General features: G+C 33.1%; 12 protein-coding genes and 1 long non-coding RNA gene across 17 annotated transcripts; 9 read left to right on the top strand and 4 right to left on the bottom strand.

Annotated features, from left to right (window-relative positions):
- The first annotated feature begins 3,575 nt into the window (after positions 1–3,575).
- HSP89.1 (HEAT SHOCK PROTEIN 89.1) lies at positions 3,576–9,655 on the top strand. Its single transcript, XM_020378730.3, has 20 exons — positions 3,576–3,770; positions 3,923–4,096; positions 4,196–4,269; positions 4,662–4,787; positions 4,873–4,966; positions 5,061–5,144; positions 5,235–5,378; positions 5,480–5,593; positions 5,732–5,791; positions 5,915–5,989; positions 6,078–6,182; positions 6,390–6,530; positions 6,622–6,714; positions 6,835–6,912; positions 7,135–7,389; positions 7,490–7,592; positions 7,791–7,965; positions 8,044–8,149; positions 8,236–8,325; positions 8,957–9,655. Exons 1-20 carry the CDS (start codon positions 3,672–3,674, stop codon positions 9,125–9,127), a joined length of 2,361 nt encoding a protein of 786 aa, XP_020234319.1. The 5' UTR covers positions 3,576–3,671; the 3' UTR covers positions 9,128–9,655.
- Positions 9,656–10,342: 687 nt separating this feature from the next.
- Positions 10,343–14,183, bottom strand: LOC109814327 (LOW protein: PPR containing protein). The gene is made up of 4 exons (XM_020378731.3): positions 13,840–14,183; positions 12,259–13,354; positions 11,553–11,663; positions 10,343–10,943 (listed from the first exon to the last, which is right to left on the bottom strand). The coding sequence occupies exons 1-3, from the start codon at positions 14,134–14,136 to the stop codon at positions 11,641–11,643; spliced, it is 1,416 nt and encodes a 471-aa protein (XP_020234320.1). The 5' UTR covers positions 14,137–14,183; the 3' UTR covers positions 10,343–10,943; positions 11,553–11,640.
- A 3,804-nt stretch (positions 14,184–17,987) lies between these two features.
- Positions 17,988–21,407, top strand: LOC109814349 (OBERON-like protein). The gene is made up of 3 exons (XM_020378757.3): positions 17,988–18,121; positions 18,720–19,844; positions 20,534–21,407. Exons 2-3 carry the CDS (start codon positions 18,758–18,760, stop codon positions 21,148–21,150), a joined length of 1,704 nt encoding a protein of 567 aa, XP_020234346.1. The 5' UTR covers positions 17,988–18,121; positions 18,720–18,757; the 3' UTR covers positions 21,151–21,407.
- Positions 21,408–36,299: 14,892 nt separating this feature from the next.
- On the top strand, positions 36,300–46,771 carry HK2 (histidine kinase 2). Of its 2 annotated transcripts, XM_020378718.3 has the most exons (15): positions 36,300–37,301; positions 37,740–38,012; positions 38,715–39,170; positions 40,408–40,683; positions 41,232–41,401; positions 41,525–41,737; positions 41,818–42,004; positions 42,225–42,276; positions 42,362–42,591; positions 42,693–42,791; positions 43,537–44,192; positions 44,764–45,267; positions 45,675–45,934; positions 46,015–46,204; positions 46,407–46,771. In XM_020378718.3, exons 1-13 carry the CDS (start codon positions 36,924–36,926, stop codon positions 45,925–45,927), a joined length of 3,747 nt encoding a protein of 1,248 aa, XP_020234307.1. In that variant the 5' UTR covers positions 36,300–36,923; the 3' UTR covers positions 45,928–45,934; positions 46,015–46,204; positions 46,407–46,771. The 2 variants fall into 2 exon arrangements, with proteins under 2 accessions (XP_020234307.1, XP_020234308.1); XM_020378719.3 differs by lacking the exon at positions 37,740–38,012 and having other exon boundaries at positions 36,303–37,301; positions 45,675–46,204.
- Positions 46,772–50,446: 3,675 nt separating this feature from the next.
- On the top strand, positions 50,447–52,344 carry LOC109814369 (Carbohydrate-binding X8 domain superfamily protein). Of its 3 annotated transcripts, none has more exons than XR_014429507.1 (3): positions 50,447–50,777; positions 51,250–51,602; positions 52,163–52,344. XR_014429507.1 is itself a non-coding variant. In XM_020378779.3 (3 exons), the coding sequence occupies exons 1-3, from the start codon at positions 50,651–50,653 to the stop codon at positions 52,195–52,197; spliced, it is 417 nt and encodes a 138-aa protein (XP_020234368.1). In that variant the 5' UTR covers positions 50,527–50,650; the 3' UTR covers positions 52,198–52,344. The 3 variants fall into 3 exon arrangements, 1 of the variants encoding a protein (XP_020234368.1); XR_014429506.1 differs by having other exon boundaries at positions 50,502–50,777; positions 51,241–51,602; XM_020378779.3 differs by having other exon boundaries at positions 50,527–50,777; positions 51,241–51,495.
- LOC145951646 (uncharacterized) lies at positions 51,106–55,696 on the bottom strand. Its single transcript, XR_014429508.1, has 2 exons — positions 55,180–55,696; positions 51,106–51,492 (listed from the first exon to the last, which is right to left on the bottom strand). It is a non-coding gene; the product is annotated as an uncharacterized LOC145951646 (long non-coding RNA).
- Positions 52,560–54,740, top strand: LOC109814368 (scarecrow-like protein 21). The gene has a single exon (XM_020378778.3). The coding sequence runs from the start codon at positions 52,835–52,837 to the stop codon at positions 54,584–54,586; it is 1,752 nt and encodes a 583-aa protein (XP_020234367.1). The 5' UTR covers positions 52,560–52,834; the 3' UTR covers positions 54,587–54,740.
- A 5,357-nt stretch (positions 55,697–61,053) lies between the features above and the next one.
- On the bottom strand, positions 61,054–64,839 carry LOC145951688 (uncharacterized). Its single transcript, XM_083063530.1, has 3 exons — positions 64,731–64,839; positions 62,222–64,422; positions 61,054–62,131 (listed from the first exon to the last, which is right to left on the bottom strand). Exons 1-2 carry the CDS (start codon positions 64,837–64,839, stop codon positions 62,390–62,392), a joined length of 2,142 nt encoding a protein of 713 aa, XP_082919656.1. The 3' UTR covers positions 61,054–62,131; positions 62,222–62,389.
- Positions 64,840–81,921: 17,082 nt separating this feature from the next.
- On the top strand, positions 81,922–85,564 carry LOC109814364 (scarecrow-like transcription factor PAT1). 2 transcript variants are annotated; one of them, XM_029274563.2, is made up of 3 exons: positions 81,922–82,090; positions 82,201–82,229; positions 83,617–85,564. In XM_029274563.2, exon 3 carries the CDS (start codon positions 83,779–83,781, stop codon positions 85,411–85,413), a length of 1,635 nt encoding a protein of 544 aa, XP_029130396.1. In that variant the 5' UTR covers positions 81,922–82,090; positions 82,201–82,229; positions 83,617–83,778; the 3' UTR covers positions 85,414–85,564. The 2 variants fall into 2 exon arrangements, with proteins under 2 accessions (XP_029130396.1, XP_020234361.1); XM_020378772.3 differs by lacking the exon at positions 82,201–82,229.
- Positions 85,565–86,809: 1,245 nt separating this feature from the next.
- On the bottom strand, positions 86,810–90,614 carry LOC109814363 (WRKY transcription factor 1). The gene is made up of 5 exons (XM_020378771.3): positions 90,429–90,614; positions 88,890–89,573; positions 88,640–88,805; positions 88,350–88,508; positions 86,810–87,721 (listed from the first exon to the last, which is right to left on the bottom strand). Exons 2-5 carry the CDS (start codon positions 89,458–89,460, stop codon positions 87,118–87,120), a joined length of 1,500 nt encoding a protein of 499 aa, XP_020234360.1. The 5' UTR covers positions 89,461–89,573; positions 90,429–90,614; the 3' UTR covers positions 86,810–87,117.
- Positions 90,615–93,373: 2,759 nt separating this feature from the next.
- LOC109814365 (DGCR14-like protein) lies at positions 93,374–95,398 on the top strand. Its single transcript, XM_020378775.3, has one exon. It carries the CDS (start codon positions 93,531–93,533, stop codon positions 95,019–95,021), a length of 1,491 nt encoding a protein of 496 aa, XP_020234364.1. The 5' UTR covers positions 93,374–93,530; the 3' UTR covers positions 95,022–95,398.
- A 150-nt stretch (positions 95,399–95,548) lies between these two features.
- Positions 95,549–98,786, top strand: LOC109814354 (putative serine/threonine-protein kinase WNK11). The gene is made up of 3 exons (XM_020378762.3): positions 95,549–96,982; positions 97,145–97,681; positions 98,349–98,786. The coding sequence occupies exons 2-3, from the start codon at positions 97,178–97,180 to the stop codon at positions 98,736–98,738; spliced, it is 894 nt and encodes a 297-aa protein (XP_020234351.1). The 5' UTR covers positions 95,549–96,982; positions 97,145–97,177; the 3' UTR covers positions 98,739–98,786.
- An 8,152-nt stretch (positions 98,787–106,938) lies between these two features.
- Positions 106,939–110,359, top strand: LOC109814367 (Phototropic-responsive NPH3 family protein). Its single transcript, XM_020378777.3, has 4 exons — positions 106,939–107,656; positions 107,949–108,018; positions 108,107–109,258; positions 109,579–110,359. Exons 1-4 carry the CDS (start codon positions 107,562–107,564, stop codon positions 110,269–110,271), a joined length of 2,010 nt encoding a protein of 669 aa, XP_020234366.2. The 5' UTR covers positions 106,939–107,561; the 3' UTR covers positions 110,272–110,359.
- The last annotated feature ends 2,895 nt before the right edge of the window (positions 110,360–113,254 follow it).

Below are 113,254 nucleotides of genomic sequence, written 5' to 3'. Positions count from 1 at the left end.
CCACTTCGAATAACAGATTCCTCCACAGGCCCACATGACACCGATTCAAGGCCCAAGAGTCTGACTCTTCTTTTGTACTTTCTCTCGGCTCTGATACCATTTTAAAATAGTGGATTTAAGCCTAACTATATGAAAGTTTTGGTTTCAAGAGTTTTAATCTTTGTTTTTTCAAGTTTTAGTTATGGGCGCTTGCTACATTGGGAAAATTTGGTATAATTTTCAAAAGTTAATAGTTATAATTTTCATATCTCAAATATGTTTAAAATGAGTTTCCAAACTTGCTAGTCACCACCAAACACATGAATTCCCTATCATTACATGGAATACTTTGGGAGCCTAGTTGGATCAATAAATATAATGGGCTCTCACCTCACATTCCAAATCCTTAAAACCAGTCTTCGTTTCATAAATAACTTCCTCTGAATTTTTCTGTGCAATAGATGCCTCGTTTGGATGTTAGACTTCAAAATTTGGTAATAGAGATCTATCTAGTAGCATATTATAGAGGTATCCTAGGTAATGGTTCGTGTATTGTTTCTTCACAAAACTTGTAATTTTTCAATGATTTCTTCTATTGTTTCTTCACAATATCAAAATCTCGTGTTCAGTAATATCAGAAGAGCTACAATAACACTATAAGAGGCTCTTCTAATTCATGGCTATAATAACAAATCTATTACCCAGATGATGTTTGTAAAAGCACATGCTCGGATGAGCAATTATTGAAATACCACCAAAGTTCTTATTAAGAACGTTTTTAAATTTAGACAAAATTTTAAAATATAAATTCAAGGAAAAGTATAAAACAACTAATATTATCATTGTTAAATAATAGTGAAATTACATGTTTTGAGGAAGAATAAAGCTATATAATAGGTATTTTTATTGATAAAAATGAGTATTCTATTCTTTAAAATATAAATAAATCGGAAAGAAAAGGTTTTAAAAATTGTTACATAAAAATAACTTAAAGAAGTAAATCTATTGAGATTGAAAAGTAAATTTTGTAATCAACTGTTAATTTTATTTTGGCATAATTATAATTCTCTATGATCAAGTCACTCATTTTAAGAATAAAATAGTATTAATATTTTAGTTTGTGTATTGTGAAGCTTAAATGTTTATTATGTATAACTAAAATTTATAATAAATTATATATAAATTATATATATACAAATACTATTTTTAAATATATAAATTATATTCAAAATTTATATAAATAAATAATTTAATATATAAATTATATTTTAAATTTATGATAAATAATTTAATAGAAAATTATTTTATTTATCAATATCTTATTTTAAAATCTTAAAATTTAATTCATAAATTAATTTAGATAAAAAAAATTAAAAATTTTCTCTTCAAATAAATGTCCATAAAAACACCCTCATACAAAAGAAATATTTGTGTTTAATATATAAAAATTAATTTCTAATTGTGACTTCATATTCAAAGTGAAAATTGAATTTTAATTCTTTAATAAAAATATAAGTGTTCAACTACTTTACTAATAATACCTAGTTATCAATTATTATTTTAATATAATGTGCTAAAATTTACATTTATGGACTTTATAAAAAAATTATTAATATTAACTAAATTTAAGAAATTAACAATAAATTATCGTGTCTCTAATAATGCTGGGGCTGGATATGATATTGAAATAATAATAATAATAATAATAATCTGACTATAAATTACTTATGAATCTAATCTGGCTCAACGGATTAACTATATTTAGAAATTACCAATCAACCATAAATTTAATGTTAATATCCATTTTTGTAGTCCAAAAAATTAGTATTTGCCTCTTCACCGAAGGACACTCTTACACAATCAGAGAACAAAAGTCTTATCTATCATACAAACTATTTTAATGAAGGATATGTTGTCTTTGAGTATCAATAAAATAACGGGTGAGATAAACTCAATAAATCTGATAATTTAAATAAATTAAACTGATTTGAATATTTTTTTTTAGGGTTGAACTTGAATTAAATTTATTATTGAGTTTACACTTTTAAAATTTAACTAATCTGAACTAAAACTAACTATTTATATATTATTATTTTTAATTAATTAATATAGTAAATATTATGTATCATTTTGAAATATTTTTTATTTTAATTTCAAATTCAAGGTTTCACTAATTAACTTTCATGTTTCAAAATTTTTAATTTTTATTCCTTTTAGTTACTTTTTTTTTTCTATAAATACACATGGAGTAATATGACTTAATTAATTATTTATTGTTATCTTTTATAATTATATTATTATTTAATTAATATGGGTCAATTGCATTTAAATATATAATTTATATTATTTTAAAATAACATTATTTATCATATTTAAGATAAAATTATGTTTATTTTTATATTTTTTAAAAAAATTATTGAATATTTAATGATCTAAACAGAATCAACCCATTCAATATCAAATTAATTTGATTTAGATTACAGAAAAGAAAAAATTAAATCTGAATCAAAATAAATTAACTAAAATTATTTAATTTAAATTTCATTTTCACTCAAATCCAAACTAATATGAACATTCTTGATATCGTGGTAATAACAAGTATTATTTTTATCCTTTTAATTTTCTAAACGCATTATTACATTGTTTAAATTATTTTGTATAGATATTAAAAAAATAAAAATAAAAACAATCGGAAGATAGTTTTAGTAATGAAAAAAATAATTTGTATATATAACACAATAATAAAAATGTTTAAAATTTTAATAATATAATATTATAATTTACCATTCAAACTATACTATTTATTTAAAGCAAAAAAAAAAATTATTCGTTCCGCATTTTCTTGATTCTTATTTCAAATGCTTTCCAGTATGTTTTGTAAATAATATTTATCTCCAAAAATAAAACTGGTAGAGTGCGAACCTTATTCAAAGTTATGTAAAAAAATGCTCAAATTTGATTAATTAATAATAATTTTAATATGATTTTTTTATCAAATATAAATGCAAACTCTTATTTTCTATTGGTACTTTTATTCAATAAAACATAATATGTGTTATTTTTTATTTTATTGACTTTATAGTTAAAGTGGAAAAAAAAACTCATTTTTTATTGAAATACATGTATAGTAAATTAGTATGATTTTTTTTTCAAAGTTGTTTGGGTTGGGTAGAAGTACAACCGTGCAATAAATGGGTGAACTGGTTTGGGATTTTGACAAAAAAATGTCTAAAAAAATTAATTACTCAATCAATTCTTCATTTAGTTTATTCAAATTATTACGGACTTAATATTAACTGAAATTGACTCAGATCTCGTCTTCATAATCCCAAAATCAGTTAATATAAATACCCAATAACTTGTATTCATGGTGTTTGTATTGAAGTGATAGATTTTTTATTTGCAACAATGAAGTGATAGATTTAAATCTTAATATTGTGATCTTAAAAAATAATTTGTATATATTATTAATAAATGTACAAAAAACAAATATATGTATATAATTTAAATATAAAAAAAAATAGGCATGAAAAAGAAGAAAAAAAAGAAAGCGAAAAGGGAAATGGTGTAAAAACGAGTAGCATCGAGAAGGTTCGGAAACGCCATATTTTGATGACACAACGCAGGAAAAGCCCTTCTAAAACCCTACCAATTCGTTGCTAAACGCAGTTTCTTCTCTTCTCTCACACATCATGCACAGACTCTCTACTCGCTCTTCCTTACTTCGCTATGGCGGCGGCGCGCTTCGCCGTCACGTCATCGCTCCCGTTTCCTCTTCTCACTTAACTACGGTACTCATTTCAAACCTTCACAATCCCTACCTTCAGTGCCCAATCCATTTCAAATGTTTAGTTTTCTTAATATTGTATTTGTACTTGGATTACATCGTCATAATATTTCACGTTTTTGTTTGGATTATTTCTCGTGTTTTGGTTCCGAGCAGGTTGGAGAGAATGACACCAGAGCTAGACGGTTTTCTATTCTGAGCACAATTGAATCCACGTATCGTCCAAATTTAAAGAGAGATTTGTTTTTGGGAAAACGATATGAATCAACCGCTGCGGAATCTTCTGCGTCCACTTCCCCACCGGCTGAGAGATATGAGTACCAAGCTGAGGTATGCACATTTTTTTTTTTTTAATGTGGCGTTTTCTATTGTGTGTATGGTATTTGTGATGAGTACATCATTGGATAATATGCATCATTGGCATGGCAGGTTAGTCGCCTCATGGACCTTATTGTTAACAGTTTATACAGTAACAAGGAAGTGTTTCTTAGGGAGCTTATCAGGTATGCTCTGTCTCTGGTGTAGTTTTTTCTCTACTCTAGTATTCGTGTATTTCGGTAGATTTAGTTCATGAGGCGGGTGATTTCTTGTGGAGTTAATTGTTAGATTGTTTTTGCTTGTTATATTTGTCTATATTGATGATACTAATAATAGCTATAATTGCCTTTTAAGGGCATGTCCTGGTTCTGGTGTATGATTATATGCTGATGTACTGCAAGACATTTCAGGATCTGTTTTGAAAAAAAGTATTTGAGTTTCACCTTTGTCTTTCAGAAAACTATTTCTAGAAAGAGAGTTGAAAAATCCAAATATAGAAGATTATGCTCTTGGTATTGATTGAATATTATGTAATTCTGCATTGTGCAACTTGTTAATCTATGTGCATTGTTTACAGCAATGCAAGTGATGCTTTGGATAAGCTGCGGTTTCTGAGTGTAACAGAGCCTGGATTGTTGAAGGATGCAGTTGATTTTGATATTCGGATTCAAGCTGATAAGGATAATGGAATCATCACTATTACGTAAGAGAAATAGCAATGATTAATGTTTGATTAAAAAAAAATTGTTTTTAATTTCAGTTGGTGCTGCAACTTATGTTTTATGCAGTGATACAGGCATTGGCATGACTAGGCAAGAACTAGTCGATTGTCTTGGAACAATTGCTCAAAGTGGAACTGCCAAGTTTTTGAAGGCTTTAAAGGTCTTGACTTCCGAAAGATGCTTTAAAATTTTATCGTCTTTATTCCCTTGTGTTTATGCATCTTATGTGCTGACAAAGGTGTATCATTTAAAAGGATAGCAAGGATGCTGGTGGTGACAACAACTTAATTGGTCAATTTGGTGTCGGATTTTATTCTGCTTTTCTGGTTTCTGATCGGGTATGCATTTGTGTAAAAATAAATATGTGGTGCTCTTTTATTTGTTTTTTTAATCTGGCAGTTATATCATTTTTTTGTTGTTGTTTAAAGGTGGTAGTCTCAACAAAGAGTCCAAAATCTGATAAGCAATATGTTTGGGAAGGAGAGGCAAATGCTAGCTCATATACCATAACTGAAGAGACAGATCCTGAGAAGCTGATTCCAAGAGGAACTCGCCTTACACTACATCTTAAGGTTTGTTGATAATCCCCAATTTTGACCATCAAGTAATTATTTTAGTTTTCTTTATTCCAGAGCTTACATGTGATCTCATTACACCCACTGCTATCTTTCAGAGGGATGACAAAGGTTTTGCACATCCAGAGAGGATTGAGAAGCTTGTGAAAAACTATTCACAATTTGTCTCATTCCCTATATACACTTGGCAGGAAAAGGGATACACCAAAGAAGTATGGCTAGAGTCCAGATCTTTTCAGTTTGACAGCACTATCTATGACTATATTATTTACTTTTTGCATTAATTTTATTCCACTCTAGATTGTAAAGTAGGCTTTTTGAGCTTTTATTGAAGTTCGGGCTCATTCCAGGTAGAAGTCGATGAGGATCCAGCTGAAGCCAAAAAGGATGATCAAGATGAGAAGACTGAGGTAATATTCTGATTGTTCTGTATATATTCTGAATTGAGTTTTTTTTTTTTTTTTAATATATGTGAATGTGTTGCTGCTGCAAATGTACTCATTGACTTGTGACTTTTGACAATTTGTTGACAGAAAAAGAAGAAAACTAAAACTGTTGTTGAGCGGTACTGGGATTGGGAGCTGATAAATGAAACCCAACCAATCTGGGTGAGTTATATGATTTCCAATTCCATGACTTTCACTTATATCAGATTATTACTTGAATGAAGATTGTGGCATTACTCTATTTATGCAGCTTCGTAATCCTAAGGAAGTCACAAAGGAGGAGTACAACGAATTCTACAAGAAAACTTTTAATGAATACCTGGAACCATTAGCATCCTCGCACTTTACCACAGAGGTAACAATTTTATTAAGTGCCATCTTCTTGTGTGTAATGGATAGATACTTTATTTGTAAATGAAAATTCAAAGTTCAACTAGAAAACATAGCTTGATAACATCAAATTTTCTCCAGACTTCAGAGGAGATTCATTGTGTTTATTTGACAGCTAATATTGTGTTGGTTATTTTATTGACAAATGTGCTGGTGATGTTTGTTTTTGCAGGGTGAGGTAGAATTTAGATCTATACTTTATGTTCCTGCCTTTGCTCCGTCAGGGAAGGATGACATAATCAATCCCAAGACCAAGAATATAAGACTATACGTGAAAAGAGTGTTCATTTCAGATGACTTTGATGGAGAACTGGTATTAGCTTTTTGCTATTTAGTACCTTGAGTAGCTAGACGGTGTTCTCTTAATTGTATTATTCCCCTCTGATGTTTACTTGCTTGAACAGTTCCCTCGATACTTAAGCTTTGTCAAAGGTGTTGTTGACTCAAATGACCTTCCACTCAATGTGTCACGTGAAATTCTTCAAGAGAGCCGCATAGTAAGTAAAGAGGGCAACACATCCCTGAAGTTTACTCCTGGATCTCTCTTTTAGGATACACGTATAAAATTCCTTACCAGTTTCATCTTGCTTAATTTTTTTTCTACGTGGTGCTTGAAGGTGCGGATTATGAGGAAACGTTTAGTTCGGAAAGCTTTTGACATGATTCTGGGAATATCCATGAGCGAGAACAGAGAGGTATATTATTATTCTGAAAATTATTAATTGTACACAGTTTTCTTTTATAGCTTTTTAAGTTGTAGAGGAGCTAGGATAAATTAAGGTGGTTTTATCTTAGAAATATCAACATTATATATATCTAATAAGTTGTTTTAGGTCCTCAGTTTTTATATAACTGCTCTGTAAAAAGATGGCCCTTTTCCTGTTAGTATTTTAATGGCTGACATGTTCTGTATGCAGGACTATGATAAGTTCTGGGAGAACTTTGGTAAACACTTGAAATTGGGTTGCATCGAAGACCGTGAGAATCACAAACGAATTGCTCCATTGCTTCGTTTTGTCTCATCCCAAAGTGATGAAGATCTGATCAGCTTGGATGAATATGTTGAGAACATGAAACCTGATCAAAAGGATATTTATTACATTGCTGCTGACAGTGTGACCAGTGCAAAGAACACACCTTTCTTGGAGAGACTTGCGGAGAAGGATATTGAAGTATAAACATGTTTCTATTATAGTTTATAACTTTGTTTCTTTTGAGTACTTATTTCTATCGATTTATATATATGGGTGGTTTGGTTATGTAATTTTTCAGGTGCTGTTTTTGGTGGATCCAATAGATGAGGTTGCCGTTCAAAACCTTAAATCATACAAGGAAAAGAATTTTGTTGACATTAGCAAGGAAGACTTGGATCTAGGTTAACTTTTTTTCTTTAACATCCCTTCAATAATTTGATTGGTCACTTACTCGTCATATTCGATGGTTTTGGCATTTAGTTAACCAAGCATTTGTTAGTCTCTCTTTTGAGCCAATCTTAATGTTGACGATGGTGTGAATTCGTGGCTTGGTTCTTTATTGTTCAAAGTCGGTTATATTTAGCATGTTGCTTCTGCAGGTGATAAGAATGAGGAAAGGGAAAAGGAAATGAAGCAGGAATTTGGCCAAACATGTGACTGGATCAAGAAACGATTGGGAGATAAGGTTGCAAGTGTGCAAATTTCAAACCGGCTTAGCTCTTCCCCTTGTGTTCTGGCGTCTGGAAAATTTGGTTGGTCTGCAAACATGGAGAGGTTGTCATCTTTTCTCATATTAAAATGATGTATTGTGAAAGTTCAAGTAACAATATACAGTATGTAATCAAACTGCAGGCTGATGAAGGCACAAAGTATGGGGGATGCATCCAGCTTGGAATTCATGAGGAGCAGAAGGGTGTTTGAGATCAACCCTGACCATTCTATTATCAGGAATTTGGATGTATGATAGATAGAAAATCCCCACTTTTCTTTGTCTTGATTACAGAATGAAATTATGGTAATGTAATCTTAATTGGTAATTTTCAGGCTGCATTCAAAACAAATCCCGACGATGAAGATGCCCTCAGAGCCATTGATCTTTTGTATGATGCTGCTTTGGTTTCAAGTGGTTTCACGGTAAGTTCATTGGTATGAATGTCTTTTATAATGTGTTTGGATGAGGTATTTTACAAATTCAAGAAATTTTAAATTATTGGTATTTAAATTATTTTGATTTTAATTTTTATTATTTTTAAAAAAATTTGTTTGGATAAGTCAATTCAAATTTTTTAAATTTTAAATTGTTAGGTTGAATATGATAATTTAATTCTACTATAGAAAAATTGATTTTAAAAATATATATATATGTTGAGATTTTTCAATTAAATTTTATAAAAATAAATATAAATCAATTTTTAAATATTTAATGATTTTAAAAATTAATATTAGATAATATTTAATAATTTTAAAAATATTTTTGAATATTCAATAATTAAAAGAATGAAGAGATAAGATAAAATATATAGTTGAAATAAGAAAAATAAATGAGAAATTTTAAATTTTTATTTTTATTTTTTGAGAATTTGAAATTTTACTATTTTAAGAAATTTCACAAATGCTTAGATTTCAAATTTTTTAAAAATTTTCTATTCAAACAAATCATTACACTTTAAAGAATTTAAAATTCTTCAAATAAAATTATCTTATTTAAATTTTCCATTGTGAAATCCTGAACCTGTATCTTTTGGCTGAATCTGTTGGTGTGCAGCCTGATAATCCAGCTCAACTTGGAGGGAAGATATACGAGATGATGGGTATGGCTCTCACTGGTAAATGGTCAACACCTGGTCAGTTCCAGTCCACTGAAACTCAGCCACATTCCCCAGAAACTGTAGAAGCTGAGGTGGTTGAACCTACGGAGGCTGGCAGTCAGAAGTGAGAAATGAGAGAGGACAGTTATGCGGACATTTTTGTTTTGTTCCCGCTCCCTTTTGTTCTTTCTTTCAACGCTGCGTACGAGTGAAATCGTATTCTCGAAGAACATGGGTATTGGTAGTTATATTTTCTAGATATCCTGAGGAATTCAGTAGTGTTGCTATGTCTGGAAGCATGTGTAGTTGATCCTTTCCGTTGTCATTTAATTAGTTAAAAAAAAATTCAGCATCATAGAGTATCATGTGACATTAGTAGTTTTTCTTTTGTTTTGGGAAAAAGATACCATAATAATATGTTCTGCGGCAGCATCTGGGAAAAGAATTGTTACAATGGAAGACTTGCTGCATCTCTGGTATCTGCGAGGTGTAGGCTATTGGACTGGGCTGTGGGTGTCAACTTGATGAAATTTTACATTATTACATTTCTGCTTTGGAGACTCTGCAGTCTTCGGTTAAAGGGAAATGAGATTGATGGAATTTCTATTGCAGAGAAAGTGAGTACATTTTTATAAAATATTTATATTACTTTAAAAGTACTTTTTTATTTTTGCTTGAAAAATCATGCCTTTTTTCGTAAAAAAAAGGAAAATAAACTTGAGAATGTTGTCAAATTAGCCACTGAAATTAATAAAGTGTGAAACTTTACTAAATGTGTTTTAATATTATAACTTCAGTAATACATTTTTTTAAATTTTTGATAAATGTGACCATCAGTTTATATTTTCGAAGACTTGTTTTTTTTTATTCAGGGCTAATACGACACAGTACTCACAGTTTCAGAGACAACTGAATATTATGAAGAAAAATTGATGAAAATAAATATTTAATTGTAATCCTTTTGAGCATGCAAAATGATATTAATCCAAAAACGTGCATGTTAACACATGCGTTTGAATTAAATAATTTGATAATTGAGCTTATAAACTATAGCTCAGTATTTGCTAAAAGCACAATAAGTAGATTAATCCTTTGTCCTCTATAAGATCCATATTGAGATGACGCATTTATATTTTGTAAAAAACCAATCTTTACCGCCCTCTCCACCAAAAAATCGAAGTTAAAGCCGAGGCAAATTTCTTATTCAAGAATTCATGACTATAGAATTGGGTTTTTCTTAGCAAATGGTGATGACTTACGGCCACGTTACGATTAAAAGAGATGCAATATTAACAAAGAATTTTAGCCTACCTGAATAGAAAGCAAAAAATTGGTACACGATGTAGTAAGAAAACGTTCAAGTGAATGATTAATTCACGAACGAGGGACTTTGTTAAACTTCATACAATATTTACAAACTATGCAATAAGTTGGTGTGCCACTCATTTGCTTTGAGGACTTTCTTTTTAACACACTATTTCTTATTTGTTAAAATTCATGTAGGTCCTACTACTTTAGGAATGAAACCTACCTCATGAGAAAAGAGAATCATATTTGATGGGACCCACATAAATTTCACCAAGTAGAAGAGAGTATGTCGAGTGAAAAATGTTAAAGGGTGTGTTGGCCTTTTGGCAATTTGGGCTGCACCAATCCATCCATTAGTCGCACTACAATCCATTGGTAAGCGAGGTGTGTATGAGCTGTATATACTGCAAAGCATTGGTATCATAGTTTGTCTTCAAGATTGAACACCTGACCAAAACAAAGACCCACCATTGATGCAAACTTGGAAGCCCAATTGGTTGACTGAGTAGCGTACATGATGGTATTCCGGACAACGAATTTAATTGAAGCCACTCTTCAGATTATGATAAATAAACCCAACATTTTTTTAAATCTTCGGGCAATGTGCACTCCAATGCTGTATCATCTATAGATTCCCTGCAGGGCAGACACAAATTACCAAATTCAGAAAAGTTTAAGGATGATGATGCAGAAGACCGTACCTATGCATAACCAGTTAAGAACTAAACTTTGTAGTCTTCCTGATTCACTTTTCAGGCAATGATAAACAACCGTGTACAATTGAAACAAAAAAGGAATCATCTTAAAAAACGAAACAAAGGCATGATAATACAATTGAAACTGATGATAAAATGTGACATGCAGACTAAAATTTTTCCATGTTTGGGGAGATTCACCTATACTAATGAAATTGAAAACCAGAAAAGGAATCATCTTAAAAAACGAAACATAGAATTTCAATACAAAACCAACAAGAAAGAACAAACTTCCTCTGAAAAGAACAAAACAGGGTGTTCCCCAAAAAACATCATCAAGAGAACGAATTCTATTTTTGAATGGGCATCCTCTTTGGGTCAAGGGATGCCTACCGCAACTTTATTGGCTGTTTGATCCAACTAATATGCATAAAAGAAGGAAGCTATATTTTCCTAAACATAATACAGTAAATGGCTTCCAAATTGACAGGTAAGGTAAGAAAAAAATTTCCCCAGAATCACCATGTACTTGCGAGAAATCTATGCTTACCTGCAGAAGTTCTCAAATCTTTCCAAATCAAAATCATCATGGAAAATGTTGAGTAGAATTGCTAAGTCTTGAATCCCAATTATCCATGCTAGCATCCAATCAACTTAGCGCCTGTGGATCAAGTATTGGGTAAGGTATGTTGATGATATAAAAATTATTCAAGGGAAAATGAATCAATTAGTGAAAAGCAAAACTCTGTCATTACTATTACAGAAAACAATTATATGAAGGAAAAGAGAACAAATGGTGTGCCTCCCAAGAACTGGGGGAAAACCATACTCCACCAACATGCCTCAGCTACAATTCCTCAATAACATAGATACAAAACAGAAACCTACCTCAACCTACCTACCTACCCGTCCCCCCTTTATGCCTATTATGCATAACTGCTACTTTCACATGACAACTCTGTCTAAGTGCTTTGGACCCCACAAAAATTCCTTCTCGCATAAGCATAACTAGTTACTTTCACATTACTTCTACTTCTTTAACAGTCTAAGCCCAACCTAACTAGCTAACTATCTCACCAACAGACTAACACTAATAGGCATCTAACATTGTTCAGCACAAAAGTTGCATATACTCAAATACCAATGAATGCTTATTAGATTAGGCATTTCCTACCAATCACAATAGGACCAAAACATGGAAAACGGATCAAAGAACAAGTAGCACAAATTGCAACATACTGAACATAGTGACATACCCAAGCTTGTTTTCACAGAAATCATCAGGTTTTCCAACTTTTGAGCATCCTCAGTCATGCCTTGGGCATTGTATGCCTGGATCATGCACGCGAAAGTAATGTTATCAGGTTCGCATTTTCTTTCTCTCATAGCCAAGAATAACTGACTCATCTTTTTTAAGTCACCAGCCTGACCATAGGCACTAATTATGCAATTAAAGAAGGGAGTATCCAATACTACATCAGAATTTTCAACATGCCTCATGATTGAGTCAACTTTGTCAATACGTCCAACTTTGCTATATGCACTGACAAGTGAGCAATAAGTTATAGAATTTGGCTTCACTCCTAGATGCTTCATTTTCAGAAAGTGTTGATCCATCTTCTCAATCTCTCCAGCTTTGCCAAACACCTCAATGACAGTATTATATGTTACAACTGTCGGAGTGAAAAACCTCCTCTCCATGAAATCCATAACAGTCATCATCTTCTTATACATGCCAGCTTTGCCATAGGACTTAATCATCATATTGAATGTCATTATGTCTGGCTGTATACCCATTAGCTGAAATTCATCATACCACTTCTCCATCTTATCAATTTGCCCAGCATTTCCATATGCTCCAACAAAATTGTTCAGTGTGAAAACATCTGGGTGGCAGTTGTCGTTTTCAATCATATCATTCAATGCTTTATCCATCTGTTCAAACATGCCAGCCTTACCATATCCATCAATTATGGAATTATACGTCACAGAGTTACATTGGATGCCCAGATATGACATCTCAGCAAGAACATGTTCAATCAAATCAAAACGACAAAATTTCGCACAGCAACTGATAAGAACAGAATATGTATATATATCAGGTTCGCAGTCAACAACTGACTTCATATCTTCAACAGTAGAAAAAGCCTGATCAAGACGACCACTTTGACCATAAGCACTTACAAGAGCAGTGTAAACATCAACAGTAGGTTTAAGCCCTTCAGACAACATGGTCTCAAAGAGCACAGAAGCCTCTTCAGGCTGCCTACACTTGCCAAGCATCATCAACAGCTTTGCATACGTTTGACATCGCGGTTCATACCAGTATTGCTTACGAAGAAGCGCAAATATCTGCAAAAGGAAATCAGTCGTATTTCAGAGTTCAGACACAATTGAACACAAATGTTAATCCTAAAATAAAATCAATTGCAGTCATGTTCCTCAGCCTAATACAAAATCCAGTCAGGTATACATATTTGAATAAATTTTCTCGTAAACACCTATAAGAAAAGAAAAGAAATTTTTGAAAAGTTAAAATTAGTTTGCATATAGATAAATTTGTCTTAAACTTAGCCAAACACAACTTAAGCTAATTTGTGCAAACTATCTCGTACTAATTCATACCGTATTAATTTCTTTAATAGCTAATTTTTAACTTGAAACTACTTTTTAACTTGTAAAAAGCTTGAAATTCACTTTGTTATTTTCTTCTTCTATAAAACTCTACGAGAAGTGTATACAGGCATACCCAATTACATATTTCAAACTTAAAGTAACCTAGTTTTGCAAAAACAAACCACACTCAAAAGAAATGAAAAAAAGGGGTAGGAACGGGCCTGGAGAGAGGTGTGGGAACGACATCGTTTGATGGCGTCGTGGAGGGCTTGGAGCAGAGCCTTGGGCCATAGCTGTCTGTGGGTGGAGGAAGTGGCCTTGTTTTCGACGCCTCTGATGGCTGATTCGGTTCGGAGAATGCGTGACAACTCCTTCTTCGAGTCCTTCACCAGCCCCACACTCGCTGCTTTCGAACTCCGCTTCAGCGATTCCACACCAAAACGACGCCGTGCCTTTGGAGGGGTCTGGTTGGCTGAAGAGGTGAAGGAGGAGATAGCAGAAGACCATGATAAGCTCATTGAAACCAAAGGATTCACCTTCACCTTTGCATTACAAAACCAAATCATCCATAAATAAACCCATTTCTATAACTTTTTGTCTTTTTAAGAATTATAAATAGATTTTCTTTTCAATTTTAAGTTAATATATCTCTCAAATATTCTTGTATTCAATTTTACATTTTAGTATTTTGTTAGTCAAACACTATATTAAATCTAATTTATATTCTATACTTGTCTAAATTTAACATTTTATATTATTGATGAACTAAAGAATTAAAATAATTATTTTTTAAAATTATAAGATTAAAAAAATAAATTTTAAATTTGAAGAAAGAATAATAAACTATATTTAATAACCAAACTATTTTTTATATTTATAAAAAAAAAAGTGTATACAAATAATTGTAGATATAAAGTTTTAGTCTGAATTTCTTAAAAGTCAATTTTATCTCTTAATATCATAATAATATTTTTTTATTATCCAGTTTATTTAATTCTACAAAAGACTTGAGTTTAAATTTTGATTTTCATCTCTTGCTACATGAACCATTACTACGATTCTTCCTTCATAATTGCAAGTAGCTATTTTCCTATCTTAGCATTTTTTTTTTTTGGTTCTTCTTCATTTATTTTTCATTTTGGTTATTTTATATTTTATTTTATTTTAAAAAAACACAGAGACATATATAATGCCTCAACTACTAAGGATGATAAAATGGGACAGAACTCACAAGCGATAAAAAATTGACAAGTTGAATTAAATAGATTTTGTTTAATATTTTTAATGTTAAATTGAACTAAATAACATCAAATTTATTATATATGTAATATTATGCATTTGATTATTTTATTATATGTAGTTTTATGATTTTTTGGATAACAAATATGTTGAAAGAGTTATTAATATTATAATTATATATCTATTTTATTATTTAACAAGTTTGAGATGGAATTTATTATACAACAGGCTAAAATCAAATTTTTTGTAATTTAATATTTATTTTATTATTTTGATCTGCTAATTTATGTGAATTCTTTATATATCAAAAAAAAAAAAATACGTCAAAGAAGATAACCAATATGTGAACTTTTATTTTATTTTTTTTTTTTAAAAAAAAGTTGTGTTGACTAACCCACCTTTAATTGTTTTTTTACAAACTAATAGTGGGTCGAGTCTGAATAGTTCAGGTTGGTAAGCTTTGCCATCTTATAAATCACATTGGTTTAAATAATTATTTTCTATAAATAATTTACATAAATGTGTATCTTAAGAAAAATATTTTTGTAATATATAAATATATACCATTTGAATAAAGCATATTATTTTAAATCATATTTTATAAATAAATTTTAAATATTTAATTTATAAATTAAAGGATTATATTACTATTTTATTGATTTTAAGAACCAATTTAACATAGGCTACATCATGAAAATTTTAATAGAATTACATGAATACTTAAGATACGAATTTAAATATTTAAAAAAAACTACTTATATAAAAACTAAAACGTTATATTTATAGATATATAGTTAAAATTGTAAAATTTAGGAAAGTATTATAAGGATAAAGTAAGTAATTATTTATTTATTTATAATCATTTTGCCAATTTTTCATACGTGTGTATTGTTTCTAGTTACCATTTTGGTTACCACGGAGTGTCTTAGGTTTTTCATCAAAGCAAATAATTGCACCGGAGTACGTAACATCTTTATAGTAGTTTCATGCAAAGATTACGTGTGTGTGGGGTTGGCATTCTTCAATTTGAATCGTGGGTTGATAATGCAACCTGGAGATCTTACTACGATAAAACCTCAAGATTATATATTAGGTGTTCATTTGGTCTGATTCATTTCTTACTTCTTAGATCTTCTAGGGAAGATATTTTGTATGCTATAACGAAATTGAATAAATTGGTACTCTATATGTCTTGTATAGGTTTGCAAGCTTTGTGCATTGATCAATGTTTTCACATTGGATTGTGTGTTTTGTAAAAATACAGAAACGGTGTTGATGGCACAAATAAAACATGACTGTTTGCTTGCTGGTGTTGATGTAGCACATTAGGGTTCAATTCAAGCTTTGTTGTTGGGACTATTTTGTGTCTTCATGTCATTTACTGTAGGAAAAAATTATATGTTCCAGTTTTGGATTACAAGAGTCAAAAGGCATCTTTAGACTTTAGTCATAGATAAAATCGAGAGGGATGTATATTTTAAGCATTAAAGAAAGTATTCTTTTTAGTAAAAATTAAAGAAAGTATTTGAACGAGAATTAATTTTTTAAATATATAAAAGTCAAGATTCAAGTTCTAAATAGTTAAGTAATTAGAGTTTCATTATTATGTCAAGCTAATATTTAAAACTTAATATTTATAAGTAATATTGTAGTGTGATATTTAAAGATTAATATTTATAAGCCTAATATACACTAAAAATAGGATATGCAATTCACACATCATCAAAAGGATAAAGCTCTTTCAAATTGAGTTTATTTGAAAAGTACAAAATAATTTAATTTAGAAGCTGTACATATTGTATTTTTAAGAAATTTTCTAAAAATAATATAAGTTCAACAATACTTGGAAGTTCTTTTAATAAGAACGTTACTAAGTAATTTTTTTAATTTATTATTTATTTGTTTGTGTTAATGCTCATAATTGTTAGGTAAATTTCAATTTTAATAGAGAATGTTCTTAGAAGTAGAACATAAGTTAAATAATTAAGGTTATTCGTATAAACAATATTTCATTAATTTAAAAATTGAATATTATTAATCAAATTTTGAATAGAGATATTTGATCGATCTAATTTATAATTTGTTTAATCTCATATATAATTATTCAATGATTGTTTTAATAGAATTATATTCAAATTTGAAACTGAAATGGATTTATGTTATATCATTCCATAGCATAAAAAATTGATCCATTTTTTTAACAAGTATTACTCTTTCAAGTATTTTTTTTCTACGGCTGATAATATACTTTTGTATAATTAGAAAATATTGCATAATTATGTAAGGAAACAAAAAAAAACAATCTACATTTTCTTTTCGAGACAAAAGTAATATTAAACACTTAGAACAACTCATCTTACATAAGTGATAATGAAATTTAAATTATCTATTACAAATTAAACAATATTTTATTTTAAGTAATATTTGATTTCAATAGTTTGAATTTAGTTTAATATTAAATTATTCAAAATATTATTTATAAACTGTAAATATTATAAATTAATAATTTTTATATACAATATATCTATTTCTATTAATGATTAAATTTATCTAATTTTATAATTTCACTTTGTTTTTTTTATTTATAGAAATGTTAATGTATTATATTTTTATAAATCTTATGATTTAATTTTAAATAATTTGAAACAAATTAAAGAAAACACTTAAAAAAAATACCTAAACAACTTCATTAACTTAAATATAAAATATTTTTATCTATATTTGAAACTAGAAAATACTTATATTACATCATTGTTATCTTTAAAATATGTACTTTTACTTTAATCGAAAATAATTTCCTTAGAAATTTAATTTAATCTTATATCATGTAATTTTTATTTTTATTTACAAAAATAAAAACAAATAAATATATTTTATTTATACATGTTTTTAAGTCCTAATTACTTTGTAATTATTTTAAATTACTTATTTATTTATTAAAATATTGAGTGATCATCTAAAAAAACCAGTTTAACGGTGGTCAACGGTTGAAAAACATGACCACCTTCCCACTTGCCAGTTGCCACTTCCCAAGTTTAAAACAAACAATTATTCTATTTTGTCTTCATTCGCCAGTTTTGTCTTTTCCCGGTCCGAACGGGTAAGGGTAAAATGGTCAAAACTGCATTCTTATTTTGACCTAACCAACCCCTCTCTCTCTCTCTCTCTCTCTCTCTCTCTCTCTCTCTCTCTCTCTTCTTTTCTTTCTGTTAACCTGCGTTGTGCGAACAAGATACTCTGATCGATAACCTTTCTTCTCCTCCGGTGGGTGCTAACCTTCTTCTCCTTTTCATCCAAATTCCTTTTTATTTTTATTTTAAATGTTTTTGCTTTGTGATTGCGTGAATTTCGATCTTCGAACATCCTATCCTTTGCAGTTTGCAGCAACTTTTAAAGTCAACTTCGTGTGTTGCATCTCTATCTTATCATCTGTTGTTTGATTTTATCAGCTTACTTCTATGACATGAGAATTTCTATGAGATTGCATAATAGCGTCAAGAGTGAAATCACTGATATAATGATATTAAACTGTCTAATTTTTCTTCTCATGGATTTTCTTCTGATTATTGTGCGGATTGCGATTGTAAGCCTTTTCAGATTTATTCAATTTTTTGGCATTAGTGTGTGGAAAAAATATTCTGTCTAATCCTCTGCAACTTGCCTTGTCTTTCGTTTTTGGTGGTTTATGTGGAGTGGGGGCAGAGGATGAAAGACTGCAACTGTTAGCAGATTATATGTTTTTTAACATATTACTATTTGTAGTATAACAAAGAATACGAGTGATAATCATGTGCGGTATAATCAATCACCTTTGCTACTAGTTACTGACCAAGTAAATCTTTTTCTTGGGTATGGTCACCAGGGTCTAACATAAAACAGAAGCCTTTGGAATCAAAAGAAATGCTCCCTCCACGACAGCAGTCACGGGTTGGAGGGCTGCAAACCTCTCTATCTCTAGCTTCTTCAGATCCACGCCTTTCTCCTGAGGAGCCGAGATCAAACTCTGATAATCTCCGTGAATCTCCTACAGAAAGCGCCAGTTCTCGAGAAACTTGGCCTACTGCCGACGCAATCGCTGCGAAGAAGATGGAGAATGGAAAGGCCGAGATTGACTGCCCTGAGCAGTCTGTTATTCGTCGTGTTTCTAGTGCTGATAAAATTAGTCTTCAGGACATTGCAAGGGAACGAGTTGATATAATATGTGAGAAAATGCATCATCTACCAGAAGAATTTCTTGAAGAGCTGAAAAATGGACTTCGAGTTATCCTTGAAGGGGGGAATGGCTCACAGCATAGAGATGAATTTTTCATTTTGAAGAAGCTTGTTCAGAGTAGATCTGATTTAACGGCCAAGACATTGATAAGAGCACATCGAGTTCAGCTTGAAATCCTTGTTGCCATAAATACTGGAATTCAGGGGTATTTGCATCCTAGCATCAGTCTTTCGCAGACTTCGCTTATTGAGATATTTGTATATAAGAGATGCAGAAACATAGCTTGCCAAAACCAGCTTCCTGCCGATGATTGTACCTGTGAGACATGTGCCAACGGCAATGGTTTCTGCAATCTTTGCATGTGTGTTATCTGCAGCAAGTTTGACTTTGAAGTAAATACTTGCCGCTGGATTGGATGTGATTTGTGTTCTCATTGGACTCACACAGATTGTGCCATTCTTGAGCAACTTATTTGTATGGGCCCTTCTGCAAAGAATGGAGCAGGGCCAAGTGAAATGGTTTTCAGGTGTCAAGCGTGCAACAGGACTTCAGAACTGCTGGGTTGGGTTAAGGATGTCTTCCAGCATTGTGCACCATCATGGGATGGAGAAGCCTTGATAAGGGAACTTGATTTCGTCAGTAGGATCTTTCATGGTAGTAAAGACCCACGGGGGAGGAAACTCTTTTGGAAGTGTGATGATCTCAAGGAAAAATTGAAAAGTGCAAAAGTGGAACCTAAGGCTGCATGCAGGGCAATATTGATGGTTTTCCAAGGTACAAGCCTTCTAGTTTACCTAAATTGTAGTTTTCCAGTTCTTGTCATAGGCTATACACCAGTGTTATTAAATAGTCGCAATAGCGGCGCTATAATGCTATTGCATTGCAAAATTCCTTTAATCCACGTCAAGACTCCGTCCAGTATAGCGGCTGTTATGATGTATCATACATCCTCTAGTCATATTTTCCGAGGCTCTAACTAATTGAATTTTTAATATTATGTCAATTTTTATGCATTTTATTTTTATTTACTTACAACTTATGGTTTTATTCATATATATTTTATATATATCATATATTTTAATTGCAATGCAACTTCTGCTACTTGTCCGTTACACTTTCAGCTATATGATATGGCAGATTATTGACTTTCTGCGTCACACATGTGCATGCATGTAATATGAATTAAACGTTGTTGTGGTTTGCATTGTTTTTGAAAAAATTCATTTAAACTGGGTTTGGAATGATTAAAGAAAAAAAACTTTTTAGACTATATTCTGAAATTATCTCCAAGCTTCCTGTTTTCTCTTCATTAAAACCTGAATTTGAACATATCTAGGAATAAAATGATGGTTTGCAATTGTTAAAAAAACGTTTAATCAACTAAGTTAATTCCAGTACTCTTTTTTTTATTTATTAATTATCCTTTTTTTTTTGTTCAAACTAATGCTTTTAATTTTGTGAAGAACTTGAACTGGACTCTCCAAAAAGCCTGGAAAATGCAGAAAGTGGTAGGATGATTGCCCCTCAGGAGGCATGTAATAGAATTGCTGAAGTGGTGCATGAGGCTATAAGAAAGATGGAAATGGTAGCCGATGAGAAGATGAGAATGTTCAAGAAGGCTCGCATGGCTCTCGATACTTGTGATCGTGAATTAGCAGACAAGGCTAGAGAAGCGGGAGAATTGAAGATGGACAGACAAAAAAAGAAGCTACAGATTGAAGAACTAGAGAGAATTGTGAGGCTTAAAAATGCAGAGGCCGATATGTTCCAGTTGAAGGCTAACGAGGCTAAAAGAGAGGCTGAGCAGCTCCAGAGGATTGCTCTTGCCAAATCTGATAAATCAGAGGAAGAATACACTAGCAACTATTTGAAGCAAAAATTAAGTGAGGCTGAGGCTGAGAAGCAATATCTATATGAAAAGATCAAATTGCAGGAGACTTCTCGAGTATCACAAAGCAGTAGTGGTGGTGACCCCTCTTCAATGCTGATGTATTCCAAAATCCATGATCTACTCTATAGTGTTCCTCCCAAGGCAGATGGTCAATCTAATGAGTGTCACCCTTTTAGACCAAACCCATGAGTATTGTTGTATGTTATAATCTTCTACATATTATAACCAATGTCATTTTGTTGCACAATTGATGAAGAGTCGGTCTAATTCCATTAGGTTCATGACAATGTAAGCTTTGTGGATGAAAGAGTTACCGGTAAGTAAAGGCTTTAATGACTTAAATCAGTTTGAAATTGGGTTTGTTTATGTGGTATATGTATGAATATGCATTTGTGACAAATTATTGATTGTTTCTTCATTTGTGGAATCTAATTAGTTGATCAACATGTTTAACATTGTGATGCACTATAGTCTTATTTCGTATGTCTTCTGTGGTCGGATCGGGACTATAGGCCAAATAGATATTGTGCAGACAAAGTAAATGTTATGTTATGTTATTGATAAAACGGAAAGACATTACAGCTGAAGGGCAAGTATTTTTTTTTATCTTACTGTAAAGGTTGCATACTCATCTTTTTGACAGATGTGGATGCGTTTGGCACATTACTGTTCATTGGGGGATGATTCTTAGGTTCTGGAGCTCTGTGAAAACGCACCATGTTGTCAAATGTCAAGGCAGCACTGATTCCATGGCATCTTATTGAAGAGCTTTGGCACACATTTGGTGTGACAATCCTTGCATTGTTGACAAACAAGCCTGTTCTGCCGCTGTTGGTGATGCTGATCACCCTACTTGGAACGCTAGAGGGAACCACAGAGCCATTTGGAAAATGTAATAGATGACTTAGCAACAATGGTGTTGGAATAGAATGGCTGAGTATGAAATCATGGAGCTGGTCTAGAGCTATTGAGAAATGAGATAGCTCTTCATCATTTGGCATTAGGAATGTCAAATCGTTGTTTTGCAGTGAGTTGGGTTGGCTGTTGAGTATTTTGAGGAGGATGACAAATCCAAAGTATGACCGGCTTCTCATGTCAGTCATGGCTGCCTGCAGGTCGGTTTGGTTGAATGAAGTTGTGGACTGAGATTCACCAATGGCAAAGAGTGCAAGAAGAACCATAAACCAGAGGGCCATTAGGGAAAAGATGAGGTTTTGCTTGAATGTTTACTGTTGTGTGATGAATGCAATGGAATCTCACTTTGCTTGGTATTTATGGCCACGTTAATGTTTCACTCCTATGTTACCACACTTTTTCCCTTTCTAGGAAGGTAGATGATAGGCCAGTTGTGCATGAAGAATGTGGTAGTTACTAGTTAGCCCATAAAGCTGAACAAAAATTAAACAAGAATGAACCCTTTTTTGTTAGTAATCCTGAAAGTTTAGCCTGAGTTTCCAACTTATTATCATTTTGCTTTTTTTTTTAATGTTTTCGGAGGATTGCCCTTCAAGGAGTGATCATTCTGACTTAAACCTCAAAAACCAACAAGTTATATCTCAGTTTGACCCATTTTCTTATTCTACTATAAGCATATTATATAGGGAAATAGGAATAAAAATTATCGAGAGAGGAATAGATGAAAGATGTGTCCGTTTCGGAGACAATGTGATTAAGTAAGTACTAATTTTCAAGAGACAAGAGAGGAGAAATCCTTTTCAGACTTTCAACGGCTATGGTCTATGGATGCAGTTCGTTGAGTTAAACAATAGGTCAGTGTCATAGTATTAGAGGTGATCAGGCGATTGTACATATATCAACAGGGCAAACATAGGTTTATCAAAACTTTGTAAGGGAAAAAGGAGAAGAGAGAAAGTAAAAAAAATATATCGACGTTAATGTATTTTTTAATTAATAAAAGAAAAAATGAAGAAAAAGATAGCTTTAAAAATCATTTTATAAAATCTCTCTCATTGTATCAATGTATTGACTTTAACTGGAGCATAAGTTATGAGAGAATTATAGATCAATTCATTTTAACTTATTTTTTTGATAAATATTTTGTTTGAGTTTATCTGAATAAGACTAAGTTTTAAATAAGTCTAACATTGTAATCATGAAATTAACATTATACTGAATTCTCTAATGATATTAATACCTACTATTATCTGGTGTTTATTATTTACCCTGCATATAGCAACGTTATAGGTTGATTAATAAGGAAACACATAAATAAAACTCGAAACTAATCATAACTAAATAAACAAATTTTTGTAGATGATGTTTTATAATTAAGTTTAATAATTATGTTCTGTCAAAAAATATATAAAAATATTACTAACGGTTAATATAACTTATTTCTTATAAAAAAAATTGAAATAGGATATATTATCAACTAATTAAAAATTATTATTACTATAACTTATTTTTTTAATAAAATTCATCACATTTATCATAAATGATAATTTATATTTAAATGACCGTTTAAAACTTCTTTATAGTGTAACTATTTACTCTTTATATTTTTGTGAGCATTATTATTCTTCAACTCTTGCTAAGTGATGTTAAATCTATCTATCAACCTTTTTAAATATCTATCAAAAATATCTATCTATCAACTTTTTTTTTTTCCCATTGGGAACCAAAACTTGATTGATCTAAAGCAATTACTACCATGGCTTTCTATTAGAAGAATTCAAATCGTAGACCCTTCAATTTTTATTTTAAGAGCGGTAATTATAACTTAAGAAATGGATAAAAGGAAAAGAGATATATTTTGATTCATATTAATCATTAAATAGTTGAGTAAGAGAATATTTTGAAATACCTTAATTCAATTCTTGCCTTTAATTAAACCCTTTCACTCGTGATACAATTCTTATATATTCTTATAGAAGGTTAAATAAAAAATTACAAGTTAAGTGATTTAATATTTGAATTACTTAATTAAACATTTGATATTTATTATAAATACATAGTCACAATCGAAAATATGACTTTATTTATATAAAAACTTATTCGATGAAAAGAAATTATATCTTTTTATATATATTAAAAAAAAAAAACAGCTTGAACCTACCAACTAATGTGAATATAACCAATATTGACATAATGATCGCAGTGATTTTCCAAACGAGGCATATTCTATGTTTATTATATATATTTTTTTTAATTTCATAAACATGGTTATTATTTGTATTATATGATTACTTTTTGAATGAACTTAAGCATTATCGGGCTTTATTAACTTCTCTCCAAATTTATTCTTTAAAATGTCGTGAAAAAGTCTTCTATTCATAACATTCCTATCTTTAACATACAGAGAAGAAAGGATTGGAATTTTGGAAAGAGGGAGGGTTTTCTTGTAGAATAAACTAAAATATTTTTCATTATTACGTTAGAGACTAATTATAACCTTTTAAAATTTTCATCTACATATTTGATTAAGCTAATATTTTCTTTAAAACTTTGTTCTCCTACACTTTATTATATAATAATGATTTTCTTTTCTTTCTAAATTAATTATTGAATAATGCCTTTAAAATTATTCAATAACTAACTTAATATTTTTATTGATGTAAAAATTAACTTTATTTTATTCAAGAGTGATTTTATTGATGAAAACTCTAGAAATATTAATTAAAAAAACACTAATTATTAACAAATTTTTTTATTTTTACATGTTTTATAAAATAACTATTTTAATCTTATTAATTAGCACCTTAAAAATTAGAACATTCCTTTATATTAAAAGAATATATAAATTTCACCTTCATTTCATTCTTTCAACAATATGCAAATTAATTAGTAAGAGATTGTTTTAATTTAATAAATAATTTTAATTGTGTTAAATATTCAAAATACAAATTTTATCATTCATAATATTTCTATCTAATTCGAATAAGATTACCCACTATGCATGATAATGTTCTATTGAATGAAAAAAATTATTGTATATTAGTTACAAACTGATCTCTTAAAACTTTTTGGCCAGCATTTATATTCTTTGAAACATGAAATGCTCTAAATTCATTCAGCTGTTGAAAACTTGAACCAAAGGTGGGGGACACCTTCTTACCCTCCAAACGCAACCTCCTATATGAGCAAAACAAAACAAAACTAAATTTGAAATCTTCAATTTGACCAAGAGTCGATAGGGTAAATCATTTAAAGACAAGCTTGCAGATTATAATCTCTCACGTACTCAATTTATAAAGCCATTTGCATTACCATGTCCTCTTCACACCCATTATTATAAAATTTAAACAGCTAAGTGACACCATATTATACAAGTTTCAAAGTTTGATGAATATATACATACACATGAATGAAGCTTAGAGAAATATTAATGTTGACAAGCTAATAACCTAATAATATATATTGAGGGTTACAGACATTTGTGTAGATAAAAATCAGAGGAGCAAAGGTTGCTATCAAGCTTTGGTCAAGACAAGGTTGTGTGTCAGGAAAATAGATAGGTGAGCTAATTTATAATGTCCTTTGTCTTTTATCATTTTTGTCTCTATTTTGATTATGTTGTCAATTTCAAACTTGTACACCTTACAGTTGTCCATTTTATTTAAGAAGGATTATGAAAAATAGGATATTCAGTAATATTTTCTGATAAATACTTTTACAACAATTTTGCTGCTATAACCCTTCTCTTTATTAAATAAAAGTATTCAATATTTATTTTTAAAATAATAAATATTTTTTCAGTGTTTCTTTTATAAAACATTATGAAGATTAATCTATAGAGAATGATATGTCATCATTCCTTTATAAATAGAGACACAATCATATAATATTAGTGTCATCTTATTTATATTGTCATAATTCTGAGACTCTATATATACAACAACTTACTAGGTAGGGCATAGGTTCTTACATTACGCAGAAGTTGAAAGGAGCAGTTATGAGTTATGATGAATCGGAGACAGACAACACATGTCATTGGCCACCATCTATTCTATAACTCTATTCATCCTTATATAATATTCACTTCTTATTTTTGGCTTCTAAACCTTACCTACTTATATATTAATTCTTCATTTTTCTCATTCATATCTGTTCATGGGATTCACTCTTCTTTTTTTCTTTTTTAAATTACACTTTTAATTTGTTTTTTATAATATTCAATTTATGATTGTGACTTTTTACTTTTAATTTCATAATTTTAATTCTTTAGTATCATAAAATTCACAATTTTAATCTTATTACTAAATATTTATCTATTAACCATTGAAATTATAATAATTATTATGATATTTAAGTTAAATTACATTTTTATTCCTTATTTTATTTTACAAAATAGTAAAAATCATAAATATATGAAAATGGCAAATAAAATTTTAACTTGAATTAAATATTATTAAGACTTAAGTTTTTTTTATTTTTTACATAACAAGCAAATTTTGATTTTAGTCTTGATAATTTTTTTTTATATATATTTTTATCCTCTAAAATTTGAAATTATGTTTTTAATTCCTACTTTATAATTAATTTTAACTACTTATATGTTTATTAGAGTCTTTTTTAAGTAGTATTTATAAAAATGTTTATGATACTTTGTCCGTATATGACACTTTTAAATTTTTTTTATAAATTCTTAAAATAATTGTTATTTTTATACCTTAAAATAATTATTATAGACAAAAATAATTTTAGATGTATGAAAATGAAGAAAAAATATTTTATAAGGACAAAAACTAATTTTTGTTCATTTAAAAGAAATAAAAAATAATGTTTACAAAGTTTTAAAAGCATGAAAAATAAAAAAAAAATATTCAAGAAACAAAATTAAAATTCACTCATTTTATAAAAATAAAAATATATTTAAGTTTATTATTAAATATTAATTATCATAGTATTTTTAATATTAAATTATAATTAATGTTATAATTTTTAATTATCAATAAATAAATATTTATTGGTAAAAAAAGTTGTAAATTATTTAAAATGTGAGAAAAAAAACTACAAAATTAAAAGATAAAAATCGTGGATCAATATCGCGATATAAAAAAAAAACATTTTTTTCTCCTCTAAAAACAAGGGATGTACTTTTTCTTAAAAAAAAAAAAAAGGTAAAGCGTAACTATAATTATTAACCTAAAACAGTACTTACAATTTTAATAATTTTATAATTTTTTATACATGTACATATATATCTTATTCTGGTCTTTGAATTTTTTTCATTCCTCTAAAATGATTGATTTTGATTTCTATTATTATGGAATTATTTATTTATTTATTAAAATATTAAAATTTCAAATATTATTTATAATTGTTAGTGATAATATATTAGTATGAAATTTAAGTTTTTTTATTTTAAATAAATATTATTTATCTATTTTAAAATTATCGTTAAAGATAAAAAATAGTGATAAGTTTTAAAGGGATAAAAATTAAAGAAAATAATAACAAGTTGTAAATCCTAAAATATTTTATAGGAACCAAAATTAAAATTTACTCATTTTGTAAGAATTAAAAATGTTTTACAAGGAAAAAAAATAATATTTATAAATTAGAAAAATAAAAAATACTTTTTTTACAAAACTTTAAATCAAAACTCATAAGATTTAAATTAAAATTAATTTTTTTAGAGGAAATTAAAATTATTTTATTTTACATAAATTTAAAATATATTTAAACATGATTAATAATTGTAAGGATATTTTATTCTTTCAATTTTAAATGTAATCCTGATTCTATAATTTCAGTGTTGGAATCCTATGGCCGTCTTTGTAAATTTTAAGGATAAAAAAAATTGAATTCCTGATTTTGAAACAACTAAATCTGTCATTCAACATGTAATATTTAACTATTCATGTCACCTGTGCGCACTTCATGAAATGTCTGAATTTATATTTTATAATAATTTATAAGAATAAATATTTCTATTACATATATTAATGGATAAAAAATACTTCAGTGTCTTCATTTAAATATATCTAAGTTATAAAAGATAGTAGATGATTATTAAAAAAAATTAAAAATTATTTATCAATTTTTTAAAATTTTATTAATTATTATTATACAATTTTTTAAAAGTTAAGATTGTCAACAATGATATATACACTAAAAAATATTCTTTATATATAAATATAAATAAAGAAAGGAACTTTTCATCAAAATATATTAATGCATCATACACAATATAATCAAGTGGACATAAAAAGTTCATGTAAAAACATATTGATCTGAAGTATAAGATGCCTACTTGTGTTATATAAAATGAAAATTTTGGTATGAAATTACACTGTGAAGGCCGGAAACTTTATATGTAAGATATACGGAACATGATAAATTTTTTCATATTTAAAAATCGTAATTTTTGAAAATCTTATAAATTTTATAATTTCTATAAATTACAAAAATCTATTTAATTGATTATAAATATTATCATATTAAATAAATAAATAAAGATAATATGAGTGCATGATATTTTTACAGTTTTAAATTTTTTTTTTTACTTTCAAAAGGTTAATTTTTCACTTTCTTCTGTTAGAATAATTTAATGAAAAATTTATATAAAAATTATTTATGAAAAATAATGTTTCTTAGGAATGTTATTTTTTAAAGAACAAATCAAAATGCATAGATTCAAATCAAACAAATATCAAAGAATTTAAACACTCTTATTACTTATTAACAATAATAAAGTGTATTTAAAAAAATATTTGAAGAACTTATATATCTTTCGACTAATTTATATGTTAGTTTGACAAAAATAAGCATATTTGATACAAATACTTATTTTAGAAGTTTGTAACTTTTTTTATAATTTAATTGAAATAATTTATAACTTATAAGTACTTTGTAACACTATAGTTGTTGGGTCGATTTTTCTTTTGCCTTGATTGTATGTTGAAGGACTTAAGGTGGGATGGGGGTGTCCTGAAATCTTTTTCCTTTTCCTCTTAAGTTCAAAAGAGTCTTAGAGTTGTGTTTTTAGTGGTTGATCACTACTTTAAGTGTTTGAAGCTCAAGATTAGTGGTGTTGGTGTGGAAAACCCAAAATCACTTCCTTCCTTCTCTTTCATTACCTCGTTTCTTGGTTATCTTAGAGTTGATGTAAGAGAAGCTAACTAGTTCTAATTTTATGTTCGAGCTGAATGCATGATTTAGTTTTTGATTGGTTGTAATCGTGTGGGTGAATTGCATGATCTTGGTTGGTGTTTATGTTTTATATATGGTTGGGTTAGGGGTAAGACTTTGACTTGGTCACGTCGGGCATGATTTGAATGGCGATGAACATAAGATGAGAAAATTGTCTATGTCTGGATATTGGCGCCAAACGTTGGACATGGGGTGAGAGAATTGTCTCAGGTTGACATAAGGCTGAACATGGGATTTTGTCATGCGAGGTTCCAGAGGATCCCAACCTCAATCACGTTGGACATTGGTTAAGTGGTGTCGAACGTGAGTAAGGGGAGAACTCCCTATCTCAATGGCACTGAATGCAAGGTAAATTGCATCAGGCGCGTGTTGTGTTATGATTTGCATGTTTCCTCATGAATGAGTTGGTGAACATGAATATAATATGTGAGTATATTAAATGTTGTATGATGTATGATGTTGATGAGTATAGGTATGATATAATTGTATAATTGAAATTGGTGATTAGCATTAATATGATACATATATGATTGATATGCTATAGTTGCATGGTCAAAGTGTTGAATAAGCATTGGTATGCTATATTTGATTGAAATGTTGGGCATTGGTATGTTATTCTTGAATGAGTTGATAGGCATTGGTATGCTATATTGAGATGGTGTGATTTGATATTTATATGCATTGACTTGGGATGATGTATGTTGAAGTGTTGATGCTAAGAATGTTGTGGATATTAAAACATGTTGACTAACTCAGGACTATAAGAGGGATGTTGTTTTTGAAAGTTGAAGATCCCGTGTAGGAATTTTTGTCGCGATGTCTATGAGGTCAATTGTTAAAAAACCTTCATTTAGTAAGTGTGAAACTCTTTGAATGAATTTTGTTGAGTCTCTTCTAGATCTTTAGTCAATGTTAGGATAAAGTATGAAGTCGAGAGTTACAACCCTTAATTGATTACTGGAAAGATTGTGTGCTTCCTTGAGGATAGTTAGTGGACTAATTTGATAAGTGATTTGGTAATGCATGTTAAGGTCGTAGTACACCTATACCCACCAACTACATTAGTCCTAACGGTGGAAATAAACTTTTATAGTGTAATTGGCAACATCCAAAACAATCAGAGGACGGATTGATATCTTATTTTAATTGTTGATATAGTATACACATTAGGCGTAAAAGTGTATGAGTTAGTTCGGTAGGATCAAGTCACTTAGACTACTCAAGTGTGTTCAAAAATTTTCACAGGTGAATGCGTCACGACCCATTAAATATGAAGTTTGCATACGATGTGGTGTGAGTCGATAATGTTAATATGCATGATATGAATATCTTGATTTATGGTATGATTGTAGTGAATGTTTGACTGACTTGGGTGTTTAGCTTTCAAACACGTTGATCGATGACTATTGTGAATCATGAGGTGTTTATAGTTGCTTTATATGTGGATGTTGACAATAGATATTTTCCTTCTATACTTATATGTTTTTGTAGTTTAGCTTATTCTTGTGTGTTTTTTATGTGATTGAATTGCGATAATCATGATTTTTCATGAGAATAAGGTAAGGATAACTAGAGAGGGTGGTTGAAGTTGTTGTGGGGTCATGTTGTCAGCAATGTCGTCGATGACTACTTTTGCTATTTTGTTTAGATGTTGTTTGATCAATGCTTTAGGTTATATATTGGAATCTTAATGGATTATTATACATACATACATACACACACACACACACACATATATATATATATATATATATATATATATATATATATATATATGTATAATTTATATTTGCATAGTTGCTATTGCATTATATGTATGATATACAATATATATCTTGATAATTGTGAATGTATAATTTTAAGTAATCTAATTCTTGTTGTTAGTGTGAGTGAATTCGTAAATATAATGATCAAGACGAGTCATTATATACTCAATTTTTTTCTTTCTATTTTTAACTCCATTAATCTACTTAAGATATATATATATTTTTTTAATTTAAAGATCATTTGAAATACACATTATTTTGTCATTTTGCTATCAAATAAATAAATATATTATTTTACATTAATCAACTAATTTTATTAAACACTTTAAATTCAATTGATTAACTTATAAGTTTTAAATTTTCCCTCTTATTTTACAAACCTTCAACTAATTTATAAATTTGTAATTAATTTGCAAACTATTTTTTTTATCAAACACCATTAAATAAAATAAAATGAGATGGATAATATGGTATAATCCATATTGGCAGTTAAAAGTACTTAAATGTCTCTGATTTATTTTCATCATTCAATTCAATAAAAAAGTGATCATAAATCACTACTCATATTGAATCTGTCCTATTGAAAAGCCACTTCTAAATAATTTTTCAAATATGAAAATTAGTCATTAGTCACAAAAAATATTTGCTTCCCCCACTAAAAGCTAGAGACCGCAGTCATCAAACCTTGAAACTTACTCTCTTAACTCTATGATTAAACGGTTTTTATATACAATTTTCTACCTTTGTCCACAAGTTTCTTTAATTATTCAGCCTTGGCGAGTTGATTATGAAATATGTGTCTTTAAATAATTTCAGACTGAACTATTTCTCAAAATTATTGAATTACATCGAAGAGGGAACATTAATTGAACCGTGGATTATTGTGTAAGAGCCGTACTATACTAAATTCCGCAATATATAATTCTCTTATTAATACGAACATAAGTGTACAAAAATTTGGAGGTAAAATACTTGTTTGGTTCTTCTTGTGTTGGTAATCCATAGCCAAACAAACCATCCTCAGCATTGAAAACCACGAAAATGGCGGGCAAACCTAAATTAATCTGTGTCTAACTCTAATAAAAAAACAATTATTGCACAACCATGCAAGGAAATTGTATTAAATTAAAGGCATTTGAGAATAGTTTCCATCTTGTTGATATGATATTCAGTAATTTAAAAAACACTAAATGAAGAACATGTTTGCATAAATAGTAATATTCTATGTCTTTAATGGGTTAAATGAATAAGTTTATGAAGAAAAGGTGTTGGTGAAATAATTAGTAATTAGGAATAGAATGCATATTCTTGAAGAGAAATCTTCCTAGGGAGAATAATAGGCATTGTGGTGGGTCTATGCCCAACTGGATTTTGTAATTATTGAAGCTACACATAGTTACTTGATGTGCCCCATACAGTATTGCACTTCCCACATGAACATAGTACTTAGCTCCAAAAAGATGAATAAATTAAATAAATAGTGTGGTAGTTTCCATGGCAATGCAAGAAGTGAAAAGAAAAAGTTGGAAAGGGAAAGTAAGAAAGCTTCCAATGCCATTATGCCCAAGTGGATTACAATGAAGCATGACCCTACAAGTTTAAACCATGTAATGTGAGTAAGACTTGCTTTCATTTCATCATTCGATTAATTCTTTTCTGGTTGGTCGCTTTCTTTTTGACCCTCAACCTGTTTCCCAACCTTACAAAATTATTTTTCTTTTATACAACACATTTTTAACCTTAATCATAATTCTTTAATTATATTCTTAGTATAAAATATTTATCAATTTTACTGATAATCAGTCTTAAATGCTTAAGAATTTAGTTAACTATATTAAAGTTTTTCCCTTGAATAGCATTTTTTTTAATTATATGGATTCAAGATCCGACCAACAATTTACTAACACGCCTTAATAATAATTAATGATTTAACAGTTATTTTTTTTCAAATTATAAGCTAAACGGTTCCTAAAACTGTAGCTTTCACATATTTTATTTGTTGTAAAATATGCAGCTACTTACCTTACCTCTAGCTATATGTCAACTTATTTTCGGCGGAAGATTGTTTATACAATAAGGTTGAAAAATATTTAATGATTTTACTTGATAAACGTACTTGATGGTAATGGTGCCAAATTGCCAACTATGAACAACCAAAAAATAAAAAGAAGAAGAAAAAAAGTAATGGTGTGAAGCCAAATTGCCAATGATGGAGACTCCCCTTAAAAAAAAAAAAAACAATGGTGCCAATAGGAATAGGAAGCACATCTACTTCAGCTTACATCATCATATTCCAATATATTGTTATATCACCCCAAAGAAACTGACCTTCATTTATAATACGGATTTTTTCTTCTTCTATAGTTTATCAGAGTTAAAAAAATGGTGTTTTAACTTTTATGTTTCAGTATGAATAAGTTAATTGCTAAAATTTACAAGAAAATTACATTTGTGGAAAAGTGAATATTTAAGAAGCTGTTTTGATTTTGAGAATAAAAAATAAAGGAAAAGTAATATGAGATTTATAATTGAAAATAAAAAATAAAAAATATTAACAAACAATTCCCAAATTTCAATTATACAATATTTAGGTCACCTAAAAAAAAAAATATTTAGGAACGGCCCCCACGTTGTGGGAAAAGATAGATTACAGATCAGTTTAATTAACTTAACTAGAAAGTATGAATACATTATCTTTTTAGCGATAAGAAATGTAATAACTGATTATGAAAATTGAACGTAAAGAAAATATTTTAAGACAAAAACAAAAAACAAATATTTTTTTTAAAATCAAAATTAACATATGTATAATTTAAAAATATTTTTTTTCATAAGTTAATATGAGAGATCTATAAATTAACTTATACATTTAGTTTATAATTTTTTTTCTTCTTACATTCTTCTTTAATACAAGTGTGTATTTAAAGAAATTCATTCAAACATGTTTTTAAATCTTTTTTACATTATCTCAATCTTCACTAATTCAACCTTACAAATATAATTTGTAAGATGATGATTATTTTTTACTTGTATATACTATTACGTTTTATTTGGTGAGATCTCTAATATACTATCTTTACGTCAAGGACTAATATCTTAAACGTAAAATTTGTAAGATTAAATATTTGCAGGTAGTTTAATAACAATTCTATAACGAGTGACATGATAAGTCCATTAATAGTCTTTAAGATAAACTTTGATACCATATTAAAAAGGTGATTATGAGTTTAACTTAATCTTAAAAATCAATTTATTCACACCTTTACATTCTGATTTTGTAAAATTAATTCTTAAACTCTTAATTTATTTTCTTAAGAAACTGCTCCATTGTTAAATAAAAATCAAATTTGTCTATAGTGAACTATAATTAAATATTTTATTAAATTTCAAATGTAAATTATAAGAAATAACAACGATTTATTTTATTAATTCAATCCAATTTATATGAATGCACAAAATATGCATATATTTTACGCAATATAAACAGATCAACCAATTTTTTTCCCTTTAAAAACATATTACACTAACAATAATGATATTAAATTTAGGTTTTATTTTCATGTATTTATTTTAATTCCTTTAAAGTACTATGTGGATCTTAATAATTTTAACTTACCAATTGAAGTTATAAATAAAATGAATATTTTCATTTCATGAATAACGGCAAATCGTAGTTAAATAATATATCTATGTGTATTAAATAATTATTTTTGCTTTCTCTAAATTTATATCTTGAATTCACTGAACTCTAAGCGTGTGGTTCAGCGGTAAGGGTTGATCCACGCTTAAACAAGGTCAGGGGTTCGAATCCTGCTTTATATATGCAACCGCGTTAAATCTAATCTTGAATTCACTGTCTCTAATATTTAATTGTGGCTAATTTTTGTCTTTTATTATTTAGTTTATTTCTTATATTTTTATTTTTTTAGTTCACTTTTCACTCTTAATGAATATTTTGTATTATATATATATATATATATAATATTTTATTTTTAAATAATTGTCCTTACTGATTCATAGTGCCAGATCCGTCATTGTTCAGAAATTTAGGTATGTATAGAGTGTGTTTGGAAATTATTTATTGATGTGAAGCAATAATTTCTCACCATGTAAATCACTCTTAAAGACTTTCCTTTATTTCTCATAATTTGGCGTGAAAAATGTAAAAAACTTGTGTTGAAACAGACCATATTTTTCACTCCTCTTTTATTGAACTTTATGAAAACTTATTCTCCTCACTGATAACTTCTACATTGTATACAACATAACAGTAGTGCATAACAAGTTCTCCTCAGCATCATTAATTAACGTAAAGTTTGTAATATTGGTTAACCACTGGAAATGTTCTGGATCGCAGGAAAAAGTGGAATGACAATAACAACTATAATCTAGTTGTATGTATAAAACAGTGTTGCTAGTTACTATTTTCTCTAGAAATGACAAATCTCACCGCCATAGCTAAAATCATAAAAGTGGGTCTCCACTTTAAAACTTAATTTTTTCTGAAAAAATATCTCACTAATCATAAATCATCATTAATTAATAGGCATAACCCTACTTCCACATCCCACAATGATGATTAACCCTCGAGGCAAGAAATTCACAGATCTAAACTACATATAAGGGTTTTTGTGCCGTTGATCACCACCTAATTAAGATTAACATATCAAATGCATGATAAATGATAAAAAAATTAACCTAATATAATAATAGCCATGCAATGATGGTCAAACCAATTATGCTTTTGATAGTAGTTTTTAATGAAATTGGCACTTTGTTTAGTACTATTGCTAGGTTGATTCTCACTTTGATTATTATATATTGGTGGGTAAGGTGTATAGCCGACATTCATTTTATTTGATGCCCCCATTACACCTATATACCTCTCATCAAACCTATATAATTTTCTCAAAACCATTGATTCCAGAATCTTTTGGCACCATGCGCACATTAGCCTTTACCCCTCTGAATAATTGCCCATTCTTCTTCCAGTACATTTTCAACATAATATTACAGTGTTACTTTCCACTTATGATGGAACTCAGAACTGGACAATGTGCTACATGCATTGCCAATTTTACCCTTTTTTTTCATTTTCTCTCTCTCTCTCTCTCCCCCCTTATCTTTCAAATTTTTATTCCCTCTCTCTCTCTCTCACCGTTTCACCAGAACCATTTCTCCTCACATCTTTTTTCTGACTCTCTTTATCTTTTCTGGCACTTGAATCCGTATTCTGCAGTGCACAGTTGGAGTACTCCCTCTTTAAACACTGAAGGGTGCGGTCTTTTTCAACTCTTGCAAAAGCAAAACACCAGATCGAAGTAATTAAATTAAAAAAATGAAAACCCAAAAATTCAATTATGCTATTGCCAATAAATAAATAAATAAACAGTAATAATTGGTCTTAAAAAAATCTCATTTTTCTCTTTTAAAATTTATTTTTAATCATGGATTTTTGTTTGCTTTTGGTTAAAACTTCCCCACCAGATGATGAGATAATCATGATCCATCCTCAATTAGCTAATGCTTGCACACCAAACTGGAGAGAGAGATTGACAGAGAAAAAGAGAGAGAGAAAGGGGGGACACTAACAATTTCTTTCAGAAAAACAAAATGGGTTATATCAGCAAATTTGCAAGAAGATGATGGTCACTGTGTAATATTGTTTGTTCCACTCTTGATGCTTCTTTTGGGTGTTCAGAGGTCAGTGAGGCAGAAACATCCTGTTATAGAAAAAGAACAAATTTTCCCATCTCATTCACAATTCTATCAGTGGGTTTGATTTGGAGTGATTATTACCCCATGCTCCTCTTCCTCTTGTTATCTCTTCAGCTTCAACCTTCACGGATATCCACAAAAAAACAAACTTTTGGGCTGGACCACTCATTTTGAAGCTCCTTCTTTGAGATATACCAGCTGGGTTTTGTGCAACTTTTCTCTTTTGCCTGGTGGAAATAGCATAAAGCACCAAACTTTCTGCGCCCAGAGGGGTGGATTGCTAAGAGAAATTTTGGGGTTTGCTTCAATTTTGCTTTGCAGTTGAAGATTCATGGTGGGGTGCTTGGTGGTTAAGTTTTTTGAATGTTCTGCTCAAGCTGGGACTTGCCTAGAATCTTCAGGATTGTTACTTTGGTGAATTTGGCAAGGATGTCTGTGAATCGAAGGCTTTCTGCTTCAAATGGTAGATTGCCACCGAATATGAAGTCTTGGAAGGTGAATGAGCCTCTGCATGGGACTAATTATCTCAAGACATGTAGGAGGAAGCTCTTGCTTCTTTGGTTTTTTGGCTTTGTGGCTGTAGGGACTGTTTGGTTCATCTTGAGTTTCAATAGTAAGTATTTGGTGAGCAAGGAGAATGAAGCAATATGTGAAGAGAGAGCACGAGTGTTGCTACAACGTTACAATGTTAGTAGGAAAGAGATTCATGCTTTGGCTTCCTTGTTCTATGGATCAGATCAGGTGAACTACACTTTCCCCCACTCTTTCAATTTATTGCTTCAAATTGAGGTCGTTGGGGATAATTATTTACTTTTGCTTAGAAACTTTAATTATTTGGCTACTTCTATGCACTAACTGTTCTTTCTGTTGAGCGTTATTTTCATTAAAAAAAAAACTTTTGTTGGGTTATGTTTGAGCTGAAGTAGAAGATGTAAAACAACGAGAACCAAGAGATTGTTTTAAACGAATGGGTATAAACTATGCTCTTCTGATGCTTTTTCCACAAGGTTTTTCTAGGATCACTTTATGTTGTACAACCGTTTACTTATTTTAAAGTGGTGGAACGTCTCTTGCTAGATTTTTAAAAGGAAACAGTAGTTGTTGCGGAGATGAATATGAGCAGTAAACAAAGTGGTGCTCTTTGTCCTCTGTCTTACTAGTTACAAGTCTATAATGCAGATTTTATCCAACTGTATTGATGAAAGAAGACTTAAAATGCTGTTAAGCAGCGGCATGATCAGCACTCCACAGTTAACGTGTCCGGGGAATCAGGAGTCACAAAAGGAGTATATATGTGTTGCAGAGACTGTAGAAACTATAGAACAATGTCCAATTCTTGATGATTATGACCAGACAAGGCTTGAATTATCATTCCCATCGAAAAATCATGTATCATTGGCCTCGCACTCCGCACTTTCAACTGATTTGGTTAGTTATTTGCTCCGTGGAAAGGTAGAATCCTTACTAAAGCCAAGGCATGTATGTGATATGCCCAAAAGTTCCATAATTTAAATTGTTGATTCTCCTAAAGAATACTTAGTACCTAAGAATTATAGCCTAGCTTACAATTCTCTTTTCTCACTGCTCAACCTATCCTAGGGGGGCATGATATGGTAGTTGAGTGGAGATAAAAGAGCATAGTGATGAGCTTTAGGATTCCTACATATCATTTTCTGAAAGAGTCTTAAGTTTGTGGAAGCTGGGTGAGAAATGTAACTATTAATAATTAATAATTAATAATGTATCGTATGGATCTACAGTGGTACCATCTTGTATGCACTTGTACATAGTCAAAAAATTCCCTTGAGTTGCCTTACCGGCATCATAGCATACTTTTTAGCTTGGCTAGTGCTATAATAATTTCTTGTCTTGATGTGTAAAAGACAGGGCATCACATCACCAATGATAGTCTAGCATTTTAGTTCATTTAACCTACAGCCTTACAAAATTATTCTATAAAGTCATATCAATGGAAAAGTAGTAGATTTTTGTTTAGTTGTTCCAAATACTGCCTTTCAATGTTACTTGTGATTTATACCAGACTCTGCTTCTATGCTTGTGCAATAATTGTGAAAATGTGTGGTCCTTGCGTGCTTATTTGAAACATATACATCCACTATATAATTAATTTTCTTATTCATTTTGGCTTTGCAGAACATTGTGCAATCATGGGAACTGAGGGCCTCTGCAATTTGGGATCATCTGAGTTCATCTAATTTTGTTAGAGGATGCTGGGTTCTCATAGGAATTATAATGTCCTGCTTCTGTTTGCTATGGAGGAGTCAAAAGCAGAAGCTAGTTCAGGGGCATCCAGCTGCTCAGAAAAAGCAGATGCAAGGTTTAGCACGGGGTCCTTCAAAGAGTGCCGGGAGGTGGAGGAAAAAGTTACTAGTTATATTTGTGTCACTTGGAATAATTGGGTCCTTCTGGTTATTTTGGCACCTAAATATGGACATTATGCAGAGAAGAGAAGAAATGCTAGCCAATATGTGTGATGAGCGAGCCCGTATGCTGCAAGATCAGTTTAATGTAAGCATGAACCATGTTCATGCTCTGGCTATCCTTGTATCTACCTTTCACCACGGTAAACATCCTTCTGCAATTGACCAGGTAGTGTACTCAATTTCCTTCAGTTCTCTTATTGGTATTTTGCTACTCCATCCTATGCGTATTCATGGCAAATGACTGGGATATTTTGCATGTCTTCTAGACATTAGCTTTTGCTTGGTGTATCTTACGTGAATCTGACATATTTGTGTGGAGCATAGTACTAAAGGAGAAAATATAAGATTTCTTGTGTGCAAAGGATTAAAGAAATGCAAAATCTGATTTCAAATCATTTTTAAAACTGGGGAAGAGGCATGGTTGCTCTCTTTTACCTAGTTACAACTGCATACATATATAATAAATTAAAATAAACAAAAGCAATGGGAAAAAAAAAGTGGGGATGCTGAAATATATGATGATATTGAAATTAAATAAAATGAAATAGTTCAGGTTGTGCGATTGATACGTAATGTGTTGAAAAGTTGAGCTATTGGGAAGTATAAATAAAGATGACAAGCTCTTGCTTTGAATAATTTTTTCTCCACAACTAGCATAAACAAATTAAAGATGAAAAGTTTATTAGGCCTTTTACCAGCTATACTAACATGTTTTACAGCATTATTCATTGTCATTGTTATAAACTTTAATCAGAAATGAATTAAACATAATTCAATCTGCTAGCTAAAGGGAGAGGGAGAGAAGTGCTCAAGTCTTATAAGGAATATTTTGGCCATATTCTTAGCCAATGTGGGCCATCTTAACAGTTAACACACATCCCCTCATGTCCAAGACTATCTAGAGTGTGAAGTTTGTAGGGTTGAACATTTACATGTGACTTGACATCAAGATTGGATAGGATTTGGTATCATATTCAAAACGTGTTGGGCCTAACTCAACCCTAAAAGTTACTTCAAAGAGGGGGATTTGGGGATTTCCCAAGCCTTAAAAGAGTATTTTGGCCATATTCTTAGCTAATGTGGGACATCTAAACAACTTTATAGCTGCTTTTCTTTATATATATGCTAATTTTATAATAAATGTACAAGGTTTAAGTCGGGTTCCCCTTTTCACTTGTAATTTTGATATGTTTTACATGGTAAATTTGGTTTTATTAGATTAGTTTGGATACATATGAAAATTGCATGGTGTTGGTCACCAAGTTCAAACCACATTTTGAGTTGTCTTTAACTATCTTTTATTTATGTTGTTTTTGCAATATTATTCATATTTAGGGAAACCAGTTTAAAACAAGAGAGAAAAAGTAAGGAAGAATAACATTGAAGCTTGTGTTTCACTGCAGAAAATTTTTGGAGAATATACAGAGAGTACAGCATTTGAAAGACCACTTACTAGTGGTGTAGCTTATGCTTTGAAAGTTCTCCACTCTGATAGGATGCATTTTGAGGAGCAGCATGGGTGGACAATTAAGAAAATGGAAACTGAGAATGAGGCATTAGTACAAGATTGTATTCCAGAAAATTTGGATCCAGCACCCATTCAAGATGAATATGCCCCAGTGATATTTGCTCAAGAAACAGTTTCCCATATTGTATCTATTGACATGATGTCAGGGAAGGTGTGCCTTGCTTAGCTTGCTGTCACCCTAACATGATTTTTCTTCTCTTTTTCTAAGAAAGTTGTGGGGCAATGGATTTAACTACAAATTTTTCATTACTTTCAATGTTCTTGCCCTATGTATTCTGACACAAGTATGAGAAAACTAGAGTGTGAAGTCATCAGTTAGGAAGACATTTTTTTTTTGTCTTTGTATTTTCTTTATCCAAGGTGGTAGGCATTAGATGCTTTAAGCTGTTGAATACACGGAGTGGAATAATAAAACTGAAGATCACTTAACAGTCTCTATTTATTATCTTATATAATTTACTTTGAACAGTGAAAGTTAAATGTGGGGTAAAGTCAACTACTTATAGGAGTTTTACTTATCAACACCAGTAAGATGACACTGAGGACTGGTGTCACCTGCTTTTCATGTCATTTACAGTCATCTCAGTGGTAGATTAAGAAATATGACTAGAAGTTATTATCTATAGAATTGTTGGTTAAATTTCTCATTAATCTGTCTGTCTAAAAGAAAATATTTGTTGCATTGTTATACTTATACAGGAGGATCGTGAGAATATTTTGCGAGCAAGGGCATCTGGAAAGGGGGTTCTGACATCCCCTTTTAAACTACTAAAGTCCAATCACCTGGGTGTTGTACTTACATTTGCTGTCTATGACACTAATCTTCCTTTAGATGCTACACCAGAGCAGCGTATTGAAGCTACTGTGGGGTAATCCTGCAACTAACTGGTCACTGGTTAAAATATGCATTTCATTTGTGCTGTGATCCACCTTCCCCCAAGAAGAAAACAATTATAGTGTTGATTTATGTATTGATACCTGTTTATTGACAGGTATCTGGGTGCATCTTATGATGTTCCATCACTGGTGGACAAGCTTCTGCACCAACTTGCCAGCAAGCAAACCATTGTTGTCAATGTTTATGACACAACTAATGCATCTGCACCTATCACAATGTATGGTACTGATGTTACTGACACTGGCCTATTACACATAAGCAGCCTGGATTTTGGGGATCCGCTAAGAAAACATGAGATGCACTGCAGGTTTGCTTTCACACTAAAAAAATTCTGTATTATGTCCAAAAATGAAATCTCATATCAATGCATTTCCTTTCCTTTTGCAGGTTCAAGCAGAGGCCTCCATTACCTTGGACAGCAATCAATGCATCAGTGGGGGTGCTTGTTATTACTTTGCTTTTGGGTCATATTTTTTATGCAGCGATAAATAGAATAGCAAAAGTTGAGGATGATTATCGTCAAATGAGTGAGCTGAAAGGTCGTGCTGAAGCTGCAGATGTGGCAAAATCTCAGGTGATATATTTATGGGAGTTATGCTTTCTGTTATGCCACACAATTGTTAATGTGATTGCAAGAATATTGTAATTCTCATATACATTGCATATGTTTATTGCATCACTTGATGATCATCATTCAACTTCATAATTATTTCTGATAGTATATAAAACCTTTTACGTAATTAAAACTAATATTTCAGCCTTGACCTCCAATATATGCTTTCCCTTTTTTGTAGTTTCTTGCGACAGTTTCACATGAGATCAGAACTCCAATGAATGGTGTTTTAGGTAATTTAAAGTATTTGATGTTTTCATAGATAATCCCAACCTGTTGATACTTGGTTATAATCAGCTGTTTCAAATCATTTTCCAGGTATGTTGCAAATGTTGATGCACACTGAGCTCGATGAGAACCAGATGGATTGTGCCCAAACTGCCCATAATAGTGGTAAAGATCTTATATCAGTCATAAATGAGGTTCTTGATCAGGCTAAGATTGAGGCAGGAAAGCTTGAACTTGAAGCTGTCACATTTGATCCACGTGCTATTCTAGACGAAGTTTTATCACGTTTCTCTGAAAAATCTAAGGAAAAAGAAATAGAGGTGAGATCCTATCTTTCATCTACCTTAGTTTTGTACCTCCTATAATTTTTACATTAAGTCTTACATGAACTTGTGTTCTCTATACTTTTTCTTGATTACAGCTGGCTGTTTATGCATCTAATCAAGTACCCGAAGTAGTTATTGGTGATCCTAAACGGTTTCGACAAATAATTACTAATCTTGTTGGAAATTCACTTAAGGTTTGCTATATTTCATGCTGTACTTTTTTGTGTTTGACCCCAGCATATTCTCCCTTTGAAGGATACTAGGCATTGTTACCCACCTTATCAATAATTCCATTCAGTTTTTGATACCTTGTTCTTTTGAAAGTGTCACTTTTCAGAATGATCTTGAAACATGAAAGCAGAGTTAATTAAGTAAATTCATCCATAACCCCTGTGATATATTTTTATGGCTTAAATATGTTTTTAGTCCCTTTAATATGAATGGATTTTGATTTTGGTCCCTATGATTGTTTTCCATTCTTCTAAAATTTGAAATCATATTTTTTGGTCCATGTAAAATACTTCTTATGTCCTAAAATAAATGTCATCTAAGGTTATTTTACACAGACAAAAAAAACTAATAAATAGGTGAAAGAGAATAATATTTTTATAAAATTAACGTTATTATTAATCTTCTGTTAGTAATGATGCAACACAACTTTTTTTTTCTTCTTCTTTACATGACCCTTATTATGGAACAAAGAGAGTAAACAAATTTTGGTTTTGGTTATTGTACAATATTTTTCTTTGATATTCATCTTTCTAAAATATAAAATCACTAAATTTGGTCCCTTATGCTCATTTTAAGATTCCCTATTTAGACTTTGAAGTAATCTTTCAGAATTTTCATATTAAATTAGTGAATCATCTTATCTTCCGTACAAAAGAGAAGGAATGTTACCACTTGTTGCTATTAATTTGTTTACTTGGTGCATTTCAGTTTACTCATGATAAAGGACATGTGTTTGTCTCGGTTCATCTGGCGAATGAAGTGAAGAACCCACTTCATATTATGAATGCAGTGCTGAGAGAAGGCTTAAATTTGAATCAGGACATATCAAACAGAACATCTGATACATTAAGTGGGTTCCCTGTATGCAACAAATGGAAAAGTTGGGCACATTTTAAGAAGTTAAGTAGCACAAACGAACCTGAAATTATTCAACTACTGGTGATTGTTGAGGACACAGGTATAGGAATTCCTACAGATGCACAAAGCTGTATATTCGCACCTTTTATGCAGGCTGATAGTTCCACCTCCCGAACATATGGTGGAACTGGAATAGGATTGAGCGTTAGTAAATGTCTAGTTGACCTCATGGGAGGAGAAATTGGATTTGTAAGTGAGCCTGGAATTGGAAGTACTTTTTCCTTTACTGGAACTTTCAGAAAAGGAGGAAGAACATCTCTGGATGCAATGTGGCAGAATAATCTTTCTGGTTCAGAGTTTCTAGGATTGAGGGCACTAGTTGTAGATAGAAGAAAAATCCGAGCTGAAGTCACAAGATATCATCTGCAGAGATTGGGAATGTCCGTGGATGTAACTTACAGTCTGAATTCTGCATGCTCTTGTCTATCTAATACTTGCAACATGAGGTAATTAGTCATTTTAGCAGCTGAAATAAAAAATCCAAATCAGTTGCAGTTGTGCTTAATAAACCATAAGAACTTAGGTATTTAAGTTCTGACATTCTTCAATGGCATTAGAGTACTACCCGAAAAAATTGGAAGTAAATATTGCTCTGAAATAAAGTTAACTTGTAAGGCTTCAGAATATTTCATGAGTACTAGTCATTTAATATGTAAAATGATTTCAGAATATAAATCTACAGTACCTCTGCTTTATGGGAAATGTAGAAACGAAAAGAAAAAAAGGTGACATTCACAGTAATATATTTTTTTGCATGATCTTTGTAAAGGTTTAAACTGCTTGGTTTTCTGGGGAAATTCGGTTCCTGGATTGGTACTAACATTATTAAGATAATATTCATTTCCTCAAAATTGGTAGTTGCTTGAGTTCAAAAGTAGTACCTTTAAGGTGCAAATATTCATGTTGTAAACATAAAGGGTTTTTCAATTCTAGTACATATTAGTTGTTTTTTTGTAAAAAACTTGTGCTAGACAATAGGTTATTATATACTAAATTACTTCTGTTTTTTTCCTTCAGTATACCGACCCAGTTGGCTATGATTCTTATAGACAAGGATGCTTGGAGTTGGGATAAAGAAGGTAGTTTCTTGTACGCAATCAAGAAACATAGAAAGAATGGCATCAAAGGAGATCCAATAAACTTACCGAAGATTTTTCTCCTGGCCACCCATCTTAGTGCCAATGAACATGATGAACTCAACTCATTTGGTATCATAGATGATATACTAATGAAGCCTCTTTGGCTTAGTTCTTTAATTCGCTCTTACAGAGAATCCCTTGGCATTGTGAAAAAGCAAGTAAATAGGAAAAATGTAATGAAACTCGGGAATTTATTGATGCACAAACAAATTTTGTTGGTTGATGATAATGCAGTGAACAGAAAAGTTGCAGAAGGTGTTCTACAGAGATATGGGACAATAGTTACCACTGTGGAGAGTGGCAAGGCTGCTCTAAAGTTTCTTAAACCGCCACATAATTTTGATGCTTGTTTCATGGATCTCCAAATGCCAGAAATGGATGGGTAAATTTATCTTCTTATTTCTATTATTTTTAGTTCTTTTTAGTTTTCTAAATTTTAATGCAAATGGAGATGCTGTTGTTGCCTATAAGAATAAAACCAAGGAGCAATGACTGGTCTTGTAAGTTTATTTTGTACTAGAGAATACACATGTAAAACAGTAGATAATAGTTAAAAGAACTGGTGCCAAATGTTAGACCCCTACCCTTGTTTTCTTTTGCCCAAGAACATACTACCTAGAATATAGCTATTCTTTTGTTGGTTATGTTATCGTTGGATTCGATAGATAACTAGTTAACTTATGTTAAAAATCTCAGATTCTGAATGCTTTTCTAGATAGGATCTCACACATCTGGATCCATGGTTGAGATTTAGTTTACAAGTATTTCTCTTTATATTGAATGGTACAGTTTTGAAGCGACAAGGCAAATCCGCAACCTGGAGAGCGAGGCAAATGAGAAAATTGCGTGTGGACAAGCATCTGCTGAGATGTTTGGTAATATCTCCTATTGGCACATTCCAGTACTAGCAATGACAGCAGATGCAACTCAGGGTTCAAATGAGGAGTGCAGAAAGTGTGGAATGGATGACTACGTGTCTAAGCCGTTTGATGAAGAGCAACTCTATATGGCAATGGAACGTGTATTCAATTCAGATTCATAGTGTGAAAGTACGATGTTTAAAATCTTTGATTATTAGTGTCAGGCACCCTGCTGACAAGTGTTGACTGACTTCAAGTGTGGTGTGTAGTATGAAATCAATCAACCATGTATTCCATGTGTTGGTTTTCCATTAAAAGAGCTAGCGGATGGATTAACTTTGGCTAAATGATGTCCAAATATTGTAATGGTTGGACATGCCTCAGCTGATATGTTTCTAATCCAGACTGTATGTCAGCACCAAAGCTATCAATTCAGCATCATGGATCTCAGTATCGTAGGTAACATGTTCATCATAGCAGGATTTTTATATTATAAGTGCATTTCATGTATATATATATATATATTTATCATAACAAGTAGAAAATTTGGAGCATTGATAGACACAGCACGAGTTACAATTCTAAATTTCCATTGTAATTCAATTATCTTGAGCCATGGTAATACATGCATTAATAATTTTTGTTCTTGATTTTTTCCCAGGATGCTAACTGTTACATTGAGTTCAAGAAATTATCAATGGCTTCTGTTCTGGGAGGGGACGATGTAACTTGGACCAGTGTTCATCCGTGCTAATTACCACTCATTGCAGGACAGAGGAGGCCAACAAAAGGCATAATTGCATTTTTGTGTATATAACCCTTATTATTCTTTGTATATATTTATTTGGAGCAAATAGGATAAGATAGAATGTTATAGCGAGACGACATCATTAATTCATTTTTTTGGGGCTAAGATGGAAAGGAGTGACAGATCTTTGAACCCTCGGAATTTTGTAAGTAACTTGTAAAGCAAAATTATTACGTGATACCAGTAGAATGGCATATGTAACAATATTTATATTGTGAGATTCCAACTTGTCACGATAAGTGGCAACCAATTTTTCCCCTATCAAGGCTAAAAAATGTTCAATTTATTAATGTTGAATATTGAGCCACAAGGGCACAAATTTTAATTAAAAAAAATTTAAGTTTCACATCAACTAAAAATAATTAAAAATAAGGTATAAGTGAAAGATAATTCTTATTTTCTGTCATCTACTAAAGTCCAATAGTACTGTCTATTTTAGATCATTAAAAAATTGTTATCTATTATTTATCTACACAAAATCCAATAATGTTGAATGGTAGAGTGTAATTTGAGTCTTGTATCAACTTAGGGATAAGATTAAGAAAGAGAATATAAGTGGGTGAGGGAGTTTAAAGTAAGTCTTACATTAATCATAGATAAGACTAATAAATAATATATAAATGAGGAACAATACAAGTTATTTTTTGTAAGAAGGTTTAAACTCAAATTTAAGATAATATCGAGAAAACCTAAGTCTCACCTATGTCGGACTTGAGGAGTATATTATAAAAAATTAAAGTTTCATTCACATTATTTAGAGTTAAGATTAATAAAAAATTTATAAGCAGGGGATAATATTCACATTACAATTGGGTTTTGTAAAATTGAATAAGATCAAACTTATTAAGAGTTTTGGTAAGTGTATTTTTGGGATACAAATAAAGTTTCACATCGTTACATAAAAGGAAAAATAAGAGTTTATAAAACATACATATTTCATTGGTTAAAAGCTTTTTGGATGATGACTAAAAACAAAATCATAAAAATTTATGTTCAAAGTGGATAATATCTAATTATTGTGGAGTTGTGTGTACAAATATCCTTATATAACCCACCTTTTATCAAATATATATTTCTATCAAACAAGTCGACAAAATAACTTTAATAGTAGTATTAGAGTTTGACTGGATTCAGTGATAACAACGATATGAATACCATTAATTGGATTTGGTGACAACCAATAATCTATTACTATACAAAAGATGATATATATATATATATATATATATATATATATATATATCAGATCTAGTAACTTCAGATCTAGTGGAAAAAGAATTTCTCTGATCAAAAATGATCTCTACCTTACCAGCCTCAGATTGCCTAATCTCTTGGAATTCAGGGGTTTGTCTGGGCAAAGTTGGGGTTGCTCTATCGATTTGCCAGGATGTGGGTAATTCAACCTCATCCCATTTTATAAGTTTGGGAACAGCCACGTTGGCCTTTGCCATGTCAGTGACAAACAAAGTGGTTTCCCGATCGGTCAGCGCATAAACTCCATGACTTACTGCCTTTCCATAGGCCTTACTGCATCGCGCCCCATTCCAGAAACACCATGGACCATTTTCAGATCCAAATAAAAGTTCACAAAAATTTACAAAACAGAAATTAAATAAAGCAATAAAAGGTAAACCATAATTCATAGATCCAGAACGCAATAACCTTATATATATATATATATATATATATATATATATATATATATATATATATATATATATATATATATATATATATATATATATAAAGACAAATTTTGCTAAATTGGAAGGTTAAATCTTTTATTTGAGAAAATAATTTTTGGGATACAAATAAAGTTTCTTAGAACAAGAGAAAAAAAAGTTTATAAAACAAACACACTCCATTGGTTAGAGATCTTTTAAGTAACGAACAAAAACAAAATCATAATGACTTATATTCAAAATGAATAATATTTAACTCTTGCATAACTGGGCGATCCACCATAATAAATAAAAAAAATTACAAAAATAAATTAATAAAAAAACTATTTACCAAACTAAATAATTTTGGCCACATCGGATTTGGAGGAAAGAAGAAAGCGTCAAAGATAGAGACGATTTGAGGAACTGTGCACGTGGTGAGAAAGCAACATAAAATGTCAGCATGGTTGACGTTTTCTGTGCAAAACAAAATTAACAAAAAACGTCAATGATGGTGACGTTTTCTGCACAAAGAGGAACTAGGCACGCAACTCATCATCTTATGTGATGCCTCTCTCTTCGCCAATAATATTACTATTCCTCTAACAAGAGCCTCGGAGTGTCATTATATAGTTTATGTTATTAACATATCATATCACATTTTAGGGAAATAATACACTATATTCCTGGGCCCCATATTTAAGGAATAAGCTTCATATTCTAACTTGCTGAGATAAGATAAAGGTTTTAAAAGTCAATGACAAAGAGCACTACCTAGTATCTACACAACACACATGAAACAATAAGAAATAATGGAAACATCCATCCACACTTGTTGAATTTAAATTTGTAACAATATATCAAGGCAAATAATTAGATGTCTCTTAATTTTATTTTATTTTTTCCTCTTTAATATATGAGGTCATGGAACAAGATCAAACATTCTGGCCACAGATGCCAGAATACCAAAGTTATTCACATAATGTGTTCTTGATGCTTTCATCAAATTTTTACCAAAGGTTTGTACAGATTTTTGGGAAGGGAGAGTTTGCGTGCCTAGTCCCTAAACCCTCAACAGGTGCAGAAAGCGTCACTCATAGTGACGTTTTTCATTGAGTTTGTTTTGTACAGAAAAGGTCACTATCATTGACGTTTTTCATTGATTTTGTTTTGCACAGAGAACGTCAACCATGCTGACGTTTTCTGTTACTTTCTCTCTCCTTCGTGTTTCACGTGGTCAAACGTGCACAGTATTTTACATGAAAGCATAACTCAGAGTAACGTTTTCCAAATCATCTCCATCTTTCACGCTTTCTTCTTTTTTCCAAATCCGACATGGCCAAAATTATTTAGTTTAATAAATAATTTTTTTATTAACTTTTTTTTATAATTTACTTTTTATTTATTTATTATGATGGATCAACCTGCATAGTTGTGTGTACAAATACTCTAAAATAATCCAACAAAAATAACAAAAACTAATCATCCTCTTGTTAAAAATATATCCTCTTCAAACAAATCAACAAAATAATCCTAAGACATGTTTGGTGTAACATAAGTTGGAAAAGGGTGAAAGTTGAGTTTTAGAGTGTATTTGGTGCAAGGGATTTGTGTGGAAGTGAAGAGAATATTCGGTGACACCCACATGCATTTTCATACCCTCATCATATACGAGAGGATTAGAGAAGTCGGGTTTTTTGCTTTTCTATCCTCCATTTGAAGTCAATTTTATAATATGTAAAGAATAATTGTGTAATTTAATTAATAATATTAATTTTTATTTTTATTTAATCTAATATAAACCAATTAAATAATTCATATTCTCTTCTACTTCTCTATCAAACAACCTTAAATTCTAATATATTTTCTACTTACTTACATTCCCTTCTCTTTTTTTTATTCTCTTTATTTTTTACTTGTATACCAAACACTGTATAAATGAGATAGAGCAGAACATGAGGACCACTAGCTGACTAAGATTTTTTTTCCTTGAAAAGGGTAAAAAGGAAAAAGGGTTGTAAAACAGAAGAGTGTGGGGAAATTAAGGGAGAAAAAACGGAAGTGAGTTAAATAATGATTTTGTCATTGAGAGGGAAAAAAGGTAAATCTTTATTGTTGAGTTGGAAGAACATCTGACAGAAAAGAAAAGAATAAAAGTCTTTTGTGTGTTTTTTTTTCTTTCTTTGATTGCGGAGCACGTGACAAAGCGTAACCGCTGAAATTGGAAATGGCGTCAGAAGTAACAACTAATCTATTGCTATGTTACAGCTCAGTTCTTTCTGTCAACACTACATTGTATTCTCAAGGGAGAGCCCCACCTTCAATGAGACCATGCATGATCCACTTGCAAGGGAATAACATAAAATTCTCTCTAGAGGCCCATAACTTCCTAGCCTTTTCTTAGGCTCTGTACTATATAATTAAACCACATTGCTAATGTCTTTGATATTTATTACTCTTTGTCAATCAGCAAAGCCTCTCATCTTTTCTCCAAAAATGACAACATTCATGCTGAATTTTATGCTTCCTCTACTTTTCCTGTCCATGATTCTTCCAAAACCAGGTAACAGAAATGTGCTTCCTCTATTTCAGAAATGTAAACATCAAAATGTTCCCGGTTACTTCTTTCCTCCCTCTATTATTCTTTATTTCATTATCATTGTTATTGTTTGATTAAATAGTTAGTTTAACACGGTCCTTTCCTTTGATTAAAATTAAACTTGTTTACGATAATGAGAATAAAAAAAATATTTTGTTAAAGCTAAAATTGACTAGTTATCTTAAGTAAAACTGAGTTTGAGTCTTGTATAGAATAAATAATATAAAAAAAAAGTTGAGAGAGGAGAAGCCATTATAAGTAACCAGCCATGTTTCCAAAGAAGATTAGTTATGGGTGAAGTTGATGGATACTTCTTACCAATAATATGGTTAAAAATAAAAACTAAAATTGATTACATGATAGATTTGATCTTGGACATACATATTTATCCTCAACATAGTGTTCTTACAAAGTACATTACATTCAGCGAATGCAGAGTTGGAGCAATGGTGTGTAGCTGATGAGCAGACCACGGAGAATGAATTGCAGGCAGCCTTGGATTGGGCTTGTGGGAGAGGAGGTGCAGATTGTAGCAAAATTCAAGTAAACCAACCTTGCTATTTTCCAAACACATTAAAAGACCATGCTTCTTATGCCTTCAACAGCTACTATCAGAAGTTCAAGCACAGTGGAGGTTCTTGCAACTTTAGAGGTGCAGCCATGCCAACAGAAGTGGATCCTAGTAAGTATAAAACAGATAATCACTCTGATTTATTTTTTGGTTTTATGTAGGACAGATGCATGTTCACGTAGCAACGAGTGCAATTTAAATGGACCTGATGCTTGAAGGTTAAGTATATATTCTACAAATAGATCTAAAACCCCTAAACTACATTCAAACTACTTCGGTCTGTGTGAAACAGAATTTTGGACTGAATTGACTTTAGTAATGTTCTCACTCTCGGCTAACAAATTTTAGACCAATCAACTGATGAATAATTATACTTTAGGGAACGCAATAGATTAGGATTTTGAAAGACTTTTTTGATAAAAAAAAGTTTTGTGGTATTCAATTCAAACTTTTTTTTTATACAAAAATATTTTGTGATATTCTAATAGAAAAAGTCGTTTAGTGTTCAAAAATCAGTTTTTATCATCTCGTTTTTTGTAGTTTGGTTCACCCTGTTAATCCATCAGAACCCGAAGAAATTACTCTTTCACACCTTTTTCCCCTTTCATCATCTTTTACACCACTTCATTGTGCACAAGAGTTGTCCATGCAAGGTTTCACTTACGAGTCTCTTTTCAGTTGTCAAGGATTGGAACAATCCCGGATTTAAGTTGATCTAAGTTTTGCATCACAGAAGAAGTGTTTGAATAACCTTTGATTGCTTAATGTTTGTGCGCAGGTCATGGTTCTTGCCACTATGACTTCATCCCCTGATCACAACTGTGAATGAAGACTTAAAATAACTGCAGCAAAAACTAGACCTTTGTATGTCCCAAACTCCCAATCAAGCAATTTTTGTTTTGGGACTTTTTCTTGTATTATTGATAGAAATGAAATCTTACATTCCTCTTACACTAATAATTAATGTATGTCTGGTCCAATTGAACTGAATAGACAAAAAGGTAGTATGGTACTACTTTTTCCTGACTGGGACCCGCAAAGCCCAACCCAAATAAACTTGATACAAGCGGATCCAAAAGGAATAATTGAAATATGGTGATTCGTGAGTCAAGGTAGAAGGATCGAGTTTGTTATCGAGTTTGAAGAGTTTAATTCGTGGGAAAATAAAAACTGTGGCAGAAGAGAGAGAAAGAAAGATTCATTTTTCTAATGTACTGTACTGGTCCAAAGTATGACTCCTCACATATGAAAAAAAAAACACTTTTATATATTGTTAAACAGTGTGGTGGCAGGAACTATCGTTCTAATTAATTCAGTTGGTAGGACTTCAAAGTGATTAAGGATATTAAAAATGATTACTAGAATTTTCCTGGAAATTTCTTGTGAAAAAAGTTTGCTAAAATAAAAAAATTGCAACTTTGGTCTGAGTCCCTAGGAAAGGAAGAAAGGCATGGAAATGGGTAGTTTGGTGATGCAGGCACAAATATGGAGGTTTGTTTGTTTAATATCAAGTGTAGTAGGATTAGTTTGTTATGCTCTCAGTTCCTCTTTCAACCTTTTATTCGGAAAGTGGAACCTGCTGAAGATGCTGTCTTACAGTGTTTTCAGTTTCACAATCTGCTTAGCTGTTTGGTTTGCAAAGGTATGCCAACTTTCATACTCAAGGAATCTTATGTGCAAAGCTCATATGTCAGTTGTGGTTTTGACAGCCACATCAGTGTATTCCTTTTTCTATGACAAAGAAGTGAACACAAAGCCTGATGCATATAGTCTCATTTCTTGTGCTGCATTTGCTGTCATGTCTCTCAGCTTATCCAGGCAAACTCACCTGGGATTCGAATTGGATATCCTGTATTTCTTCTTAGGCTGTTTTATCTTACAACTCATGAAGATCAAATTGTTGTTAGTCATTGTTGGAGTCTGTTTTAGTTATTCTCTCATCATTCTTCGATCCTCTCTAGAATCATCAGATTATACCCTACCTCTATTCCACCACCCCGACATAACTGATTCATTACAACCCCATCCTGATTTTGCTCTTGTTGTGCCTGACTGTGGTAGTAATTACATGCAAACAGTGCTGAAGCACAACCTTGTTGCATGTGCCAAAGCAATTGCAGACACTGATTTGATAATGGCAGAATGGTTTGTGAGAAAAATAAGGGAGATGGTGTCAGTTTCTGGTGAACCAATGCAAAGATTGGGAGCATATATGTTGGAAGGGCTTGTTGCAAGATTGGAAGGCACTGGGGGCACAATCTACAAAGCTTTGAAATGCTATGAAGCAGCAAATGCCAAGCGGCTCTCCTACATGCACATGTTTCATCAAATATGTCTCCTCCACTTCAAATTTGGATACATGTGTGCAAATGGAGCCATTGCAGAAGCTATGAGAAACGAAGACAGAATTCATATAATTGATTTCCAAATTAATGAAGGAATTCAGTGGCTCACTCTAATTCGGGATTTTGCAGCAAGGGCAGGGGGAGCTCCCCACATTCGGATTACTGGTGTTGGTGATTCAACATCAGCTGATGCACTGCAAATGGTGGGAAATAAGTTATCAAAACTAGCTGAGGATTTGAAGGTGCCCTTTGAATTTCATGCTGTACCTGTCTCTGCTTGTGATGTTCAGTTACAAAACCTTCTAATTCAATCTGACGAGGTTCTGGCCGTAAACTTTGCATTCATCCTACATCATGTGTCTGAGAATCATAGGGACAGACTGTTGAGATTGGTTAGGAGCCTATCACCAAAGGTTGTCACACTTGTTGAACAAGAATCTAACACGAACATTGTGGAATTCTTTCCGCGTTTCCTTGAAACTCTGGACTATTATTCAGCGATGTTCGAGTCAATGAATGCTAATGTGGATCTTCCCGAAGAGTATAAAGAACGAATCTATATTGAGCAGATTTGCTATGCAAGAGACATAGTTAACATCATAGCTTGTGAAGAGGCTGAGAGGGTGGAACGGCATGAGCTGCTTGGAAAGTGGAGATTAAGATTTGCAATTGCTGGTTTCACTCCTTACCCTTTGAGTCCATCGGTAAATGCTACCATTAAGAAATTACTTGAGAACTATGGTGATAGATATAAATTTGAAGAGAGAGATGGAGCTCTCTATCTGGGTTGGATGGGTAGAAATTTGGTGGCTTCTTGCGCATGGACCAGTCTTTATGTTACTACCCCTGAAAGTTAGAAGGGGGACAAACCACAAGCTGACTCAAACGGGATAAAATATATCTGTATGTATTGTTCTTTGTTCTATGAGGCTGTTGTAATGTTACAATACTGCAGTCAAGTAGACTGATTAAAGAAAATAATAAATCCTTACAAATTTTCTGTTCCCTGCATTTACAATATATTACTATCAATTCCTGCATAATTACAGCCGTGAATCATGCCAACACTCTCCCTCAAAGTAAAGCGTAGACATCTCTCATGCCCAACTTTACAAGTAAGTCTTGGAAAGCTGGACTTGCAACGATTTTTAGTCAGAAAATCAGCAAAGCTATTTTCTAGTCTCTACATGGAACTTCAACAATTTTTTTTCAAACTTATCTTATATGAAATTATGAACAATCTTTTTTTGTCAGATTCTTTGAAATCTTGATTGCAAACTAATTATCATAATATAATTTCATAGATCATTCAATAGGAAAACCAAGGCCCTCTAAAAGTCATTTTAGCCATAATAATTCTTGTACCCCTTTAACCATTGCCCTATATTCAAATTCTGGATTAGACAATGATACAACCTTTTGTTTATACTCGTCCAAGTAACTAGATTACCTTCAACAACAGTGAAGTATCCAATTGCTGATTGATGCTTTTCCCCCTACAACGCCCCAATCTGCATCACAAAATTCAGTTATATTTGCATGCTTATGCTTAGAAAACATAAGACCCTTCCCAGGTGCTGACTTCAAATACTGCAAAATCCTAACAACAACACCACACCCATATGAACTTTACTCTGATTATGCATAAAGTGACCAACCACACTAACAACATAAATATATAGTCAAGTGAGTGATAACTGATAAGTAAACTAGTCGCGAGTCTTGAGTCTTTGATATTTTCCCTTGTCAGTAGGAACATGACCAGGAATTTCCTTCGAGCCAAGATTTTGCATAGGCATAGCAGCAGGCTAACAACCAAGCATACTAGTCTCTTTCAATAGATCAAGGACATATTTTTGTTGTAACAAGAATATTCCTTGCTTAGACTTGATAACTTCAATGGCTAAAAAAATACTTTAAACCTCCAAGATCTATCGTATGAAATTCTGATTGCAAGTGAATCTTCAACTTACTCATGAAATAATCACCGATAACAATCATGTCATTCACATAGATGATAAGTGCAGTTATCTTACCATTTTTTTTTCACAAATAAAGTATGGTCTGCAATGTTTCAAGTTTTTTAACAAGGTAGAATGGCACTACTTTTTCTGGATTTGGACTCGAGAAGCCCAACCCAAATAAACTTAGCCCAACAAACTGATGCAAAAGGAATATAATTAAAATATGAGGATTTGTGAGTCAAGGTAGAAGGATCCAGTTTCTTATCGAGAGTTGGAATCTAGAAATGAAAGAGTTCAATTCGAGGGAAAATAAAAATTGTGGCAGAAGAGAGAGAATAGAAGATTCATTTTTCTAATGTAATGATCTATTGCAAGTACGGCACTCACATTTGGAACAAGTCACTTTTATATATTATCAGAGTGAGACAGAAAAGAAAATTCATTTTTTTAATGTAACGGTCTAAAGTATAGCCATCACATTTGAAACAATTCACTTATATATTTTGTTAATGACCGTGCACGACACCAGCTTAACTATCATTAGTCTTCGGTTTGAGTCTCTGATATATAATCACTTATAATAGTCCTATTTGATTAAGCAAGATTGTCTTATGTATACCTGTTTTTTTTCATATAAAATATTGTGTTGGTAGGTATTCTGGTTATACTTGGAATTTGGGATGAGTTTAATTTAATGAGACAATTCCCTTAGAAAAGAATGGCTCCCAAATGGGGAGATGGGTGATGCAGGCACAAATATGGAGATTTGTTTGTTTGATTTTAAGTGTAGTAGGACTAATCTTTTATGCTCTCAGCTCCTCCTTCAACCTTCTATTTGGAAAGTGGAACCTGCTCAAGATTTTGTCCTACAGTGTTTTCAGTTTCACAGTCTGTTTAGTGTTTGATTTGCAAAGATATGCCAACATTCACACTCAATGAATCTCATGTGCATAGCTCATCTATCAGTTGTAGTTTTGACAGTCACATCTGTGTATTCATTTTTCCATAACTTTTGAGTTCATTAATGAATAGTACAATTAAGAAATTGCTCGAGAACTATGGTGATAAATATAGAATTGAAAAAAGAGATGGAGCTCTTTTTCTGGGTTGGATGAATAGAGATTTGGTTGCTTCTTGTGCATGGAATTGAATGAGGTCTTTTAGTTACAAGGGGGACAAACCACAACCTATTCTCGTTCTATTTCTTATTTTGTTCCATTACTAGCTGTATGTCAATGGAAAGCCTAATTAAATCTCATCTAATTAGTTGTTCATTTATTGTGTTTCAAGAGATTTCTTAAGAAAATGAATTAAAAATCTAATTCAATTTTACAAAATTGACTCAATAGCAAATGTACCTTAGGCTATAACTGTCGGCATGCATGTTTGTATACCACCAATATTAATCTCTCGTTTCAAAATCCTTTTTCACGACCCTGGATTCTGATTTCTGAGCAATCAAACGCTTGACGTATTAATATCTAGGATAAATACCTTGGATGAGGGACCAGGGAAAGTAATTTCCTTATGCATTGGAACTATGGAAGAGTAATATGTATTAGTAGCTAACTGGCTATGTTATCATATATTTCGTATCTAAGTTATGCTGTTATCAAATACTACTAGTATTTCCCTAACGATGTGTAGTATAGTTGCAGATAGTTATAATCTTGAAACATGTGGTCATGAATGACGTTGAAAAAATATCTATCAAAACAAGTTAGTTTTTTAAATGAATCTATCTAGGATCACTTCAAGCTATAATCTTTGTTGGCTTTCGACCGAAGGATACCTTCGAGAGAAAAAAAAACTGGTATTACTTTAAGCTTTTTTAAAAATTGACAATTAATAATTAACTTACATTTGTGTTCAAACACTATTTTAGAACTGTATGAATTGATCATAGAAGCACTCGACCAACTCTCTATGTGTCCCAAAACAATGTTATTTTAAACTTTTTCATACATAGTGTTGGGATTCAAACAAGTCCCACATCGATAAAATAATACAACAAATAACAACTTATATAAGGTACGATTACTAGGAACGCAATTTCTTGATTCTAGAATTGTTGAAAAAATTCTAGTAACTATACCTGAAAGATATGAAGCTTCAATAGCAGCTTTGGAAAACACAAAGGATCTGAGTAAGATCACTTTGGCAGAAGTGTTACATGCATTGCAAGCATTAGAACAAAGGAGGCTTATGAGAGAAGAAGGATCCGTGGAGGGTGTATATTTAGCCAAATGGAAGAACAAAAATAGTGGCAAAAACAAGAAGAAGGAATTGTTTCAAGAGAACAGTCAACATAATAACACTCAAATTTTTTCACCATGTCCTTATTGTAAAAAGACTAATCATCCACAACAAAGATGTTGGTGGAGACCTGATGTAAAATGTGACAATTATGGAAAATTAGGACACCTAAAACATGTATGCTGTAACACCCCAATTTTTAAAAAAGTTATTATTATTATTATTATTATTATTATTATTATTAGATGGTATTTGGTCATAATTATTTTAATAATTATAGAGGAATATTATTTTGTACGTTTTAAATAATTATTATTTTGGACAATTATTTTGTACGTATTAAATAAGTATTTTTATTAGCATTTTTAAATAAATATTTATATGTTTTAAGAGAAGGTTGATTTTATATGATATTTTGTTATTGAAATTATATTATTATATTTAGGGTCAGAAATATATTATTATTATAGAGAAAAAATATTTTATAATATACATGTATTTATTTTATTTAATTATTTTGAGGAAAATTAGAAGTGGGTTAGAAGAGAAGGAAAATGAGTTGGGTTGACCCAGTCCAATGGATTAATTTTAAGAAAGGAGTCAGGTGGTGTTAACCCTATCTGCCTCATTTGCGTTCTGAAGGGTTAGGGAAAAAAAGAGGAGAAAATTCTTGAAGGAAGGCGTAAAGTGTTCAGATTGCTCCGTTGTTCTTCTGTTGGCCTTCGTTCATCATCCTTAAGGTACGGGGGATGAGTTTCTTCATATGTGAATATAGGGGTGTTCGGGTAGTGAGGGCAATCCCTAAGTCCCTCTAGGAACTCTATTTAAAATTCTGAACGATTATCTGTGCAATCGATGTTCTAAATTCTTAATTCATTTGGAAGAACTTATTTCTTGAATTGTCTTTGAATTCCATTGGGGCTTTCTTGTTAATTCTTTATCCTTAAATTTGATGACTTGAATTTTATGTGTTAAGAAGAGTTTAGATTTTTTTTTGTAAAACCAATGGAAACCAATTTTTGAGGCTTGAGATGTGTATGGATTGATTTGGAACGTATGAAGAATATAAATGGAGTTAAACTGAACCAACGGGTGTAAAAGTAGTGAAAATTGGTAAAAACCTTGTTGGAACTCGTAAAATGCAGGTTTAATTGCACAGAGGGGAGTCTGGGCAGAGATTTGGGCGCTCAGCGCCAGTTTTGGGCGTCGGGCGTCGGGACCCCGACATACGTTTGTAATTTTGCGATATCTTTCTGTGTAGTTATCCAAATCGAGTGCCGTTTGTTTTGTTAGAAACTAGACATCTGGGGCTACCATTTAGACACAAGAATCGTGTAAAAATATTAATATTTGATCAAGTTATGTGAGTTTCAATTTGAGCCTTCCAATCTGTGTGCGAACCACAACATCAATTTTTGTGAGCCCTGAATGGTAACCTAAACGACTTTATTAGGATTTGTGTTCTTCATAAAAGTTGTAGAAATTGATGTTAGGATTCTAATGGAGCTGGGATCACTTAGAAAGGATATGTATATCTCGAGTTATGGTTAAATTATTAACTGAATGTCATAGATATTGTGATGTGTGTGAAGAATTATGTGAAATTTGTGATCTATGATGTTGATAACTTAATGATAGGTACCTAGCATGTGAGGATGATATTGCATGGATTGTTATTGACATGTGATGATGTTATATAATGGAGATGCATTAATTATGAGTTACGTGGGATGCATGAGTTGCATGAGACTTATGAGTTGCATGTGATGCTTGAGAAGCCAGACGTGACTATATTGCATTGGACCCTGGGCCCAGAGAGGGGTTGAGACAGGGGGGACCATGACGGGAGGCATTCCATGCGTGGGCCGTTGGGTGTTTAACTGCGCAGCTCACTGGCCACAGAGGGTTTAACGGTGGGTGGATTGCCTTTGCACGGGCCGCTGGGTGTTTAACCGTGCAACATACCGGCCCTGGGAGGGTGTGAGAACGGTATGCCCGCATTGGCAACAACTAAGGGAATTGACGAGGTACGCCCATTGTGCGGAGTGCCAAGTTGAGACTCTTAGGAGAGGAGATGTGTATGAGCATATAGTGAGCATGTGTATGAAAGCTTGTATGATTGAAAAAAAAAATGATGTTTGGTAATTATATGAAATGTATTTGTTGTTTATATTTAATGATGATATTTTGGTGCACGGTGTGGGGTGGGAATTGGGTAGCTCTATGTTCATATATGATGTTATCTATCTCTCACCGTCCTGTTTTTATGTGGTTTTCTTTTAGGTGAAGATGAAGGCACTCATAGTGTTGAGTTCTAAAGGGAAAGGGTTATGCTCTGATATTGTGACATCGGGGCAGAGGACTTTTAGGAAAGAATTTTTATATGGATTTGGAATTGTAAATATCATTTTGAAAATAATTTGTAAACTTTTGTGTTTCATTTTCTAAATCTTTAATATTCAAGGTTATTAAAGAACGATTTTTGAAGTTTATGTGAACCCTTTTACCAAATTTTAAAGTTTATTTTTCTTAATTTAATTACATTATTATGATGTATGTGTTGGGGTAGTAAGGGTGTCACATTTAGTGGTATCAGAGCAGGTCGATCCAATCGGCCGTGAGTTATGAGTCTACTATGCTTGTTTGGTAGATGAATGATGGAATATGTTTTGCTTTATGATGAGGATAATGATGATGATGATGATGTTTCCCTTGTGTTGTTAGTGTTGTGCTTACACTTATATTGTTTTCTCAGAATTTGGCTGAAAGACATGATATAGCTTAGTTGAGGCTATTCATGATTACTTATTTGTTTTGATACTTCTTGCTTACGTAAGAAGTAGTGGTTGAGTGGTATCGCTCGTATTGCGAGCATATATGCCAGTAGTAGTGGACAAAGCCTTGCTAATCAACTAGAAATTATTGGGACCTTAGATTTGGGTGAGACATTGATTTGTCGAGAGTTTACGGATAATGGAGTTTCTAGAATCTATAGTTGTAGCGATTGAATCCAAGGAGGTTGTATATGAGAATTGGAGTTTTGGTATCCTTGATGAGAGATTGAAATGTTGGTAATTCCCTTGAGTGTTGGTGTTGGCATGTTTACCGTTTATGGTTTAGGTAGCATGTGAGTTTTATTTTCTAAGTCTGTTGTGCTAAATATGTGAGTTGTTTGGTTTAGGATTGTAGTGGGAAGCTTGAATATGAAGTTGAGGTGTGAGTTTGGAAGGGTTGATGTATTTTTGTGGCCTTAGATATATTGATATACTATTGCTGTTTGGTGTAGAGGATATTTTCGCTGCAGTTTTGTTGTGCCCAAGGTTATCAATAAGGTTATACGGCGGATGGCGGCAAGGACCTTTAAGTGCCATATTGCCATGGCGGTCTATGGCGGACATCATGGCGGACAAAAAAAAAAAAAAATATATATATATATATAATATGATGCAAAAGCAACAAAATAACAAACACAGTCACATTAAAACCAACAATATAACAATCTAAAATTCATGACATTTACAATCAATTGATAGTCATCATAAAGAAACATAAACATAAACAAAAACAGCCATCAAAACAAAGCAACAATGTTAAAAAATAGCAAAACACAATTGTCATTCCTAAAACTATTTTGTTTAATCCCCTTCACTCTTCATCCTCATCAATGTCTACATAATTAATTTCCACATGATGATTTTTCTCATTCAAAAATCCTTCAGCTTCTTCTCCATCTGAATGTATGAAATTAGCATTTGGTTCCTCCTCCTCACTGCTAGTGCTAGAATCTTCTGATGCCTCAACTTCTTCAACCCTTTTCCCCTTATTCTTTGAAGCTCCTTTGGCTCTTTTAGAAGGATTAGTAGATGTTCCTACTTGCTCCTCCCCACTTGCTCCTCTCCTTTTGTGACGCCTAGTGTATTGTCTAGGCTCATCAAGTCCCGAAGCTTGATAAACTTGTCTCCAAGTAAGGTCATCATCTCCTTCATGAACCCTCTCATCTTCACCTTCTTCCTCATCCATCTCTCCAATTAGCCACTCATTGCAATCATCAATCCCATTGAGACTAATGGGATCGATTTCATCCTTAAGGTTATACCTTTGATGGAGTGCTTGATTATACTTGACAAATACCAAGTCATGTAGTCTTTTATGCTCGAGTCTATTCCTTCTCTTGGTATGAACCTAAAACAATTAAATAAATACTTATTACTTAAGGAATAATAAGCAAAACATTGATTATTAACTTTAAATTGGAATTAAGAAATTAATTACTTGCTCAAAGACGCTCCAATTACGTTCACAACCCGAAGCACTACATGTCAAGCTAAGGATCCTTATTGCAAGTTGTTGCAAATATGGAGTATCTGAACCATACATCCGCCACCATCGAGCTACAAATGCAAAAAAAATATGTTAACACAAACACTTGAGCAAATGACTTTATGACTTAGAGAATAATAGTTCAAAAGTTGCAATGTTTTGTCTCTTACCCGGTGCAACTTCACCCCTCATTGCTATGGCAGTTGTGCACCCAAACATACCACTCGCAGCTTTATAGTGAGCCAACTCCTTATGAACAGTCTTTTCCATCTCCAAATCTCCCAGCAATTTATTGATACAATCATACAAACCCCTAATAATCTCACCATTAAACTCTATCTGTGGGTTGGCATAAAAGAACTCTGGGTTCAAAAAGTGACCAGCAGCATGTAAAGGGCGATGAAGCTGAATATCCCATCTTTTATCAATGATTTCAAACACATCCTTGTATTTGCTTTCATTTTTAAAAGATTTCATGATGGTTTCCTTTGCCTTGTCCATTGCCTCATATATGTAGCCCATGGCTGGTTTTTTCTCACTATCCACAAGCCTAAGCACTTTCACAATAGGAGCCATCACTTTCAGAATGAAAACTACATTCTTCCAGAAACTAGGCATCAAGACAGTTTTTGTGGCTTCTTTTCCCTTGGCCTCCTTTGCTAGCTTGTTTGCATTCCACTCTTCTAACACAAACATCTTTCGAAGATTAGTTTTCTCTTGATGAATCCTCTCCAAGGAAAGATAAGATGTGGCAAATCGAGTGATTGCATGCCTAACTAATTCCCTCCCCCCAGTAAAGAACCTCAACATGCTCAAAGTGCTTGAATGGCTATAAATGAAGCCAACAAGAGAGATAGCTCGCTGAATGGTCTTCTTTATATGGGGCAGCTTGCCAATATCCTCTAACATCAAATCTATACAATGTGCAGCACAAGGAGTCCAATAAATTTTTTTTCTTTTCTCCTCTAGCAACCTACCAGCAAGAACATAATTACTTCCGTTGTCCGTTATAACTTGGACAACCTTTTCTTCTCCAATCTCCTCCACAATAGAATCTAGCAACTCAAATATCTTTTCACCGGTCTTTACATAATCAGATGCATCAACCGACCTTAAGAACATTGTCCCAGAAGAGGAGTTCACCAAAAAGTTGATTATGCTTCTTTGTTTCCTATCCGTCCAAGCATCTGACATTAAGGAACACCCAAAACTTGCCCATTGATCCTTTAGTGGCTTCATTAATTCATTAGTGAACTCCACTTCTTTTTGAAGGAGTGGTACTCTAATGTCATGATAGGAAGGAGCTTTCAAATGCTTCCCAAAATGCCCAATTTCACGAATCATATCTTGAAAACTTTCCAACTTTATCAAGTTGAAAGATATGCCAGCTTGGTACCAAAAGCGTGCTATATATTGGTAAACCCTTTCTACAGCTTTTTTATCACAAAGCTCTCTTATGCCCGCTTGCACCACCTTGTCTTTCCTATTTTTTGCAGCTGTAGATTGAGGTTGAGTGTAAAGGTCCATAGGTCCTTTCCTAGTATCATTCAATCTAAAATCACCAATTGGAGGTAATCGAGAATCAGAACCTCCTAATTCCATAAATCCTTCTTCACATTGTACCTCAATCTCTTGCATTGCCTTCTTGAATGCTTCATTTTGCCTATGCTTCTTACCATCCATAGCTGCCCTTATCTCAACTTTGACAGCTTCAGGAGCCATCAAACAAGCTGTAACATTGCCCGCCTTTCCAATCAAATGTTGTTTCACCCTTGTGATACCTCCTTTCATGACCTTCCGGCAATAATTACAAAGAATCTCATTTGTATCATTCTCTCTGACCGGTGTACAATGCTTCCAAGCAACGTCACTCCTCTTAGAATTAATGGAACTAGAAGATGACATTGACGGTGGCCGAGAGTTTGAATCTGCCTCCCCTGACATTGTCGAATTGTCGGATGCGGTGGCAATTGTGATGGCAAAACTCAAAGGAGGAGGAAGAAAATCTTGTCGGAAGTCACGGTGGTGCTGTCGGAAGTCACGGTGACGTGCAGAGGTGACGGCGGAGTTGGTGGTGGCTGCGTCGGAGGCTGCGACAGTGGTTGCGATGGTGGCAGCTGCGTCGGAGGCTGCGTCGGAGGCTGCGACGGTGGCTTCTTAGTTCTTACGTGATGGTCGGAGGCTTCTTAGTTCTTACGTGATGGTGGCGGCTGCGACGGTGGCAGCTGCGTCGGAGGCGACAGCGGCGGTTGAGTCGTCGGCGTCGGTGGCGGTTGCGTCGTCGGCGACGGTGGCAGATGCGGCGTGGGAGTCGGAGCAGTTGCAGGGGGTAGGTTTGCACGAAAGGGGGACTTAAGTGATTTAGGGTTTCTAATGCCCTAAATCATCTGTTGGGTGCCCAACCCGAAAAACAAACCCGGGTCCAAACCAGAAAATAAAAAAAAGGGCCAAAACGAAAAACAAAAAAAAAATGGCCCAATAACGGCGCCATATCCGCCATCTCCGCCACGGACCGCCACGCCAGAACCGCCGTAACGGCCGCCATACCCAAAATGGCGGAACCCCGCCATTTTCACCCTAAACCGCCATAACGGATTGCGGCCGCCGCTGCCACGCCGTTATGGCCCCGTTATGGCGCCGCCATAACGGTTATTTGATAACACTGGTTGTGCCATTATGACTACCATATTGACAGATTTAGATTTTATGATCTTCATAAAAGTTGTAGCCTTAGACGTTATCTTTCCAATGGAATTGGAATCAGGTAAAACGGAGGTCTAGAACTCCAGTTATAGCTACTTTGGTGATCAAAGGTCTAGCTGTAAGCGCTGAGTATATCTGCTGCGGTTTTTGAGATTTTTAGCTAAGAAGATTATCTTTTTAGAATTTTATGTCTTCATAAGAGTTTTAACTTATTCTCTTAGCTTTCTTTTGAGATAGGTTTGAGATCATTTGGATGAGTATAACTCTCTAGGTATCATTTTCTTTGATCATTGTTGAAGGGATATGTATGGTGCCATGATATTTTTGAATCGTTAGACAATGCAAGGATAAAAATTGATTTTTGTCATGATTCTAAGATGTTAGGTGGATTGAGAGGTTGTTTAAGATTGTATGATGTTATGTGGTAAAGTTGGTTCATGTACATACTATATGGAGTAAATGGTGATTGATTCGTACATGCTTAGGAATGATATATATCGATTGTTTGAAGTAGATATTCTAATATGATTTGACATGCATGTATGTTGATATGAGGATAGATGACCTTATGGATCAATTAGCGGGTGTTTAGTAAGGTTGACCTTAATGTGTGCTATCATCAAATTGGAATTGAGAGTGAGGATTTATCCAAGATAGCTTTAGGCTAAGTTATCTAAGTATGAATTTTGGTTGTATAAGAAGAGTTTTCTAGGTCCTGTAATTTTAGTGGGGGTATAATGTAGATCTATCTAAGGTAGAAGTTGTATTTCAGTGGGTGATACCTAACTCAATTAGTGAGGTTAAGTGTCTTTTTAGATAAGCTTATTATTATAGGAGAGTTATTGAGAAAATTCTTAAAATAACATTACCTTAGACTAGATTGACGAGAAAGAGGAGTTGCCTTTATGTGGGATAGTGAGTGTGAGAGTAGTTTCCAAACTCTTAAGGAAAGATTGACTAGTGTTAATATTACTGGATTTTAGTAAGCCTTTTATGGTATATAGTAGTGCTTCTAAGATAGGTTTGGGCGGAGTGTTGATGCAAGAAGGAATGGTAGTAGCTTATGCTTCTAGGAAATTGAGAAATCACGAGAGGAATTACCTTACCCATGACTTTAAGTTAGCGGTTGTAATATTTATACTAAGATTTGGAGACACTACCTATATGATTCTAAGCTTGAGGTATTTAGTGATCATTAGAGCCTTAAATATCTTTTGACCAAAGGAGATAGTTGGAATTTCTTAAGGACTAGGATTTTAATCTTAGTTGTTATCTAGGTAAAGCCAATGTGGTGATCGATGCTTTGAGTAGGAAACCTTTATATTTGCTTTTCCTTATGATTAGAGAGATGGATCTTTTAGTTCAAATTAGGGATTTAAGCTTGACTTATGAGGTTATCCTTAGTAGTGTGAAACTAGGTATGACTCGAATAACTAGTCGATTGTTAAAGGAAAATTGGAGGAACATAATTTGTTGATTCATTTTGGTGATAAGATATGAGGCTATAGGACAAGATAATGGATAAGTATTTATCTCGGGTATAGATGAAGTGGTAAGACTTTGAGATCTAGTATGTGTACCTAGTGCACTTATGCTTAGGTGGTTGATCTTTAGAGAGGGTCATAGAAGAAAAGCTAATATTATGGCAGATACCTTGAGTAGGATGATCTTTCATTTATCGTCTTTGATGATTTAAGGTTGGATTTGATTGAAGAGTTTACAGACTTAAGCTTGATGTGTGAGCTTACCCTTAGAAGCATTGAATTGAGTATGTCGAAAGTGACTAGTGAATTATTGGATGAGATTAGAAAAAGCCCAAGAGTCAGATCCTTTCTTAGTCAACCAAGTGAAGAAGATTGATAGGAATATAGGTAACCTTTTCTGAGTAGGAATCGATGTTGTTTTGAGGTGCAAGAACAAAATTTGGGTGCCTAGTAATCCCGAATTAAGAGATGATCTTAGAGGAAGGACAAAAGAGTACTTTTAGCATCCATTTAGGAGCTATTAACATGTATCAGAGTGGCGTAGCGGAAGCGTGGTGGCCTAAGGTGAAGAGAGGAGGAAAGGAAGTTTGTGTACTCATGTTTAGTATAATATAAGTCTAAGACAGAACATCATAAGCCTTTTAGGACTTTTGTAACCTTTAGATGTCCCTGTTTGGAAGTGAGATAATGTGTCTAAACTTTGTTGTGGGTTTGCCTAGGAAGTTTAGGAAGAATCTTGAGTTTAATGAAGGAGTCATAGTCGAACCTCTTCATTTCATAAATTCGATGACGAATTTCTTAAAAGGGGGAAGTATTGTAACACCCCAATTTTTAAAAGGTTATTATTATTATTATTATTATTAGATGGTATTTGGTCATAATTATTTTAATAATTATAGAGAAATATTATTTTGTACGTTTTAAATAATTATTATTTTGGACAATTATTTTGTACGTATTAAATAAGTATTTTTATTAGCATTTTTAAATAAATATTTATATGTTTTAAGAGAAGGTTGATTTTATATGATATTTTGTTATTGAAATTATATTATTATATTTAGGGTCAGAAATATATTATTATTATAGAGAAAAAATATTTTATAATATACATGTATTTATTTTATTTAATTATTTTGAGGAAAATTAGAAGTGGGTTAGAAGAGAAGGAAAATGGGTTGGGTTGACCCAGTCCAATGGATTAATTTTAAGAAAGGAGTCAGGTGGTGTTAACCCTATCTGCCTCATTTGCGTTCTGAAGGGTTAGGGAAAAAAAGAGGAGAAAATTCTTGAAGGAAGGCGTAAAGTGTTCAGATTGCTCCGTCGTTCTTCTGTTGGCCTTCGTTCATCATCCTTAAGGTACGGGGGGATGGGTTTCTTCATATGTGAATATAGGGGTGTTCGGGTAGTGAGGGCAATCCCTAAGTCCCTCTAGGAACTCTATTTAAAATTATGAACGATTATCTGTTCAATCGATGTTCTAAATTCTTAATTCATTTGGAAGAACTTATTTCTTGAATTGTCTTTGAATTCCATTGGGGCTTTCTTGTTAATTCTTTATCCTTAAATTTGATGACTTTAATTTTATGTGTTAAGAAGAGTTTAGATTTTTTTTTGTAAAACCAATGGAAACCAATTTTTGAGGCTTGAGATGTGTATGGATTGATTTGGAACGTATGAAGAATATAAATGGAGTTAAACTGAACCAACGGGGTGTAGAAGTAGTGAAAATTGGTAAAAACCTTGTTGGAACTCGTAAAACGCAGGTTTAATTGCACAGAGGGGAGTCTGGGCAGAGATTTGGGCGCTCAGCGCCAGTTTTGGGCGTCGGGCGTCGGGACCCTGACATACGTTTGTAATTTTGCGATATCTGTCTGTGTAGTTATCCAAATCGAGTGCCGTTTGTTTTGTTAGAAACTAGACATATGGGGATACCATTTAGACACAAGAATCGTGTAAAAATATTAATATTTGATCAGGTTATGTGAGTTGCAATTTGAGCCTTCCAATCTCTGTGCGAACCACAACATCAATTTTTGTGAGCCCTGAATAGTAACCTAAACGACTTTATTAGGATTTGTGTTCTTCATGAAAGTTGTAGATATTGATGTTAGGATTCTAATGGAGTTGGGATCACTTAGAAAGGATATGTATATCTCGAGTTATGGTTAAATTATTAACTGAATGTCATAGATATTGTGATGTGTGTGAAGAATTATGTGAAATTTGTGATCTATGATGTTGATAACTTAATGATAGGTACCTAACATGTGAGGATGATATTGCATGGATTGTTATTGACATGTGATGATGTTATATAATGGAGATGCATTAATTATGAGTTACGTGGGATGCATGAGTTGCATGAGACTTATGAGTTGCATGTGGTGCTTGAGAAGCCAGACGTGGCTATATTGCATTGGACCCTGGGCCCAGAGAGGGGTTGAGACAGGGGGGACCATGACGGGAGGCATTCCATGCGTGGGCCGTTGGGTGTTTAACTGCGCAGCTCACTAGCCACAGAGGGTTTAACGGTGGGTGGATTGCCTTTGCACGGGCCGCTGGGTGTTTAACCGTGCAACATACCGGCCCTGGGAGGGTGTGAGAACGGTATGCCCGCATTGGCAACAACTAAGGGAATTGACGAGGTACGCCCATTGTGCGGAGTGCCAAGTTGAGACTCTTAGGAGAGGAGATGTGTATGAGCATATAGTGAGCATGTGTATGAAAGCTTGTATGATTGAAAAAAAAAATGATGTTTGGTAATTATATGAAATGTATTTGTTGTTTATATTTAATGATGATATTTTGGTGCACGGTGTGGGGTGGGAATTGGGTAGCTCTATGTTCATATATGATGTTATCTATCTCTCACCGTCCTGTTTTTATGTGGTTTTCTTTTAGGTGAAGATGAAGGCACTCATAGTGTTGAGTTCTAAAGGGAAAGGGTTATGCTCTGATATTGTGACATCGGGGCAGAGGACTTTTAGGAAAGAATTTTTATATGGATTTGGAATTGTAAATATCATTTTGAAAATAATTTGTAAACTTTTGTGTTTCATTTTCTAAATCTTTAATATTCAAGGTTATTAAAGAACGATTTTTGAAGTTTATGTGAACCCTTTTACCAAATTTTAAAGTTTATTTTTCTTAATTTAATTACATTATTATGATGTATGTGTTGGGGTAGTAAGGGTGTCACATATGCAAATCTCATGAGCAACAAGAAGAAGCCAACATTGTTGAAAATCAACAAGAAGAGGGAGAAGAAGAACTACTTTCAATGTCATGCTTTATGACCAAAAAACCCTCAAAAACTTGGATTATTGATAGTGGTTGTACAAATCATATGACCTATGATCGAGAACTCTTCAAAGAACTCAACAAAACTGATATCTTTAAAGTTCAAATGGGGAATGGAGCACACCTTGCAGTAAAAGGCAAAGGAACACTTGCTATTAAGAGTCATTCAGGTTTTAAATTAATATCTGATGTTTTATATGTTCCTGATATTAACCAAAATTTGTTGAGTGTTTCTCAATTATTAGGAAAAGGCTATAAAGTATTATTTGAAGATAAAAATTGTGTGATTAAAGATATACACAACAAAGAAGTATTCAATGTTCATATGAAAGGCAAAAGTTTTGCTTTAAATTTGGAGGAGGAGCCAATTATAAATGAAGATACAAGTGAAGAACACAAAGATGCATGTCTTCAAAAGAAAGTTGATGATCAAGAGGAGAATGAAAATGATGAAAAATCACCTTCAAAAGAGAAGTTCGAGACAAATGTTAAACAAGTCCCACATCGATAAAATAATACAACAAATAACAACTTATATAATACAAACATACTTCAATGATTGAGAGGCCTTTTGGGTAATGACCAAAAGTAAAACCGTGAGGGCTAAGGCCCAAAGCGGACAATATCTCATCATTGTGGAGTATGTTTGTGTAATAACCTTATAAAAATAACTCATAAAATATCCTCTCAGACAAATACCATAAAATAACCCCATATAACCCCTCATAACTCATAAAATATAATGTGCCATATAAAAACAGATTCCGCTGCATGAAAGGTTAGGTCCCTTGTTTGAGAGGAGGATTGTTGGGATTCAAACAAGTCCCAGGTCGATAAAATAATACAACAAATAACAACTTATATAATACAAACATACTTCAATGATTGAGAGGCCTTTTGGGTAATGACCAAAAGTAAAACCGTGAGGGCTAAGGCCCAAAGCGGACAATATCTCATCATTGTGGAGTATGTTTGTGTAATAACCTTATAAAAATAACTCATAAAATATCCTCTCAGACAAATACCATAAAATAACCCCATCACATAGCTATACTTTCCCCCCTATTTTATAAGTAATATATGTATCATGTATCTTTTTACACAAGGTGATTCTTTTAAAATTAGGTAAATTAATACGATAAAGATTTTTTTTTCCTATTTACATAGTTATATATTTAAGACTACCAATTAAATTAGATTTAGAATAATCTCATACCTATTTATCAATAGTTGTTGGGTTTTCTTTTAACCCTCTTTATAAAAAAATATATATTAATGTTACTACATAAACAAAATCAAATATCGTTTTTCTTTCATATTACTACATATTTAAATTTCATTTATTATTTAAAATTAATTAATATAAATGACCCATGTGATTTGATTAAGAGGGATAAGCAACATGTCATTTTTTTGTTATTACTATTCAGCAAAATCAAATTGCATTTAGACATTTGTCCTCTACAATGCAAAACCAATTGATTCTCCTAGTCACTTATAACTAAAAAAAGAAAAGTGGGCCTCAACACGCAGAAGCATGGCCCATAAATAGGTAAAATGGGCTATGAATTTATTCATTCATTTAGATTTTGGAGAAATTTTATCAGGGGAGTTAGGCTCTTAAAAAGCACTTATTTGGAGAAAAGCTTTGTTAACTTAACCTGGCCCAAAAGAAAGAAAGCGTTGTTAAAAATTATTAACTATATCAGTAGAAATATTTGGTCAAAGAAAAAACCTTTAATATGTTAAATATTAAAATAATGATTTTGTTAACATTAAACTTTAAAATTGATGCTTAGAATTTGTTTTTATTGAAAAAGCATTTATTATATTAGAAATTAATTCATATTGCTTCAAGTAAATGTGAATTTTCACGTTTGTAATGAATTTCCAAACACTCTCTTAGCAATTAGAATCATCATTCATGCCATGTAAGTTAGCTGTTTCATCCTATATTACTCAAAGAACTTAAACCCTTTGTTACCTCAAAAATTGGAAAAGCATATAGCACTAATATTCCTATGTAATGCTTTTCCACTTGTATTTCTAGAATTTTAATGGTTTCTCCAATACTCAAGGAACCAAATTGAGAGGCCCTCCAACAAGAGTCAACCAGAATAAAATTTGAGGGTTGAAGCATTCTACGTTGTTTAGAATTTGGAATTAGAATTAAGAGGATGGTTCCTCGAAAGTCAATGTCTTTGATGGACTCTGCAATTGAATAAATTAAATAAAGCAAGCATTCTGATTAAGACATCATATAAAACCAAAAGTATATATTAATTCAGGAGCAATCCTAGCTCAGGAATCTTACCAAAAAGCATGTACTAATTGTGGAGTTATTCGATTCGAGTCAGAAGTTAAAACACAGACTATTCTTTGTAAAATTATAATTTTCTTTATTTAAAATTAATTCCGCACATTGTAAACTTTATTAGTTCTCTTGGTCAAACACATTCCTTAGGAAATTATGAAACGAGGTTATGATATTGACTTAAAAATAGCTTGGTTTACCAGTTGAAAATTGGTATCATGCTTTGGCAAGTGGGCAACTCATTTCGTCCAGTCCAATATTTCAACTTGAAATTCCAAAATATTTAGAACTTTGAAGGAAAGAAAGAGAACTTGCCAAACAATTTATATTGGTCTAATGTGTTGGAATGCCCCCATCAAATACTTGACTCTGACTATTGTAATGATACTTATATTCTAGAAAATGACTAAGAATTAACAACGAATGTTTCAAAAAGGTATCCAAAGTTTAGATGAAATGAAGCTTAGCTAACGTAAATAATAATTCCTTGCCATGCTTTTGCCGTTGGATGAAGAAGTTCTTCCATGTTCAATATTTAGTACCAAGTACTTGCTTACCTAATCCCTCTGAAATTGGGATTAAACGTGTCATTTGCTTTTTTTTTTTTTTTGCTAAAACAGGAGATTATATCTTAATTTATCCTTTACTTCTACAATGAAACGAGAAAATCAATAAGGGCAACTTCAATTGGAGTAATTCATGTGAATTACTTAGTATATTTAAAGATGTGATTAATGTTCTTTATTGGGTCATAATATCACTAAGTAACCTATACCTAATTTTACTCTAATGGAAAAAAATTATAAAAGACTTCAAGAAACTGATAATATATATATAGATATTAACTAGATTATGTAACAATTCTTTGGTAGTTATTTTAAACAACTGGAACTTTATTAAAATACCTTAATAAGCATTTTTTATTGAAGATACTCTTTTGTTAGCTCAAATGAAATTAAAGTCAATTCTCTTGAATAAAATTAACATCGAGTTTTGTAATATATATTTATATATATAATACTACTAAAAGTAATCCAAATTTTTCAAAAAAATGGGTCATCCACAAAATTCATAAATATTTTGTTCTAATAAAATAATTTCTCATTAAGAGAGAAGATGGATAATCAATAAATAAAATAGACAAATTGATATTTGATATATGTATATGTACACTCGTATATACACCTTCGCATGCATTAGCATTTAGCAACTTGTAAATTTAAAATTATTTATTTGGAGTGATGGATTAGAATGATTTGGAAATTGAAACAGGAAAAGGCTAACCCAAAATCAGATTTGGAACATAAACACATGCGAACTCTTCCACCACACACATCCCAATTGGAATTTGCCGCGTCAGGAACAAATAAAAATGCATATATAACCTAAAATATGGAGTAAAGAATTTGTTCCAAAGTAAAGATGGGCACATGTGGTGAGAGGGACCCACGTGTTGGCCAAAATGCATGGCAGAACATGTTGTTGAACAATGAAAACCCTTTAAAATTCATAAAATATGATCTGCAACTTTGGTGATAGATGGGAAATAGGAAAAGGACAAATTCTGCGGATAAAAAGGACAGAACATTAAGGTAATCTATCTCCCAAAAGCTCTAACATGGGCGGTGCAATGACAGAAAAACTGAATGCAAAAGTCAATAACTCTCATTATGGCTTTTGGTTTTGAAACACACTCCTCAAACTTGGTAAAATTTTCAGAAATGTAATTGGACCGAGTTTAAGACTAGCCCCACATGCAGCTATTCTGAGTGTGTATGAAACATTATTGATCACTCTATATGGGTTCAGGTTCATTTTAGAAATTTGGAAAAGGGGGACAAATATTTACCACCAAGGCCTACATTATCTCTTTAAAGTATGCAATTTACTAGAGTTTGCATCCTAAAGTACTACAATTGGCATGCATGCCAGGGTCCAGGGACAACCTTTTGCTCTTTGATCAACATTTCTGACTACTAACTTGCATGTCTAGAGCTCCTCTTGATTCTGATAAGCTTATGCAGTTTGGTTAATCATTGAAGTTACGAGTAGAGAATTCAGCTTCAAAGTTTTTACTCTCACTAGTAGGTTTTAAACTAGCTTCAAATTTGCTACTTTAGAAGCTCTTTTCTGTTTGTTTTTTTTTTAAATCTTATTTTAATTAATATCTAAGTTAGTTTTGATTTATAAAAATAAATAAATTATTTTTTATTAAAAGTACTTTTAAAGAAGTTAATTTAAATATAATAGCTTGAACTTCACTTAATCATTAGGTTTAATTGTCTTTAGCTTTAGCATGACTGACAGTCACACTAAAAGGACAATAACAGAGAGATGTCACTCATTACTCATTAGAGCGTGCGTGTAGAATATCTAACTCTCAAATTCGAAGCTCGATTACTCTCATTAGGCATCTTGTAGGTTGTACTTGTAGTTGCACACAATTGTTTGTATCTTGCCTTAACCAATGTTTCGATTGTTAAGTGCTACTATTCTACCAACCCATGCATTTATCTACCATACTTTCACATCTAGCTGAAAACAAACAAATTCAATTATTTTAAACAAATAGAATCGTGCATATGAAACAGTATTGCAAGTTCATTATAAGAGTTCAAGTTCATTTTAGTTGCTTTGGGAGTGGGGGACAATGGATGTCCTACATTTCCCTATGTAAGGCATGCAATTTATAGGAGCTTACATTGTCATGACCAGATGCAAACATTTTGACAAGATATCTACCAATTTCTTGTCTCCACCTGCTCATCGTGTTGGTATATGCACGTTGGCAAATGATTAATGGAGGGAACATGGAATTGGTATTTGGTAGCAGAGTTGTTCTGTTGTTTCACCATTTGGTAAGATTAATTATTTATAGGTACGTGTTTGTGCATCATAATGCAATTTTTTACAAGTAAAACTGATTACAATGATTATAACGAAAATCAAACTTAAATTTTGGTGCATTTATCTTACTTTTCACTGCTAGGCCAAACATGACAATGTACTAAAACAACGAGTTTTAATAACTTATTTTAAAAAGAAGAACTGAAGTGTGTATGTTGAGGGTTGAGACCTTGGCTATAGTAAGCTTATGTTTTGGGTCTTATTTTTGTAAGTTCAAAAGTATCTTGTTAGTCTTTCAGAGATTGTCCATAGACAATATACTATGAAAGTCGTGGGAGAAGAAAAAAGAGATCTCATAATGATGTGAGGGTGTGGAAATAGGAGTTGAGATAGAAGCATAGAAACTCATTTCCTAAAAGCCCGTAACGCTCGGTCATGAGTCATGACAAATAACATCTGCTCATGTGGCAGTTGTCAAGTTTTGTCCACTTCTAACATGCAAAATGTTAGGACTTAAATACAAAGAGAATAACTCTTCAATAAACTTAGTGGACTTTGTAATATAAAGTATTACATTCAATTTTTTTATATATTAAAACTCGATAAATGTTAGTTACATTCTCTTTAGTATTTTTTTTTATTATGCACTAAAATTTGTTTGAGATCACAATTTTTGATAAATTTTACATCTGATTAAATAATTCTTTTCTAATTTGACAGTATGACTTATGTCAAAATTTATAATTTTTGTTGAGTAATGTGTTATCATAATGTGATAATATGATGTTACATATGTTTTTATAAGTTACATTTAGTAATATTCATGTGATTTTTTATATTTGTAACTTTTTTAATATTTTAAGAATTATTTTCGATTTATAAATATTTATGAATATATTGTAGAAACAATGCAGAAAAAATATAATAAAATTGAGAACAATTCAGTCCCAAATTATTTTCTTATCAAATTCTTTATACACAATTTTTGAGAAAGTAAATTCTTTAAAAGTTAGATATTAACTTCACCTCTCAAGTACTACTAATAATTTTCAATAAATTTCTGCTTACACTAAAAAGAACATTAATTAGAGATGGCGCGGCTAATTATCACTTCTTTTAAGAGTCAATGTTTAGTGTTTACAACAATTTTTATTCTATTGACACATATTTACATACACATATTAAGTATTGCATTTTAATTCAATTTATAAGTAACTTTTTCATAATCTATCTCTCAATAATAATACAAATTTTTAAGACTTAAATATAAAAGAAGAATATAATTTAAAAGACTAATTCATTAGGTAGGTAGAAGAATCTTAAAACTTAAATAATATATTAAAATTTTTATTTTACTTTATATGTCCTATCACAAAATAATATAAAAACATTAAATTGTCAAGAAAAAGAATAAAGAGCAACAATATATTAGTTTGAATGAGTCATTGACTCGTTAAATTTAACATTTGGACTTGTGTCGGTTGTATTTTTTATGGTATCATATTAAATCCCCAAAACTTCTCCTATTACCTAATAGTTTTACTTTTCAACGATAAAAATGGAGTCAACCTTGGTGAAATGAGTTGAGAGTGAAAATTGCTCTTTTTTATAGACTTGAAAATGGAGTTTCAAGTAATTGAAGTTAAAATTTGCCATTGTTAGACAACTTTAATATTTGGATTAGATATATACTACTTTATGAATGAAGTACGGTAAAGGCAGTTCTGTTTTACTTTTGCTCCTTTAACCATAATATTGACTGCAAGTTGAAAATAACTATCAATGCTGAAAAAGTTAAAATCATTATACAATATTACAATAACAATCAAAAACCTTATTTTTTTTAACCAGAATTCCACCTCATGAAGTATACAGATCATAATGTTTTTTTTTTATTTTTTTAAATTTATTATCAATGGTAAAAGAAACTTAGACATAAAGGCCGAAACATTTGAAACAACAGCCCAACTTCAGAAAGTTGATTGATGGCCTGAAGTCCAGGCGTAAAGCAAAGAACATCTACAACTCCATCCAAACTTCAAGAGGTCAATAAAACAATTCACCAAGAATTATGTAATGTTATTTTATATAATGACATATTCAAAATTTAATTTAAGATTACATTAAAATAATATTATACTAGTTGATCATGTGTTAGATGGTTTATTAAATCTAATATAATCACTCCATCTTCAACTTCCATAAAATCTCAATTCGTTCTTAAGACTTGTCTTTTTTATTTAAATTTAGAAATCTATTTATGCTTTATCTTTTAAGCTTCAATTTAATTGATATCCAATTTTTTTTGGCCAATTCATCCGAGACAAAAAGAATTGTTCTACATCAATTAGTGACATGATATGGAGATCTCAATGTGGGGAATCAAATTAGGGTCCAAACAATTAATGATGGCGAAATGGCTTATGTCACTTTCTCTTGGGTCACTTTTCTGTCCAACTGGAACTCATATGCAAACCCTAAAAGCAAATTAAAAATTATTTGAGAGAGATTAGAGAAGATCATCATCGCTTGACCTAGAAGCTAAATTAAGTAAAAACTCCACAACATGTCAAATAAACAATATTTTCCTCTCTTAGTAGATCTTCAACACAATCGCTGGCGCACACGAGAATAAACACAAAACTCCAAATTAGAGCAATTGACAAATAAAGGGTACATTGAAGGTATGGTGTGGGCCATTGTGCACACTTACTTTGGAGTGGACAAAGTATTACCAAGATTCCCTTCTTTTTCTTCTTTTTTTCTTGCTTAGTTCCTTGCTACATTTGATTCCTAAGCATATTTAAAGGGTAAAACTACTTGCTAAATCACATCAATCCACTATTTCATGAGCTTTATCATTTGTAAGAATGGACGTGTAATAATTTGACACAAGACACTTAGTTTCACCAAATATATGACCATAGCAAAACAAAAATCCTTCAGGATTTTATTCATTTAAGGTTTCTAGATAAAGAATTAGTCTTTTTTATTCATTTAAGGTTTCTAGATAAAGAATTAGTCTTTTTTTTTTTTTTTTTTGCAGTAGGTCTTTCAGCATTTCATGAAGAACATGATCTCACAATATCATAAGAGCACGCGTATAAAGTGATATATATATATATATGGTGGACCAAAATAAATAATAGTAGCAAGGGTGAGATAGGAAAAAAACACAGTCATGAGTTGCTCTTTACTTTGTCTTTTATCTTTATTTTCTTCTAAAATAGTGAGTTTATTTGATATTTAGGATTTCAAACAAGATGGATTCAAAGTCAGTTATGCAGAACATATTACATTGTTTATTAACAATCTTCCAAAAAGTTGATACATGTTTCCTACGTCCCCTATTCTTAATAGTTAAATTATTCCTATTCTTACTAGGGTGCATTGGTACATGAATAAACAAAATGAAAATACCCTACATGTTGTATTAATAAATTATTATAGGACTTTTTTATAATTAATTTAATATAAACCACCGGAAATTCTGCATTTGGGATTATAAAAAGCCAATTAGAAAAATGGTTATAACCTAATTACCACCGATTATTTAAATCCACTTTACCTACCTAATTGCAGTTATTGTCCAATCCTTTTCGCAATTATAAACTATGAAAGATATCATCCAGGAATGCGCACTCTTCAATAATTTGAGTTAGTAACTTTCCATAACTACATCATTATAACTTCAAAGTGGATTAGGATAAGAGGTAGTAATTATTTTAAAGCTTTCGAGATTCTAATAGGATATTTTTGAGATAAGTTCAATGGATTATGAAAGAGAATAAGTGCAACAAGCAAAAAAAAATATTTAAATAAATAAATGTGGAGATTTAAAAAAGAAAATTAGAATTACTAAATTAGATGGAAAGGGATCAAGTGCATGTTAGCTGAAGTGTAAGGCACTACTTCTTACATCATTGATGTCATTGCCTTTAATTTAAGGTTCTCTCTATTCTAAACACAACCGTGTGGTGTGGGTCATTATTTATGAAATGACACCTTTTTCAATCACAACCATTTACTCATGACTTATATACAACGGATCAATATAATTTAGTCAAAAATATTGATGTACTCATTAAATTACCAAAACTCTGAATTTGCTCACGCCGCTCTTTATCTTTAAATTTTATTCATTCATTTGATACAAATTATGATTAAATATAGAAACACTTAAATAAAAAGCGATGAATCTAATCAAATTAATACATGCACAAGATCCAACGTTGTGACCACTAGTGAATACAACAGATTTGTCACTTCGAGGATGAACATACTTTAAAGATTTAATTGCACAAGTCAGGTTCGGATTATTTGACACTTCTAGAATGAAAAATGTGTAAAGTGATAAAGTAAGATTGTATTTACTCTTGATGATTTAATAAAACAAGTTATGTTTACATAGTATTTTAATTTAATCAAGAGCCGATGAAGCCTTGTTTTCTCACTTTATATATATTTTTTTTCACTTTAAAGAAGTTAAATCAACTATTTTTAGATCATTAATTGTGTGAAGTGAGAAAAAGTAGGAAACATTTAATTACTCTTCATATACAGCATAACATAATCTGAAAAAAAAAAAGTGGGATGTTACGTGTAAGACTCGTATATTCATAGGTCTATCTTCTCCTAAAACTTCAATATTAATCTCTAATTTCTATTTTCTTGCTTTTGATTTGCTAATTCCATCCTCAAAGAACTAAAAAGAGAAATTTTTATTTCATGCGACTGCAACCCCTTGAATTCCATTGGAAAACTGTTACCTTTTTCTCATCTTGTAATTGAATCCATGAGCTAAATATGTTTTACATCTTAATTTATGTGCTCCATCACCAATTTCATGTCAAACTATTTCTCAGCTTCATTTGAAAAAATTAAAGAAAAATATGTGCTTGAATTTTCAAACAAGTTACCGCAACACAGTATTTCATCTAAACAATAACTCTTAAACTTTCCCAAATTAAAGATAAGTTGATGAAATATAAACTTAATTTTGAGTTTTATTTGTAAAAAAAAAGTCAAATTTTAAAAACATGTTAAACTCAAATTCTAGAAACATATTCTAAAAGACTCTTTGAAAATAATTATAGAGCAACATCCAGAAGTGTTTAAAGTTTGTGAGTAAATTTGCATCTATAAACAACATTCTAGAGGGTTATTTGTAGTTATCAAGTTAAATTTGTATTGGTGAAATCTTAACCATTAATTTAGAAGGAGTTACTAGTATAAATAAAAATAATGTCTTATAATTATAATTGTCAGAATAAAGAAATAATCAATTATATAATGAAATTTTTTTTCAAAATTTATAATAAAATTTTTTTCACTAATAAAATTTTATTCTAATATAAGTTTAGATTTTGTTACTATTTCTATATAATGCAAGTAGACACTTCTTTTTTCTCTACAAAAGTCTAATGCAGGGTAGAATAAATGATATATTAAACATGTCACCTTCAAATATTTAATGTATCAAAGTTTTGGGATCAAATAATGATAGATTTTCCTACCCGTGTACTGTCCACCTATGACAAACAGCAAGAGAAAGAAAAATACACTGTTTTTAAAAACCTTTACAAAAAAAACTTTCATAACACCTTATAATATTAACAATACAATTTTTTTTAGATAGAGCATGTCATTTTCTATACATGTCATGCAAGAGATACAGTCCAGCTAAACCTCCCTGGATGGATATACACTCATATACACATTCAAACCTAGTCATTAGTGTTATTGTATATATTTGTGTACAATAATTATAAATTAATGTATACACTAATTCTTATTATTTGGAGTTGTTACTTTAAATAATTTTGAGTTTGTTAGGTGATATTTTTTTTTTTATCATTGGTTGTTAAGTTAAATTTTAGATGTTACATCAATTAATGATAAATTAATATAAAATATATAATAAAAAATAATTTTCATTTTATAAATCAATTTTGTAAAATTAAATTAAATATAAATTTATTTTTTAAGATGATATTAAAATCTATTTTAATGATTATTAATTATTGTTAAATTTATTATATTAATTATTATAAGTTGTTATTGAATTATAATATTTAATAAATTTCACATTTAAAATATCTAATTTTTAAAGTTAAAAATCTTATATTCACTAATCATATGTATATATGTGAGATTCTTACTTTATAAATATTTTTTTTTTAGAGATTGAGTTTGATGTAAACTAATACTATTCAATAATATCCTAATTAGCAATGATTTTCATGTTGTGAAATAAGAGAAATACACGAGTAATTTACAAAAACCACAGAAATATAAGAGTAAACATATAATAAGAATCTTGTTAAACAGTTGCCAAACAGTGAAAATTATTTGATTTTTTTGGATTTCATTAAATGATAAACATTCTATGATTATGAACCGTTTAATATAGCATTTGATATTATTTTGATTCGAATTAAATGACAAAATTACTGATCGTTGAAGTAGTAGCAGCATCACGTGATCTGACACAACAATTAATGTATACATTGCATATGTAAGTGTGCTTCTGTATGTTGATGTCTTTAATCACCAAATTGACATCAAAGCTAGAAATTCATTTTGTCAATTCAATCATATAGGTGGTGGGGTGCTCAAAAAACTAAGTACTGATGATTTTGGTAATAGTACACATTTAAATTTGGATGTATGGTACTCAAGTATAAAAAAAAAAAAATAACATGCAAGTATTTTTTTATGTTTTATTGTACTATATAATAGTTTCTTTTGAAAAGAGAGATATTAATAGTCTAAGAAAAAAATGAATCGATAAGTAAGAAAATGGACTAAAAAGGAAATTGAAGTGAAGCGCCTCATGCTAACTCACCTCAGAGCATGCCACGTGTGATTGTGAGACATTTTTAAGGGTGGCAATTGATGGCTGTATTTGACCAAACATGCTGCTAACAGGGGTTATTCCTGTCATTTCAGTTAAAAAGAGTTGCAACCGAGCATCATAATAACATTAACACCTACCAATGGTTTCTGTGTAGTTTCTATAATAATGGAAGGGCAATTTCCCCTTCATTATTTTATGTGCCACTGTCATCGTTTTTTCTCCACTGAAATAGTCTTGTCTTCTACACTCACTCGTGCTCTGAGATTCTAATCCACTGTGGTTTTCCAACTTCAAAATTTCCTCTAAACTTGGTAAGCAACTGGTTTATTTTTAAAAAAATACTCAAATTAAAGTCATTTCATGGCCTTGTATTTTTCTTGAAAATTTGCTTCGGTTTTGTTGTTCTTTAATGATTTACAAGGTTCAATTCAAGAAGGTTGGTGAAGTAAGGTATATTATGCTCATACTTCTTGCATGTGGTGAACCTTTGAGTTCTAGTGTTTTAGCATTTCTGCTTTTGATGTGAATGGTTTTTGCAGAAATGTCTTATCTCCCTTTTTCTAATCTTTAATTGATTCTTAACCAATTCATGCAATGAGATGTGATCTTTGATTTGATGTGCATTTTGTTGTTAACCGATTTGCTTATTGCACAAATTTTGTAAAGATTTATTTGTTAGTACTGTATAGAGGATGATTTGATTAAACTTGTTTTAGATAGTAAGAATATCTATGTAACTTCATCAAACTCTGAAAAAAAAAAATACTTCCCCATTTGCTGTTACAGCTTTTGTGCTTTGTGCATCTTTTTTGACTGACATTCATGCTTTCTTCTTTTCAGCTCAGTCAAGTTCAAAACTTAAATGAGTTAATCAAGCAGAATTAGAAATTTTCTTAACGATGTTTAAGTGTTTTATAATCATTATATTTTTTATTAGATTTGGCTGAAGATTTTTCAGTAAATTCTGCAGTTGTTTAGAATGTTTAATTTCTTTCAAATGACAACTAATTCAATACAATATGTAGGGTCATGTACATTTTTGCATGTCCTATCTTTTGAATTTTTTTAACGGAAATTAGACGCTCATGTTTGGATCATTCCCTTTCTCTTGCTGAATATCTATTCTCTTCCTCTTTGTATAATTCTGGAAATCTTTTAGTACTTGTCTTTCTTTTTTAGTACAGAAAAAATTAGTAATCTTTAGAATTGTTCATTTATGAAAGAGTCGTGAAAATCCTCATTAATTAATTTTGGTTAGTGCTCTGACCTGAGGTGTTTGACTTGGTCTGAGAGTCAAGTTGTTGATAACACGGTAGAAGAAGGAGAAAAAGTAGACTAATGTTAACAGTGATCTGACTCTAAAGAGTGCTTAATTTCTTTGAGACATGAAAAAGTTGTCCTGTATTCTGGTTCCTATCAACTGAATATTTCAGCCGTTGCTTTCTATCTCCTCTATTCATTGTATGCAAATTGAAAGTCCATGCTATTCTATTCGACGGATGTTTGAATAAATTTTTTTAAGATGCTATTCTATTCTATGCATGTATGAATAATTGTTTTTTTTAAAAGCACCTACAGGAGAAGAAAATAAATGAAATTATCTTCTTTATGAACTAAAATAATTTATATATAACTTAAAAAAAGAGTTTTTGGAGAAATCAGAGATTTTTTAAGTTAGTTTATACAAATTAATTTTAGTTTATGAAAAAATTAATTTCATTTTTTTTTTCCATTTTCTTCTTCGTATTTTTTAAGAAGTTTATTTAAACATACCTTCGGTATACAGGAGTTGAAAATTGATGGTATGATAACACAATACTTCCATTTTTCCATGCAGACACAAGATTATGTCAAATCTGTGGCTTATCTCCTGTCAGAAGAGAGAACCTGAACAATTCAGGACTATGTCAGTTTTGTTGCCATGACTATCAATTAACAGCTGTCTCTAGGCCACTATTGTCCATTGTTCTGCTTCTGGAAGAGATCATTTGCTACTACAATGCAGGCATCAGAGCAACATAGAAGTTCAAGTATGTACTATCAACCATTACAACAACAAATTGAGACCTACTGCTTGCCGCAGTATCGGACTCTAAATCAACAGCTTTACTACCATGATGGAGGTCATGGAACCCACTTTTCCACCCCAAGTTCTTCTGAACTTTACTGCACATTGGAATCATCTTCTGTGTGTGGCAGTTTCACTCTTTACAACTCTCCTTCAACTGTTAGTTTTTCACCTAATGGTAGTCCCATATCACAGCAAGATTCTCATTCATATCCAGCTGACCAGTATCATTCCCCTGAGAATACCTATGGCTCTCCTATGAGCGGATCCTGCATAACCGATGATTTAAGCAGCTTCAAGCACAAGCTGAGAGAGTTGGAAAGTGTAATGCTTGGCCCTGACTCTGATAATCTTGATAGTTATGACAGTGCCATCAGCAATGGAGTCAACTTTGCTTCACTTGAGACAGATAGTTGGAGACAAACAATGGTGGCAATTTCTAGCAAAAACCTAAGGCACATCCTTATTTCATGTGCCAATGCCGTTGCTGACAATGATTTGCTAATGGCACAATGGCTGATGGATGAATTAAGGCAGATGGTGTCAGTTTCCGGTGATCCAATTCAACGGTTGGGAGCATACATGTTGGAAGGACTTGTGGCACGATTGGCTGCCTCAGGGAGTTCAATATACAAATCTTTAAGATGCAAAGAACCAGAGAGTGCTGAGCTTCTCTCCTACATGCACATATTGTATGAGGTTTGCCCCTACTTCAAATTTGGGTACATGTCTGCAAATGGAGCCATTGCAGAAGCTATGAAAGATGAAGACAGAGTTCACATAATTGATTTCCAAATTGCTCAAGGAAGTCAGTGGATCACTTTAATTCAGGCTTTTGCAGCTAGACCTGGCGGGCCACCACACATCAGGATTACAGGTATTGACGATTCAACATCAGCTTATGCCCGTGGTGGTGGACTACACATAGTGGGGAGGAGGTTATCAAAGCTTGCTGAACATTTTAAGGTGCCATTTGAATTTCATGCTGCAGCTATCTCTGGTTGTGATGTTAAACTACATAACCTTGGAGTTCGACCAGGAGAAGCTCTGGCTGTAAATTTTGCATTCATGCTACATCACATGCCAGATGAAAGTGTGAGTACTCAGAATCACAGGGATAGGCTGTTGAGATTAGTTAGGAGCCTATCGCCAAAGGTGGTGACGCTTGTTGAACAAGAATCTAATACAAACACATCTGCCTTCTTTCCACGTTTCCTTGAAACTCTGGAATATTACACAGCAATGTTTGAGTCAATAGATGTGACTCTTCCCAGAGATCATAAAGAGAGAATCAATGTTGAGCAGCATTGTTTGGCAAGAGACTTGGTTAACATCATAGCATGTGAAGGGGCTGAGAGAGTGGAACGCCATGAACTGCTTGGTAAGTGGAGGTCAAGATTTACAATGGCAGGTTTCACTCCATACCCTTTAAGTTCATTGGTGAATGGTACAATCAAGAAATTGCTTGAGAACTACAGTGATAGATATAGACTTGTAGAGAGAGATGGAGCTCTTTATCTGGGTTGGATGAATAGAAATTTGGTGGCTTCTTGCGCTTGGAAATGAGAACTAAGCAATATGTGACTCTTGAAAGTTTTAGGGAGGACAAAGCAGAATCTGTTTCTCTTCTTTTTCTGTTCCATTACTTTGTAGAAGTTAATGAAAAAGACCTCAACATTAAATCCAATCTAATTGTCCATTATCGTTGTTTGAATAATTTCAATCCAAATTGTAGCTATAAAATTTTCTTTAAAAGCAACATTAAACTTGCATTTTATAATTTTTTTGGGTCCCTGAATTTTGAGCACTCCAATACTCAAACATCATGATTTTGGCCTGATGATTGGGAAAAGTGATTTGCTAGAGGATCAGGAGTGACTTTTCGTAGCTTTGTTATCCTTGTTATCAAACATTACTGTACATTAACATTAAAAGATAATAGATATTTTACCATAAGTGTGAAATTTAAATTAATAAAATAGTCCACGAAGTTTCATTAATTAAGAGAAGTAGTAATTTACTGATAGAAAATAACATAACTGTATCAGATTGTTTAAAATTTGATGAAATTTATCTTTATTGTGTGGGGGAGAGGAGAGACAATGAGAACTTGAATTAACTTTGCACAATTACTCCTTTCATTCATAGGTCCTAGGTCTGCGTACTCGAGGGGAGGGTTTGTGTCGAAGTGATCATTGCTCTGGTGGACGGGAAATTCTTGTGCCATTATACAGAAAGAATTTTCTTTTTACAGGAACATATTATATCATTGAAATGAGGATGTGACTTGCATCATTAGTGGACCTAAACATTCGCATGTGTCTTTTTGTGAAGGAAGAAAGAATTTCTTGCAAGCTGACTTGCTCGAACATGACTTGTAAAGGTGGACTTGACAAAATAAAACCAATGCCAAATAGGAGAATTGCATAAATTAGAAAGGGGATTCTAAGCTATCCTTAAGGTTTTAGTATCCAACTAGTTATATAAAATAGAAATAATTTTACAGGAATGTCTTCTCTGGCTTTTAAGTCTTTCTCTTTTTTAATTCAGTAGAAGTGGCAAAACTCCAAAAAAAAAATGTTATAAAGAAATCTCTCACAATAGACCCCCAGATTATCTCCCAAAAGCATAGACTGCACCAAGAATGAGAAATAAACATAATGAACCCATAAAATTCTTTGTTATCCTCCAACTAGACATCAATTGGTTTTCCCATGTACTTGGACTAAGTATAAGAGGAGTGGCTGTTTATGTGAACCGCCTCCAGGTTTCAATCCACAGAATAGTTTTCTTTTTTTCCCCCTTAGATGAATAATAAAATAACAATCCAATATCCTGTTCTATTCAGTCGGGCATCGAACATAACATAAGAGAATGAACCTAAATCACTACATCAACTACAATTCTGCAATGCATTTTCTAAATTTACATTAAGGAAGATTAAAGCATTGGGAGGCACAAATCAAGAATTACATGAGAATAACTGAGTATGTTCAACAATATATTAGAATGTTAGATACATGTGTATGAAATGTAAATCTTATTTAACTCTAATAATAATGGTATACAAGTTATAATATTCAATGTAGTATTAATTGTGATTTGCATATTTATTCAAGTTGCCCAAAGAAGAAAGAGGTAGAAGAGTAAAGTGAAGGTTAGAGTATAAATAGGAATCATAATCCCACAATATATCTGTAAAGCCTATGTCATTGCCAAATATTTATACTCTTCTGTAACAAGCTGCAGCTTCGAAAAATATTGCAAATTTTAGCTTTGGACGGGTTCCGCATCAGCTGCTGATTGCTTATTAAATTCATTTTCTGTACTAGGAGTATCACAAACAGCAACCACATTAAGGCAATCCTTACTTCCTTCTGATATAGTTTTTACCTCATCTTCCAGCTGTTCATTTGATCTACACGGAACTCCAGAACTTGAATGGCATACGATGTCATTGCTGACAGAATTGTTTTTAGCACCTGAGTTATCTTTTTGTTGCTGTTGCTTGCTAAATTTAATTTCAGGACCCTCGTTAGAAAGGCTGATCACACGAAACTCAAGCTTATCACCGTCCTTTGACTTAGTATTTGACTTGTCATTTAGTTGCTCGGTTAATCTACTCACTGAGTCCAGGTCGCTGCATTCCCCTGTATCAACAAAAACAGTATTACCTCCAGATTTGGTCCCTGCCTCGCCATTAGTGGTTGTTGTGTGAGTATTTGTAGCTGCATTGTGAGTGACAGTCCTTGCAGGGGGGATTTCGTGATCATGTTGTCCCTCATAGGTAGTTATTACAATTTTTGAATCATGAGAGGCCCTCTCCACATGCTTTTTGACAGGGCAGCCAGGATTTGAGCACCGATAATAACTTCTGGAAGAGTAGCGAGAGAATTCAGTCACATTAAATTAAAACATTTGTGAATGCTGTATTCGAGTGAGCTCAGAGCAGAGAGAGAGAGCAAATAAACATCTAAAAATAGTTTTCTTTTATAACTGTCATTAGCAGATCCCCAACATACCGGTTCAGAACAAAAGCATCATTGATTATAACTGTCATTGTTTTCTTTGTATGCTAAAGAAACACGAGACTTCTAATAAAATTATTCTTGTATGTTCAAAATTCAAGAGTTTGTCTAGCATTTCAAAACCTGGTTAGGACTGCTAAATCATGGTTAAAGCCATAAAAATTGTGACATCTAAGTGTGCAGACTTAAGTATTAACCACAAATTATAATCCTACAAAATGTGCATGTGGAACACACTTTGAAAATGATACAGAACAAACTACTTTAACCACTTCCTGTTGCTTTCAAGAAGGCAAAGAATAACTCAGCAGAACTTTAGACTGAATGCTAATGAAATTATTTTGTAGTGACAAGGTTAAAGACTAGCTCATCTGAATCAGAATGAGATATTATGGATTAATATTAACAAATTCTAGCACACACAATACTGGCAGAAAATCCGACTGCATTTTGAAATGAAAAGCTAACATGTACCTTGGGTTTGTATTCCCTTTAACTAGTTTCTGCCCATATTTGCGCCAGCGATACCCATCATTTACCAGATCAACCTCACTTGAAGTCTGAACAACAACACGAGATTCACAAGTTGACATGTCAACTCCAGTGGCATCAGCATTACTATTGTTTTTCTTCCTGCTTGGTATCAATATGGCAGTAAAGTCAAGGTTAGCTATCACACACACACACAAATATATATATATATATATATATATATATATATATATCAACACAATTAATTTTTAAAAAAGAGTTATATAACATACAGCCGCTTTGACTCCGGATCCTCATTGCCATGAGCCTGATTCTTTGCCTTAGTCAATTGTAAATGCGCTGCTTTCAACTCAATAACTGGCGAAACTTTTGTAGTCGGAATGGACTGTAAAGGCTTGATCTGTTGCGGCATACATCCTTGCTCAATCGATGTTTTGTCTTCATGTATGATGTCATAAAATACATTAGGATCTTTTCTATGGAAGCAGAGAAACTCAAGTACAAACAAAGTTTACTTCTCACCTTCCACATCGGCTAATGAGGGTTTGGGCGGTGTTTGTTCAACAATAGGCAGAACACACTCAACTGATACTGTGGAGTTCAATTGAGGTCTAGGATGATTATGCTGACCAATACAAATGGAATCTGTGATATGCCCATTATTTGACTGCTGCAATTGCTTTTTTGCCTGGCAATTTGGATGTGTACACTTGTAATAACTCCTTATAAATTCATTCCCCTTTACATGTTTCTGGCCATATTTTCGCCAGTTATAGCCATCTTTTGATACCTTTTCACGTATTATAGAGGGACTTTCCTGATTTGATTGCAATGGAGGCAATTCATGTGAAAGAGTATCAGGGCTCTGCAAATGTTTCTCAAGTGGTAAAGAACATGTGCTTCCTTCTTGATCAGAATCCTTCCCTTCATTTTTAGCTACAATAGAAGGAATGCTTGTTGCTCCCTCTGGTTTGGACAGTTCATTTTTAGTATCATGACCTTGTGATAGTGTAATATCACTATCAGGACTCACTCTCTGCTGCAATCTATCAGAAGGGATATTTTGATCAGCACTTTTGTCTGAAGAAACCATGTGAACCTCTATCTTATATCTCAGGAGGAAACAGGTCTAGCTTCATTAACTGCTTCCATGAGTGTCTTGAATGATGGCTTGAACAAACAATGTGCACTTGTATCTGTTCAAACCTGACACATAATTAAAAACCAATTAGCAAAAACACACATTTTTAGATGCCCTGTTACCAGAAATATCATTAATAGCTACAGCTGTACAGCATGAATAGTGGGTCGACAAAATTTTCTATTCATCCGGGTTCCTTTATTGAACTTTTATCAGTTTTCTTACCATCTACACTGTTCTAAGCAACAAAATGCGGAAAGCTTTTATTGAAAAAAAAAAAAAAGGTATTTATTACACTTTTACCTTTCCTATGTAATGAATGTGTTCTTTCCTAATAAAAAGTTAAAAACTTTCTACCTATAGATGCTCTAGCGCTGATGTTAACAAAAACCTCACTTTTATGAGTAGCAGCAGCAACATAAAACTCACGATATACAAGTGAAAACATTCACCCATGATGGACCAAATAGTATGTCTACATATTCCCAATCGGAGTCTTAACGCCGTATATATAAGCAGACAAATGCATAATTAAAGCCATACTAATTTTCAGATTGAAGGGGGCTCAAATCTCAAACAAAAATTCAATTTCCGGGTCCTACTTTGAGATCACTTTTACCATATTTTACTTGATTATCAGTTGAACAATCCAATTACAAAGATAACATTTTTATGTCTGAAATTAACCCCACCAAATCCAGTGGAAAGAGGAAGGGGCAGGGATTTCATTTCTTAGGTCTCAAAAAATACCCCAAAATCCACACAGGTCACACCTCGGTATAACAGAAAATATCGGGCACCAAATTAAGTGAATATTAAGATTTTTAACAACGTGGGAGAATAAAAAAAGGGAACAATAGAAGTGAGTGAAATTGAATGGAACATGAAGAGAAAGATTGCATGTCGGAAGCATTACTTACCCGGAATTGAGGCCTCAAAATTGAGTAAACAAGTGAAGGAAGAAAGTGTTTGTTGCAGAAGATGTTATGACTATTATGTTGTTGTTGTTGTTGTGGGTTTGTGAGTCCAATAAAACATCCTTATTTATTTGACCCAAAAATCAAGGCAAAGGGAACAAAAGTCCACTCTCTCTCTCTCTTTCTCTCGTAAGTTAAAATGACACGCTGACACAACACACACAGAATATGCCTTTCTGTGCTTTCATTTCATTTGTCAAGTCTTAATTTCACGGTTCTTGTTTTTTCTTTCCTATTTGGACCAAAATTCTCTCTTATGGGCTACATTCACAATTGGGCTCAATATTAAAAAAAACTTCTTCTTTTTTTTAATTTACTTTTTATTTACATTCTTATGTCTAGGATTTTATAACTTTTTTATTCGACTGGGTGTGAACAAGGGTCAATTGAATTGAATTTGAATAAATTCGTTATCTCATCGATCAAAATTTGATGGATTAGGTGTGAGTCAGATTTGTTGAATAATAAGTTGGAATAATTAACATAATTAAATTTTTTATTTTTAAAAAATTAAATAATGATACAAATTAAATTTGAAAATAATTCTTTTCTATTCATAAAAAAATTTTAAAATAAATTTATTGATTTGACACATTATTAAGAACTCAAACAGTCAATATTAATATAAAATAAATTTTAAAATAAATATATTGTATCATTACAATACTATCTACTCAAAAACACAAAATATGTTATTAAAAAAAAGTAACAGAGTATTAAAGTAAATGACTATATAAAAATTAACTTATTATTATTATTATTAATTGTATGTTTTTTTTAATGAGTTGAATCACATGTTAAAAAATCACAAAACGCATTATTTGACTCATAGGCCCTTAAATTTGGAGTTTTATATTCCATCAATAGTTCATATTTTATGATTTGTATTATAAAGTATTTGAGTTTTTATTCTTGAAAATAGTAATGTTGTAGAATAGTTTTACATTCTGTGACAAACTAGTATAATAAGTTTATTAACTTTTGAAAATAATTAATTAAAAAATTATATAAAAAGTGATTTTTAATTGGTTGACATTATAAGTAGATAGTTATTAAATTAGATAATTTTATTAAATGTTCTAGTATAATCTTCTTAAAAATAGTAAGATTATAGATTAGTTTTACACTTTCTTCCTATCATATATTAGCATAAGTTTATCGAAAAAATTTTAAAAAGAAAAGGGTTTATTAATTATTAAAGTAAATAATTAAAAATTTGTTAAAAGAGACTTAGATATTAAACATAATTTTTTTTATTATAAAAAATTTAGATTAAGGTAGGACACAACCTCATGACCTCAAAATTCTAAACCCTAAACCTCACGTAAGGTCAAACTCAATCACTAATCTCTATCATCGAAGATTTGCAAGTTATTTATGAAAGTAATTTTTAATGTTTTTTAAAATAAATTTTAAAAGAATGCATTTTATATGCTAACGTTTTATTTTTAAATCAAATTTTCCAGTTAAATTGATTTTTAAATATTTATAATATTTCATTTATATATATATATAAGCAATTTGGTAATATACTGATACTTAATAATTTTAAACAAAAATAAGCAAATACTTTGAAATAGAAGATGAGTACTAAATATTACTATGTGATTTTAATTTTAGTCTTCATCGGAACTTATATATATATATATATATATATATATATATATATATATATATATATATATATATATATATATATATATATATATATATATATATATATATATATATAATTTTTATAAAAATAAAAACAAGATTTCAAGATATTTCGAGAGGGAAAAAATTACATCAATGTTTGGTATGCACACAAATAATTAAGTGAAAGACGTTTGAGGTTGTACAATAAATATTTTTCTAAAAAGCCAAACAAAATTTTTATCAACACATACTCAATAAAATATAAGATGTATCCATATATAATATCATAAATACAAATATTAAATAATAGATTATACAATATATTTAGCGACAAGTTATTAAAAGATCTAAAGATTAAAGAAAAATCTAACTCAGTTTTTCTTTTTTAAAAAAACTCCAACTTATATAGCCCTAATAATAGCAAATAAAAAAAATTATATGATTTTTTTTATATTTAAGAGATACAACTTGTATCCATCATGTGAATTTTTATTAGGAGTAAAGTGATATTTTTAATTGAGATTTTATGTCCAAGACAAAACTACAACCTTAATATTTAGTTAAGTAACATAAATATCATATCCTCATTACCAATAATTTTAATAAAATTATATAATATTAGATAAAAAGTAATAAAGTTTTGCAGCAGGGATAGTCATAAGTCCAATAAATTATAAATTTTAATAAAAGCTTAAATATTAGTTTTATAAAAAACAATGGAATTTAAATGATTTTACTCTATCAAATTTAGGATAATTTTTTTTATTTATCAAATTTTAAATTGTTATTTTTATGCTTTAATTTTATTAAAATTTTATCTTAACCTCTTAAATCACTATTACTAATAATATATATGAAAATGACATATTGAAATAATTATATTATATTGATTAGATTTAATATTATATTTTTGCTAACGATACAGATTTTATGTGATAATATTTAATAATTTTTCTATCAAATTTGAATACAAGGACTAAAATAAAATTTTAAAATTGTAGAAATAAAAAAAATAGTTTTAAATTTAAAAAATTAAAAATAATTTTTTCCTCAAATTCAATGATTAAAACCATATTTAAGACAAGAAACTGTGTATTAAAAATAAATAATTTAAAACTACTTAATTTTTTTTATCATTAAACAATTTAAAATTATTTTATATAAAACGAATTTCTATTAAGAATATATATAAAAAAAAAGAAGATAATTATTGATTTTGTTAATTTATAAAACGAAAAAACACGGTTTGGGAAAGCTGTTAACACGTTCCAATCTCGCTTAGTTTCCGTGTTGAAACCTGAAACTCTTCCCCAAATCAAACCCTAACCCTAACTCGCAGATTCGAGTTCCAAACCTGCTCTAACCAATTCAACCAATCAATCAATCGTTCTCGGCACCCCGAGAAAAATGCTCCAATCTCCAGGCCACTCGCCGCTCCACATCTCGTTGCCGTCGCCGTCCGTTTCAGAGGTTCCGGCGCAAAACCCAAACGATCCACCACCACCATCATCGTCATCGTTATCGTGTGCGAAGAAGCCTACGGTACTCGACGAAGACACGTACGTAGAAGCCTTGGAGAAGATAATCGAGCGCGATTACTTCCCCGACATCTCGAAGCTCCGCGACCGCCTCGACTGGCTCGAAGCCATCAAAACCGGCGACCCCGTCGTCATCCGCGAGGCTCAATTGAAGATCCTCGAACGCCGCGGCGCCGCAAAGGTAACCAATTCCACCACCCACACACCTGGTTCCACCTTCGTTAGAAATTTTACACCTTTCGATGAGTTTGACCTAAAATCCCCCAAAACGCCGCGTTTTCCCGTTCCCGAGACCAAAGAGGATGGGGATGGCGCGGTGGACACCTCGCTCGGCCTTGATCAGTTTCTGGGGAGGTACACGAGTGAGGACAATCACAGCTTCTCGAAGATTCTGGTGAAAGTGAATAAGAAGAGGAAAGAGAGGTTTGGTTATTTGGATGATGATGTGAAGGGTATTGAGGATGTGAAGAGGGATAGGATTACTGATGGTTATGGAACCTCTTATCAGCCTCCGAGTACCCTTGAAGGCTGGAATTACACTGCTAAGAATTTGTTGATGTATCATCCTGCTGATAGGGGTGAGGTCCCCTTGACTGAGGAAGAAATGGCTGTTAGAATTAAAGCTGCCACGAAGGAGATTGATCGCGGGAACACTAGGTTTCATGGGAAGATGATGGATTCTAGGCCGAAAGATGATGGAACTGTTGAGGTGCTATATACACCCGTTGCCGGCGGTACGCCGGCGCCTATGTCTCTTAGAGAAGGGGATAAGTTAAAAAAATATGATTTGGACGATTTGAGGAAGACTCCGAATCCGTTTTATTTGGAGTCTGGGAAGAAAGCTGAAAATGGTTATAGCTTTGTAAAGACGCCGTCCCCTGCTCCGGGTGTTGACGAATCCCCGTTTATTACTTGGGGAGAAATTGAGGGGACTCCGCTGAGGTTGGACCTGGAGGATACGCCTCTTGACATTGGTGGTAGTGCTGATGGACCTCATTATAAGATTCCTTCTGCACCGGCAAGGGATGCAAAGGCGCACTCTCTTTCTAGGGAGGCTGCACGAAAGCTGAGGGAGAGGTCGAAGATGTTTCGCAAGCCCCCATTGGCCTCACCGGTTAGAGGTGGAAGTGCTAGTCCAAGCATGCGGACATTGTCTCCTGCTGCTCAGAAGTTTGTGAGGAATGCATTTGCTAAGTCCTCGTCTTCTGTTGATGAAACACTTCGGGCAAGTTACCGCGGTTCTACTCCTGCATTGCCGACTCCTAGAAGTGTTAGTAGAAGTGTGTCGAGGTTTGGTAGAGATGAGAGTATGGTTTCCAGGTCTCCATCTGTTAGAGAGGGCTCCAATCCTCCCTGGTGATATGGTATAACATATTTTGAAACCATGATAAAGTGACCGTGCTGTAAGTTCCCCCCTTTTGATAATGTGTTAAATTTGCACGCCAGCAATATAAATTTGGAGAGGAAGAACAAACTGAGAATGATATATACTGAATTTTGTAGCCTCTGCTTAGCTTGTTGATCCTTTTAGTTTTACTTTTACTCACTGATTATCGGTTGTCTATGTGCAAAATCTCTTTGATTAAAGTTCTTCAGACAATCCCCGCTAAGCCAGAGGCATTGTTGTATATTAGATTAGCTATGATATTATTATCTTAATTCTTTTTTGCCTATTAGAAAGGTTTTGTTCTTATTGCAAAGTTTCACTTTTTGCTTAATAAAGTAGGTTCTTTCTGGGTGCATCTGTGCACTCATCAGTCATGTAGCCAAATTCCACATGAAACTGATGAATTGGTGTGAATGGCATTTTGATACTTATTTTGATGTTATAACGTTTTAGAGTAATTATTATCAGATAAAGGGTAGGGTAAGAATTTGTTGAGCCTCAATGTGATGTATAGATATGTTAATCTCTTTCAGTTATTCAATTGCATCAGCTTAATAGCAACTAGTGAAAGGATTAATCTAAAGAAAACAAACGATTAATATCAACTAGTGAAAGGATGCTTCCATAGGAGATGTGATTTGTTTTAGGGCAAGACATGCTAGCTGAGGAGTATTTTACAATGGTCAAGCGACAATCAGAGCCATTAATTGTGAGAGACCTGAGAGATGTTCCATGTTTATCTATATCTTTATGTTGCGAAATTACAGGTGCGTAGTCTTGGAAAAGCATTAAACACACCATGAAAAGATCATAAGACATTCACTGGGTCTGGGGATAGTTATTTACTTGCGGTAACAATGTACCTCCAGAAAAAGAATAAGAGTTCCAACTTCGAACAAATCTAAATATTTCGAATTGATGCATTTGACTACTGGACTAGACATGTCAATAAGTTGATATAGCTGTTAAATACTTTGATACACATTTCATGTCCACTGATCGCTAATAAATCATCTTAGAGAGAGAGAGAGCCGTACCGTAATGTGTGTGGTGAAGAGCGTGCGAGAATCAATATCACTAATGAAATGAAAATGAAGTAATTGTATTTAAACCAATTTTTAAATGTTATTTTTTTTCCCCAGTTGTACTACATTATTTTAGTTTTTGCTGAAGTTTCGATCATTTGTTCTGTACGTTTAGGAGCAATGGTATTTGCGAGCAGATTATTTTAAAGTATCAAGAAAATGGTGGTGATATTGAAAGGCTTGATTGCATTCCATTGGTAAGGTGGATTACTCGTTCCGAAATTAGATCTATTGATAAAACTCAAGTGCTCAACTGAGATACTTGTTTATTTTTAGTTGTTTGTGGGTGCGTGGTCTTGCAAAATTAATAATCAGAGCCTGACAAAGTCACAAGACTACAACATTGCTCTATAGAAAGAACAAGAATTTCAATGGATCTAAACATGTTGAATTGGAGTATTTGACCATTAGAGGTGACATGAATTTCACGTAAACTGACCCCTAAGAAAGCAATTTAGAGGCATAATAACGTAGCACGTGTCATGTAGAGTGCGCGAGAATTGACATTGAAAATAAAATTAAAAATCTTGAATATCACACGAGTATGAAGGGTAGCAGTTATCTGGAAGTATGACGTTTGAAAGGTTGGTACTTGAGCACGGGGTATGCCTGAAAGGCTGAAACTTTAGTTTGGAGAGCAATGTTTCCCCATTCTTCACGTGAACCCAATTCCAGATGCACTGATTCTCATCACATTACCATTTTCCGTCATGGGAACGATCTCTAAAATTACACAAAAGTAAACGAAAAGAAGATTGCATTTGCCACCTCATCTCTCCAACCACATCACCCTTCCCGTATTTAATCTCCACCCTTGGCCGAGGCTTCCACATTCCCAATTTCAGCAAGGTAACCTCTTTCTACTTACATAAACCACTATTTCCCTTTTCATTTCATGCACATTAATAATGGAATTTCTATAATATTCAATTTCATTTTACTAAATTTATATAACAGGGATAGAATTAGTTTAGTTGAATTGATGTGATGTGATGTGTGGTGTTGTGTTAGGAGAAAGAGAGAGAGAGAGATTGAGAAAAGAAAATGCCCGCAGAGAAATCGAACAGTTGCGATACCGAAGTGGAAGCGTTTGCGGAGGTTGATCCAACGGGTAGGTTTGGGCGTTACAGCGATCTGCTAGGGTGTGGTGCAGTGAAGAAGGTTTACAGAGCCTTCGATCAGGAAGAAGGCATTGAGGTGGCGTGGAATCAGGTTCGGCTGAGGAACTTCAGCGAAGACCCCGTTCTCATCAACCGCCTTCACTCTGAGGTTGACTTGCTGAGCACCCTCAGCAACAAGTACATCATTGTGTGCTACAGTGTGTGGAAGGATAATGAGCACCACAACATCAACTTCATCACTGAGGTTTGTACTTCTGGGAACCTCAGGGATTACCGCAAGAAGCATCGCCATGTCTCCATTAAGGCCTTCAAGAAATGGTCCAAACAGGTCCTTGAGGGGTTGGAGTACCTTCACACGCATGACCCCTGCATCATTCACAGGGATCTCAATTGCAGTAACATCTTTGTTAACGGCAACATTGGCCAGGTAATTGCTTTCCTTTCTTCTCCTGCTATTGGTCAACAAAATAAAAAGTTTTTTTCTTCTTCTTAAGCAATGGACATGCTGTTCAGTTTCTCATTTAACAGCTTTTATGAGCCTGTTTTTCTTCTTACCAGCTTACTTTACATTTAGAAAATCAAAAGTAATTTTTGACACCCAATGTGTTATTTGACACCTATGGAGAGAGATAAAAAAATATATAAGTATGATAGATACTATGATATGATAGAAATAGATAGATAGAGAAAAATGAAGAGGGTTGATTAGATGCAAATATCATTTTTGTTTAAGATGCATTTGGGTTTCAATTTTCAAAAAACAGTTAGTGGAAGGTGGTGCAAGGCATACAACATAGTGTAGAATTGAAGATGATGAACAAGATAAAAGCCGAAAAAGATGAGAAATTATCCCCCTATGCTAGATTGACTTATTTTAGAAATAATTTTTAAAAGATTATCTTTTTAATTCTTATAGTTTCATTAATTTCACTTTTTAATTTTTATTGTTAAAAGTATTTTATTTTAATTTTTATTTTAGTTTTTGTTATTTATTATAATTAAGAACTAAAAATAAAATTTTAAAAATTCTAAAGTGTAAAATAAAATGTTTTTAATTATTGAGACTAAAATGTATTCGGCTGGGCTTATTGCAGGTGAAAATTGGTGATCTCGGATTGGCTGCAATAGTGGGACGGAACCATGCAGCACATTCAATTTTAGGGACACCGGAGTACATGGCACCCGAGCTGTATGAGGAAGATTACACTGAGATGGTGGACATTTACTCTTTCGGAATGTGTTTGCTTGAAATGGTTACAATGGAGATACCCTACAGTGAATGTGACAGTGTGGCCAAGATATACAAAAAGGTCACCATGGGAATTAAGCCTGAGGCCTTGAGCAAAGTTTCTGATCCTGAGTTGAAAGCATTCATTGAGAAGTGCATAGCACAGCCAAGGGCAAGACCTTCAGCCACGGATCTCCTTAAGGATCCTTTCTTTTATGAACTCAAAAATGATGAAGAATCAACTCCTATCAGTTGATTCATGCCTTCATTAATCACACGAATTCACTGTTTGACCCTTTAGTCCGACTACTTTTTTTACTTCCAACTATATTCGTATCCCACAACTAATTGTTGGTTAGTGCACTGCATGCATTTCTACTCCAGTTTCACTATATTGGGGATGTACATAACTTCCTCAGTGGACTGAACTATGGATGATACTGTTTGGAGAAAATGCCAGTCCACTTGTAGATTTTTCAGCTGCTTCACCTCATTTATTTCTGCCATACTCTCTTTTACTTGCTTCAACAGTGAAATCGTTAGGTGGGTCTCCTTAAAATTGGTTGCGTCTTGCTAATCTTAACATCTTAAGTGTCACCACAAGCTGAAGCTGTAACTATCAAATTTAGATGCTTATCTAGCACCTACATTCTTCTGTGTGCGCCTAAGTGCATTATACCACTTGAGGTAGGATGTAAAACAAGTAGTTCTACCCCAAATATGCGCACTTCCTCCATGTTTTTTTTGCTTTTAAGATAGCACATATTTAGTTACTACATAAGAAAAAGGAAAAAAAAAATTCCCCCTAATTTTTAATGAGACATGAGACTTATCAAAATTATAATTTCTAATAAATTTTAGTCAATAATAAAGTGTTAAAAAGAAAGTGTCAAAGTGAGTGAATTGTGCTAGTATTTAACAATATTTATTATTTTGAAAATAATAAATATTTTGAGATAAATTAAAATATTCAAAGAAACATATAACATGGTAGGAAATATATATAGAAATATTTCATTTCCTTATATTGTATATAATTAGTCATACTATTCTCAACAAATAGCTGGAAAGCACTGACTGTACATTTATTTGTTGTCTTCATGGCTATAGTTTTCTTTTAATTAGTGGATATGGAAACTGATACGAAAGCAAGCTAAGCTTTACCTGATTTGGTATATTTGGGAAAAAATACAAATTAGTCTCATACGATTCGAGTCCCGTGTGACTTGGTTCCTAAATTTTAAAAAGGTATATATTTCATCATTAAGATTTCTAAAGTGTGCAAAATATTTCATCCATTAATTATTCTGTTAAAATATGGAAAATTCAATCACATGATTAACTCTTGTATCCCCCACCCCAACTCTAATAATTTATTTACATTTGTTCCTGTTCCTGTGTTAGGATACACACTTCACTTATCCTTGTTGTAGCGAGTCTGATCCTGGGTCTCGGTCTTCTCGTTCCTATCCGGGTAGTCCGATGTGAGGGGGGGTGTGCCTGCAAAGACACTCCAACGCTCAAGTAAGTGCTCGGCGTAATAAATGTGGTAGTTGAAAGTTAGTTACGTACCTCGCTAAGGTCCTATTTATAGTGATTCTTATTGGGCCGCGATTAAGGACTGGGCCAGGGAAATTAGGGGGCTAATCCGGTGCATTACATAAATTAACCTCTCCATAATTATCCTGGCGTAAATCCGTGACTTGGCCGAGCACACCGACACGTTCCGTTCAGATTGTGAGTGGTCGGTGGGCTCGGGTATTCGACCTGGTCGTCCACGAACTCGGGTATTCGGCCTAGTCGGCCACGAACTCGGGTATTCAGCCTAGTCAGCCACCATACGGTATACAACCCCCGCAGCGTCGAGGAAGGGAAAGACGAAGACGTTTTAATTGTATAGGGTTGTGGTTCTCGGCGTGGAGTGGCAGATGTTGCTTCCGACCGCTAGTAGTAGTGTGCATGTTCCTAGTGTAGTCGGTTTGGCTAACCTCGGTGGTCGTGGCCGGTTCGAATTTCCTTGTGCCAAACGTCCTCCCTAATTGCTAAGCATGTTATGATGAGGTCGGTTGTCTCCGAGGAGAGGTTGCAGGGGCGGCTTAAGGAGGCTGAGGTGACGTTGAAGGAGGCATTGACCGCCAATGCAAAGGTCACCGAGTCGGCCGAAGAACTGAAGAGGGCAGCCGACGCCCATAGGAGAGAGGCCGACGACTTGAAGTTGACGGTCCAGAAAATGAAAGTCGAGGCCACCGCTGCAGCTGCCAAGATTGCTCGGCTAAATGAGGCTGCTACCAAGTTCGAAGCCGAGGCCACCAAGAAAATTCTCGACCAGCACGATGCCGGCTTCCAACATGCTATGCGACAGGCCTTCTACTTTTGTGAGGTCCCGGCTGACTTCAATTTTGATGTTAGTCGAGATTTCTACGGTGGAAAGTTCATAAGTTACGTCGAGTTCCCTCAGGGTGCCCAGCCTGACGAAGAGGCCCCACCGGCAAGGGAGGAGGAGCCGATCATTGATGTGGTCGGCGATGGGAATCCGGAGGATTTGGCTGCGGTGTAAGAGGTTGACTCTCGTGGTAGTAGGTTAGGGTTAGGATTTTTCGCTTGCTTGTAATCAGGCTATTAGTGCCTTTTGTGATCGGCCATTGGCGTCGTGGACAAAGATGATTTTTTGTGTAAGTAGTCGTACTGATTGGCCATACTTTAATGGAATATTTTACTTTCCAATTTTTTGTCATATTCATTAACGCCTAGTAATATAAACACAACCAAATGGTATGCTCGGCCGAAGGGGGGTTAAATTCATGTTTGTCGCGGATTAATGCTTGGTGTAAGTTCGGCTCAGGAGTGCTCCGCCTAGGCGTGCTCGGCCTCGAAATGCTAGAGTACGTGCGAGTGCTCGACTTGAGAGTGTTCGGCCGAAGTGTGCTCGGCCTCAGAGTCGGATCATGCGATTTGATACGCAGAAGTGTATTTGATCTGCGAGAGTGCTCGTCTTGAGAGTGTTCGGCCGAAGCGTGCTCGGCCTCGGAGTCAGATCATGCGATTTGATACGCGATGTATTTGATCCGCGAGAGTGCCCGGCTTGAGCGTGTTCGGCCGAAGCGTGCTCGGCCTCGGAGTCAGATCATGCGATTTGATACGCGAAGTGTATTTGATCCGCAAGAGTGCTCGGCTTGAGAGTGTTTGGCCGAAGCGTGCTCGGCCTCGGAGTCGAATCACGCGATTTGATACGCGGTGTATTTAATCCACGAGAGTGCTCGGCTTGAGCGTGTTCGGCCTAAGTGTGGTCGGCCCCGGAATGTTGGGTCACGCGATTTGATGTGCGAAATGTGTTGGAGCACGCGAGAGTGCTCGGGTTGAGAGTGTTCGGCCGAAGCGTGCTCCGCCTCGGAGTTGGGTCACGATTTGATGCGCGAAGTGTGTTGGAGCACACGAGAGTGCTCGGCTTAAGAGTGTTCGACCGAAGCGTGCTCGGCCTCGGAGTCGGATCACGCGATTTGATACGCGGTGTATTTAATCCGCGAGAGTGCTCGGCTTGAGCGTGTTCGGCCTAAGCGTGGTCGGCCCCGAAATGTTGGGTCACGCGATTTGATACGCGATGTATTTGATCCGCGAGAGTGTTCAGCTTGAGCGTGTTCGGCCGAAGCGTGCTCGGCCTCGAAGTCGGATCATGCGATTTGATGCGCGAAGTGTGTTGGAGCACGTGAGAGTGCTCGTCTTGAGAGTGTTCGGCCGAAGCGGGCTCGGCCTCGGCGCGTGTCGTAGTGGTCGGCCGAGTTTACCGTCGGCCCCAGAATGTTGGGTCACGCGATTTGATGCGCGAACTGTGTTGGAGCACGCGACGCGAGAGTGCTCGGGTTGAGAGTGTTCGGTCGAAGCGTACTCGGCCTCGGAGTTGGGTCACGTGATTTGATGCGCGAAGTGTGTTGGAGCACGCGAGAGTGCTCGTCTTGAGAGTGTTCGACCGAAGCGTGCTCGGCCTCGGAGTCGGATCATGCGATTTGATACGCGAAGTGTATTTGATCCGCGAGAGTGCTAGGCTCGAACGTGTTCGGCCGAAGCGTGGTGGGCCCCAGAATGTTGGGTCACGTGATTTGATGCGCAAAGTGTGTTGGAGCACGCGAGAGTGCTCGTCTTGAGAGTGTTCAGCCGAGGCGTGCTCGGCCTTAGCGCGTGTCGTAGTGCTCGGCCTAGGTACATCCTAAGCCGAGGAGGGTACTCAGGAAGGAAATCTGTCTGGCGCGAGTGCGGTTTGAGTGGTCGGCCGAGCGTGTCGTAGTGGTCGGCCTAGGTACATCCTTAGCCGAGGAGGGTACTCGGGAGGGAAACCTGTCGGGGTCGAATGTACGTTTTGAGTGATCGGTCGAGGATTGCTCGGCGTCGGCGCATGTTCGTGCGTAGTGCTCGGCCTAGGTACATCCTTAGCCGAGGAGGGTACTCGGGAGGGAAACCCGTCGGGCTCGAGCGCACTTTTTGAGTGATCGGCCGAGTATTGCTCGGCATCGGCATATGTGCGTAATGCTCGGCCTAGGTACATCCTTAGTCGAGGAGGGTACTCGGGAGGGAAACCTGTCGGGCTCGAGCGTACTTTTTGAGTGATCGACCGAGGATTGCTTGGCATCGACGTATGTGCGTAATGCTCGGCCTAGGTACATCCTTAGCCGAGGAGGTTACTCGGGAGGGAAACCTGTCGGGCTCGAGGGTAGTTTTTGAGTGATCAGTCAAGGATTGCTCGGCATCGGCATGTGCGTTATTCGAGATTGGACCTGCATGAGCGCGACCTAAATGTATATATATATATATTAAAATAAGGAACAACATGACAAATATTTAAAAATGTCTTGTATACATTGTGTAACGTGGTCCTCTCGGGGGACGAGCATTTGAGGGCTCGGCATTCACCTTTCTCATCGGGTCTCGGGCCGGTTCTTTTCGTCCATATCCCTCCTCGGCTCTGGCCTGATTTCTAGTCTCCGCCAATTCTTCTATTTGCATGTACTTCTCGGCTCGGCGTCGGAGATCGTTCATATCACCGGGCGGTTTCTTACACAAGTTATTCACAAATGGCCCTGACCTGAGGGCAGTGCTCAGCCGATCCATTACCACGGCTGGGTTAAGGTCGCCGATCTCCATGGCGATCTTGTTGAATCGGTCCATGAAGCTTCTCAAACTTTCCTTCTTCTCCTGACGAACCCCCGCCAATGCTAGTGAGGTCGTCCTGTACGGTTTGCTCGTCGCGAACTGAAGAGCGAATTGGGATGACAGCTCGCTAAATGAGTCAATGGAAGCGCTCGGCAATCGCGTGAACCAGCTCAGAGCCCTCCCTTTCAACGATGTGGGGAATATCCGGCACAAGGCCGAGTCATCTTGAGTAGAGAGGGTCGCTTGTGTCAGGAAAACGTTCAAGTGCTCCTCGGGGTCGGTGGACCCGTCATAGTTCTCGATCGGCATGCTCTTCCAATGGTCTAACAGGGTTGCCTCCATTATCCTTCGGGAGAAGGGGTGTCTCAACCAGTGGGTGGTGGTGTCGATCTTGCCACCAATCAAAGAAGTAACCGGTGTTCGGGTTACATGGTCGGTGGGGGCATGATAGGCCGACTCCTCTGGGAGTGTGGGAGTTGATGGCACGTAGGTTTGGTTCAGACTTCGGGGCTCGGCGTTTTGTCGGCGCAGTTCGGCCAACTCCCTAGCATCAGCTTCTCTTTGTCTTCGAAAGGCTGCCATTTCCTCGCGCAATGCGCGCAAGTCATCGTGGAGGTCGGGCTGGGCTCCGTCTGCGTTCGGCCGGACCTCTTGTATCACAGGCTCCGGTTGTGTCTGAGGCATTCCGTATGGGTATCGTTCTTGGCCGGTCATGACGGGATTGTTCTCGGGGTTGGGGATCGGTTCAGTCGATGTCGATGGTCCTTTGCGTGTTACTACCATATCTCGGTCTCAGTTATAGAGTTAAAAGGGGCTGAAAACGTCTTTTCGGCCCCACGATGGGCGCCAAATGTTCCTGTATTAGGATACACACTTCACTTATCCTTGTTGTAGCGAGTCTGATCCTGGGTCTCGGTCTTCTCGTTCCTATCCGGGTAGTCCGATGTGAGGGGGGGTGTGCCTGCAAAGACACTCCAACGCTCAAGTAAGTGCTCGGCGTAATAAATGTGGTAGTTGAAAGTTAGTTACGTACCTCGCTAAGGTCCTATTTATAGTGATTCTTATTGGGCCGCGATTAAGGACTGGGCCCCGGGAAATTAGGGGGCTAATCCGGTGCATTACATAAATTAACCTCTCCATAATTATCCTGGCGTAAATCCGTGACTTGGCCGAGCACACCGACACGTTCCGTTCAGATTGTGAGTGGTCGGTGGGCTCGGGTATTCGACCTGGTCGTCCACGAACTCGGGTATTCGGCCTAGTCGGCCACGAACTCGGGTATTCAGCCTAGTCAGCCACCATACGGTATAGTTCCATTGCATTTCATTTTCACCATCTTCTTCAATATTTTTCACCAAAATCAAAAAGAAAAGAGGGATGCATGACTCTAAAAAAAATATTTTCTTGTGAAAAATAGTACACATAAATATTATATATATTATAAGATTATATATTTTTATATAATTTTATATGTATATATCTTTAAAAAAAATATTTTATTTTGGGGGGTGCCGACTCCACTTAACACCCATGTTTACTCTGTCCCTTCTCAATTTTGTCTGTATTAGTATTGAGTGTAAGGATACGAGTATTAATACCTGATAGGTTACAAGAAGATAATTAAGGATTAAAAATTTATCGTGAAAAAGTAAATGGAAAAGGGGGTGAGTGAGGGACACGTAGGTAGAAGTGTGTGAATGATATGGGTAGTTTAAAATAAATGAGTTGGGAGCAAGTTACATGATCAATTTAATTATTTTTTAATAGAAAAATTAACAAATAAATTATCTTATATTTTTTAAAATGTTAAGAACTGAAGTATACTGTATATATACATAACAATTATTTATTTTTTTAAAATGCGAGGGACTAATTCAAGTTGCATATGATATATTTTTATAGCACGTTTCGTTTAAGGAAAAGAATGATACATATTTTTGGAATAATATAAACGTGTAGTCCATTTTAGGATAAATTTGACTATTTGAGTGATAAAAGTAATGAGAAAGTAAGAGAGAGATATTCAATTAAAAATAAACGATTGCCCCCGAAATTTAAAGATATTCAAGGCAGTTATTTTTTTTTTCTTCCAAATTTAAGGATCCCTCCATAAAAATAATTATATATTGAACAGAATTCAACATTTTTGACATTAAGAAGCACAGTTGGCTACAAATTAAAGATTTGGCAGTAGCATCATATTCGTATTCCTTTGGAAAAATGATAATGCCTCCGAATCAGAAAACGAGTAGAATTCATATATATCATATGTTCAATCATTAAAAATACGCAATGAATATTCAGTAGCCATCATTAAGAAAAGCCACAATAGACTTACAAATATTAGAATTAAAGAACCATCAAATCAAGTAATTCACCGAAAATAATAATAATAATAATAATAAAAAAACACGCTTCACCAATCTGACAATAAAAGGCACACGTGTGCAAGAAACGGTGTTATAACACCGTAGTTTCAGCGGTGCCAACCTCTGTAGGTTGCGTAAAATCCTTTCATGTTATTATTTATTTGATCTCTTAGTTTAGCCTATAATTCTTTGAATTTTATTAAGAATAATGTTTGCTTGATTCTCTTAGTGAACTTAGAGATTTATATTAATAAGATGTTGAATTTATTAAAATTTAATTAGCAAAACACAGAAAAATTATATTATAACTAAATAAAGAAAAAGTATGGAATTGAGCAACGCATCAAGTAGTTTTGAAAGAGTTGGGAAAAGTAAGTATTGGGATGGAGGGTTGGTGCCCTAATTGAAAGCAAGCAAAACCCAATAACCAAAGCACCCTAATTTTGAGTAGCCGTGCCGTCTTGGGCATTAGCATAAAGGAACCACAAAACTTCACATGCACTTCATCTTCTTCTTTCATTTCAAATATTTTAATCCCATCATTTCCTTCCATATTTATTTCACACCCTTTCATTTCTTTTTCCCAATACACCCAACTGTTCTTTGTCAAAACCTAAACCAAATCCAACGTAACGTTTGATCCCATCATTTCCCCAAATGTCTCACCATCCATCAATTAAGGCCTCAACGTTGACAAACACAATCCAGCTTCAAAATTTCAGCCCTTCGATAAGTTGCTTAGACTTAAAGACTCAAATTATTAGCCATAAATTATACTTCCTCAATCCCACATTTACAGTATTTTAAGGTGTATACACACATGTTAAAAAATGTATTGTCTAATTTTATTAAAATAACCCATTTTGTAATAAATACACTATTTTTAGCTGTAGTAGTTAAAATTATTTTTAAAAAAACAAATATTAATTATATAGAAATACAATTTTTAAATACTTAAATTTTTTTAATAGAGTAGTAGTTTTAACTAATGTAAATAGTTAACATAATACTTATGAATATGAGAAAATAGTTTATGCATCAACACATACATATATAAACTAGTTTTTGATAATTCTTACGATACGTATCTTAATGATAATACTAATAACAATTTCTAATTAGTCTTTAGTGTACATGAATATGAATTTTGGGAGTAGGATTGTATGGGTTGTACATACAGAAACTTAAAGTGCAAGGTTGAGATGTTAGGATGCATGAAAAGGCACCTGATTCTATTGGCCGAGGCCGCCAAGTTGTAGCCCAAGGGTTCAAGTTCCCAACATTCGAGAACGTTTTTGAAGCCTTAAAATTTGGAGTTCGAGTTTCACTCGTGTGCATGTTGACTTTGACTACACCAAGTTGAATATTACTACTAATAGTACAAGCCTGCAAGAATGTGTTGGGGGACAAACTCCTCAAATCTCACTTCATCACCATTCCTTAACATCAGAAGATTCAGAACCCTGCTGCCTGCTCTAGTTCCCTACCTGATAAGGTCTCAGATTCATTCATTTTGTCACAGCTAGAACAAGCAAGCAGTAGCAGCCATTGTCAGAAGTAGCACTAACATGGAGGCTGTGAGTCCAAAAGATAATTCTGTTGCCTCGAGTCCTTTCTCTTCACCTAACATTGGAGCCTTGCTCAAGATCAAGGTCATCACATGGTAAGATATCTATATCATGGTTCATACCATTTTCAGGTGCTATTAGGTTCTGTTTAGATAAACTTATTGGTGAGTACTTATGAGAATAAAAAAATAATAAAAAATGAGAGAAATTATTCTGTAAGTTAAAATTAATGACAAAAGTTCTCTTATGTTAAATTTTCTATATAAAAAGGTTAATTTTAACTTGAGCACTAACTTTTTGACGCTAAAAGAAATTTATTCCATTTTTTCCCTTATTTTCTTCTTTATGTTAACAATTTGTCTCATGCATTTCAAATTTTTGTCACAGGAGCCAACAGACTGGTTTACCTGTTTCTGTCCGTGTTCGAGTTAAAGACAAGATGTTCAACCTGCATAAAGTAAGTTAAACAAAATTGGAATCCAACAGTGTTTCGCGTTGCTAGCTACCTTAATTATTAATTTACATGTTGTGTTGATTAATCGCAGTTTCCTTTGGCTTCAAAGAGTGGATACTTCAAGAAGAGGTTAAACGATACATCTGAGGTTGAGCTTCCAGAAACTTTCCCTGGAGGACCAGAAACCTTTGAGATGATTGCCTCGTTCATTTATGGATCCTCCACACTGATTGACCCTTTTAATGTTGTGGCCCTAAGGTGTGCAGCAGAGTTTCTTGAAATGACTGAAGATCACTGTTCAGGCAATCTTTGTGAACGGTTTGATCTTTATCTGAATCAAGTTGTGTTGCAAAGTTGGGATGACACCCTTATTGCACTTCAAAGGTGCCAGATGCTGCTTCCTTGGTCTGAAGATCTGTTAATAGTGAGTCGCTGCATTGAATCTCTTGCCTTCATGGCATGCATGGAGTTGCTTGATCCAGAAAGAAGGAGAGACACACCAGCTGTGACAGTGGAAGAGTTGGCTTCCCAAGCTTGGAGCTGTGAAATAATGAAGGATGTTGTGAGCCAAGACTTGTGGATGAAGGATCTAATTGCTCTACCCTTTGACCTATTCAAAAGGGTTATAGGGTCTTTGAGGAAACAAGGAATGAAGGAAAAGTATGTTAGTCCAATCATTGTTTTCTATGCAAATAAGTGGGTGCTCTCTAAGAAGACACGCCAATTTTGGGAGAGTTCTTGTGACAAGATTGGGGAAGGTGGCATGGATAGCAAAGCTTCAGTGATTCTACAAGGTGTTGTTGATCTTCTTCCAGTGGGTGATAAGGCTAGGAAAGTAATTCCTGTAGGATTTTACTTTGCGTTGCTTTCTAGATCTCTTGAGTTGGGGTTGAGGACTGAAAGTAAGGCAAAGTTGCAAGACCAGATTACATCACTTTTGCACTTTTCCCAAGTGGAGGATTTTCTTCTTCCAGAAAGTGGAGCAGAGTCAATGACCTCTTGCATGGAGTTGGTGACCATGGAAAGCATAATTTCAGCATATGTGGCATCGAACTCACATGTAAACCATACCCCAGAAGCTAGCCATTGCAGGGTTGCGGAATTGTGGGATTCGTATCTATTCAATGTAGCAGCAGATCCAGATATGGGGCCAAAGAGATTCATGGAACTTATTGAAAGGGTACCCTCATCTTATAGACAGAATCATTACCCCCTTTACAAAACAATCAACAACTTCCTCAAGGTAAGCAATCATTCAGCATTCCTCAAAAGTAGGACTAATGAGTTAACCTACGTTACTTAGTTCATTACACATGCTCTCATGCCAATAATAGTATCTGTTTACTCAGGAAGAACATTATAATGAATGTTCAGAACTCTACCAAGTGGTGTAACTGAATGATTAACTAGAATGATACAATGATCATGATCCTTAAAATAGAGAAATAATGAGTAAATACTAGTTGCATGCTTGGCAAGCTTGATCTTACAATAACCGAATGAAATCATTAACAAAGAATAATACAATTTCAGCCTTTGACATATTTTGGTTTCTTACTGTAGACACATCCGGGAATATCCCAAGATGATAAGGGAGCAGTGTGCAAGTATTTGGACTGTCAAAGGCTATCACAAGAGGCGTGCATTGAAGCTGTTCAAAATGAATTGATGCCTCTACGTCTAATTGTCCAAGCACTTTTTGTCCAACAACTCAATACACACAAAGCCTTCAAGGAATGCTCAAATTCATTTAGATATGCACATTGTGGAGACATGTCAGGAAGCCTATCAAGCTCTAGGTGTCCATATACTGCAAGTCAGAACCTAGGAGAGAGCCCTTACACTGATGGACCTGAGCTTAGTAGCAGGCCCCTGAGCTTGTTGCTGCAGAAAGACAAAGTGATGCAGAATTTCAAGTTCTCAACTACAGAATATGAGTCCACAAGCTTCAGAATTCAAAATCTTGAACAAGAACTCATGTCCTTGAAAAGAAGCCTTCAATTGCACGACATTGTGACAAAAGCAGAACCAAATTTGATCAAAAGCCTGAAGACGAAGCCGTGTGGCCTAGAAACTCGATCCCTGAGCAAGAGGAGGAACCCTATTGGACAGGCAACTAGTTGCATCAGTTCTGTAAATTTTGCTTCACAAAGAAGGTATGCCAGCAGGCTACTCAAGGTCTTTCGCCGCATAACTTTGTTTGGAAGTAGGAAACTGAAGAGAAAACCGGGAACTCCTAGTCAATTGTCCAAGTAAATGTAGCATTAGAACTTTACTGTTAATGTGTATGAATATGGATAGAAAAAGAATGAAGAGTTGGAGACTCGACTCTCTTTTCCTTTTATCACATTTCATTGAAAATAATAAGTAAAAAGAAGGAGAGAGAGAGAGAGAGAAAAGGAACTAAACAAAGAAAAGGCTACTGAGCATTTGATAGACTAACTTCTTTAACATTCTTATCATATATATGTCCATCAAAATTATATAAATGATGATATTGAAGAGCTGACAAAAAGATTTGAGTTAAGAGAGAGAAAATATTAGGTAATTCAAGATCACTAACTATTTATGCTTTTAGCCGACCTTTATATGACACGCATTTAAGAGACCTCAACTTGTCATATTTGTGTAAAGGACACTCGATCTTGGTTTAATTTGACATGATAGGATCATGAAGAAACTCTGTTATTATATAAACAAGTAAATAAATAAACAAGAAGATTGACATAACTAGGCCATGTGAGATTCCACAACACCTGCAGCTCCATTGCATGATTTGCATCTTGGACAATGACATAGTGATGGTGGCTGACACTGACAGACATGTAGACATCAACCCACTAATCAGTTGTCTGTCTTTTTGTCTTCCTCAAAATAAAGAAAGCACGTTTGCAACATGATTCACAACTGGCTTTCGACTTAGTTACAGTATCAACAAGTGGTGTGATGTGAAGCCCTGAGCCAGGGTTTCACCTGAATGGTTCAATCACCCACCAGTAAGATGAGCATTTGAAAGAAGCAAATTACTGAAAGTACAGTGACTTATCAGCATAGTTCATAAACAAAGTTAAACTGGTATAGCCGAATACTTCCTCAAATAGCGCCTCAAATGATTCTATTTTTCCATCATTCAGAAAAAAATAGTACACAAATTGAGCTATCTTATATACACATGCACACACATGTAAAAACTAACATTTAGTTATGACATGGCGATTGATGTTGCACGAAATAAATAGAAAATTTCTAGTTTGATTCTGACTCATGGAATTTACTCGGTACTCAGACTGAATCGTCCAATTAACTGCCTGCATGACTCACTATTTTTTAACGTGGTATCAATCACATGAAAACACTAGTAGTTAGAGTAGAATGGGAAAACATTATAGAACCATAAATATAACTTCAATATGAAACGGTGCATTACTGCATCATAACCAAAATGTTCAAAACTCCCAACTTGATTCTTAGTGTACTATCACTACGTGCATACTTGGCCCAACCAACCATGTTATTAATCCCCTTTTGGGAAAAATAAATTATAATTATTGCCCTTTAGTGGCACCTCCTTACCCACCATAAGTGTTGTTGGCACTACGGTTCTTTAATTATAATTAAAATTTCTTCAGATTATATGTGTAATAAAATATTTTAATAAATAAAAATGTATATTATTAAGATAAAATTTCAATTTTAATGAAAGAAACTCGAATAATATTTATGGTATTATATGTAAGTTTTGCTTTACTTATTTGTAGTGAATGTTATGTACTAACATGTAAAGGGTAACCATGGGATGGACTCGTGACTGTTGAAAGAATTATTCCTTTCTACTGTTCCACATTGCAAGCTTCATGATTGAATCGAAATCCGCAGGCATCAAACATTCTGCGCGTTTATTTAATGCTGAATACTTTTATGAATTTTCTCGTTTTAAAGTAATGTAGCTCAATTTCTTTTGCTTCTAAGATATTCTTATATTCTTTGTGTACGAGACAGATTCCTTATGATTTACAGGTTTTGGTCCTCCTCACAAATATGATAATATAATCTAAATTGATGGATAGACGAAACAAAAATTCCTTGTGACATGATCTTTCCACTCTACAAAAAATAATATTACAAGAGAAAGAAAGTCAACAAGACAATTACAAGGGAACGTTTGTATGATTTATATATATATATATATATATATATATATATATATATATATATATATATATATATATATATATATATATATAAGTATTATATATATTGTCACATTTTTCTCGATGACAATAGATTTGGCAATGCAAAGCAAGGAAATTTATGCATATCTTGTATCCTTGCTATATTTCTTCACAAGATAATTAACCGAAAAATGAGAGTCACTCAAATAGTTAAAGATTAAAAGATAAATACAAGGAAATGTTATTGTTTGAATAATATTTTATTATATTGTAATTTTTATTATATGAAAAATATCTTCAATTTTATAAAATTTGTTAAGATTAATTAAAATTTTAAATAAAATTAAATTTGAAAGAAAAATTAAGAAATATATTTGAAAGGAATAATATATATATATATATATATATGATAAGGCAAGTCATATCACTTAATGAGATGATAATTCATAAAAAAAAACAAAAAAAAAAAACTCTCGCTCAGTAATGAGAATTTAGATTTATAATTTAGAAGTATATTTTAAAAATTTTATTGTATGAATAATATTATCCTAAGGGAAGTTGTACTAAGAGTGCAATGAAAATTGTTATGACACTAACAGAAACACACAGGTTTTATTTAGGGTAAGAAAAATTCTAGCTGCAAATTTTCACAAGGTGTTTTTAATGTTATCTTTTAATTAAAATTAGAATTTTATTTTGATAATTCATGTAATAGTTAAAATGCATTAAGATTGTAAAAAATATATATTATTAATCAATTATAAAGTATTTTGTTGACTTTTGTAATAATTATTTAAAAATATATATTTAAATTAATTTTAATTGATTGACAATATCCTTTTTTATAATAACAATGTTATTATTTTGGTAAAACATCAAGAAAAAAATCTTTACAGTAAAATAAATAAATAAACTCTTGATAAAAGTGCACCTGTATCTACAAAGTTAATATTAAAAGTGAATACAAGTATATAAATGAATTTGTAATTTTAATTAAAATATGATATTAAAAACACTGTACATTTTCCCTGATCCTGCATGTGACACAGGATCATGTTCCAATCCAA

The sequence above is a fragment of the Cajanus cajan genome, chromosome 9 (genome assembly GCF_000230855.2).
Source record: "Cajanus cajan strain Asha chromosome 9, NIPB_CcT2T_4, whole genome shotgun sequence".
In the NCBI taxonomy this organism is placed as follows: domain Eukaryota; kingdom Viridiplantae; phylum Streptophyta; class Magnoliopsida; order Fabales; family Fabaceae; genus Cajanus; species Cajanus cajan.
Note: the sequence above shows the minus strand (reverse complement) of the source record. Positions and strands in the feature narration are given on the sequence as shown.

What these genes read in the sequence shown, in the direction of transcription:
- LOC145951688 (XM_083063530.1), bottom strand. Translation starts at nt 64,839, where the DNA reads ATGGCGGGGTTCCGCCATTTTGGGTATGGCGGCCGTTACGGCGGTTCT. An exon ending in TATTGGGCCATTTTTTTTTT is followed by an intron (nt 64,423 to 64,730) that starts GTTTTTCGTTTT and finishes AGAACTAAGAAG; the next exon opens with CCACCGTCGCAGCCTCCGAC.
- LOC109814365 (XM_020378775.3), top strand. Translation starts at nt 93,531, where the DNA reads ATGCTCCAATCTCCAGGCCACTCGCCGCTCCACATCTCGTTGCCGTCG.
- LOC109814367 (XM_020378777.3), top strand. Translation starts at nt 107,562, where the DNA reads ATGGAGGCTGTGAGTCCAAAAGATAATTCTGTTGCCTCGAGTCCTTTC. An exon ending in AAGATCAAGGTCATCACATG is followed by an intron (nt 107,657 to 107,948) that starts GTAAGATATCTA and finishes TTTTTGTCACAG; the next exon opens with GAGCCAACAGACTGGTTTAC. An exon ending in CAATCAACAACTTCCTCAAG is followed by an intron (nt 109,259 to 109,578) that starts GTAAGCAATCAT and finishes TTCTTACTGTAG; the next exon opens with ACACATCCGGGAATATCCCA.
- HSP89.1 (XM_020378730.3), top strand. Translation starts at nt 3,672, where the DNA reads ATGCACAGACTCTCTACTCGCTCTTCCTTACTTCGCTATGGCGGCGGC. An exon ending in CCTCTTCTCACTTAACTACG is followed by an intron (nt 3,771 to 3,922) that starts GTACTCATTTCA and finishes GGTTCCGAGCAG; the next exon opens with GTTGGAGAGAATGACACCAG. An exon ending in GCCTTACACTACATCTTAAG is followed by an intron (nt 5,379 to 5,479) that starts GTTTGTTGATAA and finishes GCTATCTTTCAG; the next exon opens with AGGGATGACAAAGGTTTTGC.
- LOC109814364 (XM_020378772.3), top strand. Translation starts at nt 83,779, where the DNA reads ATGCAGGCATCAGAGCAACATAGAAGTTCAAGTATGTACTATCAACCA.
- LOC109814369 (XM_020378779.3), top strand. Translation starts at nt 50,651, where the DNA reads ATGTCTTTGATATTTATTACTCTTTGTCAATCAGCAAAGCCTCTCATC. An exon ending in CATGATTCTTCCAAAACCAG is followed by an intron (nt 50,778 to 51,240) that starts GTAACAGAAATG and finishes CATTACATTCAG; the next exon opens with CGAATGCAGAGTTGGAGCAA. An exon ending in GCCAACAGAAGTGGATCCTA is followed by an intron (nt 51,496 to 52,162) that starts GTAAGTATAAAA and finishes GTTTGTGCGCAG; the next exon opens with GTCATGGTTCTTGCCACTAT.
- LOC109814354 (XM_020378762.3), top strand. Translation starts at nt 97,178, where the DNA reads ATGCCCGCAGAGAAATCGAACAGTTGCGATACCGAAGTGGAAGCGTTT. An exon ending in TTAACGGCAACATTGGCCAG is followed by an intron (nt 97,682 to 98,348) that starts GTAATTGCTTTC and finishes GGCTTATTGCAG; the next exon opens with GTGAAAATTGGTGATCTCGG.
- HK2 (XM_020378718.3), top strand. Translation starts at nt 36,924, where the DNA reads ATGTTCTGCTCAAGCTGGGACTTGCCTAGAATCTTCAGGATTGTTACT. An exon ending in CGTATTGAAGCTACTGTGGG is followed by an intron (nt 41,402 to 41,524) that starts GTAATCCTGCAA and finishes GTTTATTGACAG; the next exon opens with GTATCTGGGTGCATCTTATG. An exon ending in TCCAATGAATGGTGTTTTAG is followed by an intron (nt 42,277 to 42,361) that starts GTAATTTAAAGT and finishes ATCATTTTCCAG; the next exon opens with GTATGTTGCAAATGTTGATG.
- LOC109814368 (XM_020378778.3), top strand. Translation starts at nt 52,835, where the DNA reads ATGGAAATGGGTAGTTTGGTGATGCAGGCACAAATATGGAGGTTTGTT.
- LOC109814349 (XM_020378757.3), top strand. Translation starts at nt 18,758, where the DNA reads ATGCTCCCTCCACGACAGCAGTCACGGGTTGGAGGGCTGCAAACCTCT. An exon ending in AATATTGATGGTTTTCCAAG is followed by an intron (nt 19,845 to 20,533) that starts GTACAAGCCTTC and finishes AATTTTGTGAAG; the next exon opens with AACTTGAACTGGACTCTCCA.
- LOC109814363 (XM_020378771.3), bottom strand. Translation starts at nt 89,460, where the DNA reads ATGGTTTCTTCAGACAAAAGTGCTGATCAAAATATCCCTTCTGATAGA. An exon ending in CTCATTAGCCGATGTGGAAG is followed by an intron (nt 88,806 to 88,889) that starts GTGAGAAGTAAA and finishes TCATACATGAAG; the next exon opens with ACAAAACATCGATTGAGCAA. An exon ending in GATCCGGAGTCAAAGCGGCT is followed by an intron (nt 88,509 to 88,639) that starts GTATGTTATATA and finishes GATACCAAGCAG; the next exon opens with GAAGAAAAACAATAGTAATG.
- LOC109814327 (XM_020378731.3), bottom strand. Translation starts at nt 14,136, where the DNA reads ATGAGCTTATCATGGTCTTCTGCTATCTCCTCCTTCACCTCTTCAGCC. An exon ending in GTTCCCACACCTCTCTCCAG is followed by an intron (nt 13,355 to 13,839) that starts GCCCGTTCCTAC and finishes TTCCTTTTGCAG; the next exon opens with ATATTTGCGCTTCTTCGTAA. An exon ending in TTCTGTGAAAACAAGCTTGG is followed by an intron (nt 11,664 to 12,258) that starts GTATGTCACTAT and finishes CTTGATCCACAG; the next exon opens with GCGCTAAGTTGATTGGATGC.